Source organism: Dermacentor albipictus, chromosome 3, assembly GCF_038994185.2.
Source record: "Dermacentor albipictus isolate Rhodes 1998 colony chromosome 3, USDA_Dalb.pri_finalv2, whole genome shotgun sequence".
NCBI lineage: Eukaryota > Metazoa > Arthropoda > Arachnida > Ixodida > Ixodidae > Dermacentor > Dermacentor albipictus.
Genome location: NC_091823.1, coordinates 171,463,113 through 171,607,291, shown reverse-complemented (window position 1 = coordinate 171,607,291; position 144,179 = coordinate 171,463,113). Strand labels below are relative to the sequence as shown.

At 48.8% G+C, this 144,179-nt stretch overlaps 1 protein-coding gene across 2 annotated transcripts; it reads left to right on the top strand.

Moving 5' to 3' along the window:
- Positions 1–24,058: 24,058 nt before the first annotated feature.
- Positions 24,059–111,046, top strand: Tsp5D (Tetraspanin 5D). 2 transcript variants are annotated; one of them, XM_065432067.2, is made up of 9 exons: positions 24,059–24,204; positions 60,793–60,873; positions 71,932–72,123; positions 81,826–81,900; positions 86,275–86,379; positions 87,420–87,572; positions 89,662–89,822; positions 99,685–99,769; positions 101,035–111,046. In XM_065432067.2, exons 1-8 carry the CDS (start codon positions 24,172–24,174, stop codon positions 99,710–99,712), a joined length of 828 nt encoding a protein of 275 aa, XP_065288139.1. In that variant the 5' UTR covers positions 24,059–24,171; the 3' UTR covers positions 99,713–99,769; positions 101,035–111,046. The 2 variants fall into 2 exon arrangements, with proteins under 2 accessions (XP_065288139.1, XP_065288138.1); XM_065432066.2 differs by lacking the exon at positions 24,059–24,204 and adding an exon at positions 54,299–54,788.
- Positions 111,047–144,179: the final 33,133 nt, after the last annotated feature.

Sequence of the window (144,179 nt, the reverse complement as noted above, 5' to 3'; positions counted from 1 at the left end):
TTAACTTGCAGGTCGTGGAGATATGGACTTAAAAGTTCCATATTCTCATCTTTTTCCTCCACGTAGGAAAAAACTACGCTAGACTTCTCGCAGTTTACAGCTATATGTCCCAGTTTGTGGCATTTGTAACAGCGAATTGGTCTAACAGATTCGAATTTTCTTTTCTGTTCTTTTTGTGCGGTTTCTCCGTTAAGTTTCTCCTCGCTCTTTTCTGCGGGCTTTTCCGCCATGTCTACAGGCTCGGATCGTCTAGTTTGCGCACCCTTTTTGAGCGGAAATGGTTTCCGCGGTCCATTTCGACCGTCCCAGTTTCCCTCCTCGGCGTTCAACTTTCTACGGGTTGCGTACTCTTCGGCTAATTCAGCCGCCCTTTCCACAGTGTTTACATTACCTCTGTCTTGCACCCACAGTTTCACAGCTTGGGGGATGGTTTTGTAAAACTGCTCTAGACACATGCATTCAATGATCATGTCTCTGCTGTCGTACGCTTCCGCGCTTTTAAGCCACTCGACTAGGTTGGCCTTTAAGCTATATGCAAACTCCGGATAGCCCTCGCTATCTTTCTTGCCTGTGCTCCTAAACCTTTGCCGAAAAGCTTCGGCTGAAAGGCGGTATTTCTTCAGGAGACTAGCCTTAACTTTTGCATAATCATATGCATCCTGCACACTCAGTCTAGCGATTACTTCCGCCGCCTCACACGGCAACATAGACAGCAACCGCTGTGGCCATGTACTCGGGCCGAAGTTCATCTTCTCGCAAGTCCTTTCAAAATTGCTTAGGAACAAGCCTATGTCGGTCCCGACCTCAAATGGCTTTAATAGCCTGTCCATGCGGTACGATTCTGCCTCACTTGATCGACCCAGAGCGCCTTCACTTCCTTGAGACAACTCCAAACGTCTGTTTTCAAGTTCAAGTTGCATTTTTCTTAACTCGCGATCTTTATCGCGTTCCTCTCTCTCTCTTTTTTCTCTGTCCCGTTCTTCTCTTTCTCTTTCCCGTTTCTCTCTCTTTTTGAGAAGTTCCAATCCCATTTCAATATCTTGCTCACTGGCCTGATTGGAAATTAGCTCCAATAATTCCGATTTGAGCATTTCCTTGCGTACATCTAGGCCCATTTCCTCACCAACAATCAACAGCTCGTCTCTCAGCAGTGTCCTTAACTCCATGACTGCTGCTTTACTGCCTTGATTCTGCTCTCTAAATCTAGCTAGGAAAACACAACCTAGCTAACACACAACAATCTAGCTTCCCTACTGTTCTAAACAGAACAACCACAAAATGAAGCCTAGAGAGTCAAAGCAAAAACCAAGCACTCACCGCAGATACAGCACCATGTCGCAAAGTCCATCCCACCGCTGTCAGCCAGTTGTCAGGATTGGGGGCTCAATCCCATCGTCCGTGGTCCTTTGCCAAGATTGGAGTACGGCATGAATTCGAAGGTAGCTGGCCCATGCCGTCGTCCAACTTATTTACGCTGAGATCGTTGATGAAGTGAAGAACTGTTTCTCATCGAGAACGAGGAAAAGGGTTTATTTACAGAAATTAAATCAGTCTAACATGACTGCTTGAGAAAAAGAGTATCAGTCCAACATGACTGCATGAGAGAAGTGACTCAGTCTAACATGACTGCTCAAGAGAAGTCATAATTCGCACAAGCATTCGCACAACCACAGTTTTTATACACTCGATCCGCCGGTCATACGACGCGGCGACTGTTCGTTTACTCATCACCAACTCGCCGCTGCTCTGCAGACCAGTTTACGTACACAAAGGCAACCGCGCTCTGAGGTCCGACGACGGCGTTGGCGGGGTGCCGTTCCGGGAACTATCGGCGCCGATCGAGGGTCGCTCGTTGTTCCGTGCCCCGCCGAAGCGTGAGACGCACCAAAATACGTCGTCCCCACGGCAGCTTGTCCATGCGTGTCAAATCAGCTCCGCGTTGGGGAACTCCGGAATCATTGTTCACGCACGCCGAACTAGTTCCGTCACAATGTCGATGGGGCGGGTGGAAGGCGGCGGATTCCAGCGCAAAGGTCGCTTCTTTGAACGCCTCCCAGCTGCAGCGACGGAGAGGGAGAGGTGCGCGTCGTGTCGCCCTGTCGTAACTGTGTGGCAATCTTGTTTCGCAGCTCGCCATTCTTGACAGGGGGAAGTGCGCGCGAGCGATTGTTTATTGGCCGGAAAAGAAAATAGCAGCAGCGTTGAGAGAACGGGCCTGTTTACCGAAATTCGATAATACCGTTTGACGCGTGGGGGTGTCGGAGCGGCGAAGACGTTCTGCTTGGCGCCGCTTGCCGGTGGCCGCGGTTGGTTACGAGCGCTCGGGCATGCGGCGTCCAAATCGGCCGCTTCACCGCTCTGGACGAGTTCGATTCGCACTGTACGCGTCGGCGGCGAGCCCTGACCTCTTGGCCAGGCATGTATAGACGGCGAAGCGGAGTTACCGCGACGAACCGGGATGGCACAGTAGCCGCGACCATTCACATACGTGGTGCCGACGTTCGCCCTTTTTTTTTGCCCCGTTGCCGTTATGTCGACGTCTGCCAAGCATTATTCCCAAAGTAATATTTCGTGACTGTATTACTTCTAGTCGTAAGATGATGTAAGAGCCATTTTTTCCGCTAATTACTTGCCTAGATTTTTTTTAAATCGTCTCTCTCTCTTTCTCTCTCTCAAAGTGTTATATGTTATAAGTATGTCTTTTCACACAAATGTATAACTTCTTTTGACGGCTCAAGTGTTATCTTTCCGTTCGTTCCTGTTACGTGTATAAATGGTTACCTGCGCGTGTACTTCGTTTGTTTTCGATGATATATCGATCAAATATTCGTTTTTTTTTCGATCACGTTAGTTAACGGTCGTGTATTAACACGCATTTGTATTCCTGAACTCAGCATCCCTTTAAGATTACCGTCCTCGGACGATTGTTGTTCTTTCAGTTAACTGTTCTGCCTACATCATCATCATCATCATCATCAGCCTGGCTACGCCCACTGCAGGGCAAAGGCCTCTCCCATACTTCTCCAACTACCCCGGTCATGTGCTAATTGTGGCCATGTCGTCCCTGCAAACTTCTTAATCTCATCCACCCACTTAACTTTCTGCCGCCCCCTGCTACGCTTCCCTTCTTTTGGAATCCAGTCCGTAACCCTTAATGACCATCGGTTATCTTCCCTCCTCATTACATGTCCTGCCCATGCCCATTCCCTTTTCTTGATTTCAACTAAGATGTCATTAACTCGCGTTTGTTCCCTCACCCAATCTGCTCTTTTCTTATCTCTGTTCATCATCTGAGAATGCCCGCCAAACGCACCCCAGCCCATTCTTATTATTCTGATTATTTCAGCCTCATGATTCGGATACGCTGTCACTACCCGCCCTAAGTAGATGTATTCCCTTACCACTTCCAGTGCCTCGCTACCTATCGTAAACTGCTGTTCTCTTCCGAGACTGTTAAATATTAGTTTTATGCAGATTAATTTTTAGACCCACCCTTCTGCTTTGCCTCTCCAAGTCAGTGAGCATGCAATGCAATTGGTCTCCTGAGTTACTAAGCAAGGCAATATCAGTGAATCGCAAGTTACTAAGGTATTCTCCATTAACTCTTATCCCCAATTCTTCCCAATCCAGGTCTTTGAATACCTCCTGTAAACAAGCTGTGAATAGCATTGGAGAGTTGGTATCTCCCTGCCTGACGCCTTTCATTATTGGGATTTTGTTGCTTTCTTTATGGAGGACTACGGTGGCTGTGGAGCCGCTATAGATATCTTTCAGTATTTTTACATACGACTCGTCTACACCCTGGCTCCATAATGCCTCCATGACTGCTGAGGTTTCGACTGAATCAAATGCTTTCTCGTAATCAAGGAAAGCTACATATAAAGGTTGGTTATATTCCGCAACATTTCTCTATCACCTGATTGATAGTGTGAGTATGGTCTATTGTTGAGCAGCCTTTACGAAATCCTGCCTGGTCCTTTGGTTGACAGAAGTCTAAGGTGTTCCTGATTCTGTTTGCGATTACCTTAGTAAATACTTTGTAGGCAACGGAAAGAAAGCTGATCGGTCTAATTTTTTAAGTCCTTGGCCTCCCCTTTCTTATGGATTGGGATTATGTTGGCGTTCATCCAAGATACCGGTACGCTCGAGGTCATGAAGCATTGCGTATACTGGGTGGTCAGTTTCTCTAGAACTATCTGCCCACCATTCTTCAAGAAATCTGCTGTAACCAGATCCTCCCCAGCTGCCTTCCCCCTTTGCATAGCTCCCAAGGCTTTCTTTACTTCTTTCGGCGTTATTTGTGGGATGTCAAATTCCTGTAGACTATTCTCTCTTCCATTATCGATGTGGGTGCCACAGGTACTGTATAAATCTCTATAGAACTCCTCAGCCACTTGAACTATCTCATCCTTATTAGTAATGATATTGCCGGCTTTGTATCTTAACGCATACACGTGATTCTTGCCTATTCCTAGTTTCTTTTTCACTGCTTTTAGGCTTCCTCCGTTCCTGAGAGCATGTTCAATTTTATCCATATCATACTTCCTTATTTATTTATTTATTTATTTATTTTTATTTTATTGTACCCTCAAGACCGAAGTATTACAGAGGGGAGTGGGTAAAAAAAACAAATATACACAAGTAAATAAACAAAGCAGCAATAAACAACAAATGTGATTAGTTAATTGCATCTGGGAGTAATGATGTCTGATAAGACCGAACGAAACTTTGAGTTGTACTTGATTGCGACAACTGCGCCGGGAAGGTGGTTCCATTCCTGAGAGGTCCTAGGAATGAATGATTCGTTACAGGTTCTGGTGCGGCACTGAATGATTCCAACCTTATGGCTATGATCGATGCGAGAGGAAATGTAGGTAGAAGGTGATATTAGATTATCGCGTAGGTACGAATTGTGGAAATATAGTTTATGAAATAAAGCAAGGCAAAAGCACTTACGCCGGGCTGAGAGAGGAGCAAGCAGCAAAGAGTTTTTCATGGCAGTTACGCTTGATGTACGGCTGTAGGTGCTATGACTGAAACGTACGGCATTGTTTTGGATTAGTTCGAGTGATTGAGTAAGGGTTTCGAGGTGCGGGTCCCAGATGGATGAAGCGTACTCCATTTTACTCCTAATAGGCGTTTTGTATAGAATTAATTTTAATGATGTAGGAGCAGAAGAAAAGTTTCGGTGAAGATAACCTAGCATGCGATTAGTATTGTTAATTACGTTGTCGATGTGCAACGACCAGGAAAGTGACGAGGTTATGTGGACGCCTAGGTATTTATACGAGGTTACGACCTCCAGGGGAGTATCATTAAGGTAATAGTTCGGTGGAGGAATATGGCTGCGAGTTACACGCATACATTTACATTTACTTACGTTAAGTTGCATTAACCATACGTCACACCAGTTAGAGATAGCGTTTATATCGTCTTGTGAGAATTTGTTATCAGATTTGTCCGAGATTTCACGGAGGATAACACAGTCATCTGCGAAAAGGTAAATATTAGAACAAACGTCATTGGGTAAGTCGTTAATGTAAATTAAGAAAAGAAGAGGGCCTATAACTGATCATTGCGGCACACCAGAGTCTACAGGATTAGATGGGGACATATGATTTTCTACCAGAACATACTGTGACCGATTAAAGAGAAAATGTTCAAGCCATGCAAACAGGTGCGGATCAAGATTAAGTTTACTAAGTTTAAATAGAAGTAATTTATGGCACACTTTGTCGAAGGCCTTGGCGAAATCAAAGAAAACACAGTCTGCGAAAGAACCTTTGTCGAGAATAAGGTGAAGGCTGTGAGTAAAAGAAAGAAGTTGGGTTTCACATGACAAGTTTTTTCGGAAACCATGTTGTGCTTTTGTAAAAAATGAATTATTGTGTAAGTGCTTAGCTAAATGTGAGTACAGAATATGTTCAAGAACCTTATGCCAGCTGTCTTACACTTGTTGATTAACTTGGAAAGTTCTGCCAGTTCTATTCTAGCTGTGGGTTTATAGGCTTTCATACATTGGCGTTTCTTAATGAGATCATTCGTCTCCTGCGATAGCTTACTATATATATAGGTGTTCTTTAACCGCGTGTTATCTTTAAATCCCGCGTACTGACATACGATGCTGTATTACCGAAAGGCCACGCTCTCGAATGAGAGTATAGCTGTATTGTAAATAAATATAAATAAATTAAATAAATAAAAGAATACGCGCACCCTCGCTTTGCAGGCGCCGCACTAAAGCGAGCGCAGCAGCGACACTGCATGCTTCTCAGTGTGCGTGCTGGCAGCGATATGCGCTTGGTCGGGGGGGAGGGGCAGTGCAATCGACGCGCAGCCCCCCCCCCCCCCCCCTCCGAGCAACACCAGCTGCGCGACCTCGGTGCAGCGCGATTTGTTCGACGGCGTCACGTCGTGCGAAAGGAAACGAACGAGACGAAGTTGTGTAGGCATGCAATCGAGAAGCGCGTGCGTTGGGGGAAAAAAATAACGAGCGTCATAAAAAACCAAAATCGCGATGGCAAAGCGCGTGCACGTATGTACGTTTCCGGGGATTTATTTGCAGGCGTGTTCATTGGCAGCCTATTGTTGCGCGTTGCTCGCAGCTGATTATGCGCGGCCTTATAGGTGGACGCGAGGGACGCCATTCGAACTGTGTCCGGCCTCCGACTGCAGTTTTCCGCAGCGGTATATAATACGAACACTCTGAAACGTTGCGTGTCGCCGAACGACCTTTGATTGTTTCGGGGGCAATTGAGTGGTGGGAGTTTGCGCGGGGTCCGGCCGGAGGGTGTGGCCGAAATCGAATTCCACTGGTCAGACGGGAAGATTTCGAGTGCTTCTGTTTGCTCAGTGAATTGCTTTCTTTGCTTCCTTGTTCTATACATACCGAGTGTGATGGAAGGCGCCACCTTTGCTGCGAACGCGTTCGACGTCCTCGTCGATGTAGCTTCTATCGAAGTGTTCGCGGACAGAGCGCGGGTCGCTCCAGGAATAATAATAATAATAACAATAATAGTAACAACAACAACAACAACAACAACAACAACAACAACAACAACAACAACAACAACAACAACAACAACAACAATAACAATAATAATAATAATAATAATTGAGTCCATTCATTATGAATACGTTGCACGATCTTCTAGACTACCATGCAACGGTAAAATTTATCGAGATGAGCAGTCTTGCGGCGATGTCAATGGATGCATCTACACGCAGGCGATCGTGCTTACGAGCAAAAAAAAATCGCCATAATAACGGCAAATAAGTTCTCCAAGAAACGAAGCTGCCGCTAGGAAAAGCAAATCTAAGCTATTAAGCGCGGCCGAAATGCTACGAGCATTACTACTAAGCGATGTTTCATATCGAAACATCATTAGCTGTTAAACCTGCAAGAAAGCGACAGCTGGCGTCCACATGCGCGTCCTACTGGTGGCGCCCTCTGGACATAAGCAGGCGCATGCCTCGGTAGGTGTCGCTTTTGCGGGTTGCGTGTGGCGGAGGCGATTGCGGGAACACATCCAGGCGCTGGGGCACCACCTGTAACGATGAATGTATGTTTTAGGACATATACACGATGACCAGTGCATGCGTCCGCACCCGTCGGCCGCGCTTCCAGCACTGGTGGTTCAGCTCCACGCAGCCCGTCTGAAGGACCGCGCCGTAATCGGTGCCACCGTGCGTGGGTGGCACTTCGTGCCGAGTCGCATCGAATCGGGCCGCGCACGCTCCCCCGCTCCCGACGCCGTCGCGCGTGGAGCGCATAGCACAGACGCTCCCCACGCGACAAGTGCTTAGCTGCCTGATTGCGCGTGGCCTGCAGGCTGCACCACGCATTTGCCGCGGTCTCTGATGATTACGGGGCGGTAACAAACGGTGTCGGCGGGGTTTGTGAAGGGGAACGCGAAGCCGGAAGTGTGACACGCTCCCGCGTCACGTATTTTACCGTCGGGTCAAACACTTTGACCCCTGGCGAGGACGGTGAATCATTAGTGGCGAAGGCGAGCATGGATTGTACGTCGCCCGGTCCACATTCGTGCGACTGGGTGTGTATACTCTGCCGAAGTTTCATTTAATTCGCAGCCATCCCTATACCGCGTGCTTCGCAGTTTTCATTTGAGGCACCTTGGGGGGGGGGGGGGGGTGTAATCGCGTGGGTGCCGTGCGCATGCCTGTACCACGTGCTGAGGGTGATGGAAAGGGAGACCGCCGGAAGTATAACAGGAGCCAGTGTTTCTTATGAGCACAGGTAATTGAGAAGACCTTGCGGAGAGAGAGAACATTAGAGTCACTGGCGAAGAACGTGCGAGTTGCCGCCGTTACGATCGGATCCGTTTTTGAATGTTACGGTTACGTCAGTGACATAAGCGCTTCTAGATTTTTCGTGTTTTTTGCCGCGAGACTGGCGAAAACGTTCGCTGGCTGAGGGTGAAGGCAAATTTATTAAAACATTGGAAAAGCGCGGCTTTTTCGTCGCTCGTCGCACCTGAGTGCACACTTATTCCCAATGAATGCGATGCACCGAAATGAAGTAAGTATGGGTTTATTCGCCACCGACAACATATACAGCCCGACCGGCTCGTCTCCATGCCTCCTGGTATGCCATGCCTAATTACATCCGCAATTGAAATGCTGCGTATACGCGCAAGGGAGGCGACTCCAAGCGTTCGTCACCTCATGTGGGAATGCGAAGTGACGTCATTTCGAGGACTGGCTACTGGCTAGCGTCAACGGAGCTTCGCGTGTGAGCATTTCATAGCGAGCCACGCTTACTCCCTTCCCAAATATGTGCCCAGGTAGCAAGCGTTCGACTATATTGTTCTCTCTCTGGTGACGCGCTGCACCAGACATGCGCCATGTACATCGGCTCCGTGCAACAAGGAGAGGTCAGTTAGCCAAGATCGATCAACGTCTGCGGAATCATGGAACGGTATTGACAAGAGAAGCATACACATGTCTCGCAATAACCGCGCTTATTACGGCCCTCCGTACATAAATACAGCAACAAAAGCTTACGTGCTTGTAATTTGCGCATAACTGCCTACCCAACCGACTCTAGCGAGTAACGACATCGCGCGACTTGTGGTGAACTCGCAGGAATACCTTCTTTCGCTATCCTCGCAGCGAATCTATTTTTCCGGCGATTATTTGCGCTGAGGAGGCGTGGAACCACGTCGAGTGCCCGGCATGCCGACGCGCACGACCGCATGCGCCGTGCATTCGAATGGGGATGTAATGAAGCCGGAAAAAGCGAATCATTCTCTATATCGAACAAGCGAAACGTGCTGATTGATACTCACCTAGCAACACCCCCTTATAACGAGCTGGACATCGTATATGTCGAACTCGGGGCATCTGCTACCATTGCCGTATAAAGCCGCCTGCGTGCCGCCAACAAACGTAGCGTTCGGGAGCTGTTGTTATGTTTATCGCTTTGTTCTATCATGCTCGGACGCCGCGGAAGAAACTACTGCCTGTATACTGCCTGTAGTTTTGTTTTCAGTATATAGAATCGTTCTTTGGCTCTTTTTCTCTACTGAAGAGATCGAACAGATAACGAACGCATCACAAAAACGTCTCAACTTGGTTATGAGGGAGTTTCGGCGTAACAAGTTACCTTATATATTCAACTAATTTTAACGCATTAGTGTGTTCGTTATAGCCGGGTTCAACCGCATACAATCACACGCCCAGACACAGGGACGTACGGTTCCCCACTTGCTTATATCAGCACTCTCCTTCATCGAGCTGTTCCGTTTGTGACCTACACCGCGCTCACGACAACCCCGTGTTATCGCTCAATGGATGTTTTTTATCACAGAGGCACTATCACACATGCACCCGAATGCGGGAGCCTTGGGAGGACACACTGCAAAGCGCGTGCCGAATCCTATTGCTATGGACGAACCGTATTCTTAGGTAGGCCTCGTAGCGGTTCTTAAACCCATTGCCGAGGTCTCTTAAATCCACCGAAGGGTTAAACGAATTATTGAGTTTCATTTCACGACATAGGTCGAGCGTAAAATTTGAGTTCTTTGAGTTCTTCGTGAATTCCGCGTCTAAATTTAACCGCGCGCGTCATCTCGCCGGTGTGACAATTTCAATGTATTTTCGCGCGTGTTCGGGTTGCCGTTGTTCAGTAAATGTGCTCCTCAAAACTGCGTCATTTGTTGACACGTTCGGGAGGGGGCCTCTCTGCTCGTTCTCGGTGGTCGGGGCTCGAGTGGGTCAGCAATGTAAGAGTCGCCGACGTAACTCACGCCATGACGTCAGGGCCTCTTCGAGGTTCTGGAACCAAGGCGGGGGGGGGGGGGGGTGTTATTCTGTAAGAGTCCGCCTATATAGTGGACATGTCCATTTCCTCTGCTGCTGCAGTGCCGATTGGCTGGAGTGCGTGCGTGCTTCTGACGCGTGCTCGAGCCCAGCCAATCAACACCTCATGCAACAGACGAAATGGACATGCAGACGAAATGGTGGACCGTTGGATGTCCGCCGTGGACGAAAGCTGTAGTTTTCGTCCTTGTATACAAGGGGCCATACTTCAGTGGGAGGTATACGCGTCAATCATTGTTCTGTACGCGCTTCGACAATATTGCAGATAAGAGGCTGAGAGTTCGCAGCGCCGTTTATGTATTGAGTACGTGGCGATTGCACGCAGAAAGAGATAAAGGGTAAATGTAAGCATTCATTCATAATGCAGAAACGTCCGGGACGACGCACCGAGGGCCGATGAACGGATGCATAAAATTCTGAGGTGACGGGAGATTTAATTTCCAGAAGCACGAATGATACCCAAATCGTGCAAAAGTCACCACCGCCCCTGTTCAGAATATTTTCGAGAAACAAAGATCTTGCACCTAAACTTTGTAGTGTGGAGGCGAAGGCAGACATAAAGGGACGATGTCCTAAAAAGTAACAGCGCTACTCTGTAAGTCGAGAACGCGGCGCCAATCGTCGCGCCGCTGTCCAATCCCCGAGAGCGTTTATTGGCCACGCGCTCGCGCGTTGCAGCTCAGACTTAGCGCGATAGTACAATACGATATAAGTACAAGGCGGCGGAAATCGGGTAATTTCAGAAATAGCGTACCCAAGCTTTCGATATGCAGAAACTCAAACTCCATTGTGTGTCCTTCGCTTTGTTTTGCTCACTGTGTTCTTTTGTATGCCCGGTGGATTACGTCCCCTATCTTCGGCTCACCTTTTTATAAAACTTTCTATTAATCTCAAACACTGTGGCTTCTCACAGTCAAGCGTGCTGCGCTGGATCGTTAAGAGGAAGCTTAGCTCGGGGGCTCTTATCTATATATGCGCGGGGACGGAGAACTCGTTTTTCTCGGCAACCGCTGCAGCAAATTTATAACGTTTGTAGCAGTAAAAAAGAAAAAAAGCTTTAATCTAGTCACCGTAGGAAAGGGATCTGTATTTATTCGGTCGATTTTTTAATAACCAATTTTTATTAAAGAATGAATTCTGGGGTTTTATGTGCCAAAACCACGATTTGATTATGAGGCACGCCGTATAGTGGGGGACTCCCGGTTAATTTTTACCTCCTGGGGATACTTAACATGCTCCCAATGCACGGGACACGGGCGTTTTTTTTTGTTTTTTTTTTTCATTTCGCCCCCATCGGAAGGCGGCCGCCGCAGCTGGGATTCGATCCCCCGACCTCGTGCTCAGCAGTGCAGCCCCAAATGCTAATTATACCACCATGGAGATTAATTTTTTTCAGTTTTGTATTAATTGCAGAATTTCAAAGGACGAAACAATGACGCTTACTTCTGTAAACTGCACCTAATGATGTATATGTAAAGCGCGGGCAAAATTGATGTCGTATACACCGCTCTCAAATATACCATTAATTTGTCACTAAGACTTCTGAAAAACCTTCACAAATATTGTTAGAATTTCACGCGAACTGTAAATTTAGATATTAATCTTGCCCGCTATAGATGATTTAACAGACGCACTTTACAGCACCTCGATGTCTGTTTTTTGGTGTAGAGCTGCGGACTTGTGAACTTCGTGCTGCAACATTTTTGTTGCCTTCCTTGTGTTGTGGAAACATTTGTAAAAAGTACAGGCCCCAAATAAAAATTGTGCTTCCTATAGAGTCACCATGAATTTAGCTTTCTCTCTCAGATCCAACGAATTTCGTTCAAATCTGTCCAGTGGTTGTCTCATCATGGCGTTTCCGCGGTATACATCTACTTGGAAAGCAAAATCGAAGTTCGCCCCGAGGTAGAACTTCCTCTCGATCCGCCCAATCGATGAATCAGTCAATCACCGTGCTTTTTGATGACTCATTATAGCAGAGACCCACTGTGTCGTCAGCGGAGGCTTGGCCTGCTCCCAACAATTTCGTCTGTAAGTGCAAGCAGAGCGTTCCGTGCAAGTGATGTTCCTGCTCCATATCTGAACTTCGTGCGCTCGGTTTTCAGCCGCGCGAGATAAAGAAGCCGTACTTGGCAGCCTGTGCGCGATGGTAGATGCACGGAGCATGTACGGGGTGCAGTACGTGGGCGACCGAGGCAACTGGCAGGCATTTCTAGGAGTGCGTAAACTGTTAAATTGCTCTACAGCGAAGCTGTATATGACTAACCGATTCGTCCGTCCGTCCGTCTGTCGCCTGTACGCCGAAAACTCCTCCGATGCAACGCCATGCGCGTGCGCGAAAAAAAAAAAAACATAGAGACGCGCGATTGGCTGCGCCAGTAGCGACGTCGTTGCGTTCCGCGCGCAGCAGCTTCTCTCCAGCTCTTGTGGAGCAGGGTCCCTATACAACGTAAAACTATTCCACTATGTTTTTATTCCAATCTCCTGACATCAGATTAGCGTAACCGCCGACGCAAGCATCGGGCAGCCGCCCGCCGGGTTGTCTCCACAGACCAATTAAACGCTTCCTCGTTCATAGGAGGTCACTTATGTTTGCTTGAAAAGCGAGCAACATTGGGTACACTGAGCGGCTTGTCTTATCTAATTGGCTCACAAGAGGCGAGGAGCACGCTCAAGTGGAGGGGGATTCGATGGGGCCGAGCCACTACACTGAAAATCAATAACCGGATGAAGAGGGTGGTGCCGGCGTCTGCGATTGGTCCGCTTTCCCTTACTTAACTTACGGTGGCTCGTCGACAATCGCGGCGGCATGCAACGGAAGCTTAAGAATGATACTAAAACAAATCCTCAGCAAATAAGAGGTGGCAGAACGAGGTCTTAAACGTGCCGAAAGGGTTCGAAAACGTTACATGGCCACGCAAAAACTTTTATTGCACGCAAATAAACCCATGCCCTCCGGCAGGTGCGAGTAGCCAGTGCCTGAGCAATCGGCGGCAGCCATCTTGTATTCCTTTTGGAACGGGGCCGCCTGCGGCTATTCAGAAGAACATTCAGTTTTGTTCGGAATATTAATGCATCTTTAACGCGTACACGTCAATTTGACGCGGTGAGTTTTCGCGGTTCTGTGACGTCGCGCGACAGGCAGGTGAAGTGGGTGCAGCCCGAAAACTTTTGACCAATAGCCGAGGGCTTATGGTGAAAAGGCGTCGCATCAGAAATACCGATTTTTCTTTTGTTCGGTCAAATCATGCATAATGAGTGTGTACACGTGATATCAGATGGAGAGCTATCGCAGTTTTCGTCACGGCGCGTGACAGACAGGTGAAGTATAGGGGTGGTTCAAAAAAGTTATTGACCAATCGCGGAGGGCTGATGGCAGAATTGGAATAGGAAAGTTTGGAATGGTTTTACGTTATAGCGCCCCAGGCAGCTTTCGATCAGCAACTACGCGAGCGGAACCGGGAACGAGCTCGTCAACGCCGTGCCGATGCTGCAGCCCGAGCACAGGAACAGGCTCGTGCAGCCGACCGCAAGCAGCAACTGCGTATACCGAGAGTCCGGCAGCCATACCACGCCGTCGTTGAATGAACCGTCGGGGTTAGCCCAGTGATAAACACCGGGGCCGCACGTTTCGGCTTCGCTGGTTAACCATCTGTACGGAGTGCTTTGGCGGTGATATATTAAGTTAATTATATGTATAACATGGGAAAGTACAGGCTTCGTCTGCAGCCGGCTGTCCCGAAATCTCAAATTCGTTACTCAAGCACCAATAACAGAGGGATAGAAGACACTATCAAAGAGCACGATACACGCGCGAATACAAGCACACCATCGTTGAGGATTATACTTTCGCCACTATAGCAGCAATTAATTAATTATTACGTTGAGAAGCGTATCAAGGTCAAAGTTCCGATTTTAGAATTTCGCCCCGGAACCCAGGGCCTGCACGTCAGCGTGACGTCACTGATTTCGAAGTATATTTTCCTGTTTGAGTTGTTAGGGCTCATTACACCACCTTGAAGCTCACTACGTTCAATGGTTACCTGCTTTAGAATACAATGTAGTCCAGTTTTGCGTATAGAAAAGTTAAGCAGGGTCGAGCAAACGCGGTAATAATCTACGACATGGTTTTTCAAACAGGGCTATATTGCAAATACTACGCTGAATGTTATTCTCGATTGTGTTTTTCTTATATACTTCGAAATCTTATCTTGTAGGAATTGTGTATGTGAGGTGTGCTTCGTGAGACATGCTTCGTGCTACGTGAACACTGCTGTAATCGCTGCCTTCTGCTGCCTTTGTTTTACGGGGTGGCGGGGCTTCTCAAACTGCTGAAACGCAGCTTTTATTTTTATGTAGATTAAAATAAATCAATTAAAAATGACGAACCCTAGTTTTACGTATTCGTCCCATTGCGCGCCTCCTCTTTGAATATGCACTTCGTCTCGTGACACCCTTCTGCGCATACATATTGGTCGACTTGCCACCTCACCAATATCCTTGACGTTTTTCTCACTATACCTGGATTTATCTCTCCCTGTATCATCTAGTCCCCCTTCCGGAACATTTATACAGTTACGTGCGGTATGTATGAAACCCTGCAACAAATAATCCTTGTCTTCTAGTGCACTGTTTACGCGCATAACGCGAATCGGCCTGATCACTTTCGTCGGGCCGACAGCGCGATTAATGGCGCATACATACGTACGTTAATAAGTAACAATAGTATACGGACACGGAGATTTTCCTTTGTTTTCTTTTTTTTAACGTTAAATGATGGTCTGCGCCTTCTAAGCCTCGAAAGAATACTGCTAGTGCCAGGCCAGCTAAATGATTTCGCAGACATTTTTTTTTTCTTGCAAGGCTCAGGAAGTGTATATGTGTTATGACGTCATGATACACGTTGCGTCTCTGCTTCTGCGACCCAAATCAATCAATCAATCAATCAATCAATCAATCAATCAATCAATCAATCAATCAATCAATCAATCAATCAATCAATCAATCAATCAATCACAAATAATGTGTAATATTTACAAACGTGGCACACATGAGGTTGAGTATACAGCAGGAGGTCCCATAGCTCAAGGCTTCAAGGGGTCTGCTCTATTGAGGGACATGAAGTGAGTCGGCAGCAGTGATAGTACATGAGCAACTAGTAAGCGCAACTATTATACATTGTTTACATACAACAAAACAGTAGTACTAAACGTGAGGAATAGCCACTGAATTTTGTGTGGTACACATGATTAGTCTTTTTTCTTAACTGTAACGAAAGGATACACGTTGTTTTCAATCGTTAGTGCAGTTATTCTAAAAATGCTACAGCTGCAAATTGCGCCGTGTGTTTTCCATAGTTATTACGTACCTTTGGTAGCAGAAAGTTGTTATTCTAGGCAAACCTGGTGTTATTGGAAGTATAAGGCACACATTTATTGCATTTATTGCAATTATATTTTTAATAGCAGCACCGTCTCGCGTGATTGCCAGCAAGACGTCGGCAAAATTTGTTCTGCGACATGACGTCACGTTAACGTGGATATTGTCAGGCCGGGCAATTAAAGAACTACTACTTTAGAATCAAATTAATATATCTGGCAAATGGTTATCCTAACGGCCACATTTGCCAAATACCGTCCCCTTACGTTTAAGAAGCGCGTGGTATACAGACTGCACAACTTCGAAAGTACGCGTCAGGGCACCTAAAACCCTAAAAAAAAAAAAGGAACAGCGTACGCCAGGAGCTTTTCCTTTGCGCTGTCTCCCATGGCGCCTCTGCAAGTATAGCGCGACGTGCGTGTGCCGGATGCTCTCGCATTGTCTTCGTCCTCGCTCTGTTTCGCCGATTGTCGGGCAGACGCGGACGCTGCTGCTGTGGCCTTCTTTCGCGTCGGAATCTCGGCTGCATGACTCGGCGAGGGAATTTCGGCCAGCGTGAGTGATAGAGAGAGAGAGAGAGAGAAAGGAAGACATTTGAAGAAAAAAAATAAGAACTCCTCGTGGTTAGCTTCCGGCTGTTTCTCTGATTCCTATGCACGCATTTAGTGCACGGCACCGACGATTTCAAAGCGCAAAAAAGTAAATAAAAAAAATTAACGAATGAGGAAAGGAAGGCGGAAATAGATAAACACCAAACGAACAAATGGGAAAATATCTTACGCGGCAGGCTGGTGCCGGGATGGTATTTCGGACATTTTCCAATTCAGCCGTGTATTATCGAGTTCACCATCTCGTCGTCTCTGATTGGCGCACAAGCCTGCTGCGGCCTCTCCGATTGGCTCAAAACGCCGCCGTGCTTTCGATAATTTGACCATGTGGCGCAACTTGGTTGTTTCTGCCATAGCATCCCGGTCAACCCTTTTTTTTTTTTCACTCGCGCGGTTAATGGAGATGGTCATGCTTGCCGAAGCGGCGCATTCGAGCATGGGCTGTTGTATTTTATTGAACTTTTTTTTTGGCATTCATTCGGCGCATTATGAGCCCATACACCCGTAGCGCAATTGTATCTTTTAGCGGCATTCCGCTTGTCGCGTGCTCATTATATGCCGCCTATGACGTCATGTATGAAAAAAAAGCATCGGCAAAGCCATGTCGCGTGTTCTGCGCGGTCGTCCACCTGTGACGTCACTGCGCATCAGTGAGGTCATGCGTATCATTCAGGCGCGTGTGACTGTACACACACACACTCACACACACACACACACGCACACACACATACATACATACATACATACATACATACATACATACATACATACATACATACATACATACATACATACATACATACATACATACATACATACATACATACATATGGGCGCAAGAGTCGAAGATATACGCTGACGACGCCAGAGTCAGGTTGCAGAGCACTAATGAAAGGATGCCCTCGTCGCCCCAGAGTACGCATCGTAGAGATCTGGCGCATATGCGCACGTTGTCTTCCCGCATTTCGTGACTGTCTGTACATAGGGAGCTTGCCTGCCCGCACGTCGCAGTTAGATTTGTCGACGTCGCCGCCAGTTTCGCGGGAATGCGCTGAGCGAAGCTATAGCAGTGCTATAACTGCGTGAGGACATTATACACTGTAAACTCGCGCTACTTGCATTCTGTCGCAGCAGCTCAAGACTCGTCGTTGAGCTGAGCGTGGCCGAGTCCTATGCTGCCTCTTATCACTGGAGGAACGCATGTTGCGTCACCGGTTCGCGCACGCGGTAAATTGTTAGTTATTCCTGCGCGCTAAAATTTATGTATCCAAGACTTCGATATCAAAATTGAAAAGTGCCACGACGAAGAGGCGGGCGTGCAGCCCCCGGCACGTTTTTCTATCCTTAATTGTACACATTGCGCGAGCATCGACCGCACACTCAGCGCCTTGCAGCGGCGATAACCTGCGAGACGGGCAGTGAGTATACAGGGTCCTGAATGTTTGGTTGCGTGTGTTCAAAAAAAATATGTTGCACTCACCATTGCACTGTTTTTGTTAAAATTTTTCAGAACGATAGCATTGTGTTGTTTGCTTCGTTGAGTGTAACGTTTGGCCCCATTAGTCGCCTGTTTGTTAAGACAAACATGAGGAACTGTTTTCGCCTTTGGGAAAAATGGCGCCTGAAAAGCCGGCCCTGGCAGAGACTTGTGTCGGCGCTTGGCGGCAGCAGCAGGAAGTAGCTGCTTCGCAGACGGAGCGGCTTCTTGAAATCGGCAGTTTACGCGACAGCAGCTCCTTCCTGCTGATATATATATATATATATATATATATATATATATATATATAAATATATATATATATATATATATATATATATATATATATATATATATATATATATATATATATATATATATATATGTGTGTGGTGTGTGTGTGTGTGTGTGTGTTACGATTCACGAGCAGCAACAACTGATAAAACATGACAGGACACTTTAATCATAGGCATATTGGATGTGCTATTTTCCTCCCTTCAGAGAGAGCGTCGTCCCGATGCTCATCTAGCGGCAGGAATATGTGTCAGAGGAAGTGTGGGCACTTGACTTCATTCCGAACAAGAAGGCTTCAGGCGCACAATGTGCACGACTTTTGGTGGAGGCTGCCTCGCCCGGGAGGAGGCAGGACTGTCAGGGATAACCTCACAGTTCAGGTAGCAGAGGCGTCGTACAACCTTGTACGGACCAAGGCACCTCTTGAGTGGCTTTTCTGAATGCCCTCGCCGACGGATGGGACTCCAAACCCACACTTTTTCGCTTGACTGAAAGACGACGTATCGGTGCAGTATACTGTAACGTCGAGCGTCGCAGTCCTGTTGTCGGGTGAACCTGACGCGCGCGAGTTGTCTTGCTTCTTCAGCCCGTTCAGCGGAAGCTTCAGCGTCCGTGCCTGCAGGACCGCAGTCATGTGGTAACATCGCATCGAGCATCTTCGTCACGTCAAGGCCAGGAAGAAGGCTAAATGGTGCCTTTCGCTTTGTTTCCTGTTGAGCAGTGTTGTAAGCGAATGTGATGTACGGTAGAATGTCGTCCCAATTTTTGTGTTCCATGTCTGCGTACGTACATACTCACCATGCCCAAGATAGTCTTGTTCAAGCGTTGTGTTAGGCCGTTCGTTTGCGGGTGATAGGATGTGGCCTGTAGATGAGCCGTGCCGCCGAGGCTAAGCACTGTTAGATATGGAGCTGGTTCCTGCAATTACTTCGAGTTCCCCAGACCACATCGGATTGCAGCACAGCTAATTGAGGAATGCAAAAGCAGGAAAGCGCATTCCAGAGAAGCGGCCGAGCAACAAGTTTACGTGCCAACAAGTTTGTGCGCCGCCGGGGTTAGCAGGTGGGCATCCGACAATGAAGCAGGTGCACGAGCGCCCCCCCCGCTCCTTCTCCAGCCTACAAGTGGATTGCCAGTCTGCGTGGCAAGACCGCAGAGAGCCCCGACAGGTGTGCCCCGCGACACGGGCGCCTACCATTGGCTGCAAGTGGCGTCATCGGAGTGGACTCTCCCATTGGTCAAACATGACGTGACTTGCAGTGCTCGAAGGGCTTATAAGAAGCCTTCCAGAGAGACCTGAGATTCTGGGACATGCCCTGATTCCCTGATTCACCTCTCTCGAACTTCTTGCCGCGGGCCGCAGCGTCCGAGTTGCTGCCGGCCCGTAATGTCTGTACGTCTGTTAGTTGACGCTCACCCCTCCCTGTATAGAATGTAAAATAAATCCCTCCCAAGTTTGTGGGTTTTCATCCCGGAGTCCAGCCTCCAACCCCTACATCTGGTTGGCAGCGGTAGGATCGCCTCCGAATGCAACAGTTGGTGGCAGCGCTACGGATCAACCTTCGTCGAGAAAGATCCTAAGGAACCGGGAAGAACGAAGAAGAGAGAGCCTTCGTCGAAAGAGGTCCGAAGAGACTGGGAGTATCGAAGAAGGAGCGAGCCTTCGACCCAGGGAGTCCGGAAGGAACCGGGAACAGCGGACAGGCGAACCGGATGGCAGGGTGCTGCAACCGTAAGTGAGCGCGTGGTTTTTTTCCTTATGATTCGCCAGACTCAAAGGTTGTGTGTTCAATTTTGATAGTTCTGGGAATCGGGAGTTTGTTGCACTGTGTATTTGCACAAATTAATTAAGGAAAACAGTTTTAACCACCTGTCGGGGCAGCTGCCATGGATCTTAGAAGGTTGACGAGGTTAGACTTGTTGTTGGTGTGCGACGATTTGGGAGTTGAGGCGGACGAACGGATGGAAACGCCAGCTATCATAAAGGCGATTAATGATAGTGGCAATGATCACAAAAGCATTGAGCTTGCTTGGGAAGTGATACAGGAGCCACGGGAGCGAGAGCGTCGTGTACGTTTGCGAGCGCGTCGTGAACTTAGGAGTGAGCTTAAGCGTGAAGAACGCGAGAATGAACGGAAGCAGGAGCTTCAAGAACTTACTCTTAGGTGTCAGCGTCACGAACGTGAGAAGGCACGCGAACGTGAGAATCAACGTAAGCTTGAGCAAGAGGAAAAGTATGAGAGAGAGAAGGCAGCGCTGATCAAAGAGATACAATATTGTGATCAGTTATTGGCACAGAGACAACGGCTGTCTGAGAATTCTGTAGGAAGTACAGAGCAAGTGTCTAGCGGACTTTCGCCAAAAGCCGATGAGAAGAGTAGTGCCTGTGAGATTAGCTGCAGAATCATAAGTAAAGGGAAAAGGCTAGCTGCTAACGATGCCTTAGTGGCAATAGAGGCCGTTAAAGGCCAGAGTGAGAGCGACGAGGTGCTGTGCCAACAGATGACTGAGGAGACAGCTAGGCCAGCTGCGAACAAATTGGCACAGTTACCACGTGTGTGCGTCGCTAGTAAGGTTAGCGAGGTTGCTAGCGAGGAAAAGGGTACTGCTGACCAGACAGAAGGGAGCACCCATGTAGAGCCAGATGTGCATGCAGAAATGAAGTGCGTGCTGGACGATGCAGTTGAGAATAGTTCTCGGGGTGGCGAGCTCCGTAGCTCACGAGAGAACAACTGCATTGTTCAGGGATCGGTGCGGCTCTCCGCCAGTCTAGATGGCCTAGATAAGGATGATTCAGTTGTTAATCATTCGGACTGTGCGCGTGAGACAGCGATCGATACCGACGGGCTGTGTGCCGATTCACAGCGTGAGCTGGGCAATGTAGCAGAGGGCAGTTCGCAAGAGTGCGAGTTGTCTTACTCGAGTAAAGCCTGCTGCATTGTGCCAGAGTCGGTTGAGCTGTCCGCCAGTCGAGGCAGAGAGAGTGTTGAATTAAGTGAGAATCACTCAGACTGTGCGGGTAAGAGGCCGATCCGGGCCGACGAAATGTGTACCGGCCAGCACGAGGCACGAGAAGGCGACATGAAAGCGAGTGCAAAGAGAAAGCGCCTTAAAAAGAAGCGCGGTAAAAACCGAAAGTCGGTAATTAATGTAGCGCCGCCAAAGATGGCGAGAAACCCAAAAGGGCAGGGCGCGAGGAAGAAGGTGCGGTCGTCTAGGACGATGTTGACGCATCCAAAATGGTCGAGCCACCGGTCAAAGGGGGACCGCGAAGAATGTTCTGCGCGGACGCGGACAAAGGGCACGGGGCAGTTAAGCTCCTCGTCGTTCCGTAGTTCTTTTTATAGCTCAGCGTGCAGTTCGAAGAAACGCAAGGTGGCAGGACGAGACCAGGTGGGGAGTAGCGACGCGGTCAATCGAGTTTGTGTTGAAAGCGGGGCGCGAGGACGCAAATTGGCAGGAGACCGTAACGTCTTGGGGGAGCTGATCGTGAATCAGCCCTTTTGTTGTCTCTCGGCAGCCAGAGTAGCTTTCAGACCACGTCCACCCCGGGTTAGACTCAAAGTATGAGTCAGACGTAAGCGTTTGCAAAGGGAGGCCAAGAGCCCTTCCGTAGAAGTAAAACGTGTTAGTTTGTTTTATTTTTGGGCATCGGAAAGTTTTCGCGATTTGAGACTTGGATTTCTTTCAATGTGTAAGGTTTGAGCTTTGTGTTTTCGTTTGAGAAAGCTCCGAGATTTGAAAGATGCGTTTTAAGTAAACATGTAGTCTCGCGAGATGCTCTATAATAAGTAGATAGGCTTTTTCTTTTTGTGTGTGTAAGTAACCTGAGGGTCAAGGTTATCGTTCAGAGGCCTATGGTAAAGCGCGTGTGTTATTTAACCTTCTTTCTTTTTAAGTATTTTTGAATTTTGCAAGGTTAAGCGCGTCGGTTTTCAGTGAGTGCATGATTTGCACGGCGAAGCGTTCTTAGTTCCATTAGCGCGTGTCCTGTGTGGACGGAAGGAAGCAGACTTTATGACTGGGTTGCTAGTGTGTGTAGAGGGCAGCCGTATTCTGACTTCTTTAGTGAGCGTGCGTGGAAAGAGTTAGTAGAAGACGCATCATTTTAAGAGTTCTGCGGAGTGTGTAAGTCCCGCGAGTTTAATTGTTCGTTTATGTCACGTGTCCTGTAGGACTTTCGGGAAAGAAACGTGAGTAAGCGTGAATGAAAAGTTTGCCTACAACGCAAGTACGCGTTTTGTTTAGTGACCACAAGGCTAGTGCGCTTGTGATTACGTACTTGTGAGGTTGACCAGATTGTTCAGTGGCACCAATACGTGCGATAAGTACGCCACTGCGATAGATTGGAAACATGCTGTTCGTGTAGTTAGGCCACTTATGTTATGTTCGGCTGTTTTCATTTGTTGTTTGCATCGTCAACGACCCTTTTTGTTTTGCAACAACAATAGTAGTCTGGTCTTGTTGGCAATCGAGGAGAAATGCATAGCTGTTTGGAAGGGTGGTTGGAACTGTTGTCAAAATTGGGGAACTAAAAGATCAGGGTTCATTTTGACTCAGCAATAGCCTGGCGAGTCAGGGGTGAAGAGCCTGCGCTTACACGTGGGGCAGCGCTGTGTTGTTTTGTTTGTTTGACGTCTGTTCTCCAGGGCCAAGGATCCCGAAGTTCGTCAAACGAGGCTCGACCCCAGTACCCTGCAGCTTCTATCAGCGTTCCTCATGGCCAGCGAATTGAGTTCACCGGCCATTCAGAACTACCGGGGCGAGGACGAGCTGTTAGATATGGAGCTGGTTCCTGCAATTACTTCGAGTTCCCCAGACCACATCGGATTGCAGCACAGCTAATTGAGGAATGCAAAAGCAGGAAAGCGCATTCCAGAGAAGCGGCCGAGCAACAAGTTTACGTGCCAACAAGTTTGTGCGCCGCCGGGGTTAGCAGGTGGGCATCCGACAATGAAGCAGGTGCACGAGCGCCCCCCCCGCTCCTTCTCCAGCCTACAAGTGGATTGCCAGTCTGCGTGGCAAGACCGCAGAGAGCCCCGACAGGTGTGCCCCGCGACACGGGCGCCTACCATTGGCTGCAAGTGGCGTCATCGGAGTGGACTCTCCCATTGGTCAAACATGACGTGACTTGCAGTGCTCGAAGGGCTTATAAGAAGCCTTCCAGAGAGACCTGAGATTCTGGGACATGCCCTGATTCCCTGATTCACCTCTCTCGAACTTCTTGCCGCGGGCCGCAGCGTCCGAGTTGCTGCCGGCCCGTAATGTCTGTACGTCTGTTAGTTGACGCTCACCCCTCCTGTACATAAGGTAGAATAAACCCTCCCAAGTTTGGGTTTTTCTTCTCGACGTCCGTCCTCCAACCCCTACAGCACACAGAGAGATTCGCATGGTTTGTGGTTTGCTCCCCCCCCCCCCCCCCCCCCCCCCCCTTCCCCGCCACTAGAGAAACTGTTGGTACGGCAGTGGTGTACTACTACCAGTCTCGTAGATTATTGTCATCGTAAGTTAAGGCGCTGATATACATCGTCTGGTCGACGTTCGTGCGATATGCAGTTAAAAAAAAAACGCGAAACTGTACGCTGTTTTTAGCGTACACTGCCGATATTGTTGTTTTCTTTTCCGCCCACAGCGAGGCTCAGTTGAACGCCATGTAGTCAGCGTTTCGCACTTCGCGTCTGCACCTCGGACGGCACGACCGTGCACTCGAGCACTCCGACGCATCCGGTGCGCGACTCTCTCCCCCCCGTCGATCCGGCGTCCCCTTCTCGCGTCTGTCGCCGAAGCGCAGTCGGGCCTCGTTAATTGCCGACTCGCCGAGGCACGTGGCCCCACGCTGCTCCGCCAGAAGGAGACGAAGCAAATGGAGCGTCTCCGGCGGGCAGCAGCTGGCGCCGTGCTTGTTTGTTTACCCGCTCGAGCGTCGCGCGCGAGAAACGGGCCACTCTCTCGGCGGAGGTGTTTCCCTCGAGCGTGGGCGTCGAGCTGCAAGCGGCGAGCCACCCCATTCCGAGGCAGCCGGCGCTTCTCGGCGCGATATGCCCGCGCGCCTTGGCTTCGGCTGCGTGCTGGATGGCGTCGGGCGACCCGGATGCGTTTTCGGAGGTGGGTATCGCACTTCGGCGGGTCGCGCGAGGGAGCGCGTCCGGCTGCAACCCTTCACGTCGCGCGGTGACAGTCGGCGCGTCCCTTCTCTCACTCAGTCCGCCATTAACGGTGCGTGTAAAACTCAACCCGCCGTGGCTGTCTATCGCACGTCTCGACGCCGCAGGCTCCTTTCGATCCTCAGTCTCCTCTCAACATTGCGAGGGGCGTCCTGGTGTTACGACGCGTACGTGTGCCGCTGGTTGTTTATCCGTAAAAGAAACAGATAAAAAAAAACACGAAATGGAAGGAAATTGCCACCAGGCGCGCTGGAACTGTTTAGCTGACTTTGCTGACACCCGAACGGCCATTGTGGACCATTGTGGTCCGACAGTATTAAGAACAGGGAGAGAGGATACATAGTAGATTGGAAGGCGGGGAAAACACTACACCTTGAAAACTATGCATACGTAACAGTTCGCCTTTGTGTAGTGGCACTGCAGATTGTGACGTGCCCCTGTGGCCGCGGGAAAGGCCGGCCAATGCGCGTGTTTGTCGGACACCAGTGGCGCGTCGTACGCGGAAGGCGCCGCGACGTCTCGTGGGTGCGCCACTCTAAACGTGATGGACGCGCCCCCCTTCCTCGCCTTGGGTGCCGTGGGTGGCGAACGCGCACACGTTCGTGCACGCGAACAGACAGGCGTGCCGCCGCGCGTCTCGTGGGCGCTGCCCGGAATAGCAGCAGCGAGTTTCGACGGCGGCCTGCCGCTGTTGCAGGACGTGTCAAAGCGCCGCGCGCGGCCGATGTGCTCCACGGCGCGCGAGTTCGCCTCGTGGGCGTGCCCCGTCGCGTTCGTCCAAAGCCTTTGGATCGACTCGTGCCGCTGCCTCCGAGACTATCGACGAGACGTCGCGGATCTTCCGAGTCCACGCATGCGCGTGGTATCGCCGATTGCGTGTTCGTCGCTCTAGCGAGTCGTAGCACATTACGCGTACATATAGACAGCGGGCAGAACGGTGCGTTGCACGTATACGCTTAATGAGACGTCGACGTCACACGACGCGCGGATAGCTCACACGACGCACGGATAGAATTGGCGCCGCAGTGTATTTAAGGCAACGCGTGTTTCGCTTTATACACTGTGCCGGTTACCGCAGAGTTACCCTGCAATATCAAAGTGACCCGAGAAAAACACGACAGTTTGTCACGCGCAAACGTGACCAACGTCGACCGCCGCTTTCTATACGTGCACTGAGTAATTGAGGCAAAAGACTGCCTCCCTGCTCCACATAAGTTTATCGCTGGTGGGAGTATCGTAGGGAAGGAATAGAGTAAGTGGAATGGTAAGAATAGGACAGTTAGAGGAGTGTAAGGGAAAGTGAACTCGTGGCAGAAAGGCAAAGGGAAGAGAGTGCACGGAAGGAGTGAAACCATCGCCACCATTGTCCCCAGCCAAAGGACCGGGTCCGTAAGCGGGCGATTGAGTCGAATGTTATGTACATAGGTGTGAAGAAATGACATCTCGCATCATCTCCACTTACAAAAAAAAAAGATTGATTGAAGGCTTAGCTTGGTTAAGCCTGGAAGATTGCGAAAGCAATACCCTTGGCTGCGCCTTGGTTCGGCTGATGGTGTGGACATGGTTGCCCTTTGTTAAACTTACATCATACATCATCCGTTATACATCATCCGACATAGCGCAAGGCAGCGCGCTGACCACTGCGAGGAGCCGAGCTGTAGCCCCATTTATCCTCCTAGCGTGACGTCACACCAGCGAGCGCCCTCTCTCGGTAGCGCCGCAGCAGCAGGGCGCAAGGCTTCGCCTCCACCATCGATGCCGCGAGCTGGGGCCTGGCCTCTCGGTCTGGCGTGACGTAGCATGGTCACGTGACGCGCAGCTGTGTAAGGAGGCGCCACGACCACCGATGGGCCGAAAGTGCGAGCAGTATTGCTTTCGCAATAAAAAAAAAATGTTTCCTTTTCTTTGCCCAGACTGCCCAGAACCCTACTGCTCACTCTCGCACATGCTTTGGCAATGTACCGCGTTACCAGAGGGCCCTCTCTCCAGTGAGCCCGAATGGGAAGAAGCCCTCAAAAGCCCGGACCTAAAACTGCAATTCAAGGCCGTCCAGAGGGCCCAAGAACTGGCGGAGCGTCACGACGTTCCCGTCCCGACTTGGGCGTCGCCTACGGTTTCGGCCCAAGGAGCTCGCCGCGTGCGATCTCCAACGGCTTAGACCCCTCAGGACCTCAATAAAGTTCTTGACTGACTCCTTTTCTTTCTGCTTTTTCTTCTTCGCTTTCTATACAGTGCGAATGACCCTCACGGTGCGCTTTGATTGGCGAACCGACAAAGAAAGGTTAGCAGGCGCGCGCGGCAACAACCGGCCTGCTAGCCGCCGTGCGGAACGCTGGATATATGAGGTACCACTCGGCTGTGAGCTCATGCAGGAGTCGGTGGAAAAAGGAATAAATAAGAAAAAAAAGCACGCGAAGGCGCGTGGAGTTTTTCGGTTATTCGCCGTCCTTCCGGGAATGGTGGGTGGTGTGCGCGCACCGGCCTGCGCGGCGGCGGCGTTGCGCTGCCGAGCACGCGGTCGCGGGTTCAAATCCCGGCCGCGCGAGTCCAGCGATATGTGCCGCCCCCCTCATGTATCCCACCCTGCGGTTTCGGGAGGTCAAACCCCGATGCACCCGATACACACTTTGGTGCACACGCGGGCGCGGGCGGATGCCCCGTTCTCCGAAATTTGTCGAATAAGCTGTCGCCTCGTTCAAGCGGGAAGCACGTGTGTATGCACTTAACACACGTGGCTGACGTGTATGGGCGATGACTTAATTGTTGTCTCGTCCTGTGCTCCGCGTGTGTGCGATGGTGGCTTGCAGCTGCTGCTTTATTTTTTTATATCGGTGCCTCGCCACTCCACCGTTCGAGCAGCCCTCGATCCCGCCCGCCTTTCGAGCGTCCGGGTGATTGTGTAAGCTCTGCGCGTTTCCATCTATCTCTCTATCTCACAGACTGCATATTACGCTGCCGAGGCTATTCCTTCGATGGCGAATCGCGTGGGCCGGCGGGTACGCCGCGCATTCGGCCCCGTTTATCGATGCGCCCAGTAACAGTTCGATTGCCGGTGCTGCTGCTGGCATTCCGGTGACTCTGTTGTGGCCGCGGCGCACCCGAGCTCATTACCGTTGCACCACGCGGAGGGCTGGAAATGATCGAGTGCAGACGGCCACGTGGTCTGACTCTGCCTGCATGACTCTCGTACATGTGTGCGAGTGCGGATGGTCGTGCCTTCTCTTTCTTATTCATTTTTTTGCCCACCAAAAAGCGGTCTTCAGGTCGATGTGGCTGCGCGCTTTGGAGACTCGTTTTGTTTCTTGTCGCGCGTATAAGCGAAGGCCTTCGATCTGCGCCCAGTGGCGACGGCGCATTGCGTCTACTGCGGAGATAAGGCGGGCGAACGCGGCCGTCTGCCTCGGGCGATCACTGCTGCGGCATGCTGCGAGCGCCTGAAGTGGTAAGGCCCCGACCTGACGCTATGTGACCACTGGTTGGGTTTTAATTTTGTACGCTCTGCCGGTAAAGTTCTTGCCGGTAAGGAGAGTTGGTGCTTCCAGTTAGTTTGACAATGTGCCATCTGAGAAGCAGTAAAACTATACAATGGCTTCCAAAATTCTTGGTGCAGTGGGTGGTTTGAATAGCCACACGGTGCACTGTGTATCTCGAACAGAGTAGAAGTATTAAGCAGACTCCTGGTTCCAGCTTTCAAGCCAGTTTTGGATGGCCTTGTAGATAACATCTCGTAACTCAAGTCTGAAGTGCTCTGTGTGTTTTGGACTGTGCTCAAGTCAAAACAGAACGAAAAAGAAAAAAAAAGGGAAGGAAGAGAGAGAGAGCATATATTGCTCTTTGCTTGTGCGCAGAAATAGTCGACGCCATTTTAACGGTTATCTGTTGTAAAAGTAGTAGATGACGTAGACAGTCGTTAAAGAAAGTAGAATCTCTTGAGAAGTACATTTGGTATTGCTTTTCTGGAATTAGATGCCAAAAGTCAGTAGATATATAGAAGTTTTATCACTGAATCACTAAAGATGTGGAAAAAGTAAGCATACCTGCAAGTCTGCTGATTGCTGCGTTGCTACAGCTATTTAAGTAGCTGTAGCAATACTATTGCAAGCTCGCCCATGTTTACACATGCATTATTCAGGAACAAACTAACTTCTGAGTTTTTTTAATTTATTTTGTGTCAGAAGTTCGATGTGATTAAGAGGCACGCCGTAGTGTGGGTCTCGCTGGATTAAACCCTGTACCAGCCCGAAAAAGGGCTAACAGTATTCCAAATAAATGAATAAAAATATACTAAATAAATTTTGACCACCTGAGGTTATTTAACGTGCACGTAAATTAAAGTGCATGAGCGTTTTTTTTTTGTTTCACCCCCCTTGAAATGTGGCGGTCGGGATGTGAGCGAACCCTGGAGATGGTTAAAACACGCTGGCGGGCTAGTTGGTTAGAATCCATGGTAGAGTGTACAAGCGCGACTTGGACGAGGACGAAGAAAGAAACAGATATGGATATACAGATACGGGTGCGGATATACAGAGAAAACTTGCGGCTACTTCTGGAGCCTACAACGAGTGGGAACTCGTGGCGACAATTCTCCCGGATCATCGACCGCACGACGGAATTCCTATGGCTGCATGCTCTTCCAAGCCTGAGACAGCGACTACGGAAGAAACCTGCAGCATCGACGAGCCAGGTACACATCGTCGGTGACGTGACACTGCCAAACAAGGTACAGCAAGTACTCAAATGTGGGCCGAAGTTCGCGACTCAGCCAAAGAAGTCTGCTCCCGATCTGTTGGCAATGGTACGCCAAGTGTCAAAGCGTGTACCTGAAGCCGAGTCGGAAGGGTGTGTATCAGAGGCTGTGGATGTGCTTACGCGGTCCCGTCCCCTTAGCGAGAAGTTCCCCTTGAACAGGACTGTTAAGTTCTTGAAAGACAATGCGCTCACGCTCATCCCTGCGGACAAGGAGGGTGGTTTCGTGGTGATGAACAGGACGCTGTATAATTCAAAGGCTCGTGAAGCCATTTCGTCAACTTTCAGGGTCCACAAGGACGTAACACTTAAGAAAGTCCAAAATGAAGCTAAGAAGCTATGCAGAAGCTTCAAACTAGATGGCTTATCCCGGTCTATTGAAAAAAGCACAAAGGGGGACCTTGAATTGTTTTTTTCTGCAAAAACGCATAAGCCGGAATGTCCCCTCAGAGTGATTGTGTCTGAGAATGCTACTTGGCAGAAACATGTAGCGACCTACTTACAAAAGCACTTAAAGCTCCTGCCAATCGACGACCCCTTTTTGTTGACTAAATCAGAACAAGTAGTGGATTTCTTTAAAGACTGTCAAAACAGAGATATGGTCGCTTTTTCTATTGACTTAAAAGATCTGTACTATTCCCTCCCACAGAATGACGTGATGCAATGTGTATCTGATAGCATTGACAAGTTTGGGGCGGTTCGTTTTCAGAACGCTTGTGGTTTAACTAGCGACAGATTTTTAGAACTTCTTCGTTTTTATGTTAACTCGACTTACGCGACTTGGGAAGGAAATGTTGTCAAACAAAAAGATGGCATATGCATTGGGTCATGTATTGCTCCCTGCTTAAGTGACTTGTTTCTAGCTAACCGTGACCAGGTTCTTGATGAACGTCTAAAAAATGACACCGATGTCGCGAAAGTGTTCAGATTCGTTGACGATTTTCTAATCATTCTAAATAACAAATCACACAATTTTGACTCGCTGGTTTTAAAAACCGTAACCTCATTCACTAAAGTGTTGTCCCCTTTGTCTTTGACACATGAAGTCCCCATAGGCAATTTCATAAGGTTTTTAGACTTGGGTTTGTACTTTTATCCACAAATGACATGCTGGAGTTATCAGCCGAGAGGCAATAAGCCTGTCCTACCATTTCATTCTGCTCATTCAAAACTTGTAAAACGCGCAGTAGTTACATCGTGTTTCAACAATTCTTTGACGAAGTCATGTGACCACAAAATGGAAGCCAGTCTCAAAGAGCAGGCCAAGCGCCTGGCAGATTCTGGTTACCCGATGCGCATGCTAACTTCTGTCGCGGAGGGCTTAAGCAAAAAATGCAAAAACGCGTCGAATGCAAGTAGTACCAACGCTAGAGCAAAGAAAGTTGCTGTGGTGCCATACGTTCATTGCATTTCTCATAATCTCAGAAGAATAGCGGCGAAATCGGGAGTAGACGTAGTTTTCTCTGCCCCTGAGCGTCTTCAGAAGCTATGCAAACAGGTTAACACAGAAAATAACAGAAGGCCCTCATGTTCTACCCAACATCGCCAACAATTTGTAACCTGTACTCATAACGTTGTCTATGCCATCCCACTTTCATGCGGAAATACGTATATTGGTCAAACCAGCAGATGCATCAACGATAGATTAAGGGAGCATCAATACAATGTCAATAAGGTAATCTCGGGTCACTTGGGCATTCGCTGCCGAGATTGTTCCTGCAAGCCCATGTTTGAAAGCACTTCCGTTCTGTATAAGGCTCATAGCAGGATGACGAGGGAGATTGTAGAGGCACACGAGATAGCAAAATTACAGCAAAAGTGCGTAAGCAAACCTTCGGTATCACTTTCGGAAAAGGAGATACGATTCCTTGGCTTGTCTTCGGGACAATTGTAGTAGATGTTTGTTTCCACTTTTTTTCCCTTGCCTTGCACACGTGTCCGGTTCAACGAAATGTACCACTCAATGTTCTTTTTTGCTGTCACGTTTGTTTCCGCTCGCACGGTATATATTTATCGATGCGTGCGAACATAAAATATACAGTTGAAAGTGAAGCGCTGTGTCTGTGTATCTGTTTCTTTCTTCGTCCTCGTCCAAGTCGCGCTTGTACACTCTACCATGAACCCTGGAGACCATGAATTCAGCTGTTTCCGCGGGCTGTAACGCTGTCAGATCTTTGCAGCCCGACGATGCCGCAGTTCCTGGCGTGACGGCGAGCTGCTACCGACAGTTCAAAATGGGGGTCGCCACCGGCATTCCGGCTTTGCGTCTCTCCCGCAGTATCCGGCGTGCGTTGAAGTGGACCAGTCCGCAACTTTAACCACGCTGTTTCTGACGCCGTATGTACAGTCGACCCAAAAAGTTTACGGACCAAGAGATCTTACACAAAGCTGAATATCTCCTCAGCCTCAAAACACAGCCTCTTATTCCCACATTTAGCCTTTTGTGGCATATGCGAACAACATTGTGATGCACAATTTTACTGGCTGCTTTTAAAGGCTGCTCGTATATGTTGAATTTTTTGAGATCCCGTGGTCCGTGAATTTTTTTGGTCGACTGTACAGTCCTTGCCAAAAGTCTACAAGCCACATTGCCTGGAATAGTCAGGCTGACTGCAAGAGGGGGGGGGGGGATTATTGGAGCTTGTTTGGTATGGCCGCAAGTTGCAACGCCCTCGGCAATGAAGGCAACTCTCGTGCTGGCTATCCAGATGGCCTGGAACTGCACCACACAGCTCAACAACATACGCGTAAAAACCCGGAGTGGCCCGCATATTTTTTAGGAAGGTTGTACGTACTCCGTCACGCTCCCTCCGAAGAGCTATCGCCCGACTGTCTCGAGCGACTTTATTCGGGTGCCCCGCGTGAATAAAGAAAGAGCCGAGGAAGGGAAATCGTTCTGATTGTTCCTAGCCGTGTGCCCTGTATGGTATAGTGACTGCAATATTGAAAATTTCTTGATCCACATACTTGGTCGACCGTAGCCAAAGAGACACCGAAGAGCAAACCAAAGTCATTTTAGTCTGTCAGGTATAGTATTCTTGGAAGTGTTGATTTAATCGCCAAAAAAAAAGTTGGCTACTATACCAGCAAAAAAAAAAAAGGGGGGGGGCGCAGGCAAAGCTTCTCTGCTTGAATTTCGCCCCCTAATTATGACGTCACTAACTTCAAAATTTTCTCGCACGTCAAGGCCGGTTTCCTTCAGTTGAAGTTCGTAAATCTCGCTCGTTGAGTCCCTGTTTGGTTTGTTTAGAAGGCATTGTAATTCTTGTTCATGGATAAACCATTAACTGCATAAAAGTTCCGAGCTGACAGTATCCGAATCTTGTGACGTCACATTGAGGTAGTCGTGAACTACACATTTGCGCCTTTTTCATTCTTACCAAGACTCCGCTCACGGTGACGCTGACGTTTATTAATTTATCGATCGAGCTTAAGTAATTAACGTTCCTCTTTAGTGCCTTTCTCGCGAGTACTAAACTTAATTAAAAAGTTGTTCGGGGCACTGATAATTGCTCAATTAATCCATTTTGACGCGCTAACTTTCACGCTTCCGTGTTTGTTGCTCGTTTTTGAGGCGATAGCCTGTGTTTTAATGTGCTTACGAACTGTCTCGAAAGCTACGTTGGCGCCTTGAAAACCGCCTGTTAAAGCTGGCTTCTCTGCGACACCCTTCTTTCAGAGGCGAAGCCCACTTTTGAGGGTTCCCTTCGTTTGACAAAACGATGATATTACTGTGGTGGCCATAAGTGTAATGAATGAATGAATCGACTGTGAGTTCTCAGGGTTCTTAGAATTGTATGCTTGTTAATCCCATTGCGATATATACATGATGTGCGGGCATCCGTTTTTTTTTCTATCCATAAATGCCAGTGCGAACTTGTTAGTCGTCAAATCTGTGGCGCTTGATAGTACGCCTATCTTTTTGATATTCTCGCCTACCTCTGTGACTGAGTATTCAACAGTATTAATTGAGTATTGAGAAATGTTCTAGTAGGGCATTTTCTTCTACACCGCGACTTTACCTTGCCCAGAACAGACTGCCTTCGGACAGGACGTCGGTAGTCTCGGAATCCTTATGGGATGTAGATTGTCTGACTGCCTGCGGATATATTGCAGGGGCCAGACCACACTTGACTATCGCCTGTAACGCTGTCATTTTTCAAATTGCGGCAATACAGTACGGTTCTTTCATACTCTTTTTTAAACATTTCAGTACGAGAAAAGACAGGACGGGCTTGAGTAGAGTAAGCGCCTGTTAGGTGCACTATTCATTTCAGGATATTTCAGGCTTGGTGCCGTCAAACCCCGTGACATATAACAAACGCTACCGAAATATTCTCACTGCAGCAAGCGGATCATTCCTTTAATGGGCCCCTCACAAGGTCTGGTCATTTTTAGCTGACAAGTGCAGTGCATACAATGCGCGCTGACGATCGTGTTTGCAAAGAATTACGTCACTAGGCGCCGCGGAAAGGTCTTAAATTACAATCAGAACGCCGCATTCCCTTTCCTTCGCGGCGACCGCGCTCCAAGCCGGGCCGTGACGTACTCGTGTCCCTGCGCCCACGTGCTCGTGTACGCAGTGTGACGTCGCTCGTGGGGACAGTGACTTCGAGAGTTATTCAAGGCACCATCTGTTATTTGTGGGATCTGTTGCTTTAATTGACGAATGGAAGTTTAAAGAAATGATAAAACACACCTGTTTTTTGCTTTACTTCGCACCGAAGCAACAAAGATGTACTTCCGCTTCGTCTGCTTGTTCCCACGGTCGTGCGGTCACGTGCGCAGGTACCGAAACTACGCCATTTTCTGCCGTGTTCCAGCGCGTGATCATGCTCTGCGATCCGCTTGTTCTGCCTGAGTGTTCATGTAGCACTGAATTATACCGCTAGTGATGTTTCCTTTGCACAGTGCGCAAAATCGCGCGCTGCGCGAACGAGACAACAGCTCGCGCGCGACACCGTCGGCGGAAGTGCGTAACGCCGAAAAAAGAAAAAGCGAGGAGCAAAAAGACAAAAACAAAAGAAGAAAGGACGACGGGGCCTGTGACGTATGCGTCACGCGATCCTCGAGGTCCGGTATGGGAGAATGCAGGGAAGGAATTTCGCTTGCGTAGGCTAGACTGAAATAGACTTAGACCGCCTGCTGAAATCGTGGGTTGGCGGCACTGAAATATTTCTATCTCGGCTATTAATGAGCGGATTTGAAAAATTTTTGCGGCAGAACGCTCCCTAGAGGACACGTAAGAACTTCCAGCGTATAACCAAAATTTGCTAGGGGACCCGGCGAGGGGCCCTTTAACAACGAAGTTTTCTGGGAGCGTTCGGCCATTCGCTTACATTGACAGTCATCGTCGACTGTTTCCGCACATTTTTTTTTTAACATGCGGACCCGGACCAGCCCGTACCCGTAGGTGTCGTAGTATATACCGAGGAATGGATTCCGCACATTTTTTTTTTAAAGGGCCCCTGAAACGGTTCGGACAAATTTTGTAGGCGCATAGGGTACAGCTTAAGTAGAACATTCGCACCACAATTTAAGTGAAGCGTTACGTATTCATGGAGTTACAAGCGATTAGAAGTTACCCTCCTCCCTAGCCATGCCTTTCCTCCTCAACTCGCTCGCCGAGCGAGCGGCGCTAAGCTTCGCCTTCACTGGTCCTGCGTCACGATGCGACGTCACATGTCCACTTCCGGTTGTTGGAGCACGCCTCCTCCCGCGCGAGACCTCTCCGCTGGCCGCTTGGCCGTCGACCGAGAGCCATCGAAGCAGCGTGCGTTGCGAGCATTCTGTCGTAGCGCCGAAAGTGGCCGGTATTCCGGTAACCACAGGCAAGCTGGTCATTTCGGCAAATGACTGGAGGCATAAACTCCAGCTGATGAAGGAACTTCAGAGTAGACGTACGTGAGCAGCCTGATCGGTCTGCACGGTCCAGACACTTGTTGGCGCAGCGCTTAACCAGTCAAACGAAGCGCTAATATTGCTCTAACGAAGTGTAAAACATTTTAAACATTTATAAGAACAATGTGTTGATGATTACACTCCTGCGAAAAATACACACCAGCAGCAAAGAAGGAAGGAAGGAAGAAAAAAGTGGAGAAGGAAGGCAGGGAGGTTAACCAGTTTAGCTTAACCGGTTTGCTACCCTACACATGGGAGCGGGATGGGGGAGATGAAAGATGGGAGGAGAGAGAGAGAGCACATAACACAGCGAACACATCGTCAGTTACAGTCCGTCACTCTTGCGCAGTACACGATATCACTGTCACAGCCGCTTGTCCAAGCCCGTATCCTTCATAAACCGAAGTAGTCCCGTCGTCGCCTTCAGCTGCGATGTCTTCTGTCGGCGATATGTAAATATGGTTGCAACTGACAATGGTCTATTGTCCAGGTGCGCTAGAACAGACGCCATGGACTGTCTCTGAACATTATATTCAGGACAATCGCACAGAATGTGTTCCAGCGTCTGCGTCTCCTCGCAAAGACAGGCATTGCAGAGAGCGTTGTCGGCCATTCCAATGCGAAACGAGTAGGATTTCGTGAAGGCCACCCCTAGCCATAGGCGATAAAGCAGGGTGGCCTCACTTCGGCGGAGTCCAGTTGGCATACAGAGATGCATCAATGAGGGCAGGTCGTGTTGATGATTGCTGCGGTTGGTCTGGCTGCTTGGTGTGCACCATAGAGAGAGCGTGATCTCCCGTGCAAGCACTTGAAGTGGCAAAGAAGAATGCACTTCGTTGCTGCTACTGTGTATGGTTGAGCTCTGTGCCACCAGGTGGCTGCACCGTGCAGACCATTCACATTTACCTTTCTGCTCCTCTCATGGCTCATCCCGGCACAGTCAAGCGGCCAGACCCTGTCCTCTTGCGCTTGTGTTTGCCCTAATACCGGACTTGCGAAACGCTATTGCGTTAGTAATCTTCCGCTGTAAAGTGACGGCCACAAACGTGCAAATCCTGGCGCCTATCGGATAGCCGCAGTCCGATGCGCAGCAGCCAGTTCGCTCGTATGCTGCCTTGCAGAGGGACACGATTTCGCAACTTCACATCTTTCCAGTCGCTACGTCTGCAGCCCACAACGCAACAAGGGTGATTCATCGTGCTCACGAAAAGACTGATCGACACTGACGGCGGAGCTCTCGTCAAAGACTGCGCACGTTGTTACACAAGCAGAGGACACTTGCTGTGTGCCGGAAGTGCTCAACTGTACTAAAAAACTATTCTTGTGTATTCTCTTTAAGTTATTTTCTTTTTACAAAAACAAAGTAACTAACATTCCAAATATTACGAGTATCATTTGTTCACCATAAAGTTGGAAAAATTATCGACCACGCGCCCTGGTCAGCCAATCAGATAGCTCGCCCATGTGACGTCATATGGGTTATTTGCATCATATGGGTAGGGGCGGCTTAAAATTCCGCCGAGCAGTGCGCTGCGATCGACAGCGATGTGCATTTTTAAAACCTTATAATAAATTACACGCTTTACGCAGAGCACTTAGATGTGTCAATTAATGATCAGAAGGACCTACTCTAACGACTCAGTACGTTTGTAGAAAATCGCCAAAATCGTTTCAGGGTCCCTTTAACATGCGGACCCGGATCAGCCCGCAGCCGTATACCCGTATATATACCAAGGCATGAAAAAAAAAAAAAGCCGCGTTCTCGCCGTCCTTGACGTGCGCCGACAGGTGAGGGAGGCCGCGGGAGGAGGCATTGTTAAAACCAGGGGCCCCGGACGGGCGCCCCCTTCTCCGACCCTCTTCTGGCGTTCGCAGGAGAGAGAGGCCGGACGCACGCTGACAGCGGCGGCTTCGATGCCTGCGGCCGCGCGTAACGGTCCTTCTGTTCGTCTTGTTTTTTTTCCTTTCTCTTTCCCACATATTGTTTCAACTTTAACTCACGGAAACTCGAATCGAGGCGAAGCCAGTGGCCGTTATTCCAGCCGTTGCACTTCTTGACCGTTGGGTGGTGCTCTCTCTCTCTCTCTTGAGGTGCGTGCCGCTTGCTGCTGCGCGCGGAGCTTTCTTTGCTCGCTCGTTTGACCTGTGCGGGTGACCGACTCCGTGAGGTGCCCGACGTGGACAGTGGCCGTCCGTCGCTTCTGTCCCGTTCAACCTCCCGGCCCTTCGGCATCCTGTCGGTGTCCGCTGGCTTTTTTTTTTCTTCTCTGAGGTGCGAGGAACTTGCGCGATTCCGGCGCTTCTCTCGCCTATTATCAGATTGCTTTCCTTCGTTCTTCCCTTCTTTCTCGTGATTTTCATCGCGCGCGTGACGTCGATAAAAAAAAAAAAGAAGGAACAACCTTCGTGCGGCTCTCGTGTGACCAGTTGTCGCCGGCAAGACGCAACGAAATTCCTCGGGACCTTTCTTTCCTCGGACGAGTGCAACGTCGGCGTCTCTGGATCTCGTTTCTTTCCGCCACCGTTGTTTATCACGTAAGGCGCGCGCGCGCTATCGTGAAGCCCGATCGGCAAGGCTGGACGAAACGCGATACGCGCGGGGCGCGCATCGCGAGGCTGATAGTGTGGCCAGTTGGGTGTCCGCAGCCGCCCACGTGGCGCAGGGCGCGAGTTTGTGCCTGCGTAGCGTAGCGCGCGCGCACGATGCGGCAATAGTTGGCCGGATGCAAAAGCTGACAAGGGCATTGCTGACTTGCACGTGCAGGAACCAGTAGTGTGCTGCTCAGCGCCGCGATATGCAAGCCTTCTGAAACTGTGTAGCCAATATCAGCCGCCACGAAGCCAAACCACAAGGCGGAGTCGTATCTTCGGCAAGAGCGATATCGAGAAATGCGCTCTCATGGACACGCGAGAAGACGTGAGAACGTCCCGCTAAGGCAGCTGAGCCCGCAGCGGACGCTACGCAGCTTTTGATAAGCTGCAGGCGCACACAAGATACCGCGCGGGCTCCTGCGTACTGCGCATGCGCACTGACGCCTCCACGGATTTGCTGCGTACGCAGAGCTGCTGCGGACGCCCAACTAAAATTGTCTAATAATGCGGAAGCACGCCTTATATACGCCACGCGTCTCTTACTCTCTCTCTATCATATATATATATATATATATATATATATATATATATATATATATATATATATATATATATATATATAAACGAGAAGAAAGGGGGTTAACCGAGGGACCCGATAATTATTAGTCATATAATAAGAAGCCAACAAACACTGACACCAAGTACAACATAAGGGAAATTGCATGTGCTTAATAAATGAAATAAAGTAATGATAAATTAATGGAAATTAAAGTGGATGAAAAAACAACTTGCCGCAGGTGTGAACCGAACCCACAACCTTCGCACGTCGCGTGCGAAGGTTGTGGGTTCTGCGGAACGTTTTGCAGCGTGGCAAGACGCGGAGACCCCCGCCTTGTGACCGCGAATTACGTGGCCTCCGTGATCGGTGCATTTTACGAAAAAGCGACCGAGCAGACGCGCCAAAGCCCGGAAAAGAAGAGATATTCGCTTTGCTTTAATAAATGATGGCGCACGTTTGCTAAACGGGTGGATGTTTACGGACCACGTGTTGTTTCACGGCGTAATTTCATCTGAGAACAGAGCCGTCCACCGGTACATTGAGTTCGTACGCGTATACGTACACCATCGGTATAGGTGCATCGATGCCAATGTGTTTGAACGCTGGATGAAGGGACCGGGAAGCGAGTTCGATGGATTGTGAGGCTGGGACCGCTGAGGAGCCCTGACCCTTGGCCGGGAATACGGGCCTGCGTGGTCGTGCACATAGCGCTCGCTCGCACCTCCGTGCAGCGCGCCGGTCCCGCCAACCCCTGCCGGGCGGAGGGGTCCTTCCAAATTTAAGCCCCTGCCCAGAACCCGCCGTGGGGGCAAAAAGGAACGAGGGGATCGGACTCAATCAGCGCGGGATGTTGTTGGGGTACCGCGAATATAGGGACGGAGAAACGGGGTTCGCATCCGAGTTCCAGCCCCACCCGGCGGACAGATGGCTTCGAACAGCGGTCGCTCGCTGGGTCACCATGTGTGGTGACGCGTCGATGGCATATCGTCAGGCCGCGTGCAGCCACGCAGTGTGCTGCAAAGCAAGCGGTACTGAGTACAGGCTGATTATTGCGAGTTTCTTCAGAACGACGACCACAAACGTGGGAGAAGGGCACACCGCCAGTGGCACGGACGAATTGAGCGTTGAACGATCGAGACGCCTCGCGCTCGTGCGGCTCTGGTGAAATTTTAGTCGTCTGTCTCTCGTGTGCACGTACGTGTTTCTGTTCACTGCATCGATGTGCTGTGCTCTTTACATTGTTAAACGATGCGCGTATATTCACCCTCTCACGTGCACAACGCTTGTGTGCCTGCGCGCACGTCTGATGACCGCGTCAGACGATGTTTCAGGGGCGTAGCCAGGGGGGGGGGGGGGGCTTATGGGGCTTCAGCCCCCCCCCCGAAATTTTTTCGTGCTGTCCATGCACCGCCGACCAAAGTGACCTCCGGCGCCGGAAATCACTCTGGATTTTGTCTAGAATGTCTTTTTGACGCTCGAAAAGACATTTAACCGCGAAGATTGCGAACTGGGGCTGGATTTCATATATTTCACATATTTCGTATAAAGTCCAAGGGTGATAACATCGTGACCACGCGCTGCATGCTATATGTGCGAGTGAAAGCGTAGGAGGGGAGGTGGAATGGGTGAGCCGACGATGGTGGCTCAGTCTTGTGTGCGCAAAGGAGAAAAGCGGGGAGCAAGCGCGCCGCTTTCCGTCGCGCGCAATACATCGGGGGGAGTGGATGGAATGGGGGCGGAATCTAGGATTCTGTGAATCTATGATTGTGCAACATGTTTATTTGCCTTGTTTGACGCATTATATACAGTTACTTCTTTATTACAGTATTATGTACGCATTATACAGTTATTACAGTTATACAGTTATTAGACGCATTATATACAGTTAACTTATACAGTTACATACATAGACTCATTGGAGACTTATACGTATGCTTAAATATCTTGTTGCGAGGTTTTGTGTATACATGCAGTGAACTTTGTTTCCAGAGACACTTTTTTGTCCTTTATCAAGCAGTACTTTCTCATTTGCATATCCCATTGTATCTTTGCATTTCTAATGTACGAGGGCGAGTCAAATGAAAGTGAGCCTACCTTAACCGCGCAATAATGGTTCGGTTCATTATCTGCGAGGCATGCGCGTAGGAGAACGGCATGTCTCATTTACAAAAGTGACACGCAGGTGTGAAGATAAATGTTCTTTAATGCTCTCATACACTGGGTTGAATATGGTTGCGTCACATGATGGACACTTCAAAAGTTGAACAACTCGGTGTCGCGAAGTTTTTGACAGCTGAAGGTGTTTCCAAAACAGGAATTAATCACCATATGACTGCCGTGTACGTTGAACACTGCATTTCATTGACCACTGTGAATCGTTGGAGCAAACGGTTCAAAGGACGTTGCAAAGACATTCCAAGACCGGGCGAAAACCATCGTGCAATCACCCCCCACACAACTTCAAAGGTTCATGAGCTCCTGAAACAAGAACGGAGGATAAGCATCGATGAACTGGCAGACCGTCTGAACATCAGTCACGGTTCGGTTCACGCCATAATTCATGAGCTTCTCGGCTATCGGCTCTTTGGTGCGCAATGGATCCCCAAGATTTTTATCCATCGCAAGAAGACGAAGAAGTTTCGCGCTGCCTTGACTCATCTGATCGGGTATCACAATGAGCATGGCGACTTCTTGTTTGCAACTGTGATCGGGGACGAACCTTGGTGCCACTACTACGAGCCTGAAACACGACGGCAAAGCTTACAACGGAAACATTCGAATTTACCACGCTCAAAGAACGTAAAGGCCATCATTTCCGCTGGAAAGGTGTTGTTGACTTTTTTTTTCGATCGACAGGGTCCATTACTGATAGAATTTGCTAAATCTTGAGAGGCTATCAATTGTTTCCGATATTGTGAAACGCCAGAACGGCAGCGTGTCGCAATCAAGAACGAACAACGTGGAAAATTGACGAATGGGGTCATCTTGCTCCACGACAATGCCTGTCCCCACGTCGCTTATGTGGTTAATACAAAACTGGCAAAGTTCAAGTGGGAAACGCTGCAACATCCGCCATACAGCTCAGACCTTTCACCTTGCGACTTCTACATTTTGGGGCAACCGAAAAAACAGCTCAAGGGAACCAGATACAGACTTTTTGAAGCAGCTACCCAAGGAGTTTTATAAGACGGGAATCACGCAACTAGTTAGTCAATAGGACAAACGTCTAAATTCTCATGAAGACTACTTTTAAATAAAGTACCCCGTTGTTGGTTCATTCATTTGACTTGCCCTCATATATCTTGCAGAACTCCTGCTTTTTATACGTGCTCTCTGTCGCGACTATAACTTCGGTGCAATTACTCACGATACACGACAAGGGACAGCTACTCCTGCGTAATACAATGGAACAAACGACAGCGTCATTGAGATTTTTCACTGGCCATTGCATATATACAAGAATGTAAGCACGGTTCTTGAATGACAAAGTTTCATTAAGATATTTGTCCTCAACTTGTTCAGTTCATTGCCTTTTAATTTTTCATATCAGCGGCATGCACTGCTTTCCTGGTTTCGAACTGATATAGTTCTAAAGCTCGTGTGATATTTTCTTTACTTAATAAATAGACAAAAAACATGGAAGCATTGACGTCAGTTATGTTGGGCACAATTTTTGGCACATACGAGTATAATATTTTATGAAAAAAATACATATTTTACTTGTATTTACAGAGCGTAGCTTTCAAGAATTCGTTTGCAGCATCTTTGGCAATGACAATGCAGTTATTATTCATGTATTTGATCCCTCGATAAATTGTTTAAGAGGAAGCTTTAGCTTGGGCCCAATCCTACGCGGCCTATTCAAATACTTGTAAAACGCAGAAACGCTTTCCTGAGATAATCCTGCTAATCTCTTTTATTGAAATTGGTTGCATTTGAGAGAGAAAGTTAAATCCTAGTGTCTGTTGGAAACAGAACTTCGATTTAGGGCCTGAATTTTGCTTAAGATATTTTGGAAAATTCGAAAGTTTGAAAAAATAGAAGCACGGCGTTTACAAACTAATAGCTATGCATGAAGAACAGATATTGTAGTTCTGTAAACGGCAGTTATTATAACAGTCAAAGCGGACAAGTTTGCTGTGTCAATTTGTATCTTACGTTAATTGGTTACGTTGTGTACAAGGGTTCTGCAAAAGCCGTATTTCCACAATACTAAATTTTTTTGAGATTCATGTGTAACATATTTATTTTGTCCGCTGTAGATGTACTATTAGATGCAATTCACAGAATTGTGATATCATTTTTCATTGTTGAGTCACGCAGTTTTAAACTTGATAGTTTCGTTTGCCGAAAATTTTCAATTTTGGCTAATTTTTAATAAATAATTCACCTCCTAAATGACAAATTCGAAGCCAGTAGTCACTAGAATTAAACTTTTTCTTTTAAATGCCAAAAACCTCCTCAAATTTGCTGAAGTGGTTGCAGGGAAAAACGTGCAGCTATATATATATATATATATATATATATATATATATATATATATATATATATATATATATATATATATATATATATATATATATATATATATTGGGCCAGTGGCGTAGCCCCCCCCGAACGAAATTTCTGGCTACGCCACTGCGATGTTTATATTCTGACAGGGGGTATCTCACTAGTCCGTTTCGGGAAAAGATTAAGGGAAAGGGCAATAGTGTGGTACGCTGGGCCGCCTACGTCGCAGCGCTTTGAGTTTGTATGTACGAGACCACTCTCCTTATGAATGCCTGCGGGAAGGAGTCGTACATTATCGAGCTCACTCATTATCGAGCTCACTCACGCGGTGTTTACCTCTTGTCCATTTCGTTTTCCTCTTTGTCGCTTGAGTCGGCGCTGCCCGTATGCAATTGCATCGCATGTTCACCGTTAAAAAAATCCGAGCACACCTAAACACTTCTTACGAGTTGTGAATCCGGTAATGTCCGGCGTACTCCTCGCGGGCAAGCGAGCGCGTTGCGACGCCTGGCGCGTTTTATGTGACCGAGACGCAGTTACAACGCGGGCGAGAGCCTGCGGGGACCACGGAACGCAGTGACAATACACGCTTGCGAGAGGTGACGTGGCGTTGCGGTGATGCCTTCTCCCCTCACACGCAACAGCCGGCGTGCTACTCGGCAGCAGCTTTTAACGCGACAGCGTTAAGGACCTCGTGTCGCAGAAAAGCCGGTGTCGTCGGCGGCGGCCGTGAGCGAAAAATCCCGGAAGGCAATTTATAAATGAAAACAACTTGCAAGACGGGCTGGGTGGGAATCGAACGAGGATTTCCAGAGTGTGAGACAGAGTCGCTACTACTCAGCCACGAGTTCGATGGCTCAAAGCCGGACAAAAGCGCCTCTAGTGAATGCGGCGTTGCCTTAAAAACGTGTCACAGAAAGTTATACTGCGGTGTATATCGGTAATTATGAGCATGTAAATTACAGAAGTCGCGGTTAAACGATAGCGAACTGCGTTTCGGCTACATTTCTTCTGCGCTTAGCGCACACGCAGAACCATCTTGCGGCAAACACAGAAGACCCCCCTTCTCGCAATGTACGGCGCTGCTCCGACAGATGGCGCGCCACTCGCCCGCTTCTCCCATTCGTCTTGTCAAGAGCATGCCGAGCGAATGAGTGGGCGGTTCGAACGGAGTGTGATAATGCTATCGCGTTCCACTCTTGAAGGCGAAGCTTAAGCGTCCTCCAATTTTTTCGTCCGCTCTGCTCCGTCGCGAAGCGCGCTCGTGACGTGAACAGCGGGATTCCAGGTGCCGTTTCGCTGCCGCAGACGTAGGCTGTTCCGCTGAATGAACCATTTGACGCTTTCGCACCAATAAACATGAGGACAGCGACAGGGAGCACGAACGGCGACACGGACGGTTCGTGTTGATTCCTTTTCAACGTTGTTCGTGTTTCTTCCTTCTGGCTCGTCTTTCCTTCCTTATAGCGGTGACCATGCTACGAAGTGCTTGCCTACTACGCCAAGTTCGAGCTCCTCTAGCCCGTGTCCACGCGCTGTAGCACCCAACTATTGCCCGCCATCCTTCGATAGGGCGCCGCTGTTGTGTTTTTCAGTTGTTTTCTATGACTGGAGCAATAATATACCGCGTCCGGGTGACACATTATACGACCGGGGCTGCCGGCACAATTCACCGGCTGGCGGGACATGGGGAGGCCTTTGTCGAATCCCGCCGTCGGTCGCGGTCTCCTCACGTGTGGCCCCCGTGGCGCCGTTGTGCGCCCCGGCGAGGTGTTCTTTTATCTGCCAAGCATGGTAGCGGGGCTTCCACAGCCGTTCTCCTGTGCCGGCGTAGTTGATGTCAGACGTAAGTGCAACGCGGCGTGTGTCGTAACTCCGAAATCGGCTTGAAACGTACTGATCGGTGATTATGTAATATAAGTTGCCTACCGTACATCTAATTGAAATAGACAGCATATATATACGGGGTCTTTTTTCTTTGTTTGTTTTTCCAACCACTAATTCGTTATTTTTGTTGTCGCATTTCACCTGCTCCACGTCGGAGGTCAGCTATAGGGGCGACTACTGTCCAGCAACGCCGGCCGCCTGCGTGAGAGCTGCAGAGCGGCCGCGTGACCAGGCAGTTAGTTTGTGACTGTGGGGTTCCGTGGGTGCTTTGCTGTTATAACGCAAGTGAGGCCATGTGGACTGGGACATTTCTTCGAAGACGTGCCGTGTATGTAATGCTTCGTACTCTATAAATATCGTCCTAACGGAATTGAGCCGTCATTGTGACTCAGAGGGTTCGTATAATGTTTCGCTGAAATAAATTTATCTCTAGACATGTGGTCCAGGGCATTGGTGATAAAAACCGCCGAGAAAGAGAAGCCTGTGGTACTTGCCAAGGGTTTGAGAAGTCGCTTCGCGGTCCTTGATGTATCAGTTGCTGTCACACGCACGCACACGCGCGCGCGCACACACACACACACACACACACACACACACACACACACACACACACACACACACACACACACACACACGCACACACACGCACACGCATACGCACACGCACATACACACGCACACACACGCGCACACACACAAATTCTGCCGTTTTACGATCCAAAACCACAATAGAATTGTGAGGAACACTGTAGTGGGAGGGGGTACTCCAGATTATATTTGACGACATGGAGTTCCTTGACGTGCACCGAGTGCATGGTAAGCGGGCGTTTTTGCATTTCGACCCCATGGAAATGCGGTTGCCGTGGCCGGGATTTGGTCCCGCGAACTCGTGCCTATCTATAGCTGCGCAACAGCATAGCCACTACGCAACTAAGGCGGGTAAAAGTCCCAAGTGGACAGCATCAACCCGGATCTCACCACTAGACGTGCGCCGTCTCTCACAGCGGTGAGAGATAATTTGGGACGTCGACCGCTCTTAATGAAAGCGGGCGATAGCCATTCACGGCGTGCACCGCTACAAGAGGTTAAAAATGTTGCCCAATTTTATGCGACTGAAAAGTTAAACTAAAACGAAGGAAAAGAAAAATGTGTGGACAAGGCGCCTTGTGAGAATTGATTGACGTGATGCTTCTTTGACGTACGTAGGTGCTTGTTTCATATCGCTAAATGTTCTGACGTTATGCGAGGCTGTAGTGTAGTATACTACGTTATATAAATGCTGCGTTGATGCCGGGCATGTGATGACATTAGTTTTGTTGAAGCAAGACGTGAGAACGAATGAAGTTGTTTTCTTTATTTATTCAACGAGGTGAATGATATCATCACTGTATACTTCGCATTCGAACACATCGTTCCCCTCGACGGCTTTCGCTACACGCTTTCCCTTTACCGAGAGGCTGTTGGTCTAGCGGTGCACGTACAGTTGCAGTTATACGTGTTCACGTAATCTTTCTCTTTTTTTGCGAATTATGAAACGCGACGCTTGACGTTTAACGCATCTACAGCCCCTCGCAAAAACGTGGTGAATTGCGACTCCCAATCTTGACGTCGGTAAATGCCCTTCTGCGTTGAATGCATTGGACAGTGTACGAACACCATTTGGGACGTATATAAGCTGGCGTCGCTATACTTGAGAGCTTGCTCTCCAAAGTCCTTCGTGCTGTAGCCGCTGAGCTGTTCTTCACGATTTCCTTCTTCGCCCTCCGGTATACGCGTCTACTCGGCGAGACTCCGACGTCAATTTCGAAGAAACAGGCAAGGTCCGCATGCACGCTACACTTCAGCGACTGTAAAGTGATAGTATTGTCATCCATCGGCCCACGTATACGGCTTGGGATTGCACTGCCTCGTGAACCGGCCCGCTTTACAGAGCTTCATTGGTGTCAGGGTCGACCCACAAGTGTCTGACGTCCTACCACCGTATAGTGACATGTAAGAGAGCGAAGTAGGAAGGGTATGGAGCTTCGTCTTCTTCAGCGTACTATAGTCACACCAGAAAAAACAGCTGCGTCTCTGGACACCTCGCTGCTTAGTCTTCGACGCCACCTTTTGATTACGCCATCCTAAGACAGACAAACTTTACTAGCACGCTGTCATCGGGATTTGCCCAGCTTACTTACTCGGCTAGAAACCCTAATTTGTGACATTTTACACACCTAGAAGGAGGGCGAAATGCGTCAGTACCTGACGCACGCACACACGCACATACACGTATTTATGTATTTGTTTTTTTAGTTTAATTGTTTGTTTATTTATTTACATAATACGGCAGGCCCATCTGGGCCTAAGCAGGACGGGTAGAAGTACAAGTAAAAAAAATACACACATTCAGAGCACAAACAAACCCCAATCAAACTGTAACAATGCGATATCAGTTAACACTTTTTTCTAAAGGATCAGTACTGCTTAGCAGGGACGATGGTAGAGTGTTCCATTAACCAATAGCGCGGGGAAGAGTGAACATTTGAAAACGTTAGCCCTTGCCTGATAGTAATTTATTGATTCTGAGTGATGATGTCTGGTCAGGGCACAATGTCAATTTCTTACTTTTCAGGAGCAAAAAAAAAAAAAAAAGCTTGGCTCTCAGAATTTTCCCCGAAGTTGCAATGTCTGGATGCCATGCATTCCCATGAGCGTTGGGGGTGAGCCGGTTTTACTGTGCTTAAAGGAGATAAACCTAATTGCTTTCCTTTGAACCATTTCAAGTGCGTTAATATTGTGGTTAGTGTGAGGATCCCAGGCGGGGCAAACGTATTCCATTTTAGGCGTAGTTAGGTGTGAGTATGCATGCATAGTTTAGTTTCGGTACGCGCCTGTTTTAGTTTATGTCGAAAAATTCAAAGCTTTCGGAATGAGGCAGCACGTGTATCGGAGACGTGAAAATTCCAGCATAGGTCGTTAGTTGTTGTAACACCCAAATATTTGTATTCATTTACTTCAAAAAGAGGATGAGTAGGAAGACAAGTGAGGAAACAGATTTGTGAGGACATGTGAGGAAGCAGCGACGCGGCCCACGCGTGCGAACACAAAGCGCGGGGTCTTCTTCGTTTCTTCGTCTTCGCCTTTGCGGCGCAGGATGTGCGCGGTCCACGGCACGTACCGGCCTCGCCTCGGCCACATCGTTGGGGCGCGCGGAACGGCGGGAGCGGTTTGCTATGGGCGCCGACCGCGAACGAGGCTGCCTGCGCGACACACTGCGGTTGCGTAGCGTGCTGGCGAGCCCGCGTTCCGGGTGCAACGAACCGCGGCCCAGTTGAGGGCCGTCGTTTGTCTCACCCGCGGCCGTGGGATGACGCCGATTCCGCCGGCTCAACTGGTATCAGCGCCTATTGGAGCGACGCGTCGGAGAGTCTGCGCCTCGTCCCCAGCCTGCGACAGACCGCCTGTTTTGTCTGTTTGGACGGGCTTCTATCTCTCTCCCTCTCTCTCTGTCCCTCTGGTTATCCCTCGCCCACGTTCGCACGCGCCTGCAGCTTTCGGGGACGCCGACCAGGCGCATAATGGAGCCAATGGATCTGTCTCGACATCTCCCGCACCGAGTCCGTCGTCTCGGCGCCCGAGAACGGGCATCCGAGGTGTTTGAGCTGATGATGAGGGACCGACCACAATGTAGCCATGCCGGATGGTTGCCCGGTCGGCTCGACCGTGGCGAGTCGCATATATGCAGGCATCGCAAGAAGGAAACGAAGCGATGCGCTAATTTACTCCCGGCACGTCACAAATGAGGACACACCGTTGGACCATTAGCTCGTGAGGCGCGTGCATATTGCCCCAGTCGCTGTTGCTCACCCTCATGCACCGCTTGACGTCACTTGGACCTTAAAATATAGCTGGGGTGCATCGATGCCAACGCGACAGACGCACTGCTTAAAGCTAGCGTTCGTGTATATATGGCTCTAGTGCATGCAGGGACGCTATCCGGTGTGTATGTTTGCGCAAGCCTGTAGTTTTTTTTTTTGCTTTTTTTTTTTCTCCGGACCTGTTAGTCTCTAGTTGGTCGGGTTTTTTCTTGTCCGCGTGGGCGGTTTTGCTCGCACAAAAAGGAAACGGCAGCTGGGAAGCGTTGTGTTGGAGTTTCTGCGTATCAAAATTGTTTTATCGTATATTCGAATTACGATCCGATAATGTCGTGCCTGCAGGTTGGGCGTGAGTCATATTTAACGAATTTTCTGACGCGTCTTACTTTTAGAAATTCATTTAGTTCGGTAACGCACTTGCGCTATGCGGAGGGCCTATACGAGACTGAGGACGTATGCTGCTCTAACGGCTCCACCGCCTAGTCGAATAACAATCCGAAGCTATCGTGTCTGCAGCTTCTGTGTACGTCGTACTTTACGCACTTTTCTCGCGCATTTGACTTTTAAACGTTCATTTAGTACAACAATGCACTTGCGCTTGGCGAAAGGCCTAGAATAACGAGGATGCATGCTGCACTTCGTGACGTAGAACGTTGCTTGTAACGTCGGCGACAGCGTCGCCGTACATCCACTTTCACAGGGTTGAATGGAGGCGTTTTTTTTTTCTTATGAAAGTAATCCAACGCTCCTTGTTTTGACGAGGACACACGAAGACATGACTGGACGGGCGCTGTATGAGGCCGCACATGTGTTTCTGTGTCCTCGTCAAAAAAATAAAATAAGGAAGTGAGAGAGAGAGAGAGAGTGAACAACTTTACTGAAAATGTCTGCAGAATCGGTTAGGCTCCCTCCATGCAGGGAGGACAAGCTTTTACCGCGACGCGGCCAGTACGTCAGTCTCGTGCGTTGTGCTCCTCGTGGTCTTGGTCCCTCGCTACTACCGCGGGTCCAAGAGGGCCGCCGCCCCCTTCCTGGGGGTGCATGCCCCCCTTCTCCTCGGTGTCGCGCAGTCGCTGCCTCTCTAGAGCTGCCAAGACCTGCTGGACGGCCTTGAGTTGTGTCTCTTGATCATAGCTCCTCGTTGCAGCCTCTAGCTGCGGCGGGATCGTCGTCTTCTCGCTGGCTTCTCGCGGATTTACGCTACCGTCCCAAAGGATGTGAGCCGCGGTGGCTCTCTCCTTCGCGCACAGTCTACACACGTCACTCGCGTACACGGTCGGACACACGTGCTTAGCTAGCACCGGGGTGAGCAGGGACCCCGTCTGTAGCTGTCTGTATAATAATAATAATAATAATAATAATAATAATAATAATAATAATAATAATAATAATAATAATAATAATAATAATAATAATACTTTATTGATGACTAGAGAAACATACAGTGCAAGAATCGGGCCAACACTGCCTCCTTCCGGGTAAGCCCCGGGTGACGTGGCGGCATAGTCTGTCTGTTCAGTCTGTACCACTTCACTATTTCGTTGAAGGTGGTCATCTTGTCCTTGGCACTGCACCGCGACCAACACTCCGAGTCGGCCGTGCTTGCAGCTGCGCGGTTGGTTAGTCCTCGCGCGGCCGAGTTGGCCGTCTCGTTGTGGTTCACGTTCCCGCGTTCCGACACGTCGCTGCCCATGTGGGCCGGAAACCACTTGATCACCACAGCACTTTTGCGTCCGATGGCTTCGGCCTTGCGCAGTGTGCGCGGGGCCTCACTACATACCCTACCCTTGGCGTAGTTCTTCACGGCCGTTCTAGAGTCACACAACACTGTAGTGCATCCGGGGTCGGAGACGGCCAAGGCGATGGCCAGCTCCTCCGCCCGGTTTGCTTCTCGAGTCCGGACGCTCGCAGCGGTCTTCGTTGCACCCGTCGATGCGCCAACAACCACCGCCGCGTATGCGTCGCTGCTCCCTCGATATATACTCCGCCGCGTCCACGTAGACAGCGCCTTCTCCTCTGGCGTGGAGGTCCACGAGAGCCCTGGCCCTCACCAACCTCCGCTCCTTGTTGTGCTCGGGGTAGCGCTGGGTTACTTTATTTTAAAAGAAGGAAAAGAAAAAACGAATTACCAATTAGCCCCGCAACGTGTTTTGTTGAACGTATAAGTTCCCTGTACATTTCTGTCCTTTCTCTTTGCTTTTCTTGCGCCGTTTCGAATCCTTTTAATGACCGATTTTGCTGGATTTATGATGTCACATTTTTTGTCCCGCCGTTGGCCATGGGGATCAGCCCGTGTCCTGTCCATTCTGATGGCTACAGACGTACGGAGCTGGGTCCCCGAGGCCATTCGTTTTCTTCGTTCGCTGTGTGGCGAGAGTCAACAGGTTCGCCCGAGTAGGGAGCGCTGAGCGCAGCGCCATCAGAGCCCCTTCAACGCGGAGTGCTTTCCCCGCGTGTCGCGATAGCGGACCGCTTTCACGCCGCCGCCGAAGGACCGAGAGCGTGCATACGTAATCGGCATACGCGGCCGATAACCGCTTGCGGCGCAAGTCAGCGCCTGCCGCTTCTTGCACGCGGCGCTGACGACGTCGGTAGTCGAACGTGCACCGGCGGCCAAAGCGACGCTCGAGGGAGTAGCTCAACTCTGACGGTGCCGTTCGTCGAGGAAGGAAGCAGAGCGTGACGTCACGAAGACGGTAGCGGCGCCGTCACTTTCGGTGGCAGTGGGACGAAACGACATAGTTTAATAGTTGGGGACGCGGCTCACGTCGGGATTCGACAGGATGGTGTAGTTCAAACCGCCGAATAGCGAACGGGAAGCGGACATCCGTTGTATTGGTAAGCGCTTTATTTCGATTAACTGCTGATTAATTTGGAACACCGGTGGTTCTTAAACGTGCACTTAAAGTACTGTACACGAGTGTTCTTGCATTTCCCCCCCCCCCCCCCCCCATGGAAATACAGCCGCCGGTATGGAACCTGCAAGCTCGAGCCCAGCAGCGCGTATAGCCACTGCAGGACTACCTCGGGTGCACGACCTCGGGCCGCGGCATTATTTAAAAGGGCAGCTTTCGTCGCCGACGTGGTTTGGCGTGGGCGGTTCGGGTTCTAGCCTCGGCGAGGGTCTTACACAAGCTGTCACTCACCAAAACTAAGGCACAACGGCTCTCGGGCGAAGGCTTCTAATGCGCGCCTACTTTTCAGCTTGACCACTTTTCTTTCGTGGCACCTAAGCGCTTCGAGACAGCGCTCTGTCGCGCTACAGTAGAGTGGCAGGCAACGACAAGTGTGGTAACACCAGACGCACGCTTCGCTTACGTCGCCTCTTCCGTGTGTATGCACGGATCTGCGCGGCTTCTTTCTTTTTATGCGAAGCATACTAGCCGCACAACCACGCTCTTCCTTGCTGCGCCGCGCGCGGCCGCGTAGCTACCATATGACGTCATAACAGCTGCAAAAGCGGAGGCTCAACTCGTGCGCTCGCTTGCGGCCGCGTACCTACATAGCCGGGTCTCAGCTCGTGCGCTCGCCTGCATGAGTTGTTTCTTCGTCTAGCCGAACCAAATATAGCCAAGCAACAGCAGTTTACCAGGCTAAACAGTGGTTCAACAACTAAAATAAAGGCTAGTATGCTTCGCATCCTGGGCTTAACCTTAGCTAAGCCACAGCCATTTTTCCCCCTTTCGCACGCAGCGTGCTCGAGGCTGGCCTGCTTGCTGCACTTGCCGCACCACCAGCGAAGCTCGAGCAGGTCCTGCTGTATACGATTGCGAATAAGCGCAGCGGCTGGGCGTACCACGTGGCCCGATCCCCGTTGCAAAACTGCTATATTTTGTGGGCGACGGCGCTCCTCGGTCGCCGCCTGCTGAACTGCGCGCGCTTCTCGACCCCGTCGTACGTGCGACGGCTGGATTTGATGCGGCGGAACAAGGGGGGGTCACGCCGTCGGCCGCGCTGCTGCGGGGGCGGCATCGCGCTTTGCGCCCATTGTGGGCCGCTGCCAGGGCGTGACTGTATGCACGCCGGGCACGGGAACTGTTCGCACCAACGTCGTTGTTGTTGCTTTGTGTGTACGCGCGTGCGTGCGTGCGTGCGGAAGGCCCTTCAGAAAGCCGCGCACGAGAAGAGCGACCAGATGTTCGGCCGGATACATTCGTTTGTTACTGCTGCGGTTGGGGAATAACTGCCACCACCGGAAACTGACGGGCGAGGAGAAGAGAAATAAAAGCAATTCGAAAGTGAAACACGACAAAAAGAAAGTGGTAGTCTAGATAAGGTTCAGCGCTAGAGCATATCGCAGTGAAATATATATGTAAGAAGACTGTCGTACGCACGAAAGCACAACAGGTCGAGGGCATTCGGATGCTGTAATGTGATAGCGACAGGCATCGCAAATCCTTTTATACCGCCCCACGAACAGAAGTCCTCACGTTTTGAAAAGGCCCGGCTGTCCTTGTCACAATATCTTCTTATGTGTAGTAACGCACTCAAATGGTTAAAGGCCCGAGGAATAAAAAACTAGTGCATTTAAAGATAATTGAATGCTAAGTAGGATTCAAGGAGTTGATCGTGTGCAGTGTCGTGTTTAACTTGAAATTCGTGGTCTTAAGGAACTTTCGGGACTATAGTATTAAATTGACGGCAATAAAGCGAGTGGAAAAAACTTTAGCGTAACAATTCTGCTTCGTTATTGTAGGTATAGGAGTGTTGTTACAGGGACCACGACTACAGACGGTGAGCCCGTCCTCCAAATGGCAAGCGTATAAAAGATGAAAACGAAGCGCTTTTCGTTGCACCATTTCTATAGTTTCGTAATATCGTTTTTTGATATATGAGACGTTCTCGCATCTTGGTGTTATTAAACCATTTGGTGCAGTTTTGTTGTGTAGTTTAGTTCCCAGGGGAGTGAGAATCGCCTGGCTGGGGAGTGCCACCTTCCACTAAAGTATTAGGCCGTGGTGCCCTTGGCGACAGGGATACCACGGGAAGTCATTCCGAGGTCGGAGTGAGCCGGCGAAGGGTGCCACCTTCTGTGCGACCTTACGTCCGACGTGAATGCATGCGCCCTGCATTCGCGATTAAATCGGATCGGTGAACGATGTCGGTTTCACGTACAAGAAGCCAAGAGTGCTTCCGGCGGAGCACCCGCGAGGATGGCGCCGGATACCGAAATCAAACTATCTCAATGCCCACTTGAAAGTGCACCGCTCACGTTCGGCAGCAAGCCGCAATGCCCGCAGCAGGTCTGCATTTGGCCACTCGCGTGGCAACGCAAACTCACGCATGCTTTTGTGCCGTCAGTAGTCGATGCTCGTGGAACTGGGGATTTCATTCGGGGCTCCGTCGTGATGCGTGATGTGGAGGCAGGGGGTTGTGCCGGGAAGGCGCCGTCTGCAGAGTGGCCGGGTCACATATGGAGCGGCCAGGCGGGACCCCGTAGACAGGCGATCTGTGACCTCGAGAGCGGGCTGCAAGCTCCAGCCCTCGCAAGCATCTTCCGCGGCTGGCATTCGCTGTGACGGAGCGCGACGCCTATTGCGAATTCGCGCGTCGCGTGGGGACACTGCGGGTCGGGCTGCCGCAGAATTGCGCCACGCGATGCGGGGCCGGCGGGTGCGCCGCACCTCGCGTGCGGACCTGTCCTCGGCGACGTCGTCACGAGAGGCGGCGCTGCGCCATCACGCGACACCGGCGGCGTCGGGGCCGTCGCCAATGCATTCCGCGCGGTGGGAACCGCGGCCGCGTTTGTGCGTGCGCACTCGCGCACCCCGACGCCTGTGGCCCGATTCCGCGAAAGAAATCCGGGCTCCGGCAGCTGGTGTATCGCTGCCGCTCGCGTCTCGCGCGGGGACTCGGATTTACGAGCCGCTCATTGTCCGAGGCGGCGCCTTGCGCGGCTCCTCGGAAGTGCCCGCCGCGCGAGTGTCCTTCCCGCACGCGGACTCTTCGGCGGTCGCCTTCGGCGCGACGCGCACGCTGCGGATGTCGCCGTCTGCTTCGCGTTCGAGTTCCATCGTCTTCGGCCCCGACGGCGCCCGCAGCCGACCGGTCGAGTAGGCGCGCCTCCGCGCAATGGCTGCGCCCCCGCCTCGTCTGCTGCGCGGCCGACTTGGCTCGTCCGCGAAGCATCACGCCCGCGCCGACGATGCCGAGGCGTACCCCGCTGCGCGTGGGAATGGCGGCGCGCCCTCGTCGTCCACCGCGCTGCGCCGTCGCCGCTCGTCCACTCTGTCTCCGGAGGACGCTCTCCGGCTGCGGTCGGTGTCCCTGCCCGCCTGGTCGCCGCTGTGCGCGCAGCGCAACAGCCGCGCGTCCAGCGTCGCATCGTGCTCCCGCCGCGCCGCGCGAGGCTCTGCCGCGGTCGAGTGCCGTCGCTCGCAGCAGGAGGCCGTGCTCGCGGCAGCCGCGGCCGGCATGGCTGCTGCCAGGGCCGCCGGCAGGACGCCCTACGTGCCCGTCGGACACCAACAGGTGCGGCCACACGCTCGCTGTATAGCGGCGTCGCGTTTCCCGGTGGCGACGCCGTATACATACGTAATCAATCGCGGCCAGTCTGCCCGCGTTTTTCGTCGCACTTCGACGAGTCGCGAGCGGGTTGGCGTGCATGTGAACTGTGTGCTTTGTGGATCTCTCGTTCGTGTACGTGTGCCTGTTTAGGACGTGCGGACGGGCGCATTCAGTTCCCACGTATTGTTTCCGTTCCTCCCCGGTTTTTATTTTCCTTTTTTTTTTCCCGCGTGTGAGTAACCGGTGCCTCGGTTGGTTCGCATTTGTATTGTTTGCACGTGAGACAATCTTGTGTCCGCAGCCAAAGCAAAATCTATATTTCTCCCGTACGTCTTCCGGCTCGCACAGACTGGTCGCGGACAGACGGCGACCGCGGACTTCCAAGTCGAGCAACTCTTCCCGACAGCTGCGGAGAAGCAGGCACGCAGTTATTCGCGACTCCTCGCTAGAAGCTCGTTGCTACACAAAGCGCCCACTGTACCGCGTGTCCCAGCTAGAATTAGCCAGCGCGTTCGCCGAAAGAAATATTTTAGACAAAAACTCGGTTCGCGATGCAAATATAACGCCTACAGTATTCGGTGGTCTGCACCACTGACTACCGAATGCCTTAGGTCTTGTGAGTGTATCTTGCACGTTGTACTTTGAACATTTTTTTTTTCGCTGAACAGATGAGCCAACGTAAGCTCGGACACACTATATATATATAAAAACAAGATACGTTATACAAGGAACGGGTCAGAAGATTCCAGAGGTTCGACGGTATTTGATTTCGCTCCGGGACATAAGTGACTCAGCCCCAGAGATAATCTAATCAAAACTGACCCTGTATGTACGGAGACGATTTCTCATCAACGTATTTGACTTTGACGGCTGATCCTTACGACAGCGCACGATCACGTGTCCTCGCATGGGTTTTAGTGTGGATTACAAGCGGTGATCCTGGAGTCACTGCGATCGTGGTAATCCCGATAATGCTGCCCCGTTACAGTCGCCCACATGTACGGCGTGTGGACTTATTTGCCCGTTCATCCTGGTCTGACTTGCCTGTCTCGATGACTGGACGGTGCCCGATGGGGGTCTTCCGAAACAGCTGTAGCCCGGGTAAAGCACGGTTACGCTCATCACTTGCTTCTTTGCATCGAGTTTCATTGGAACGACTTAAGAAAGCTTCCCAATGTAGATTCCATCTAGTGCATTGCAAGTGTCTTAACTTTTATTTATTTTGTTTTCGCTTTGAGGAATAGAATAGCGAGCGGCGTGGGGAGCAGCGGCTGTTTTTATAGCAGTGGCCCCGTCGTCAGTAATAGTTCTCAGTGTTAGAGAGCTGTTCACCATTTTTATATATTTCTTGTGTATATTATCAGGATGTTAAAGGCATGGCGCGACATTATAGCACACCATTTCGCATACCGGGTGTTTTTATTATTATTTTTTTGTTTTTATATTTTAAGAGCACGCATACAGTATTTAAAGAAATCGCCTATGGCATATAGCGTAACTGTCATCGAGCTGGAGAACTCGAAGCGGCCGACATTACTTGCACGAGGAGTGCATAATCGACCAATTTACTAAGAATCACTAACTAATTTGTAAATTAATTGCTTTATGCCACACATTGCAATTTACGTGTATATAGCCAGCGAGTTTGCAAAGGATATTCACTTGGAACGAATTCTAGGGATCGCACGGGTCTCGAGATATGCGCCGTGAGACTTGCGGCAAATAAATGTGCACTATTGTCCCAATTGACTTTTTTTTTTTATCAAACCGACGTTTTTCGCATAGCAGCACAAAAGTCAGTGGAACGTACACGTATTTCGTGACACACCGCAGAATTTGGGAATGAATTTTTCGAAACTGCTGCCAGAAAATTCGTTCCAAGCGCATTTGCCTGGCGAATTGACTCGCCGGAATTGTTTCGATTTCTCGTGCGGGTATAATGTCCAGCTCTTTGATTAATTCGAGCTCGTTGACTTGATTTATCCTATGTGTCATGACCTATTCTGAAAATTCTGCACGAAAAAGAAAACACCCCGTGTATAGTTAATTCGGCGCAAGAACACAAAATTCCTCGTGGATAGAAGTTTTGCGATGGTACCCAACCGTAAGCAGGGACCAGCTGTTCGTTGAGGTCGATAACAAAGAGACTGCAGAGGAAGTGAATTGCCGCATTGTTGATGCCTATTACATACCTTTAAGGATACGCATCTGAAGTTGATGCCTTTGACGTCTAGAACATTGGTCAGTGCTTTCGAAAGAAAGACAGCCGAGTTTTTCGCTCTGACCTGGAAAAATACTATTTAAAAAGGGTGATTAAGCACGGGCCACCCACACTGCAGCAGATGCCGGCTTTGCGAGTCAGAGGACTTCGCGGACAGACGCTCGCGGGGCCGTGCGAGTGTGTCGCTCGCTGAGCACGCCGCGAGGAAATGCAGGCTTTGCGCGAAGGGCATCCGAGTTGCTTTATCTGAAGTTCCTCGCGGCCCTTATATACTCTTGACCGCAGCAGGGTCAATCATATTGTATGCGTAGACGGCGCTGGCGTGCACAGAATGCACGTCGACGCAACTCCAACGTGTGACGTCTCTCGGAGCAGTTCCGCAACAACTACTTCGAGAGTTTTTTTTAACTGTCTGTCTCTCTCTCTTTTTTTTCATGTCTGGCAGAAACAACGTGAGTCCTGTGTGAAAAATTATAACGACGTGGGAGATGCATTACTCAATACAGTGCCGACTCTTGCTGTTCACTTACGCGACGTGACGTGTACACGGGTCACGTGAACTGTGAGGCGTGGAAATGTGAAATTTTTTTGTCGTCGCCTCTCTTCGCCGTCGTGCGAGGAAGCGTGCGCAGCCGCTCTGTGCACTCCGTAATTGCGGTGACGCCTGGCGCGCTCTCTCTGCCCCGTGTTGTTTCTTGCCCCGTTCGCTCTCTGACGTCTTCTCTTGCGCGTCGACGCTGTCTGCCCCGGTGTCCGCGGTCGGGGCTCCCGCTGACCTCCCGGGACCTCGTTGAGCGCGATCGATCACGCTGCGTGCGGCGCGCGCAGATTTGACCCCGTGCACCTTGCGAGGCGGTCTTGCTCCACGCGGATGTCCGAACGCAGTTCCGCCTCGAGAAAAACTGGAACCATCTATATGTGGTTAGCCCTCATTCCTGGCTTTACCCTTGTACACAAATGAAACAAATATGTTGAGTTATAACCGGGTAAGTTCGGTAATTACTTAGCAATTGGTTTGCAGAAGTTTCCACAACTGAAACTTCACTACGGCTTACCGAAAGCGCAACTGTATGCACCTTGCGTTAAATTTCGTGCGCTTAAATGAGCGTGTTCAGCCGCTCTGCGCGGCATATAGCGTACGATAGGTTGTTGGGCATTATACAGAGACGTGCTCTCCGGTCGGATCACCGCGGAGTGTGGTCTTCAAGGATAAAACTTGTTGAACGGCACCGATGGCATGTCCCCTCGATGCAGCGACTTTCTGTACTTCATAAACAGGACGCGGCGACTGATGCTGTATATGTCATGATTGATCAAAATGTAATGAGAGATATGCGTTCCCACAACATTGTGAGTACTGCGAATGCAGCTTCCCTCTCCCCGGCCTCCGGAAAAATATTCCTGACTACACCACTGCCATCTAGAGGTGTATGAGAATTTCCCAAAGTTGAGGCGAATGAGAGGCGCGGTTACTCCAAAAAAGAACAATTGCGAGCTGTTGCTTAGCCTGCAAAGAATATGCACTCCCTTTTAGCGTTTTAGATTGTCGCACAACAATAATCGCCGTCTACCTTGCGTACATTATCATTCTGACACGCTGAGCGTTCGGATACATACCCATGATCAACCATTTATATTTATATATATATATATATATATATATATATATATATATATATATATATATATATATATATATATATATATATATACGTAGCGTGTTGCCCCTCGTGCGTAGTATTTTAGTATTCTTCCAACAGGAAAGTAACCCGCCGTGGTTGCTCAGTGGCTATGGTGTTGGGCTGCTGAGCACGAGGTCGCGGGATCGAATCCCGGCCACGGCGGCCGCATTTCGATGGGGGCGAAATGCGAAAACACCCGTGTGCTTAGATTTAGGTGCACGTTAAAGAACCCCAGGTGGTCAAAATTTCCGGAGTCCTCCACTACGGCGTGCCTCATAATCAGAAAGTGGTTTTGGCACGTAAAAACCCCAAATATTATTAATATTATTAACAGGAAAGTAGCGAGCGCTCAAAGTTCACAATATATTTATAACGATAATTGTTGTAGGACATGATATAAGCGTAAAGCTGCAATTTTTTGACAGTGAAGCTGCGAATCTCTAACCCGTACCCCCCCGCATTAGCGCATTTGTTGTGTCCGTGGGCAAAAATTGTCGTGTTCGTGGGCGCCGCGTGTGCCGCTAGTTCCTTTGCAGCACCACCAGATGGCGCACGCCTCCGCGCAGTGGCACCGGGGGAGAAATAAAAAAAGAACCAGAAGGCTCGCCTTCGCGCACAGCGTTCGCCGCAAGTGCTTGCCGGTAAAGATTACAGTTGCATAAGCTGCAGGGGCCAGGAAGCGTCAATTGTAGCATACAAAGCAGGGAGTGACGTCACTGCACTTTCATATGTCGAAGAAGAACCCGCCGAACAAGTTATTTGTGTTGGGATAGCGCTATGGAAAGGCCACGCACTGTTAGGACGCCTGAAGAGCGGTGCGAATATGATGAGCTACTAAAGGAACAGCAACGTCAATCTACACAACGGCGTCGTGCTCAGAGTCGGCAGGACCCAATTCAAGGCTGCGTCACATTGGTCTATCGGCAAGCACGTAACCAAGGCCCCACTCCCCCCCCCCTCCCCCGAAATTAAGTGGCATAGCCCCTCACGCCCCCCCCCCCCCCCCCGTTCCCCGCCTACGCCGCCACTCATCACACACATTCCTTAAGCGCCGCCATATCAATGTCGAGACTTGACAGTTTTTTGACGGTCAACAGTTGGCCGCCTATTTCACTCCTTTTGGATGGCGGTAGTTATCGGCATCTCCTGGGCTGCGAAGGCCAGTTTCCTCACCGATTCAGTGCCCGCGCGATTAACTGGAGATGTGCTCAGTTGTCACCATCTATTCAACGGTCACCTGCATCGCTGTTGCTTCTTTAGTTCAGCCTTCTTTGTCTAGACTGATCCAGGAACTAGGAAAGGGATTCGATTCGTGATCAGCTGGTCTGTATGCTCGAGAAACTAGTTGCGGCCGGAGAAAACGCCAGTTGCGTTGAACTTTTCCTTTTGCTGCATTATTTCCTCGAGTGATGGTTCGCCGCGACGCTGGCAGATCCTCGGAACCATATACCCGTGGTATGAGTTAGATAAGGCGGAAAATAAAATAATGCGAGACAGCGCGTCCATAATCAAGCCCTGCAATAAACTTTAAACACATAAGCAATATGACTGCCGCCCATTACATCGTCTGGTTTTTCCCTTATCGTACAGGACTTTTCGTGCAAAATTGGCAACTGGAAACAAGAGTCGCAAGGAGTTGAGAAATTAAGCGATCTACTAAGGGAGAGAGCCGAGGCAACAGCCAAACAGGATGGAAAAGTGAAAATTAACAAATTTGACCGTTATCCATCGTCCTTTCCATCGTGCGTTCTTGTTGCTCGGTAGCGCGTTTTCACTTCAACTTGTAATGCGTGTGAATGCATCTATGAGTATGCAAATTTTTATGTCGGGATGAAAGTTTCACGGAAGCAGGAACTGCAAAACTAAAATACTCCGCCCGGCACAAACAGCCCGCACACGAGCCTGGATAAAATGCAAAACGCCGCCATCATTAGCAGGATGAGTGCTTAGGCCCGAAACACTCTTGCTTTTTTCTCGAATAACCATTGTTTTTTGCAGTTACCGCATAAAATTCTGCATGAAATGTTCGTGCTGCGAGCTCATCCCCCCGTGCGGTGTGTTTCAGGTCCCCGGAGTCGGCGCCATGGGCCGGACGGGCTACACGTGCGTCCGCCGCACGCTCTGCTGCTACAACCTGCTCTTCTGGGTGAGCTGTGCACTCCTCCCATGTGCTGCGCTGCACCTCGGGTCGTATTGGACGAGCGATCTAGATCGCGCAACGAAAACGTTTCTGTCTCCCAGCCCGTGGCCTCTGCTCGCGGACAACTTTCTGTGGCCACGAAGGGAAAGCTATGCGGCTTGTGCACATGTTTGTCAATGCGCCAAATAATCCGGCATAGCTTGACTGCGCTTTTGGTTTCTTGGAATCGGCGTATATAGCTTCCACGTGCGGTGGTTTCGCACTTTCCCAAACACGGATGAGAAGAGCAGAACAGTAAGTCAAATGTAAGACTCAGTGTTTTATGTAACGTTACTTTGCGTTGTAAATGTAATGTGCTTAAGCCTTCTCTTTCGTGGCCTAAACTAACGCGGATGAGAATGTGGAGCTGTTTTAGGAGCGCTTTAACGTGTACGCACTTTCTTGCGTCCGTAGTTTCATTGCCACAGAAAGTTCTCCTCGAAAGTATTTTCTTCAATAGTTATGTCTGCCCTCCTCTCCTGCACAGGCCTCTGTGCACGCTCCTCTTCGGTAAGAGCGTTAATAATATTAAAAGTGAGACAGAAAAATTACGGCAGAATTTATCTCACGGTGGCTGCTGACGGTAATGCGAATAGAAATCCAGAAATGTAACGACATACCATATTCCTGAAGTAACGTTTATTTAACACACGAATTGTGGTAATTCTGAGACTCGTCGCATCAGCAATGTGCCTCCTACTGCGCTGTCATACCACTTTGCTATGGCGCTCACGTGCCAAGGTCGTCTATGAGATTGGAGTCAGGACTACGACTCCATGACGCCGAAGCAGTGACGATCGAACGACCGAGTGATATCGATCGAACGACAGAGGCGTATAACGAAGACGGCAGTGATATGTCGATTATCAAATTATGACGATGGTATAACGATGACGTGAGCACAATGAGATGACGACGACGGTATGCAAATCGGGCGAACAAGCGCGAATGACGACGGCTATGGCTTGACCAAGACGGCATGACGACGGCGGAATAATCACGATTGAATGACGAGAGAATGATAAAGAGTCGAACGAGGATCAAGGACGTAAATGGATCGACGAAGGAGGTATGACGACGATAGCGTGACGGCAATTGGATGACGATGCTGAGTTTGTGACGATGGTGCAACGACAACATGGCGACGATGCCGTGACGACAACGGTACGGCAATGAATTCATGACGACAACCGTACGACGACGATGGCACGACAACGGCACGAGGACAATTGGATGATAACGAGTGTGTGGAGTGGAGTGCAGCGGAGGCGTAGAGGTAGAACACCCGCCTCGCGTGCAAGAGGTCCGTGGTTCGAATCCCGGTGCCGCGCAATTTTGCACCGCATTAAAAAAAAATCCGCGTTTTGAAAACATTGCATAAACAGGCCTGGAGTGTGGCCTGATCCCGGTGACCAGAACCGGTAACGCACTCCCTCACCAGAGCAGGATTGGCCAACCTGGTGCAGCACTTGGCCACAACCTCCTACATGAACACAACAATCAAACCCCCGCCCTCAGACCCCAGCAGCTACGAAGCAACTGATCACGGCGGTGGTCTAGACCTGTGATGCAGCGGAGGGTGCTAAGAATCTCTGGCTCCGGACAGGTCGCCATTGGAATATGAACCTGGCAACGTTCAACGCTAGAACGTTATCTAATGAGGCGAGTCTAGCAGTGCTATTGGGTGAATTAGAGGACAGTAAATGGAATAAGGCTCAGTGAAGTTAGGAGGCCAAAAGAAGTATGCACAGTGCTGAAAAGCGGGCACGTCCTGTGCTACCGGGGCTTAACGGACGGACGAGAACTAGGAGTTGGATTCATAATTAATGAGGATATAGCTGGTAACATACAGGAATTCTATAGCATTAACGAGAGGGTCGTACAGGCTTCCGCCCTTACATCCAGTCATGATGACCAGCAAGTCGAAAGCTTTTATGAAGACGTGGAATCGGCAATGGGTAAAGTCAAAACAAAATACGCTATACTGATGGGTGACTTCAATGCCAAAGTAGGCAAGAAGCAGGCTGGAGACAAGTCAGTGGGCTCCTGAATATGGCATGGGCTCTAGGAATAGCAGAGGAGAGTTATTAGTAGAGTTTGCAGAACGGAATAATATGCTGATAATGAATTCCTTCTTCCGAAAGCGGGATAGCCGAAAGTAGACGTGGAGGAATCCGAATGGCGAGATTAGACATTAAATAGACTGCATAGTTTGCGCTAACCCTGGCATCATACGAGATGTGGACATGCTCGGCAAGGCCCGCTGCAGTGACCATAGGATGGTAAGAACTCGAATTAGCCTAGACTTGAGGAGGCAGCGGAAGAAACTGGTACATCAGAAGCCGATCAATGAGTTAGCGGTAAGCGGGAAAATAGAGGAATTCCGGATCAAGCTACAGAACAGATATTCGGATTTAACTCAGGAGTGAACCTTAGTGTTGAAGCATTGAACGACAATTTTATGGGCATTATTAAGGAGTGTGCAAAAGAAGTCGGTGGTAACTTCGTTAGACAGGATACCAGTAAGCTATCGCAGGAGACAAAAGATCTCCCCAAGAAACGCCAATGTATGAAAGCTTCTAACCCTACAGCTAGAATAGAACTGGCAGAACTTTCGAAGTTAATCAACAAGCGTAAGAAAGCTGACATAAGGAAGTACAATATGGATAGAATTGAACATGCTCTCAGGAACGGAGGAAGGAAGCCTAAAAGCAGTGAAACAGAAACTAGGAATTGGCAAGAATCAGATGTATGCGTTAAGAGACAAAGCCGGCAATATCATTACTAATATGGATGAGATAGCGCATGTGGCTGAGGAGTTTTATAGAGATTTATGCAGTACCAGTCGCACCCACGACTATTATAGAAGATAGAATAGTGTAGAGGAATTTGAAATCCCTCAAGTAATGCCGGAAGAAGTAAAGAAAGCCTTGGGAGCTATGCAAAGGGGGAAGGCAGCTGGGGAGGATCAGTTAACAGCAGATTTATTCAAGGGTGGTGGGCGGATTGTTCTGGAATAACTGGCCACCCTGCATACGCAATGCTGCATGACTTTGAGCGTACCGGAATCTTGGAAGAACGCAACATAATCCGAATACATAAGAAAGGGGACGCCAAAGACTTGAAAAATTAGACCGATCAGCTTTCTTTCCATTGCCTACAAAGTATTTACTATGGTAATCGCAAATAGAATCATGAACATCTTAGACTTCCGTCAACCAAAGGACCAGGCAGGATTCCGTAAAGGCTACTCAAAAATAGACTATATTCACACTATCAATCAGGTGATAGAGAAATGTGCGCAATATAACCAACCCTTATACATATATAGCTTTCTTTGATTACGAGAAAGCGTTTGATTCAATCGAAACTTCAGCAGTCATGGAGGCATTACGGAATCAGGGTGTAGACGAGCCGTTTGTAAAAATACTGAAAGATATCTATAGCGGCTCCGCAGCCACCGTTGTCCTCCATAAAGAAAGCAACAAAATCCCTAAAAAGAATGGTTTCAGGCAGGGAGATACGATCTCTCCAATGCTATTCACAGCGTGTTTACAGGAGGTATTCAGAGACCTGGATGGGGAAGAATTGGGGATAAGAGTTAATGGAGAATACCTTAGTAACTTGCGATGCACTGATGATGTTGCCTTGCTTAGTAACTCAGGGGACCAACTACAATGCATGCTCACTGACCTGGAGAGGCAAAGCCGAAGGGTGGGTCTAAAAATTAATCTGCAGAAAACTAAAGTAGTGCTTAACAGTCTCGGAAGAGAACAGCAGTTTACGATAGGTAGTGAGGCACTGGAAGTGGTAAGCGAATACATCTACTTAGGACAGGTAGTGACTGCGGATCTGGATCATGAGACTGAAATAATCAGAAGAATAAGAATGGGCTGGGGTACGTTTGGCAGACATTCTCAGATCATGAACAGCAGGTTGCCATTATCCCTCAAGAGAAGAGTATACAACAGCTGTGTTTTACCAGTACTCACCTACGGGGCAGAAACCTGGAGGCTTACGAAAAGGGTTCTACTTAAATTGAGGACGACGCAACGAGCTATGGAAAGAAGAATGATGGGTGTAACGTTAAGGGATAAGAAAAGAACAGATTGGGTAAGGGAACAAACGCGAGTTTATGATATCTCAGTTGAAATCAAGAAAAGGAAATGGGCATGGGCAGGACATGTAATGAGGAGGGAAGATAACCGATGGTCATTAAGGCTTACGGACTGGATTCCAAGAGAAGGGAAGCGTAGCAGGGGGCGGCAGAAAGTTAAGTGACTAGATGAGATTAAGAAGTTTGCTGGGACAACATGGCCACAATTAGCACATGACCGGGGTAGTTGGAGAAGTATGGGAGAGGCCTTTGTCCTGCTGTGGGCGTAACCAGGCTGATGATGATGATGATGACGAAGAAAGATTGACGTCGATGGGAAGACGAAGGTGGCATGACAATAATTAGGTGGTTACTGAAGCGAGGACAATTATAAAAGGACAGTGTAGCGTCGACGGCATGACAACGACTTTGTGGCGACGATGTCGTGATGACGACGGCAGGACGAGAGTTCGATGGCAAAACTGGAGTGACGACGATGCAACGACTACGAGGGCATCACGACCCCGAAATTAGTGGCCCAAGCTATTAGACAACTTGGACCATTGGGTCGGAGTAGAAGGCTGTAGAAGTACTGCATGGCGAGAGTCAGATCACGAAGCTGGAATGACGCCCATGGAACGACCACGACGACACCGCGATCGGGAGCACATATTTAAGCAGGTAGATAACTTGCGACACTGGGTAGGTGTAAGAGACCGCGGATAGACGGACAGACGGACGTCCGAATGAAACTTCCCCTATGTACACTGCAAGGTCCACGATGGTGGCAGAGGGACGAGTTCGTCACTGATGGACGGAGGGACAGACATACAGGCAGACGGACAGACAGACAGACAGATGGACGGACGGACGGACGGACGGACGGACGGACGGACGGACGGACGGACGGACGGACGGACGGACGGACGGACGGACGGACGGACACACACAGAGACGGACGGACACAGAGACGGACGGACACAGAGACGGACACAGACTCAAAACGGCTGCAGTAGGTAAAGAATGCTATTCGCAGTAGAGGAAAACACCGCAATAAAATAGTTTTAATAAAACATGTGTTATAGCTAAATAAGAACTGCAGACGAGGGACCATGAGAAATGTTTCCACCGTTTACGGCGAGACGATGACATTGTACGATGGGTAATTACTTTTTTTTTATTCGCTGAAACATTCTTGCGGCTATCGAAATTCTCACGTGCCGAGCATGAAAAAAGTTGCCGCTTTGTACTTACTTCAAGGTGGTTGGGGGGGAAGGGGGCGGCTGGCGCTCTGGCGGTATGCTTGCTGGTCGTCAGGTTTGGGCAGTAGTTTGTGCGGACGTTTAAAGCAACATAAAAGAAAAAAGTGTTTTATTTGGGTCAATAACATGGAGGAAGGAAACTGAGGAGGGGCCCTACCCCCTCCGCGCGCTAGAAGAAAAGTGTGGAGGAAATGACGTAGTAGGTTCTCCTTTGTTTTGCAGTTTTTTTTTATTTCTTTGCTGTAGTGGCCCCGCCTGTCGGGCCACAATGGCGGCTTTGTTATTGTTCTGTGCGCTCACACGTGTTGCTCCGTAGGTTTCGTACCGTGGCAAAGGCGCCGTGCGGGCAGGTTTGCGTTGGTCCCCGTGTTTTGTTGCGCTATGTTATCTGGACCGCGCTCTACCGGATGTTGCTGTGGCCAGGTGGGACAGGAGGAACTAAAGTTCGAGAAATGAACGCGCATGCAACGCTGTACGCAATGTACCGCGCCACGGCAATGGCAACGGACGAAGAATATCTGCGGAAAATTTTGCCCTCTTTGGCGGAATCCTGCTAACGTGCCATCGCAGGCCGAAACCGATGCGTTTCAGAATCTCTACAATGAACGCCTTGCAGGTCAGTTATTCCTGCTTTTGACAGCACATGGTGCATTTGCGGCACGTAGAACTTACGTTATGAATGCATAGTTCGTGTTCAGTAACAACTTGCTTTTGTGCATATTAAAACACATGTTGCTTAACTGTTGCTTGTTCCTCGCAGTACTCGCGACAGCATGAAGTCTTTTAAGCAGAGCGCGTTCGAGGTTCATGCGCACCTGCACAGGTGTATCTCAATACACGTGTTAATAGAGCGTTACGCAGAATATGTGCATTTTGCGGCCCTCGGCACCGGGCGTTGGCCAGCCGATGTTTTATCCTGGAAGATGGAAAAGAAGCGGCTGCTTTGACTTAAGGAACGAATCCTCCCTACCGCAGGCTGTTAAGAACGGCCCAGCTGTGGTGCAAGTGTTGCCAACCAGTTGCGACGACGGCGGCGTCAACTTTCAAGAAACGCCACCGTTACGCTCTAGCCTCGTCGCCATTGTGAGTTCGGCGGGCCAACTATTGTTACCGAACCCACCAACGCGGACCTGATCTGCTATGAGTGGGGGAGTTGCCGCGGGAACCTCGTCGGAGACCCCTTCCCACGCGCCGACCAAGATGCAAGACAATGGCTACCCGGGCGCGCTACCCGGGTCAGCTCCGAGTTCTACGAAGCCCCTCTGATGTCGGCTCCTGACCGTGCACCTGTGTGTGTGTGTGTGCGTGCGTGTGTGTAAACCGTCCCGCGGAGAGGCGGCGTGTTTACGATGACTGGACGAACTTTTCCGCCACCCTGGAATCGGGGGAGGACCGAGTGTTTATAAACGGCTGTTGTGCGGATGCTCGACACACTCTTCTTAAGCAGTCATGTTGGACTGAGACACTCTCTCAAGCAGTCGTGTTAGACTGACGTACTTTCTCTCGCAGTCATGCTCCACTGATGAACTGCATGTAACTACTGTAAATAAACCCGTATTCCTCGTTCTCGATGAGAAGCAGTCCTTTCCTTCATCAACGTCCTCAGCGTGGATAAGTTGGACGACGGCATGGGCCATTCTAATTCATGCCGGACTCCACTCTTGAGAACGGATCACGAGCTATGGGATTGAGCCCCCAATCCTGACAAGGCGTGTCTTATCTGTGCGCGCTAGAAGCGCGCAGGGAAGTGAAGGTTCGTGGATGCGCTGCAAGGTGTGAGCAAAGCTCCAGAGAACGTACTACGCCCGCGAACACATCAAACGGCTGTTTCATGGTCGCACGTAGGCCGGTTCTAGGCGCGAACTGTTCTGCATCGTGCGCCGGCTGTCGCAAAACATTGGTTCCGTGAAGCTTCACTTACCGTGGGAAGAAGGCTCCTCACGTCGCAGTCAATGAATCTAAACGCGGAGTCAGAAATGGCATTCTGCCTCCTCGCCGGCGCGCTGTCGTAGTGTGCGCGGCCACCCGAAGTTTGTTCAATAAAGCACGACGATTCCTCAAGTCACAGCGAGAATATGTGTTTGTGCTCATAAACTCCAAATGGATCGCAAATAGGTCCGTGTGTCGTACGCTTCTCCAGTGCGTTCTTGCAGTGCAGTGGGAATGCGCACATTTTTTTTTTCGTATCGCCAGACGTCTAGCTCGCAAGACCGTCTGAGAGGCCCTGGAAGCCCAAGCAGAGAAAAGCAAGTAAGCGATAAAAATGACCTTACTTTACAAACACGCAAGAACTGGGCAGCGGCCGGTGCCTATGGTTGATTAAAGCCCCTGCATTTGCGCGCCACGTGTATGGAGGGGCTTTACGGTTGATGGGAACACTACAGTTGGCAGGCCTTATGAGGCATGTTTACTTTCATAAAAGCAGGTAAAAGCAGCCGATTTGACTTCATGGCCCAATTTGCGAAGTTCGTTATGAACTTCTTTGAACATGGCAACGGTAATGCAATGAGACATCGCGATTGCATATTCTTGTTTAGTACTGCTGTGGAGCGCGCGCGTCCGAGCAGCCCGGCGTGGTTTCGCGAGAAATGTAAACAAGAGAGGAGAGTTGGCCCGTTAGGCGGAGCAACGCCATGAGCAACGTCAACTTCCGGCTTCACTTTAGCTTCACAAAGAGTGACGTCAGGGCCCCTCCTGAGTTTCCTTCCTCCATGCAGAAAGCGGCGGCAACGCCATGTTTAAGTTCCTAATCGAGGCACCCGAGAAGTTTCCGCACCAGCGCGCCATAGCGTCATAAATTTTGACGGCGTCTGCCAGCGCCAGTAGTCACTTATTGTTTATCGATAAATATGTACCTGGCGAGGCTGAGCAAAATATTGTGTTCTAAAAAAGCCAAATACTCATCATAGCAAGTTTCTGGAACTTTCATGGAGCCAACGTGGGGAAAGAGAGACAGAGCATTTGAAATTTGTGACGTCACACGACGTCCCGGCTTTGAGGTCTGGGCGCGAAATTTAAGAAATGTGACTTTCGACATCAATTTTTCTTGTAATAATCAACCTATTCTGGCGAAATTAAGCAAAATAGGGTTTTCGAAGTACACATAATCAACATAAGCTGATTTATTGTTTCTCTTCGGTGCCACTTTAATCACAGCGTGGTCGTTCTCACGTTGCGGATTGACCACAGTGAGATGGAAGCCGAACGTCTGGGGGAGCGATTAACGGATCGAAGCTTCAACTTCAAGATGCTGCTCTAGAAGTTCAAACGTCTATGCTGTACAATCCTGACAGCCCATCATTAGAGGCTTCCAAATAAACTGAGAGCTTAGGGAAGCAAGGGACTACTACAGAGTCTTTTTCCGAGAGTATGAAACCGAAAATCACGCCACGTTCAATGAGGTCCTTCGCTGAAAACACAATCTGGGCGTATCGCCTTTGTCGATTGCAGGGAATAGCTTCTGGCGAGATTTTATTGCGATCGCATTCATATGGGCAGTCCAGGGGCATTTTTGCCGTCGCCCTTATGTTCCGTATAAATTCCAAGGGCGGTAACGCCGTCGCCGCGCGCCTTATGCTGTATGTGCGAGTGAAAGCGCTCGAGGGTGAGCTGACGATCGCGGCTCAATCCCGCGTGCGCATGGGAGGAAAGCGGGGAGGAAGCGCGCCGTCTTCCATCGCGCGCAAGGAACCGGGGGACGTTGTACTTCGGCAGCAACTGCTGTGGCGGGTGCATTATCTTGAAAGCGATCTGCTTTGGTGGCAGAGTCTAGGAGGGCCGACGGCTCCTAGCTTAGCGTGTTCTCTGTTCTCGTCTCTCAGTGTCCGTTGAAGCGATAGACAGCTCGCAGCTGCTGCCGCTCTACTTCACGCCAGCTTTTTGACTGCGAGTGTCGGCGGGCATCGAGTCCGTTGTATGTATTGCCATTTGTTGGGCGCGTTGGTAAGCTGACTTGGAAAGCATATTTAGCGCCGAAAATCGAAAAACAAGGACGGAAGGGACACGACATGCATCGTGGTGTCGTCTCCCTTCCGTCCTTGTTTGCGGGCGCTAAATATGCTTTCCTAGTTGTATGTATGTTTGTCTGTGCAGGCTGACGCCATGCTTGCTAATTTATTAGTAAGCGAGTGTTTACAAGTTTACACGACCGATAAAACTATATCCTTATAGTTATTATGACAGTCCACAGATTTGCTATCGCAATCGATACTTGGACTTTCGGGCGAAACTGCGACTTTTCTTGAAAAACGAAACTATTGATAGTGTGCTTGCGTCGACGCCGAGACCTGAAAGTATAGTATAGCTATTGAGTAACACTTCGGGGATTTGCCCATCTCTAAGCTTATCTGCATTCTCGCAGTCGTAAAACAAAATGCTAGTCATATCTTTTGAGTGCCGCACCAAATGTCTACTCTGGCTCGCCTTTCGAAGCCAGCATTGTGGTTAATTTAGGTGAATGCCACCGTTGACAGTATTATTCTTCTTGATACATCACTGAATATAATTAGACGAGTACGCCACTATACAAGCGGCGGTTGAAGCTTTCTGCTCAAAGGAACGAGTCTGGCTATCTTGCCAGACTCGTTCCACCGAGCGTGCGGCAAGGAACAATTCTCGGCATTCGCAGGCACCATGCTTCTCGTCTCAGAGGCCACGCGCGGACTTCGCGCCAGTGCAACTAGATGGCGCAACGTGTCCTGAAAGAAGCGCCAGAGGGGAACCCATTTGCACGGCGCTTTCACTGGCGTTCGCACGCACCGGCGCGCCATGCGTTTCGGAGGCCGTGCCCAGGCATCGCGGCAGCGGTGCTATATGGCACCGAGTGTTCTTAGGGAAGCGCGAAATAGGAGCCCTACTCCTTTTTCAAGTACATGCCTCATACATACCTCGTTCGACGGTGGTAATAAGTTGTGTCGCTATGTAGATTTAATGCTAACACATTACCATCAATAGTCATCGTGAGAAGGATTCTGCCGCATTTTTTTCTTCTTTTTTTCTGTGCGAAGCTTCCTTAGTGAGCTGAACATCTGGCGGAGAAGTTGCCATTTCGAAAGTGTACAGCGAGGACGTAGACATGGGCGAGGATAAGCGCTAGTTCCAACTGAGGTTTTATTATCCAATTTGCGGAGACACTTATGCAATGGGGTGGAAATAATGATAAAAAACACTATAAATTAACGACGATTGACGCAAGGTTAAACAGAGGCACGTGAGTATCAGAAACAACAATAACAAAAAAACAAGAGGCTGCTGCAAGGAATACGGTATATAGTGTGCGCTGAGCGTTGCTCGAGCCCTTTTGTGTGCGCTCTGTCAAAAAGTTCCGAAGCCGCATGCTGCGAATGACAGATGTAGTCGTCGATCCGTGTTTTGTGTGCGGCATTAGTACTACGCCTGCGGTTGCGCAGGCCCGATGAGGCGGTGTCTCTATCTTCCTTGTGTATATATAGGGCGTGCAAAGAGCGGTATATACGTCAGGGGTCCTCGGGGTTCGATCTTTTGACGAGTGCCGTCTTGTTCGTGTCCCACTGGAAGCGTCGTGCACGTGCAGCAAAGCCCAATTGGGGACGGAAGCTTGAAACGCAGTGCGAGCCGATAGACGCGAGGCCCAGACGGGCGAGATTCGAGGCGCCATGTGCTTCATCCGGTGTATATACGCGGGCGCAGATCCTGGGCTGCGGCGTGACCGGCGTGGGCGTGTGGCTGCACGTGGCGTACGGCGGCTACTCGACGCTGCTCCCCACGCACCGGGTGCTCAGCGCCGACGGGCTCTGCCTCACCGCGGGCGCCATCACCTTCCTCGTGGCCTTCCTCGGCTGCTGCGGCGCCTGGTTCCAGAGCCGGTGCATGCTCGCCACGGTGAGTGTATACACTGCATGCAGCCATTCATTGGCTGTATTCCTAGTACGGGCTCGGTGTTTTCAGGAGCGGGAGGCGGGGCTGTAGCGCTTTATCTCTGTGAATGAATAGAATAACCAAGACTCCCGGGAGCCGAGATGACGCCTACGTATCGCCCAGCGAGCGGCACGCAGCGTCCACCTATACGCGACCCAACCTGCTGACCAAGCCGCAGGAGTATCGCTGGATGCGGCAGACGAATCGTCTCTGTCCGTGCTTCGAATTCGTGGTTCGTGCCAGCAGCGAACCAGACAGACCCAGTGACCTCTTTCGGGACTTAAATAGCTAGGCAACACTGCCTTTCGTTGTCCTTGCCTACGGTGTTCCAGCTGTCGTGCACCAATATTTAAAAATATGCAAACGCCACGTAGCCATAGACAGAACCAAGGTAATGTTGTTTGCTGTCGCTTGGAGGTACTCGGATCTTTTTTTTTTCATTCCGCCTAATTAGATAATTATTCTTAGTTTATTAATCAACTTCTCAAATGTTATAAACATATGAAAAGTGTCAAGGAGAAATTCGTAGAGGGACGTGGAAACACTCCCGATGCAGCTTTCTGTTGCTCAATACGTGCTGCATAAGAGTGTTTCTCCGAGCGTGAAAGAAGCTCACGAATACACGCGAAGTGCCTCGAAGATCCAGTTGCGCGGAAATTTTGCATGTATTTGCGGGCTTCTTTTACGCTCGGAAAAACACTTTTATCTAGCACGTATTGAGCTACAGAAAGCTGCATCGGGAGTGCTTTCATGTCGCCTTACAATTTTCTCATTGACACTTTTCATCTAACTATAACATTTTAGAAGTGAATTAAGACTAATTATCTAATTAGGCAGAATGCAACAGATACTTGGAGTATCTCCAAGTGACGGCAAACAACATTACCTCAGTTCTGTCCATGGCTACGTGGCATTTGCATATGTTTAAATTTTGGCACATATTAGTTGGGGCAACCCTGTATGGTTGGCTGCATGCGTTGGCGGTTTCAAATTATAGCCGCAGCTGCTTGGCAAGGCTCATGCACACCGGACTTTTGTTGCTATTGCCCGCACCGAAAACTCTAGATGTTTAGCTATTTGAATTGAGGATTCAGGTAATACGCACAGTTTGCCTCAGAGTGCGGCTTCATGGCAATGCACTGTGCATTGCTGTATGCGAAGTCAGCGCTGTCGTGATGCGCACCTCATCGCATGTACAGTCAAACCTCGATATAACGAACACGCATATAACGAATTATTGAATATATCGAACTCTTCCGAAATATTTTTGTCAAACACATGTATTTTTAACTTCCTATAGCGAACGCGGTTTGGCATAAAACGGATATAACGAACTTCGCGACGCCAAGCCCTACCTCACTTTAATAGCAGGCGGCAGGCTTCGTTGCACTACAAGTGTGTTGCGCGGCGCAGCAAACGTTCAGGACTACCTCGCAGGCGCTGACAGCACCAGAGATGCCACGTCGTCATCGAGAGTTGACAGCCAAAGAAATCGTCCGCATCTCACAACCGCTGACAGCGCCGCTTCAGCAGCGGCGGCAGCGGCGTGATGGAATGTTGCTTTTGCGTTTTAGTGTTGAGGCCTGGAACGATGAGGCCTGGAACGATTTTTCGCGTTTTGTTGCTGACATGCCCGTAACAATGACTGTAGAAGACTTCGTAGGTGGCGACGACATCTCAGCGACCACGGCTGTAGTGACGGACGCAGAAATCGCTGCGGAAGTGTCTGAACATCCCGCAGACGAAGCTCAGGCTGACCCTGTAGACGATGAGAACATTCCGACTTCACAAGAAGCACTTGCTGCCTTGGATTTACTGCGCCCCCACTGCAGTGCTATTGAGGGCAGTGGGTTTGCCCTTGCTGAGTGTTTGCAAACTGTGGAACAGGGCGTGATACGGAATGCCATCAACACCAAGAAGCAGGCCGCGATAACGCAGTTCTTTGTGCGTAAATAAATGAACGTGACCCAAGTAAGCATCGTTCGAGTTTCTGTGCCTTCTCTGATTGAATTTTGCTCCTCTTGCATGTATTTTTTACTAAATTTTATATTACGAATTATGGATATAGCGAACTAATTTCCGACTTTTTAACTGTTCGTTATAACGAGGTTTCACTGTATTCTGGAGCTTTGTGGTAAGGGCCTGTTCGCGTGAATGTGTAGGCGTTGTCCTATGCTGTTATTTTCGCTGGCTGCGTGCACCAGCTTTTTCTTTCTTTCTTTTTCTGATTGTCGTGATTCGGGCTGATGGTTATACGCGTGAAAACATGTGTGCACCCTATATAGAGAGGCCAACATATTTCAGCATGTGCCCCCTCCTCTTTTAAAGTGAATATGTTTCCTTGGCTCTTTCGCCCATTCTCGTGGTCATTAGTATAGGTGGTTGGACTACACATGGGCACCGATGCAAATGGCGAGCTGCCGTGGCGGCGTGTAGTGGCTTCGCAATTGCGCTTTGTTAGCCCGATTGTTCGCGGGCTCGAATCCCGGTGGCGGCCGCATTGTGATGGGGGGGGGGGGGGGGGCTAAATTCGATAACGCGCCCCTGTATTGTGCATTGGGTGCGCGCTAAAGAACCTCGGGTGGTCAGAGTTAATTCGCATTCCGCCACTACAGCGTTCCTTATAATCATGTCCTGGTTTTTGGTAGGTAGAGCTCCAGCCTTTAGTTTAATTAACTTTTCATGCAAAGGGTGAAGCGGTATGAGCCTTCGAATAGAAGATGAAGAAGCGCGAGAACCGGGAGACAGGAGAAGAGAAGAATGAAGTGGGAATAAAAATGTAGACAAGATGGACGCCAGTTCCACAGCAATGCTTTACGTCTACTGTGTCCTTTAAATAGGAACGCTACATTATTTTGGCGCAGTCGGCAGCGAACTCCAACATGTGGGTGAGATTTTTCCTTGAGGAGACCTCCGCGGACAAGATCATCTTTTCGAGATACCAAGCTGAAGATGAACCAGCGGTGGAACTACCTCGCGAACTCAACTCGGCAGAACTCATGAACCTGGTTTTAGAGAAGGCTTCCATGGACCCTGATGAACTACGTCGGAAGGGTGCTGTGAACGTGAACTTGCCTCTGGTGATCTTCGACGAATTAGTTCTTCAACCGATGCGTCGACAGGACTCTGGATCACAGTCGTCGACGGAAGAGGTGAGCCTCGTTTTGAAAGCACTTCGGCTACAACAAGAACAGATTTCGCAACAAAACCAGCTGGTGACATCGCTTATAAGCTCTTTAAACGCTGAGAAGTCAGTGACTAAATTTGTAGAACCCGATGCATTCGACGGCATGTCATCAAGTCCAGAAGGTTGGCTTGAATTCTATGACTATGCTGCTGGGAAGAACAACTGGCACTCTAATGAGGACAAGATTACTAACATGCGTAGTTACTTAAGCGGTGTTGCACGGAAGTGGTATGATTTGCACATTATTGAAGAGGCTGGCAACTCTTGGAATCAGTGGAAAGAAAAATTCTTGACGACATTCCGAAGCAACCCAGTGCAAAGGTGGGACGCCGCGCTTAATTTCAAATTCAAGCAAGGCTCCCTCGTCGAGTATTTCTTTGACAAATGCCGCCTTTTAAAGCTGGCCGAGCCTCTGCTTCCTCCGTCTGCCGTAGTAGCACTAATAATGCACGGACTGCACGCGCAAGTCCTGAAGCAAGTGCAAATACGGTCACCTAAAACTATGGACGGGCTCCTGGAGTGCCTTCACGACATATCATTTACTTCAGAAGAAAATATAAACGCTAGCTCAAGCGGTCGCTTCACACGGTCCGGCGCGGATTGGTCAAGCCGTAATCAGCGAGAACCGCGCCGCCTTGCAGGCGGCACAGAGAACTTGGGTTGGCGCGCTCCCAGAGGTCGGGTGCATAACGTCGACAGCGACCCCGTTCCCCTCCTTTCGGACGCTGAAGAGGCTCCGACGACAACAAAACTGATAAACAAGGGTAATCAGTCCGACCCGATGACCACAACTGAGACTGTTTATTTAACTTGCTCTAGCCTACTTCACATCCCTGTCAAAGTGGGAAACAGACATATGATGGCTTTGGTTGACAACGGTGCCTCTGTGTCTATAATTAATGCCAAGCTGGTAGATGCAAGTCACCTGCATAGTGGAAGAGTACTACGGGTGCAAGGCTACGACGGAAAAGTGACAATGCACAATCAATGGGCCTCAGTAAACATCGAGTTCCAAGGTCATCAAATAGAGAGTGAAGTACTGGTGATTGAGGGGGTGACGTATGACTTTCTGCTATCCAGACCAGATATAAAGAAACTAAAAATCAACGTTTACTGGGACGATGCTGTTTTAGTGGAAGGACTATCAAGGCAAGAGACACAGCCTGATAGAAAAGATAACCTGCGAGTTGTCAAGTGCGCGAGGGATATTGCAAGGACCTATCCTGAACTGGTATGCATAGGAAGCTACCCACCAGCGATGACGTCACACAAGGTGCCTTTCGAACTAACCGACAAGACTGTCATCCGAAAATCGCCTTATAACATGTCAAGAGAGCGCAAGATATGGTTGAAGAAGGAATTGCAGGAGATGCTAGACGCGAATATAATCCGGCCTTCGGTGTCACCCTTCGCCTCTCCCATAACTATTGCGCCGAAAGAAGATGGAACTTTCAGACTGTGCACAGATTACAGGGTTCTCAACCGCCAGACAGAGCTTATACCATTTCCCATGCCGAAGATAGACACGATTATAGATGAGACAGGTGGTTGCCGATGTTTTTCACGTATTGACTTGTGCAAAGGTTTCTGGCAGATCCCGCTAACCGAAGAAACAAAAATGTACACTGCTTTTATCACGCCCTTCGACCTGTACGAGTATAACCGGCTTCCTTTCGGCTGGAAAAACTCACCAGCATGGTTCCAGAAGATAATGAACGAAGTCCTGAAGCCTTTCCTAGGTGTCTTTTGTAACGTGTACATCGACGATATTATCGTCTTCTCCAAAACAGAGGCAGAGCATCAGGAACACCTGTCCCAGGTATTAAATGCCTTGAGCTTGGCACACCTCAAGGTTAATTTTAAGAAAAGTGCGTTCTTTCAAAGAAAAGTTGTGTTTCTTGGAAGAGTCTTTGATGGGACTACCAAAAGCACGAAACAAGAGTCCGTTGAGAGGATATCCCAACTGGTAAAACCATATGACGTCCACTCATTGCGTGTGTTTTTGGGATTAGCAGGACATTTCAGACCTTTCATAAAAGACTTTGCCATAAAAACAAGATGCCTCACGCGCCTAACGCAGAAAGCAGTTCCATTTGAGTGGGATGAGGAATGTGAGAGAGTCTACCGTGATCTGGTGCACAGAATCTCTGCTGACCCTATTCTACGCATACCAGATTTCACTTTACCCTTTGAACTGAATACCGACGCCTCACATTATGGAACAGGTGCAGTCTTGTACCAGAAATGTCCAGAAGCATCCGGCCGAGAAAAGCGACACGTAGTAGGCTACTACAGCTACACCCTCAAGCCACCTGAAGTCAACTACACCACTACTGAAAAGGAAGCGCTTGCAGTCCTTAAAGCAATTCAGTACTTCCGTACGTACCTAGAAGGTGCGAAGTTTACTTTGTTCACCGATCACCAGGCCCTCACTCATCTCTTGAATATGACCCAACCTAAGGGACGTATCGCCAGATGGGTGAACTATTTGCAGCAATTTGATTTCACCATCTCCCACAGACCTGGACCCCTTTTGACTGATGCAGATGCATTGTCTAGACTGATGATACAGGCCGAACAGTCTGAAGAAATCAATGAAGTAAAATTGTGGGAAGGCACTGAACAATTGATGTTTATGGAAGGTCGCTATCAAGTCCCGCCAACGCTGATTTCAAAGGTTCTTTATTTGTACCACGATAGCCCAGAATCTGGAGGACACGACGGATTTTGGCGCACCTACAACAAGCTAGTCAAGAGATTTACGTGGCCTCACATGAAAGAAGACGTCAAGCAATACGTTCGTTCATGCCACCTTTGTCAAGTCAACAAAGTGAAATATAAGCAGCCTACGGACGCCATGATAATACCTGGCCACTCGAACGTGCCTTTTGAAGTTATACACCTTGATTTTGCCGAGCTGAATAAGAAACGAGAAGGAGTCCGAAAAACGCAAGCTTTTCTTCTGGCCATAGATGAATGCACCAGGATGGTCGCGGCACGGGCAGGAAAAGAAGATGCGAATAGTGTCATCGCCCTTCTCGAACGGGAAATGTTTAGGACAACCAGGACGATTGTATGTGACAACGGTCCAGCGTTCAAGAGTGAAAAGCTAGCAAGATGGGCTCGAGACCATAATATATCAATCAAATTCTGTGCGCCATACCATCCCGCAGCGAATGGGCCTGCAGAGCGTGCTATACGAGATGTAAAACAATACATCAGGATGTACGATAGTTTCCCTGGTGGTTGGAAATGCTCTTTAGAAGCAGCTGTACGACATCACAATCGCTCCTACACCAGTGGCTTGGGATGTAGCCCGCAGTTCGCTTCTTCAGGAGAGACCCCTATTCTTCAGGCGGACCGTGAATTGGGGCTGTTAGAAAATCTCAAGATCGTCGAGGAGAGGAAACAAAAATCGCAGGAGGAGAGGTACCGTAAACGAATGAAACAAAATTTTGACAAGAGACATTGCTTAGATATCCCAGACATTCAAGTCACCGACCTCATTCTAGTTAGGAAAGGAGCAAGAGAATCCAGTGCCAAATTTTATGGTCCTTACTCTGTGACAAAGACAGCCACTCAGAAAGGAATATTGAAGACTGTGTGGTACATTGGTGAACGGGGCGCAGTTGAATGTGCTTCGATTGGAAACGTTTTCAAGTATTACCCCAGGAGGGGTTAGCAAAAGAAACCTGGAAGGGTGAAGCGGTATGAGCCTTCGAATAGAAGATGAAGAAGCGCGAGAACCGGGAGACAGGAGAAGAGAAGAATGAAGTGGGAATAAAAATGTAGACAAGATGGACGCCAGTTCCACAGCAATGCTTTACGTCTACTGTGTCCTTCAAATAGGAATGCCACAAGAGTTAATTCGCATTCCGCCACTACAGCGTTCCTTATAATCATGTCCTGGTTTTTGGTAGGTAGAGCTCCAGCCTTTAGTTTAATTAACTTTTCATGCAAAGGGTCTCGTGCGCAACCAATTGGTGCGGCGTATATGATATTAAACAGACATTTGGTGCAAACGGCGTTTTTACAGACTTACGAGTTTCAGTTGCGGCATTTGCAATGGTAAAACAAATCTTTTGTCAGATTTCATGAAACATCTAGAGCTGTTGCACGAGGTTGTGAAAAATAGGCAGTGGGCGGCAGTGTGAAGTAAGGTAGTACTCGGCTCCGTCATAGACGTGTGCCTTCGTAACATCGTCTGTGTACATAGTTGTGCTTGCAGGCGAATAGCCGGGCCTGCTCGCATGCACGGTATCGCGTGGGAGCTTTTGGGCATCCGAAGGTTTAAATGTTGCGGTGGAACGCTCGGTGGAACGCTCCCTCCTTGCTTTCCTCCTGTGGCGGCCGCAGAAGTTGGTGGTTTCACTGCGTGATTCCGTAGAAAACTGCGCAACTAATCAGCACATGTGTACCGGTGCCGGAGCCTTCCGCGGTCACCAAAAAGAAAAAAAATCAATCAAACAAACAAAAAATCAAATAAATAAATAATAAATAAAAAAATGGCTGTGGCTTAGGTAAGGTTAAGCCCAGGATGCGAAGCATACTAGCCTTTATTTTAGTTGTTGAACCACTGTTTAGCCTGGTGAACTGCTGTTGCTTGGCTATATTTGGTTCGGCTAGACGAAGAAACAACTCATGCATTACTGCTTCGCCTTCAAGAGTGGAACGCGACAGCGTTCCCGTCGACCCGCCAAGGGGTGTAAGACAATGGGCTACAGGGCAGCGACTACGCGCCCCGCATTGGACGCGGTGAGCGTCGAGCAAAGCAGCGGTCGGCGCGGCAACGAAATGTGCGCCTGAGCAAGAGACGCACGCCTTAGAAACAGCTCGTTTCTAAGGCAACACCGCATTCACTAGAGGCGCTTTTGTACCGCTTTGAAGCATCGTACTCGTGGCTCAGTGGTAGCGTCTCCGTCCCACACTCCGGAGACCCTGGTTCGATTCCCACCCAGCCCGTCTTGCAAGAGTTGAGCCAAAGCCACTTCTCCTCTGTCGTGACGTCACGGTGTCACGTGGTTTCAAGGTGACACCGCCGCGCCTGAGGAGCTGGGTTGAGCTCTCGTAATATGCTTCGCATAAAAATTTGAGGACGCTTACAACTGTAGCTTATGTAGCCTTAATGTTTGCCGAGAAACGCTGGTGGCGAAAGCTATGCATGAAGGTGAGCTTTCTGGTAGAAATGCGGCCTCTTGTGTGGGCCTCATGCACAGCCACAGCAAAAAATTACAAGATTTTCAGGTTTCTGTTATTGTTTCCCACTTTTAATATTTCAGTATGAGAGGATTTAACATAAAAAACATGCACTGTCGGTTTTTTGTTTTGTGACATTTGTTGATGGGCTGTCAATCTCAAAATTCTGAGAAATAACTTTGCCAAGAACGTAAGACAAGGTATGAGCAACTTTAGTGATGGAATGGTGTGGCAATATTCGTATAACCTGGATATACCGCCTGTCCTATAGCAAGGCGTGGCATATACCATATACATACACCTAAATATATACGGCATTTCTCGCTCACGGACATATGCGCCAGTGCCGACACCGGAGTTTCTGTGACATGGGTCCCTTAATGTTGTCGCGTTAATAACTTCATAAATAGCACATAGAAGCAGTGTGTACCTCACTCTCGGATATATTGCACAACGGGTACTGCTGTGGCTACCATACGGATAAACGCTGCCTAAAACTCCTGTCTATGTTTGTTTATTATTTTATGTCACGAGCAGTAGTCTTCTCAGCTGCAGCATCTGGTGATCTAGGCTACTCAGATATCGCTGCCATGAATGTAGCACACATGACAGAGTTCTTGAACATATTCAACTTGTCAAAACGTGGACCATGCGAATGGTGAATATCTGCTAGTAATTATTGGGCGTGTAAAAGTATGTCTATTTTGTATAGCAGGTGCAGCTTATCACAAAAAGTAAATGGCAGCCAGTCGTTGCAGGCAGTGACCTTATGCCTTTTCTTTTTCACAAATTTCTGAGCATCACCTGTGCATTCGATGCACAGTTTACATGGGGCCCTAATTGGCGCATAGTCAGTTATACCAGCAATATTTTTCTGTCTTATCTGCATCATAATCTGCAGCAGGATGGATATTCTTCTGCCAGCCTGTATATACCTGTATTTGCTGGCCCTTACCAGTCGCTGTTCTACTGTGCTTTTTTTTTTGGCTGGCTGATTGTCCTGCTTGGCATTGCTAGCCTACTAGCTAGCTGGCCGCACTGGCAGTTTTGTGGCACAAGCACGCAGCCATGAATTAGTATGTACTGCAGAGCGTTGTTGGGCCATGCATGTTTTTCAAGTGCTTTATTGGCATATGTTTTTGCGATGCCATAGCTTTGTCACTAGGCAATCAAATACAACACGGATTCCTAACTATGGTCATTGGAGATAACATTCATTGGAGATGACATTGAACGCAGCAAGTTCATTTTTTAATGCATACCTTTTGTTGTTCGCTTCACAGTACTTTGTGCTGGTGATCCTCATCTTCTTACTCGAATTTGCCGCTGGAACTCTGGGCTTCATCTACCGTCGCCATGTGAGTATTGTTCCTTTTTTTATAGCGATTGCAATTATAGTAGCACTCAAGGTGAATTTTTTCCATCACTGTGATGTTCCGTATAATGTCTGAGTACGATAACAATCAGCGGCCAGCGCGAGCCGTACGTCGCGGATGCAAGGGAAAGCATGCGAGGGCGAACCGCGAGGGATGGTGGCTTGAAGTGCTCCATCTTCCTGCACGCCCAACGTTGGAGGCCACGTGACCAAGTGTGCACTAAGGGAGGATAGCACGTGTCTGCTTCTCCAGCCCGGCCTTGGCATACCGTGGCAGCGCATAGCTGTCTACGTGGATGAGCGCATATGCATCCTGCGCGCTGTATGTTGGAGGTAATCTGCGGTGGGTGCTAGGATTGAGGGTGAGCCGAGATGACTGGTGGCTTCATGCTTGCTGTCTTCCTGCACACCTTGTGTTGGAGGTTGCGTAATCTAAGTTTCAGCAACATGGTAAGGTGAGAAACAGCACGAAACATTCGCTCCCCACTTCTCATCATGCCAGCTTTATGGCAGAGAGTGTTCACGGTCATTGAGTGAGGCCTGTTCATGTTTGACCTTGAGCGTGTGACACAATGTTTTTAAAGGCAGTAAGTGAATGTTCACTGCAATTTACACGGCCTATAAAACTACAACACTTCGTGTGATAATCTAAAATTTTGCTCTCGCTATCACTGCTTCGCTCTTCAGGCGAAACTGCAACTTTTTTTTGTTTTTTACAGCACTCTGACTGGAAGCTGAACCCACTCATACATGAGCACAAGCCCTTGTTTAGGCAGATCATTCTTGAGCCTCTCCTATATGGCATGTGTTTCCATGAAGGTCACCAAGATTCCCTAAAGGCAGTGCAATAGTCGAGTGGAGATAAAGAAGCTGTTCTTTTTTCAACATTTTGTTTATGCCAGTGGGCATCTGGAAATCCTTATAATTAGTGATAGGTTCATAAATTAAATCACATACTCACCAATTAAGTTTGCTCTTTATTTATTAACATTAGGGAGCACATTGTTGTTACTGGACTGATATGATAGCCATTGCTCAGGGTAATGCTCATTTTCAAGAAACCTGGGTCGTAAGCATTAGTTTTGAGGTATCTGTCCCCGAAATGTGCACCAAAATACATTAATGTCTCATGTAGCATTGCCCCAAACTGCATGGTGAGGTTTTCTCAAGGAGTTACAAATTGCAACACCAACGCATTAGCTTGTGTAATTGGAGACAGATATCTCACAATCGGGTTTAATCTGGGGGCTCCTAGTTTGTGGACATAATTTTAGTAATGGCTCTCTTCAATTTGACAGCATATGCCCTTTATTAAGTTAATAACTTAAAGTAGATGAGTTAGCAATATGTCTAATGAGCCTATAGTTGATTAATCAGGAAGTTTCTTATGCCCGCAGCTTGAATATCACTTTGCATTCTTCATTTAGATGGCATATTCCTTAAGAATTTTTGACGATGAACAAAACTAGAACAAGGTAAATGTGGGAGCCAACATTCCGACAAGTGTACATGTCTTTTTCAAGGCCTTGAAAAAGATAAGTCAACTTGTCGGAACGTTGGCTCCCGCTTTTACCTTGTTCTCGGTTTGCTCATTGTTTTGAATCTCTATCTCCCGCCTTCCCCATGCTTTTCCTTAAGAATTTTTCGTAGTTTTCACAGAAGCACGCTATATAAAGGCAACAACTTCTGACCTTGAGGCCAACAATATAATTGGCGAGAGTGCAATGACACAAGGCTAACAATGCTATAATGATGACTGAACTTTGTTTTCCCTTAGGACACCTGCTCAAACACCCTGAAGTCATGTTGACTGACATGCTAGCTTTGTCTACAAGACCTGTATGAATGTTGAGGACATGTATCATAAAGTCATGCATGCAGCCCTTTAAAAAACAGTGTTGAAGATATGATAGCAGTAGTCACTTGTATGTGAATGTCAAGCTTCAGTGTATTGAGTATAGAAGCCTGGCTACAAATCCCACAGCCAGAGCTTGTTATGCTACGTTATGAATGTGCTCTGCTCATAGAGATTGTTTTTGCTCCTTTTCTACATTAGCTTAAGACTATCATAATATATTCCATTGCGTTATGTGACATGTTTAAGCATGTCCGTGTTGTTGACCCACCAGGATGTCAAAAATGGGATGAGGGGGGGGGAGGCGTTCATGACTAACTATATTGTGGAGCCAGTGCTGTATTAAAGGGGTGGGGGGCAAAGGAGGCTGCAGCCCAGGACCTCATCTCCGAGAGCTGGGGAAAATGACCAATTTATTCTAACTTGCTTAATACTGGAACCACAGATAACGGAAGTCCAAGCGACAAATATAAAGCCGGAAAAACAGAAGGAGAGATGGTACCCCCGCCTAGTGTAACTTCATTTAGCCACATCAACCAGAGGCCATTTTCCGAGTAGCTAGATGCCAAGATTGCTAAGTGAAGTCATCGTGGGAACACGTGGCTGCCGCTATATCTGGCTGCAGAGCACTGTAGTGCACAATTTTTGGATGTCACAGCAGCACATGTATCCAAAACCAAAATTGACCTGAACTGATTCTCATATAGTTCCCATAATGCCATTGGTGCCTCAGAGGGTCTTAACATTGGTCCAAACAGTAGTGATCCAAACAAATCGAGGCGTTCTCAGCAAACAGAATGGTTATAAAGTGTACCTGTAAAGTAAACATACTTGTTGGTGTTTACAGCAGCAAACGTTTTGATAGAATTTTATAATTTCGCTTGGAATAATATTACCGTATTTTTTCTTTTGTGTGTGTTTACTGTACCAAGTTTCCAAAAAGCTGGCTCATTGGTTGCTCCAGTGGCGCTAGGAATTGCGAACACTCGCTAACTAATTAATCAGGCAACTGGGCTGATCTTAATCAATTTCAAATCTTGAGCTTTTGCGGTATAATGGGATATGAGAATCGAAGACCTCCCATTACATAATCACTTGCACCCATAAAGAAAAGAAAAAAACTGAATGTATGAGAAAAATAGCACGGGCCACAGAAGGCTGACAAAACCCAAATTTTTCACACAATTTCAGACTAAAGAGTGTAATGTGTGGCAAATATAAAGAAAGCACAGGTGTCTCCAGTCTGCAGCGCCCCTGCAATTTGTTTTACTCGTTTCTTTCTTGGGATCGATTATGTAGAGCCAGGTCTTAAATCCTGCTATTCCAACGTGCCCCAAAAGTCCTGCATAAATAGTGAATATTTACCTTATTAGATGATGAAATTTTTAATACTCGCAGTCGGAGCAGTGAGTGCAACTGTGAGGCCTTCAGGAATCAGGAAGCTAGCTCAGCCTGCTTTTCTAGCGTTAGAATGGTGACATGAATGAAAACGTAGATGTCAGTTTGTGTACGCTGCCAAGGAAAGAAGAGGCAGCGAGCCGAGGGTTCTAGAATTCTCCGCACAGCTGCTCCGCACAGTTGCTGCTCGGCCATGTGCGCTCAGCCCACATGGCCGTTCCCCGACACTCGGTGCTTCAGCCATGAAACTGACATGTGTTGCACATTCCAGTAGTCGTGTTGCTGGCTGCATTTTTCTTCTATGTGCTGTAAAACTAATGCTGTTGGGCTGCTAAGCTCGAGGTGGCGGGTTCATATACTGGACACAGCGGCGGCATTTCGATGGGGGTGAAATGCGAAAACACACATGTACATAGATTTATGTGCACGTTAAAGAAGCCCAGGTGGTCCAGATTTCCGGAGTCCCTCGTTACAGTGTGTCTCATAATCAGATCGTGGTTTTTGCACGTAAAACCCCATAATTTATTTTTTTTTAAATCTAATGCTAACACATTACTGTCGCATGAATCCCATTGATCGCATTTTGTTCTTTCTTAATTTGGAGCAGTTGGATTGAAGCCTGGGGTATATTCCAGTAGCGTAGCAGTGGAGTAGCAAACACTGAAAGAGGGGAAAGGGAGAAAGGGAGATTAAAATTGGGGGCCCTGAGCTAGTGGTCATGTAAACATGACCATTAGCTCAGGGCCCCCATTTTTCTTAATCAGGCTTTGCTTGATGCCACATCAGTAAATAATTTTCGGCAGGCTGTTGTGACAATGTTAACGGGTGGTGCTGTTCTCAACCTGTGCTTCAAGCTATAATATCCACCGTCTTGTGTCTGGCAAAGGATTTTACGAAAATGGTTGTGCTCAATGATCCTAATAGCCCTGACATTCCTCATCAGTTCACCTGACTTACCGTTGCATGAAGGACACTTTCAGCTAGTGACTAGTGTGAGATGATCGCCTTGCAAATAACGTTAGGAGATATGCATCGCCATCACTGCCGATTGCAAAGCTGCTTCATACGTTTTGCCACACCTGTTCTCTTTGTGCACATTTGTAGATTGGCCAGTCACTAATGGAGGAACTGAAGGTGGGCATTGAGCACAAGTACGACCCGGATAGCGACAATGGGCTTGCCGAGCTCTGGGACCAGATCCACACAAAGGCGAGCGACCTTCTGTTCTGCTGCATAGCACTTGCCTAGCAAACTCCATAGCCATCCTCTAGAGGTTAACTGCGCGCACTAGACAGGAAGAATTAAATATAATATTGTAGAACATCAATATAAAAAACATGAGAATAATAAGTTATTGGATGTAATGAAGGAAGTCTAAAATTCTCTAATACTATTTTACCTGAAATCAGTGTGTATGCTTGTAACAAGTATCATATATAACGCAAAAGTATTTTCGTGATGTGTGCAACTTCATTATGACAAGATCTGACTGTAATACATGTATAACCTTGTGAAAAGTGTCAGATACCTTGCTATAAATCTGCGACAAATGCGAAGATGTGTAATATTTAAAAGGGCATTCAAATGGGGGGTGTTTCCCTGGTTTCAAAGAGAGTTAATTGTACAATAACTTCGTGCCTTTGTCTGGCCACCTGATAGCCTGGTCGTTTTTCTGGTTAAGGGGACTACTTGTTTCAGATGCACAAGTTGTTCCTGCAACTTGCGATGGGACAGCTCATGGCAACTGCCAAAGCAGCAAGTCCTTTAGTGGTGCATTTTCTGAGTGGGTGGTGTGTTACCTTGCTGCTTGCGTTGACAATGAAAATATAAAAATGTCGCAGTACACTTGAGTCTTGATGGCATGCATATAACACATTATCGAATTTAATAAAGTAAATATGAAATTGTTCTTGCATTCACCAGCGTGTAACAAATATATGCTTATGACAAATATCGTGTATAACAAATTTATTTTCATATAAGATGCGACTTGATTATAATGAAGTTCAACTGTATCATGCCTCCTCATCTCCTTGACCTCGCGTCGCCACATGAATGCATCAGTGATGGATATACATGAGTGCCTGAAAAGGTGTTTACTTTCATGACAACAGATATTGCGTGCTTACGCATAATTGTGGGAAACAATGGCCTGTAGCCTACCTTTGTTTCTTTCCTTCTTTTTTCTTTATGAGAAGTGCATACCTGCGAGATGAACATACGTGGTTGTTTGCTTGATGCCTGTGCAGTTTGAGTGTTGCGGCGTCCACAGCTACCGCGACTGGCACCGCATTTCAGCGTGGCCCAACGAAGAGTGGGTGCCCCAGTCGTGCTGCCTGGAGGAGTTTGTTAACGGCACAGCGTGCGCCACTTCCAAGAACCCGCGTCTCATCCACGAGGGGGTCAGTGCGGCACTCACTTCTATCTCAGTGGCCAAGTAGTTTTCCGTTTGAACGCTTTGCAGATTAGCTTACCTTCGCATATACTTACAGCTACTGTGAAGCTCATCCAAAGTTGTTTAGCCTGGTGTTACAGTTCTGAAAGCCAGTATTGTTGAGGAAGATGTCTCAAGCCTATTCGTGGCTCTGTGCTTGTTTTGAAATCAAATGTTGCAGGTAGCTTGGATATTGTCCGAAATAGAGCCTTTCCTTTTACATTGCACTCTACTTCAAAATGGGGGACCCTAACAAGAGCTGATCATTCGCAGAGTAGTGCTAAGAAAGGGCTAAGTTGGCAACTTCCCAAAAGCAGCATGAAAATACTAAATAGACCCGCACAGGTTTGTTACGAGCATTTATGGTTTAAATAGAATTTGTCTTGGTCTAGGGATCAAACCCAACAGTTGCATTTTAAAGACAGCCTAGATGGAAGAATAAGTGCAGTAGAAAAGTCGAAGCACTTGAATATTGAATGAGACAATAAAGTCTCAGTAAATCTGTAAGGTGGAGCAAGTGCTGCCGAGTTGATGGACAGCGCAGTTGTGCCGTATGCTTTTGTGTAAGAGTGCCTCTGGTTGCTCTGGCTGGAGTGAAATTGTTCCGAATGCATATTAGGAGTGCATGCTTTCTGCCGGAAGACAGTGCTCTGTGGCATAGCTTTCGAACAACTATGAATATGCCATTGAAACTCAGCATCAGAGAGTAAACGTGGGGTGTTGATATTAAAATAAATTGAGCAAAGAGTGGAGTTGACTAAGTCATGTGATAGTGCTTTAGTATTACAGAACAGGCCGTGAGAGAAGAGAGACGCAGTTGAGGGAAGTGGAGGGTTAAGTATCCTGATGACGTCAGGCGATTCACAAGCATGGAGTGGATTTGACTTAGGCAAGGCAGAAATAATTGGAAATTGCTGGGAGAGGGCTTTGTCCAGCAATGGAGATAAAATAGCTAGATGATGATGGTAGTGGGGATCAACAGTTTTATATCTTATATAAAATTGTTGCACTCATGTCAGTAGACACTGCAATGTAGTCATTGTTAGAAAAAATGGCTGTGGCTTAGCTAAGGTTAAGCCCAGGATGCGAAGCATACTAGCCTTTATTTTAGTTGTTGAACCACTGTTTAGCCTGATGAACTGCTGTTGCTTGGCTATATTTGGTTCGGCTAGACGAAGAAACAACTCATGCGTTACTCTGCTTCGCCTTCAAGAGTGGAACGCGACAGCGTTCCCGTCGACCCGCCAAGGGGTGTATGACAATGGGCTACGGCGCAGCGAGTACGCGCCCCGCATTGGACGCGGTGAGCGTCGAGCAACGCAGCGTTCGGCGCGGCAACGAAATGTGCGCCTGAGCAAGCGACGCACGCCTGAGCCTTAAACAGCTCGTTTCTAAGGCAACACCGCATTCACTAGAGGCGCTTTTGTACCACTTTGAAGCATCGTACTCGTGGCTCAGTGGTAGCGTCTCCGTCTCACACTCCGGAGACCCTGGTTCGATTCCCACCCAGCCCATCTTGCAAGAGTTGAGCCAAAGCCACCTAGAAACAGTCTCTGTAGCACGTCGCAACCTTCGCTTCTCATTCCAACGAGCAGCTCTGTCTCCAGGAGGCATCTCACCTCGTGAGCCTCTAGCAGAGGCAAGCGCAGCTGCTTATATACCGCCGCGACGCCGCGAGCGACGGCGCGAGTTCGAGCCCCGTTTCTTTTCTGTAGTGACGTCACGGTGTCACGTGGTATTCAAGGCGACACCGCCGCGCCTGAGGAGCTGGGTTGAGCTCTCGTAATATGCTTCGCATAAAAAAAAAGCAGGTTGCCGACCATTCTAAAAACAAAACGCCATTTCAAGATCTTTATGAATCTACAAATGTCATTTTGCTTTGACTATGGTTAGTGGCCCACTTTTTTCATAACAATGGTTTTACCTGACCAGAAGGTATTTCGCAGAACTCTCGAGTATTATATAGATGTTGTCACTATTAGTCCAGTGTGGAGGTCAGGCATAAGGCCTCCCCCTCACCTGGTGCTTTTTTTTTGCTTCCTCCCTCTGTGATGCAGGGCTGCTACCGCAAGTTGCACCTGTGGATCATGAAGCGGCTCTACATTGTGGGCATTGTGTGCATGAGCTTTGCCTTTGTCCAGCTGTTTGGCCTCATCTCAGCTATGCTGCTGCTCTGTACAAGTGCCGAGAAGAAGAAAAAGAAAAAATACAACTCGAGGTCAGCATGTCTCCTTCACGCTTCTCTCCCTCACCCGCTGCACAATGCACCAACACTGGCAACATTCTACTGCCAAATTTGAAGTCCTGGTTTTGATACCTGACCGTGGCAGCTACTTTTAAGTGGGGCAAATGCAAAAAATGCTTGTGTGCTCGACCATTGGACGCACCTTAGGAAACTCTAGGGGGATCACAATTAACCTGCAAGTCAGTCACCAGCAGTCATAAGTCAAGTTCATCAAAACCTTTTAGGGGCACCAATATAACAGTAATCCACATGGAAGTGGAAATTTCAAAATGTTGCACAAATATAAGGAAAGCCGTTGCAGTTAAATCTCGATATAACGAACTTCAGTGTAACAAAATTTTCGATATAACGGAGTATTTAACTTTTCATAACCTATTGTCCAAGAACACCACGTAATTAGAACCTCAATATAACGAAGCGTGTTTGTATGCGATTTCATTATAACGAAATTTCGCTTCCGCAGCAAAGGAATGCCGAGACAATAAATGAAAACTTCCATGGATGCAGATGGTCGAATGATTGAATTACGAGCAGCTGCTTGCACACGCACGCGATCAAATCGCCTGTAGCGCGACAAGAGCGACCGCCGAAGTAGAGCCACATCATGTTCCATATAAAGTCCAAGTGCGCTAAGATCCTATCGCGCCCCGCGCACTTTGTGCTTTAGGTGCGAGTGAAATTGTGCGGGGGTGAGAAAGAAAGATGGTGGCTTCACGCACTAGTGCCACCTACCCGTGCGAGCAAAAGGAAAGAGGGGGAGGGTGGAGAGCTCGCGGTAACGCGATCAAGCGCGCGCAAGGGGGCGGGGGGGGGGGGATAAGTTAGCGCGTTTCTCTATATCCGGCGTGCGTCTCGGCCGTGGCTGCGCATGGCTGTAAGCACAACTGAGCACATACGCAGCCGCGCACCCTGCTTTAGATGTAATCTGTCGTGTTTGCAAAGAGTGGGCGTGCCGAGACGGCGTGGCACCATGCAAGCTGTCGTCCCGCGTGTTTATTGTCGAAGGTTGTGTAATCTCGAGTGACCCATTGGAGCGAGACGCAGACGAAGCACTCGCTCCCCGCTGCCAGCGCTTTTCGTGATAGCGTCGTCCGAGTGCGGGCGACGTTATCAGCCGCGGGGGTGGGGGAGTGCGCGCGAAAGCGTGGCTGGCTTCGCTTAATTCGCGCACCGCCCATGTGAAGATAACGTCGACGTGGCATGAAACCGCATCATTTTGTCGCTGACTCCCAAATCCATCGAAATGTATTGTTTTCTCACTCAAATTTGCTTTTTCCAATTGCCTGAAAATTCGGCGACCCCTTTCCGTGTAAGAAGAATCGATCGGCGACTTTACTTACGTGCATAGATGGTTGAATTTCAATCGGCGAAATTTCACAACATCGAAGCAAATTGCCGGTTTTACCTTAGTTATATCGAGGTTCAACTGTGCATACAAAAGGGCTCTTCCAGCTATACCGCTGGCATGTTAGTGTTAAAAAATTTTCCTAAAGTAGTATTTATATGCGTGCCCTTCAAAATAATGCATTTTATTGCAAGTGCTTGCCTGTATGTATCTTGTCTTGTCATAGCAGTAACAGACATTGCCATGATATTTATTGCTGAGAAAAGCTATGATTCATACAATTTTTGTCTGTGTGCCATAGCCACAGATGACGCACACTTCAGATTTCACCTGAAATGAACAGGCAGCTACAGTACTTAAACATAGCACTGCTGCAAAATATGCACTACGAAATATCACTGCTTTGCAAAGTGTGCACATAAACAAGCCATTTGTTTAGCGAGAAAAGCTGTCTACTCCTGTCTTTCTTATCTGTGCAAAATTCGGTATAGCTAGAAATTACTACAAAATTAAATGTAAATGCATTGCAAGTCTAACATTTTCTGAGATTGCATATTGCAAACAATATTCCTTAGTACCCCTTACTTACAATTGTAGCTTTAGTTTTGGTCACTAAGCTTTATGAACGTAAGGACGAGTTGTGTAATGTGATTTTGTGCAACTTGTCCACGAGTCCAAATGTTGGCAACTCACAATGAACTTCAATGGGATATCATTTTAAAAACAAACTTGTTAGGTACAGTTAACATTGGGGCTGTTATCGACACCTGCACTCACATGCTTGTGAAAAGTGTGTTACTCACTTTTGACAATGTATGAATTGAGCATTGATTAGATGACGAATTTCTTCAGTTAGGGGCAATTTCAAGAATAAAAGAAATGGGGATGCATTAAAATGTGACTGGCTCCAGATTTGTTATGTAAGCTTCCCCTAGGTGCACACAAAAAGATAATGTACAATTTCTTGTTAATTAGTCTTCTGATGAGTTACCGTATTTACTTGCATAATGATTGCACTCGCGTAATGATCGCACCCCCGAATTTTCTTGCGAAAATTCGATTATTTTTCTTTCCTGTGTAACGATAGCACCCCGAACTTGCCGCAATGATATGTCGTGTGCCAAGGCTAGTTAATGATGATCGCGCTTGCCATCTGTCGAATGCTGTCAAATGCTATGTGGATATTCCAAATATTTGGTAGCCAGATATTCTATCTGGCTACCAAATATTCTTAAGTAGATGCCCCATTTTATTCCTTTCATCACTTTCCACACTTCTATGAAAAAAAGAAGCTATAACCAAACTTGCCTTGACTTCATTATTTGTAGGCTTTATAATGGTTGTGGTCAACAACAACAACAACAAAAAAGGCGCCTCTCGATGCTTCTCGTCTGCACTCGTGGGCGCGCAACAAATCGTGAGCGGCAACGATAGTAGCCACGTTTACACTGATACGTTAGAAGTCTACCCTATTCATACGCCGACACTTGTAACACAGCTAAGATATTCACCCACCTTAGCATATTAAGATAGTAGTGAAGACAAATGACGCAGTTTCCGCATCATACCCGCCATGTGTTTCTATGTCACTGGCAGCTAAGCATGCCCATCTCTGTTTCTGTCCCCTCAAAGTAGACATGGCTACGTAATTGCCACAGACTTGCTGATATTAACGATATTATTCATTACTGATGCTGAAGAAACTGGTTCAATGAGCGTAGTGTACTGACGAAACGAAAAAAAATAGCATTCAGCACGTTCAGCTTGCTTCACCAGCCACCATTTTTGTTTTGGTGTCCCGCACTGTTACAGCGGCAGCCGCTTGTTTGTTGACCTATTGTCATCTGGCAACAAATGCCAGACGAAAACAATTTTTTCTTTTCACGGGAAATTTAACACGCCTAATCATCGCACCCCTAAATTTGCGGCAATCTTTTTGACAAAAAAAGTGTGATCATTATGTGAGTAGATACGGTATTAGTGGTTAAATATGTCTACATCACTGAAGAATATATCTGCGAAAATGTCATGTTCACTAAGCTCATCATAGCCTTTTTTTGAAGACAAGTTCTTCTTAGCTGACTTCATACATGTTTGGCATATCTGGGTATCCTCTAACCACTTCCAGAAAAAAAAAACGGTCCTCTCGCTTCTTCTGGGCATCGTAACGAGTCGCAAGAGGTATTAAATTGTAAGTCTCAATGAGACAAGAAGTGAGAATTAGTTGTAGAGCAGGTAAAATTAATGATACAAGTGTGATTAGCGCAAATAAAGACAAAAAAGACCCACATTGCATTATACCCCTCTAAATGGTGCACCATTGTAGATATATATGTGTTGAGTCAAAGCTGCATGATGGCACACTTCTGGGAAATGAAGCGAGTTATCTTGGACTAAGCAGGGTTTGCACAAGGCAATAGTGTTGTTATGGGCTTCGACAGTGCTTGTGAAGCAAGGATTAGTTGCAGAATTGACAAAATTATTGGTACAGGCATAATTAGTGCCGGTATAATTTATAGTTTACCACATTGCATCATAGGTTACACTATCTTCAGGATTGGCCCACCTGGCCTCTTGGTTAAAAAAAAGGTCAATAATGTGTCAACACTTAAAAAGAAAGACAAGGTCAACGTATTTGTGCGTGAAATACGATATACATATACAACACAAAATGAGTGAAGAACAAAGCTGAAAAACAGACTGATTGACTCAATAGAAAAATATAATCAACATTTAATCATTGAATTATTATAACCACCACATACATTTCCCGTGTCTTCTTTAGCGGCAACACAGTTGATGCTTTCTTTTTTCAAAAAATCCGTGTGGCTGAAAAAGAAACACCCTGTATATTGCATTGTTTGCATTGGAGTTCCCAATTAGTAGTACAGCCTTAAGGCCACACAGCCAGATTGAAGAAAGTGACTGTGAGTATGCAAAGAAATGCTGTCACAACAGAGAAAGGCTCAAGCTAGAGCCCACAGTTTGACAAGGGAGTGACTAATCTTCGTCAGGCATCGATAACTGCTTTCCTTGGCAGTGTTTATGTACATAACTCCCCCTCCTCCTGGGGCAAGTAGCACAAGCGGGTATGAAACGGTATGCTGAAGATTAAACAACAGAAATTGTTCTGAAAGGAAATGTTAGTTGTGATAGTGAGAGAGGCTGAAAGTGAGCTGCAGAATTCTTAGAAGTTTCTCTATTTAAATGCTTAAGGCTACTTATAGACCTTGCCATACTTCGTAGGCAGTGGCGCCATCTGTGGGCAGTCAGCATGCTGGTTTGGGCAAGAACTCTTTCTTCTTTCTTTCTTTATTTGCTTAAAGACCCCACACTGGGGTATTACATAAGGGATGGGATTACAACAGTAGTTAAAGCAATATTAGTTAAGGTGAGAGAATCGCTGACACTTTTTCCGTGAATGCAGATCAACTGGTGATGGCAGTGATACAACTCCTTGTTGTATGCCAGGCATATGTTAGGCGGCAGTTTCTGGGAGTTGTTTTCACGCTCGCATGGTCTATTATTTAGTATGATGTGGCATCTTCTACATGGGAAACGGTTCTGTGAGATGTACTGAAGTGTATTAAGTGAGAATGGCCGGAATTTCTGCTGGCGTTCAGATAGACAGGACACCCAGCGTGATAATTTTAGTCTATAGTCAGCCTCATATGTCAATTGTGTATTTCTGAAGATTTGTTGAAAAATTTGACCTTACTGCAGCAGTCTCACTGCAATTCTAAGCTGTGGTTCAGCAGCAAGTAGTAGTTTTCCATTTTCTTTCGTGAAACAAGAGGATAAAAACCAATTTTCACACTTGTTTGTCCAGCTATACAAAACACACTCGTTTTATGGAAATTGTATCCTTACAAATATCTGTGGATTTCTTTTTATGCAATTCCCCTTGGATGTTATGCATTACAGGGCAAAAAGGCAGAGCACATCACTTATATGCATCATGCTGGTTTACCAACCGCAGTGATTGCTGTGTTGAGCAAGCCATCAGTCTCATATGGGAGGCTAACTTAGGCATGCGTGAGAACAATGCTGGTGTCTGACGCAAATGTTTTATAACGAGTGGTGCTTAGGTGTTCCCACATTGCATTGGGTTGGCGGGACACGAGCACTCTTATGCATTAGTTCCTATGCCAAGCGATCACATAGTGAGAATATTTTCCAATTCATGCAGGCAATTTAAAGACACTTGTTCTCTTCATAAAGTGAACCCGATACTCTCAAAATAGTTCACAACACATACTGCGGCTGATGATACACATCGCATGTTTGCACAGCCAAGAGAAATTTCCACATACTGTATAGTTACCGCTGCACCAAAGGTCTATACAGTGGTCCTTCGATGACCTCATATGAATTGAAATCACATAAATTTCATGTAATTTATTTAATTATTGGGTTTTACGTGCCAAAACGACTTTCTGATTATGAGGCACGCCGTAGTGGAGGACTCCGGAAATTTCGACCACCTGGGGTTCTTTAACGTGCACCTAAATCTAAGTACACGAGTGTTTTCGCATCTCGCCCCTATCGAAATGCGGCCGCCATAGCCAGGATTCGATCCCGCGACCTCGTGCTCAGCAGCCGAACACCATAGCCACTGAGCAACCACGATGGGTGGAAAAATTTCATGTAGAACTAGCTAAAACATCTCCAAATTGTTCTGCAGCAGGCGTCTGGCAACACATTGAAGCCGTGTTGCACCGGCTCACACAAGCCTGAGAGGAAGAAAAGCTCACTGCCCGCCCTCTCCTTCTCACCCGATGAAAACATCTGTAGTGACATACCGTACTTACTCGAATCTAACGCGCACCTTTCTTCCGATAAAACGGGCCCAAAAATTGCGTGCGTGTTAGAGTCGAGTACGACCCTAAATCCACGTTACCATATCGCCATCGGCATTCGAAAAGTCGCCACCTCATACGCACTTCTAGCCTAGCTGTCGTATCTTCCTCCATGTGTATACCTCCATGTTGTACGGGTAACCAGGCGCTGGCGTAACCTAGTTTTCTGCATTTATTCAATCAGCATGGAAGTGCCGACTGTGAAGACACGCGAAGTGCACCATGATGCCACATTTAAAAGGAAAGTTATCATGTGCACGGAGACGGATGGTTATCAGGGGCCCTATAACGTAAATCTATTCCAATATGTTTTTATTTCATTCTCCTGACGTCATATTTGCGTAACCGCTGACTCAAGCATCGATGGTCACCCACGGGGTTGCGTGGACAGACCAATGAAGCGCTCTGCTCGTTCATAGAAGGTCACTTTTGTTTGCTTAAAAAATGAATAACATTGCCTACACCGAGCGGCTTGTCTTATCTAAATGGCTGAGACGAGGCGAGGAGCACGCTCAAGTGGAACGGGATTCGATGGGGCTGAGCCACTGCTCTGAAAATTGATAACCAGATGAACAGGGTGGTGCCCGCATCTGCGATTGGTCCACTTTCCCTTAGTTAGCTTGTGGTGGCTGGTCAAAAATCCCGGCGGCATGCAACGGAAGGTCAAAAATGCCGCTAAAAAGGATCCTCGGCAAAGAAAAGTTGGGTGAGCAAGGTCGCAAACATGCCGAAAGTGCTCGATAACGTTACACGGCCACACAAAAAGCTTTATTATACACAAATAAACCCATGCTCTCCGGCAGATGCGAGTAGCCAGTGCCTGAGCGATCGGCGGCAGCTATCTTTTATTCCTTTCGGAACGGGGCAGCCTGCGGCTATTCAGAAGAAAATTCAGTTTTGTTCGGCATATTAATGCATCTTTAACGCGTACATGTCACTTTGACGTGGGGAGCTTTTGTGGTTCTGTGACCTGGCGTGACAGGCAGGTGAAGTGGGTGTGGCGCGAGAACTCTTGAGCAATAGTCGAGGGCTGATGGCAAAAAGGTGTCGAATCAGAAATAACAATTTTTCATTTGTTCGGTCACGTCATGCGTTATCAGTATGTACACGTCATATCAGATGGGAAGCTATCGCGGTTTTCGTGATGCCGCGTGACAGACGGGTGAAGTGTAGGTGATCGAAAAAAGTTTTTGACCAATCGCGAAGGGCTGATAGCGCCCCAGGCCGCATCACGGGCGTTCGGAGTTCCCGAAACTTGCATGCGGGACTGGCGCAAACAGAAGGAGAATATTTTCACTAGCAAAGCAGCAAGGAAGGGTTCCAGTGGACCGAAGCAGGGCCACTTCGCCGAAATAGAAGAGCTGTTCGCGCAATACGTGCAAGAGCAGCGAGAGGTAGAGCGGCCTGTGACGACCGATCTGCTCAAAGTACGCGCGAAGCAGTTAGCCCTACAGAAAGGGCTAATGCGGAGTGACTTCAAAGCGAGCAGATGCTGGCTATCAAAGTTTATGAAAAGAAAAGGGTTTTCTCTTCTAAGGCGGACAAGGATATGCCAAAAATTTGCCGAAGAATATGAAGAGAAATTGCACAGTTTTCAGCGGTACGTTTTGAAGTTGTGCCATAGAAATGGCTACCACTTGGAACAGATTGGAAATGCCAGACGCCACTGTACTTTGACATGCGTGCCACTACAACCGTTGAAAAGAAGGGGGCGAAGCCAGTGCGCATTTTGTCTTTTGGCCCCGAAAAAACTAGAGTCACCGCAATGCTTTGTTGCAGTGTGGATGGGCACAAGCTGCCCCCGTATCTTATCTTCAGGCAGAAGACGCTCCCAAAAGGCATCGTGTTTCTGAGTGGCATGATTGTGTGCGCAGATGAAAAAGGTTGGATGACCACAGACTTGGTCACTGACTGGATTGATAATGTTTTGTGAAAGAGACCCTCCGGCAGTTTGTGTCTGTGTGGGATGCGTGTGCTCGACGTGTTCAGCCAGCTTGACCAGCGCATCAAGCACAAGCTGGCTGCATACAACACCAATCTTGTTGTGATACCCGTTGACATGACATTGCAGCTCCAGCCGCTCGATGTTTGTTTGAACAAGCCAGTGAAAGATAGAATTCCGGTGCTCTACACCGAATGGCTTGTCAGTGGCTGCCACGAATTCATGCCGGCCAATAAAATGAAGCGTGCCTCGCTGTAGGACTTCGCTGGACGGGTGAAAGATGCATGGTGCACGATCCCGTCTGCCATGGTCAACAAGGCCTTTAAAAAGTGCTGGATTTCGAATGCCATGGACGGCACTGAGGATGAAATGCTTTGGTCCATTGATAGTGATAAGGAGTTTTCTGATAGCGATGATGAGTGATATCACCCGCCGTGGTTGCTCAGTGGCTATGGTATTAGGCTTCTGAGCACGAGGTCGCGGGATCGAATCCCGGCCACGGCGGCCGCATTTCGATGGGGGCGAAATGCGAAAACATTCGTGTACTTAGATTTAGGTGCACGTTAAAGAACCCCAGGTGGTCGAAATTTCCGGAGTCCTCCACTACGGTGTGCCTCATAATCAGAAAGTGGTTTTGGCACGTAAAACCCCATAATTTAATTTTTAATTTAATGAGTGATATCTGTTGCCCCACGCAACTCGTACCGGCGCAGTGAAAATCTTGGCGGCATGGTATGCCGCTTCCGTTTGTGTTTTTATTCATTTCAACTTTACTGTATAGGGAATAAATCTGTTTTTTTTTCCAAATGGGAGAAAATAGTACTTCTATATTAAAGCATGAGGTGCACGGTATTGTACTCTTTTTTTTGGTCATGAAAAACGGGTGTGCATTACAATCGAGGGCGCGTTAGAATCAAGTAAATATGGTATGAACATCATTATCTTCTTACAGCAACCGTTTTTCACTGGCTAACCACTGTTCCAAACTTATTGCTTGGTGTAAGAAGTGCCTGCTTGTATTGGAACTTTCCAGAATGTCGTCGCCAATTCCATAGCAAGAAAATCTTGTCTAATAAGATTGCATGTGCTATGCCAATAGTGGTGTACATTCAGGAATGTACACGAGCACCAACAATTACCCGAATGTACAATGAGAAAGGCATAAATAGCCGATGTATTTGACCTGCAGATCAAATTTCAGCAACTGACAACGGTGCTTGGCACTAACATGCTTTTAGTGTTACTTGTTTTTCTTGGTGCTAGCTTGCCCAATAAGAAGAATTAGATTCGTGAGTCGGAGTTTTGGCACTGACTGGTTCCTTACCATCAATATAATGTGATGATATACACGCTCCCTGGGAAAGCAGTTGTTACCCTGGCGAAGCCAAGTCATTCCTTTATCAAAATCTGGGCTCTGGTCTGAGCTTTCCCCTCGTTCGTTCACCTGTCGATCACTTTGAGCTTCCACCTCCCTGTGAAACCTGTGTCTTGTTTGAGTCACCGCTGATAGTGTGCCCCTCAAGTGGACTTTCATCTTCTTCTACTACTTCTTTTTTCGGAACAAAGCAAATAGTCACTGTAAAAACTTCTGGAGCAGCATTTGACCCTCCTGAAGTCAGTCAGCGTACAGGAGACAAATGGTCTAAATGCCTGGGTGTTTTCAACAACCAAATATTTGTTGACTCGCAGATACATCCAATATGCAGCAATGGTCTGAACCAGCCACACCCATGCTTTGCAAAATTGCTCGAGGAGGCGACACCATAGGAAAATGGTAAGCACAATTTCTCCCCATTTTTCTGCATCATGCAAATGCATGTTTGAGATGCACAGCGAGAAAAATTTTGTGTCAGTTACTAAATTTACAAATCTAGCAGCGTAACAGCGGCCCTAAATATCCTCTTGAAATGTTGTGCATAATAACTTTGATGAACTGGGGAAAAAAGACTAAAGGAAAAAATTGGGCATTCTCTTTTGTTACAGCAGAAGCTTGATGTGGGCAAGTTGATTTTGCATACTTGAAGAAAAGAGTGCTACGAAGATGCGGACTAAAAAAGGAACATGTACGACGGACAAGGCGCTTGAAGAGTGAAGGGAAACTGGCTAGGCGTAGCCTTGAAACCTGGTTTTAAAACTGCTTTCTACTTTGTGGTTGCAAGATTTATGGTTGCACCTTGTCCGCCGTACATGTTCTTTGTTACAATGTGTTATGCAAGATAACCTCGTTTCACTTCTTGCTGACACTATTTGGATTCTATGTTGCAAATGCTATCAAAAATATAAAAATTTATGTATTACGAAATGACGTATAGTGTGCTGTACAGTTAAAAAACACTTAACCAGTAATAACAGAAATATAACTGGAATATTTTCGTACATTTATCAGGAGGAAGTAGCTAATGAGATTAGCGAGGTGTGCAGTGCTCAGCGTTTCGAACAAGATAATTGCCCTGCATGGCAGTCAGCACTTCTTGTGCATCCAGTGGGTGCTAGGGATGGCAAGCATTATGATATACAATGAAAGCGGGGCCGGGATTTGTGATGCATTGTGACTACATTTGGCCCCACAGCCATCACCCAGCACTCACCGATAGCGCACGAACTGCCGGTCATCATGCGGGCCAATTATCGCCTTTCAATCCCTGAACACTGTACATATATACATAAATCTGTCTACGGGTCCCTTAGGTCAGGTTTCAGCGATAACCGATGGCAGAGTATTAAGTACTTGCTCCCTTTAAAAAGGGACCATACTGTACAACAAACAACATACATAATTGAAGTCCTAAGCATTGCACGTGTAAATATTCGTTCGGTTTTATGGTGACCGGGTATATGAAAGAGTGCATTTTGGTGCATCTGCTTAAAGTTGTCAGTGATCCAAGGCTGCTGAGTCTGGGTCTTTTCTGAACAAAGCAGACTTAGCCTAACCATGACACAGCTTTTCACTGGTACTCGCATGAATCTTCCACTGCATGTTTTGTTTTGAACTGTTGGTCTGTTCATGTGCTCGAACATGGTTTCTACCTCCTCTTGCAGGTGTTTCAAGCCATTATGTTTGTGTTGAGTGAAAATAAGAATGCAGGTACGGTGATCCCATCGCTGGTCAGCAGTCGGCATCGTGTGTTCATGCAAAGAAGTCTCGTAGTCGTGAGCAGACAGCAGTGACCAGTGCCGACTACTGTCACGGAGGGAGGTGATCTGATGGCTGTGTGCCCATGATGCTGCAGCACTCTGACTTTGTAGAAAAACTTTTATCCATTCAGGTTTCAGTGGTCCATTTCCCCGGGCGGTACAGATGTCGCTCGGTCGTGGTGCCGGCCTTCTGTCGACGATGTGCACTCATTGTCGACTGTGACGCCTCTGTGCGCATATTAATTGAAGACGTTTCATGCGCATACATCACAGGGCTGCCTGCGACTTTTGCTTTTAGGGTAGGAGTTGTTGAGGGACTTGGTACCACATTTATACTTGGCAAGATAACTACGTTTGCGTCAGCTCGGGGGTAACTCCTTGACCGTGTCAGAAGGCTTTACTTCAATCATTCTTCTAGCTATATTGTTTTTTTTTTCATCGTGTATGCCTGACAGTGAGGCAGTTTGTACTGCTTTGTCTAGACAAATGCTGTCAGTGTGAAGCTTTGCTGGGCACAAGTTAATGTCAGCTGTGCAAGTTGGCCAGCTCAGTGTATTTTGTAAACAAGCGCTCAGAATGTAGTGTATTGGTGGTCAGTGGGTACTGCAGGAAAACAAGGCACGTAGGCGTATCTAGTGTTGTTGTGTTATGCCCTCAAAGTGTGAATAGTGCCTGTGTCACTCTGCTTGTATTGTACCATTCTGACTGTGCATAATGCACCATCTTTATGCTAAGGACTTGGCCAGAAACCACCTTTCCTTGTTTTTTCTTTTTTCATGTGGGCATTTGTTGTATGGGGTTGTCTTGTTTTGGTTTGTGAATGCATGGAGCGAATTACCACCCCTCTCTTTCTGTGTGAGTTCTTTGTTTGATATTTTTGGGGCTATGTAGTCAAACCTCGTGTTAACGAATGTCCACTGCGGAGATGTGTTCAAGCCGCATCTGACTCAAAAATACCTTTATTATAGTTCATATTCATTATAAACATATATAGCCAAGTGCCTTTATAATGAAGTGCTTGGGACTACCAAAATTCTTCGTTTACAGGTCACTTCGTTGTAATGATTACGCACTGTACTGCTCACAACAGAGCAGTTTAGATACATTTAACATGAGAAAACCTTCATTCAACATTAATTCAAGAGGGACTTAGTGAAATATGTTGCTACTTTTTTGAACAATTCGTCTGGCAGAATGTGCGACTGCAGCCAGCATCGCTGCACTGAGGCACAAAGCATTCTTCGCGGCAAAATGCAGGAACGACGCCAAGTAAAACTGTAGATTGTCGAATGAAGCTATTGCCTTCATTGCCTTTGAAATTCTTTGTTTACAGTCTGTTCCTCACTGTTGCCTTTGTTGACATTCACTTCTTTAACATCAAACGAAGTCTTCAAAGCCCTTGAGGGCTTTGAAGACTTCGTCGATTGTCAGTTATGGTAACACCATGACATCATCAACTCCGACGTATTCATGAGCTGTCGCACTCACTGATGTGTTACAACAGGTAGCATACTAGCTGAGGAATTCCTGGAACAGTACAGCAAGGCTGTGAGTAGCGTGAGCAATGTACTTTTTGGGGGTTTTCTTTGTTATATCTAATAATTATGTATATTCGCGTTCGTTATATCGAGATTTGATTGTATAGGATGACTGCAAGGTTTTGCAACTCGCAGATCAATGATTAAGGGGACTGTTGGCATTTCCTGTCAAAGAGCATGTTCCACATAAACCAGTAGCTTCTGTGTGGTAAATTCACTGCAGGCTTTGGAGGCAGTAATGGACAAGGCAAGCTCTAATGTTGAAGTTGATACGAAATGCTTCATTTGTATAACATTTATTGAGACAAAACTGGCTTAGCAAGTAATGTAACAATACTGTATACACTAAAAGTAAGGGCCACTCTCGTGTAAGAACCGCATCCTCAGCTTGGCAGCGTAACATCTGGGGAAAAATAAAAAGGGTAAACAAAAAGGCTTAGTTGTTGCTTGTCACCTTTAATTTTGAGTGTGTCGACTGGGGTGCCTTCAGACAATGTTGTAAAAATCTTTAAAACTCGCAGACATATCTAATGCCGTAAATGGCATGGAGGACCGGCATATTCTCGATACCTGCTGCCGAACCGTGCCTCAGCAGCGGTGACAGTGAGCGAGTACTAGATAGGCACCCATGGCATGATGTGCATGCATGAACAAGTAATGCATTATGACAACAACAGTGTTTGCTCTTTCGCTACGCAGGGATCATGTCGATAATATGTAGCCGTAAAAATTGAACTGAAATGGCCCACCCCTGTGTAAGAGTTGTAATTACACGAGTGTATACAGTAGTTGGGGGATGACGAGAGAGCATAAGTTGAGGGTAATTGTGGTCAGTATTATGGGTTGCTTTTAAATTCATGGGAAAATCTTGCATAGCATAGTCTAGACTTTGCCATTTGGATATGGTCTACCACGCCATTGTTTCATTCTGTGTGTTGCTGCAAGGTCGTCTCATGTGGTACTATCATCAGTGCCTGTGGAAAGTGAAAAGTGTTCTTGTCTCGTGGTCAAGGTATCTTTTACAATATATTTTTCTTTTTTTATCGACCAGGGTGACAGTACCACTGTGTTGCGTTTGAAAATGATGCAAATAAGTTTAGCAAGTGTGAACTATTTGACTGGGAGCCTCTTCTGTTTTAATAATGTCTTTAGCGACCTTTGGTATTGCTTCACAGCTACATGAAAGCAGTGCAACCTGCTTGCAATCTACACAGGAGATACAAGTCTATGATCTTTCTTTCTTTATTATTTTTTTAGAGTGACCGAGTAACACTGTGCTGTTTTATGTGGAACCTTATTTTTTTCGCTCCCTTTTTGCACCTACACTTTGTACAAAGGGAACAACATTATCAAGTGCCGCATTTTTCAACTAGGCGCATGCGTTTGCAGCTTTTATACATTCCATGTTTTTCATTTGCAGCCTCGCCATGTTTTGCTTCAGATTTTTGCACAACATTTTGCTGTGCCGCGAGGCATTTTCTCGCGCTTAGCTCTTTGTTTTTTTAATGTTTTTTATCAGGTGAGCAGGAGAATTCCTGTCACAATAATGTCCACGCTAGTCTTTTGCAAACAAGGGGTGAGAAACATTCCATTTGTGCACAAAAGACAAGAAAAATACCAGTAACACACGCATCCAATGCTAACGTGGTTCCTCTCACTGGAACTGCTCTTGTGCCTCACTTCCTGTCTTGAACACCCAGCTGTCGTTGGTCAATGCTGTGGCCTTTAACCAGTAAGCTGAAGGAAGTCTAATAAATCGTTAAAGCGGCTCAATACCTTGAATCACTTTGTTTGCAAATAGTAAAATGTGTCTTCTCATTTCAGCTACATACTTGCACTCTTGAGCGCTTTCTTTGTCTGCACTTACACTGCCCCAGACAAGCCTACATGGTAGGGCAAGTAGCACCGCATAGTTACTCCAGTAGGGGCAGTGCTTTCGAAAACTTGGCTCCGATTAGCTCGCACACCACACTGCCATTGTGTGGACACTGATATTGGCATTCCTGCTTCTAAAACACTAGAAAAAGCATCTGAATTGAACCAGCTTAATATTTCAGCCTTTTCAAGATTGGTATACTTTTCCCAATGTAGAGTGATCACTGCTTGTACAAATAACTAAAGATTTCACGAGGCCCTTCAGCTTCCTGTTAAGTGGTGAGTAGCCAAGAACGTAGATGCCTAGAGCCTCACAAGGTTTTCTTTTTCTCTTATCTGGGAGGCCGTAGGGGTAGCCGCTGCTTAGATAGTGGTCGCAGTGAAGACAGCTATGGTCACTCATCTTTCTGTCTCATTTGTAGGTCTGTTGGCTGGGCACAAATGTACAAGTTGTGCTCAGCCATTGCAGTCTAATATGCTGCGCTACAGCTGCACATTTTAAGTGTCTGTATAACTTGCAGCAAAATGCACAGCCAGAGAGTGCCGTTGTCAGCGAGTTCCTACAAAGTGAAATGAATACCTGTATACATGTGGCAAGATCGAACATTTTGTATTCGCTTCCTGTGCCACAATCTCGTGTGCAATTTGCAACAGGTTTCATTCCCACAGTTATCCTGTTGCGTATGGACTTGGAATTAAGTGAGCAGTGAAGGAAATTGTTTTTGGGAACACATTAGGCAACAAGTGTGTTGGAGTCAGGCCTGGCTTGCCTCTAAGTTTGTGCAGCACGAATGAACAGTATATAAAAGAATGCAAATGACGTAAACGGGCACTTCTTTTGGAACTAACTTGCAAGACTAGGCTCTCTTTCTTCTAGGGGAAGCTGCTATCAAGAAAGGCACAATTCTGGCCTTGCTGTTGATAGTTCTGTGAGAATACCCTTCATGTAATGCATTACTAGCATTGTGAAAAAGTGGCATCTGCCATTACTTTTTTCAGCAGTGCTAAAGTTGGGCATAGTAGGAACCAGTCGTACCTCGCATCTTGATGTATTTTACTATGCTGGCATTGTAATAACTGACAAAACTGATTACAATGCAGTGTCTTTTGACTAGCTAAAAGTATCTATGTTATTTGTGGACACTATCCCATTCAGTCACTGTGACCAGTGCCTCAATGTGAAAGACATATAGCAACACTATATTTACTGTTGAATGAGCACACTGATGTCTTGTCCTTTTATTTATGGGGACACGTACTGCCGTACATGGATGCATATCTATATTTATTATTTTTTATTGCATGCAAACCATAGTGAGATGTATGGTTCCTGCGGTGGAATCCAGGCCTACTGCTGTGTTGTATTTTGTCTGTCCAATGAAAGTGGCTCAAACGAAGGAAATGCTTGCAAGCTTTCTGGCACATTGAAGTGATGTGATGCTGGGGGTTTGTGGTGTGCATATCTAGCCTTGTTACAGTCTTTTTTTTTCTTGTGACATGTGCACAGCTCTGTTTTCTGGTCGAGCTCTATTTCTTTATTTCTTCTTTTTTTGGGGGGGAGGGGGTAGTGTTCTAAAGTGTTGTATGATTTATCCTAAGTTTGGACAGGAATCCCTCCATAACGAGGTCAGCTTGCCACACCTTCATTGAGGTGTCTTTATGTATGAATGTGCCTCGGAAATTCTGTCCTTACTTTGATGCCTTCTGCGTGCTAGGTTTCAATAGTACAGTGATGCCAGATCAGACTACTTCACTGTGGGTCTTGGGAATACAGGCTCTTTCTTTGCCATTAGTTTTTCAAATTTTTCTTGTGAGGTCTCTTTAGCCTTGAGTGTTTGAGGTCCATGACATTACGATTGTATTTGATGTAATGTGCGTGTACTTTTCAATGTCAGCTGTTCATGGGTGTCTGCCTAAACTACAAGGCCATGTTAAGGTACCGATGATTCACTGCTTTCTTTTTCTGATTGCCGTCTCTAGGTCTGTATCCCCTCTTGTGCCCAGTGTGGTAATGTGCTGCAGAGTGGGCCATTTGCACATAGAACTATTGCAACACCTTTCTCTCTTGTTGTGGCCGCAAATTCTGCATATTTATATTGTGTGTATGTGCGCACGTTTTCTTTTCTGCACAACACAGCTGTCAAACGCACATGGCTGATTTTGCTGCAGTCATTGGACTTTCTTATATGTTTCTGCCTTTAATTTTTGTCACACGTGTAGTGCAGCTAGTGTATGTTGCAAGTCACGTCAGCACAGAAAGCTTACTGTGCATCATTCTTTTTCGCTTGTTATACAACTGACATGTGCCCCGAGCAAGAAGATGCAGCACCAAAGAAATTGGTGTTTTGGTGCATGTCAGACCCGCACACCACTGCGGCCTCTCGACTGGTGCATCCGGTCATGTTTGTCAGTCATATAGCACTCCCCCAGGATTTCAAGTCTGGGAACAGGCATCTTGAATGCGCATCATCCCACTTGGTCTCTGCAGCTGCCTTTATTCTGCTGTCTTCAACTTCCGCCGCGACATGCGCAGTCGAACAGGTAAACCTAAGCTCAGTTCCGGTGATGCCAGAACAATGGTTTGTGTCTGGCCGTTTTGTCACTGCCAAGAGTTGCCTTTGCTACATTTGCTTTTTTTTTCCTGATCCCTGTGATTCCTCGTCTACTTTCTCGACTACTTGCTGCTGATGTGACGGCCAAGGTGTCACCATGCTCCTACTGTGAGGAGAAGCCACTTCCGTAGTGAACACACTCCCAGCACTGCTGGAGCTGCAATTTTCCTGCTTCTGTATCAAATGTTGCCTAAATTGGAGCAAATCGTATACATGAACCTTCTGGCTAGGTCAACAGCTCGTTCACACTCAAATTTCGCACAGACTTGGCATTTCACAGTGCACACAATTTAGCACAATGTTTGGGTGCAATAGTGACCTTGCTTTATTCGTAAGAACCAGGTAGCAGTCATCTGCATTGATGACAAACCAACAACAATTTTGAATTTAGGTGAACAAAACAGTGGTGTCATTCCTCACTGTATTGGCAGAACACTACATGTACTATGTTTTGTTTTAGCAGTGACAGACGTTTCCAGTTTGTTAGAGTGAAATTGACACTTGTTCTGCATCACTGTAGATAACATGTGCATTTCTGCTTTGCTGTGGATGAAACATTATTATTTCACCCAAACGTGATGTTAAATGTCATGCACCCTAAAATGCAATAAACGGTTGTGTGTAGGCTAGTTGGTTATTGAACATGGTTGCCAAGTCGCATCACATAGTTATATCAAATGTGCAAGAACAGAACACAAACTATGCAGTGCAACTTGGCATTGGTGTGTAAAATGCAATCTCTGTGTGAAATTTGAGTCCAAATAACCCTGCAATTTAACTGAAACAGTCATGTGTACCTGGCACTCTTATTCTGGAATGCTCAGCATAACTTGAGTGAAGGTGAGCATATACTATTGGCTTCAAACAAGGGTCGGCACCCCCATAAAGCTCAAGACTTTCCTTCAAATCTTCCTACGCTCAAATGCATTCACTGCGCCTGCAATTTTCTTCTAACCTAAGGAATAACATGAAGTTATTTGCATTGTCTTAGTGTTCTGCTGTGGAAAAAGAAGCAAACAAGTGCTTTTTCTTAAATAGAAACTCCTTTTCTTGTCAATACTTCGTGGATTATGCTAAATTAATGATTCGATTTAAGTGCATGCCAATGCCTAAATTACCTTGCTTTGCTCACTGCCTGTTTGTGAGTGTGGTGAGAAGTGCAGGTCTGTTCGTCTATGTGACAGTGTTTGAAAGTGTTGATAGTTTGAACTTCATTTTGCACCTCACCACTCTGCAATTATAATTTAATTGTATGCCAGATGAATTTTTGTCAGTGTGAGAAAATTGCTCACCTGTCAGTGCCTGAGTCACTTGTGACTGCGTGGTAGAATTTATGCCAGAGGCAGTGCATTGTCAGATTTCTTCTTTCACTTGTTGCCTTGTTTTGAGGAAACAATATGAAATTCAGGTTCACTGGCTTCAAAAGTTTCAGTATGCTTACTATGCTCATTGCACCTGTGCGGCCAAACTGCCAACAGCACGCTTCTGTGGCACGTTTGCACATGTTTGTTACCCATGGTGTCTTAAATTGGTCGTTCATCAATATGCTGCCATGCGTGTCGGAGCATGTGCTTTCAGTGGGAACATGTTAGTCTATAACTGGTAACATTTAGAGGGTCTGGCATGAGGGCACTGAGAATCGTAATGCACAGATGCAGAGATGAATTCTGACAAGTTGTCTGCTACCCTGCCAGCACATACTTGCATCGCGGCATGGCTAAATTTCTGCGGCTCTACCGCTCAATGGGTGCCACTTAATATGTCATTCCCAATTTTTTAGTTGCTTTCCAACCTGCTACATTCTCTAGGAAGGCATTTATGGCTGTCTGTGCAGATTTTCCTTTAGACATGTAGTGCGTGGTATCAGGAAGACAAGTCTAGAAGCTCGCCTTGCCATAGCACAGGTGTTTCATCTGACATAGCAGACTAGGCTTCATCTCTGCATATGCATTCTTAATTTTCTAGATGCTCAGTACTGCACGGAGTGCCAACTACTCGTACATATGCCTGCAACTACAGTGAGCTACCCGGCACTTGAAACCAAAGGGACTGGCTGCATTTGCTTACCGAACGCTGTCACTGCTGCTTTGCAAGACGAAAATGGAAGTGTGCTCTGTGTTCTCACTTGACATTTGCTGTCGCGTGTGGGACAGTGCTGCAGACAGTCACTGCTACACATTAGTGTTGAGTGCACAGTATGCTAAACTTTTAAAGGAAACTCCGAACTGAGAATAAAGACAGTATAATTGCAGCAGTTCTTCTGTACTGTATGGAAAAAGATTGTGATGTGTAAAGCAGGCTTCCATGTACAAAAAATTTAGTCTGCAGAATTTTGTGCCCTGTGTCATTGGTAATCGATGCCGCAATGCTAATACAGGTGTTTCCTTTAAGAGTGGACCACACTGTACATAGTATGTGGCCGAGCCAGTGTTTTCTTCCTTGTGACATTGTGTTCACTAGCAACCTTAATGGTTTGTCAACTGCGCTTTCATCTGGCCATGTAAGTCTCATCTGCTGTGCACAGAACTCGAGCTAGATAGGTGGTAGTAATAGTAATAGTAGCAGTAATACACACAACGACGTTGTACATCTCCTTGTTCAAGTTGTGGAGTTTCTCTGATAGAAAACAATTCAAAGTGTATACACCTTTCTGGACCACTTGCACGTTTTTAATATGCTCTGCACAAAGTGTGTCATTCACATGTTGACCTTGTCTTAGCGGTGAATGTCGGTAGAGTACTTCGTGTGTTTTACTATGCATTGAGTGCAAGCCTAGTACCCACGTTGAGCTCAAATTGCACTTTGAGTGCACTTTCTCCTCTGTTAAAGTCTATGTGAGAAAACTCATTCACATGCAGTAAGGAGTGCAGTGAGAAAATAATAGTGAAATGTGATTGATGTGTTACAAGTTTAGGATCTTTGCAGTTACTTTTTCCCACTGCGTATAAATCCTTGGTGGCCATTGGCAGAGGGATCACACAATACCCTGTCTCCCGTTTCTGTTAACTCATTGAAGACCTCCTTTTTCATACTTCCTGATGTTGTTCTGAATTGAATAGAACATTCCAAAACTAACTGCGACAGAGTTTAAGTTTATTTTTGTGTGTGCATGGGTTTTGATATGTTCTGTCTTTTTATGCTTTTGGAACATCCTGCTGTGGGCAAATAGGTGACAGAGCTTTGTGAATATTTGAAAGACCATTTACGAGGAGGAGAAACGTCGTATTTTTGATACCGCCCTCGAAAGGTGTCGGAATATTGTTAAAAGCATGCATATGCGAGTATGAGTCTAGGTCGCTTTTTCTCTCTATTTTTTTTTGCATGTGTCACTTCCAACAATGATCAGGCTATGCAGGAAGACAGAAGACGGATGGCGCGTGTTCCTGAGACGTATCTTTATGTTTTTTTATTTCGTTTTGGTGTAAATCAAAAGTACAATGTGTTGGAAATAGATGGCACTGGAAGAGTGTGGTACTGGATTGCACATTAGCATATAAGATTTTTTTCTATTATTATGGCAGGGGTGCAGGAATACCATGTCTTATGTGCGTACGTATGTGCTTTCACATCTTGTGAGCAATTGCAGGCATATCCCAATGGTGAATACCCCGTGCAAAGTTGTCAAGTACAAATTGCTGTCTCTCTCCTTTATATGAATATAATAGATATATATATATATATATATATATATATAAACATAAATGCATATCTATATAGTTGTTGACGTGGGATAGAAAATGAAATTGTCACTAACTGTGCACGTGTTCGCCATACATGTGTGTGTGTGTGTGCATATATATATATATACACACATATACATATAATATAGAATGTCAGGCTGTATTCTAGGAAATGGCAAGGGCTAAATAAATACTGTCTGTAGAGGCCTGTCTCTGGTTTCTTTCTTGTGTTGCTTTTATGACTTACTGAGAGTCAAGTATTTGTATCAGCGATTTCTTTAACAAATATATTTGGTGGCGCCTGGTTAATTTGGGCAGAGTGATGGTCAGCAGGATTTGCAGGGCAACATACGAAAAAAATGTACTTTCACTGTGAGTACAACATGTGAATAAGCAAGAGGCAGATACCCTAATCTCTGGGCCTTCTGCACTGTGAAAGCACAATATAACCACTACCGACCAATCTGTCTTGACATGCGATGATATGGCTTCTCTCGTGATGCTTTCTCTTGTAAAGCTCTCGATTGCTTGTCAGAAAGAACATTTAAACTCTTAACAAGGATGTGAAGAACTGATTACTTAATACGGTGTAGATCGTCGGAGTCGTGAGTATGCGCACTATAAGCGGCACCGCACTGTAACCAAAACAACATTTTTCAAAGGCTGCACACATGCAAAGCAGCAGCGCGTATCCGAAAATCAAAGGATACGATCGGGATCAAAGGTAATACATTCGGCGGATATCTGCCTGGTTGGGGACAACTGAATTAAAGAGCAAGAAGGTGCTAGTCGGGCTCCGAACCGCCAATTACAATAAATTTCGGTTGGTGTTTTTACTAATGGGATCCCAGTGGCAACAATGACGTACTATGGATATCTTATAAGCATCCACTATCAGGACATGAATATCCTAGGGACATGTCAAATACGTCCTGCAGGCGTCTCTTGCATGACCGTTTGGTCGCACTTGTCTCGCGGACACCCCTTGCATGTCCCCGAGGGACATTATGGAGACATTCTGCATACATTTTACGGGCGTATATGCCAGGGCCTTTTGCACAAGTTTGCCATGATGTCTATAATGGTCGCAGCACATGCTGTGTGACAGAAGCACCCACGTTTCGAACAGATAAATTGCATACACACATTAAGCGTGCACGCACTTGTGAGGACGTGCAGCATATATACTCTTCTGTATTCAAGGCCCTCCGCCAAGTGCAAGTGGCTTATTAAAGTAATTGAAGTTTTCAAAGTAAATTGCATCAGAAAATTAGTAAAGTATGACGTACACATGAGATGCACACAATGGTTTCGGATTGTAAATCGAAGATACGAGAAAACAATTCCGTTATGAGGAAACTCATTCGTGAAGGACAACCCACAGCGTCCTGGCACTGTGGATACCTTAATAAATAAATAAATAAAATATACATGTGTATGCCAAAAAAGGCTCATGTGCGATATCCTTGGGAAGTACGCAGTAGGATATCCAGAATTGGACGTCCAGTGGATGTCCCATTTGTATCTGATATGGTGCACGGACAATCGGATATGGTTCTGATGTCCTATGGACGAAGTGCTCTCACTAGTATGTTTGCATCTGTTTAAATTTACAAATTTTGAAAGGTTCACTCCCAGGATCCGTGGTCTTCGCATCAGGCATAGTCACACACGAAAAGAAAACGCTATTAGGGGCGAGCTCCACCACTGGAAAAGCTAGCGCCATCATCGGCGTGACGTGGCATTAGGGATCACGTGGACACAGCGTCCGCGTCGGCTGCTTCGGAAGCGCCGAAGCGAGCTGAAAACGAAAGTTTAAAGTCCCACCTGCGCCGCGGTTTTGATAAAGTGGTGAGGCTTTACCGCCTTGAGTGTACTATAATAGGTAGTGGCTGTCTCTGGAGGCATGCAGCATGGTAGGCTACTTGCTCGGTGCCGCAGTGCCGGGCGTACGCAATGGAGCCCGGTGTCGGCCTTATTCAGTGGTCACATAGCCGCAGGGCAAGGAGCTGCGTGAAGCTTGGCTGGCGAAACTTAGAACCGGCAGACTGCCATCGGCTACAACTCGGGTATGCAGCAAGCACAGACGCGAGGAACATTTCTGCTACGGCGCTGGGACTGCGCGATGTTCGGTGAGTAGCAGAGGAAGAAGAAGAAGACGCCGTTCGAAACGGCTGCGCTCACATCGGGCTACGCATGTTTGGTTTTTCGGGCGGACCACCTTCTGGGACCGGCCCGAAACGATCACCACCATCTCCAAGAAGTAGTGCGGCGCCTGTGGAGACCAACTGCAGGTCAGTCGGACCATATTTCGGCATCTTACGGCCGATTTTCCACCTTCAGCACGTGGCGAGCTACCTTCAGTTAAAGAGCGGCGCCGGCGGGCGCGCGCGCATTTGAACATGGCGGCCTTAAGAACTCCGGCTGCGACATCGAACCCGCGACTTATTACAACGTCGCGCCTTGAACAGATGGATTTCACTGCATCTCAGGTGGGTGATGCAACACCGCACCACGAATGCAATGAGGCAGCCACGATCAACAACAACATGCAAAGCGCTACCGTGGTCAACGAAACGACCGCAGAAGCCGGATGGGAGCGCGTTCTTTCCCTGAAGGAAAAGAAAAATCTCGCTCAGCAGCGCCGCTCCGCGCAAGGAAGCGCACTGCCATCAGGTCCGACTACCAACTCGTCTAAACCCATGGCGCATCGCGGGCACCCACGACTCAAGCGTCTTCCGCCGCTACAGAAGAGTGACCTGAAGGTGGTCATCAGACCACACCAAGGGCTACCACTCAAGAATGTTACCAGTCAGGCACTGGCAAGAGCCGTCATGGAGGCGTGCGAGGACAGAACCACTGACAACGATTTTATTCTAAGAATCAAGTCAGGCTCGAACATTGCAGTGATATCCACCCCGAATCGGGATACGGCCAAGGTCATGCAAGCCATCAAATCCTTGAACATCAACGGACGACAACACCCGGTCAATGCGTACGTTACGGCAGGAGAAGACACGACGCGGGGAGTAATCCACGGGATAGAAGCACACACCCCTTCTGACGTGCTGCGATCGAACCTACGTATCCGAACGCACGGACTGGAGTTGATCGACGCAAGAATGATGGGCGACTCACAAAGCGCCTTGCTCACCTTCTACGGCAGCCGAGTGCCAAGGTGTGTTTATTACTCCGGGGGAGAAAAACTCTGCACACCCTACCGAAATGCGGTACAATTCTGCCGTACCTGTGGCACCGTGGGACACCGCACCGACGTATGTCCACAGCCCGACGCGCAGGTGTGCCGCTCGTGCGGGGTGCGGGAGCCTGCCGATGGACACACGTGCACCCCCAAATGCGCCATTTGTGGGAGTGATCATCCAACGGGTGACCGCCGATGTCCCAAAAGACTAAAGCCAGTCAGGCAGATATCAAGACCACGGCCAAAGAAACCAACGAAGACCCAGCTACGGTGGTTCGCCACCGAAGACGAGGACTCCGAGCTGGAGTTCCTTCCGGCCATGGATCGTCGCAGCCGCTCCAGAACCCGCTCGCCGTCGAGGAGCCGATCTTGTTCCGGGCAGGCGGGCCAGAGGAGACGTTCGGCATCGCGACACAAGGTGCCTCAGCAGCAAGATCAGACGAAAAAGAAAGAGGCCCCAAGAAGCAAGTCACCAGGGATCCTACTGGCATGCAGCACCCCACAAAATAATCAGGTGAGCTGGGCGCAAGTCGCATCTCCCACTGCCAATCCTAAGAATACACCTACACCAATCACACAAAACCCAGAGTACAAGAAAATAGTAGAAGAAAACAAAATACTTCGAAACAGTTTAGCCGAGCTACGAGCCGAGTTTGAAGCTTTTAAGCGCATGGCAAACAACAGCACATCACAGCAACCCACACCAATTGCAGACCACACTTCCAAATCACCACCGCAGACTGCGCTTGAATGCAATGAGGTACCGGAATGCAATGAGGTACAACAAAGTACCGCCTCCAGCGCTCATTCGTTAACGCTGGAACAGTTAGCACAAAACATGCAACTAATGTTTGCAGAGCTACACAAACTCAAACGAATGGTAGAGGATGTGCAAACAAAAGCCGCGGCTGTCCCCCGAAAGAGGGTCAAAGTCCGGGAGCTCCTACCAGGACACCGAAAGCTATAGAGCACACTGATAGCGACAGTAATATCCATGGATAATATGGCAAACAACACAAAGACCGGAGACATTGAAATCTGGCAATGGAATTGCTGCACGCTACGGACTAAATTGGCTAATTTCACGCACTACATAGAATCGGCGCCAATCCCTCCCGATGTTATCTGTATTCAGGAAATAGGGAAACAAAATCCAAAACTCAAAGGGTACGAGCTTTATGCTCACCCTGACTACCCTCAAGTAGCCACCTTTGCCAAGAAGGATGTCACGATTAGCGTAAATTATTCTTTTCGGGAACCTATTCAGCACCAGATAATCACGATTTGGCCGCAGAAAAGGGGCAAACCTAAAACAATTATTGTCAACGTTTACAGTTCTCCCAGAGAAAAACAGGCGGATTTTGAAAACGTGGTGGCCACCGCGGTGCGACTCACTCAAGGTAGGGACAAATTAATATTGTTAGGCGACTTTAACGCACAACACTCAAACTGGGGCTACCATAGAGACAATCCCAAGGGCATATTGTTAGCAGACGTTGTAGAGCGCTACGGACTTTTCCAGCTAACTCAACCAGATCTCCCAACGCGAATCGGGAACAGCGTGTCCCACGACACTTCCCCCGACCTCACGTTCACCAACAACGAAAGTGAGACTCGATGGACGAACCTAGGTGAAAACCTAGGAAGCGATCACTATATCTTAAGCATATCGGTTAATGCAGCCAGGATTCGAAGAGCTATTGGCAAGGCAAGGCTATCCGACTGGACCAAATTTCGGGAAAAACAGGAAACAATCGGCAGCATAACAGACGTAGGAGAATGGGCCGAGCGGATCCGAGTTATTCACTCTAGGGTCACAAAAACAATTGAAACGACAACGGAGGCTCCAGCCGTGATCGTCACCTCTTGCATCTCTGGGAAGCCCGGAGAGGCCTCACAAAAAGGTGGAAAAGGCAGAAGCTTAATCGCAAACTCCGGACACGGATAGCTCAGCTAGCGCAGGAAGCTAACGAATACGCACAAAAGTTAAGCGACAGCAATTGGCGTCAGTTCAGTGACTCGCTTCGGGGCACGTTGACTACAAAGAAAACATGGCGCATTCTTCGAAGTATGATTGACCCGGGAGGAACAAAAACAGTCGCGAATCGCACACTCAAGCTACTTGAAAACGAGTTTGAAGGTCGGGAAGCTGACATGATAGACAAAATTAAAGAGATATACGTAGGAACTGTACCGACCGGGCAATCCACCAAACCCGTTTACGAAGGTCAGGACCAACCGGAACTGGACGCCCCCATAACCTTTGAAGAGGTTTACGCAGCGGCACACTCCTTCAAGAAAAACACGACCCCAGGGGTAGATCAGGTCACGAACGCAATGATTCGCAATCTAAGTGATGACACGCTAAAGAGCTTGACCAAATTCTTTAACGACACGGTCTGGACAGAGGACGGCGTCCTTCCAAAAGAATGGAAGGAAGCAAAAATTATTCTTATTCCAAAACCAGGTAAGCCAACAACATCAACATCAACAACCTTCGACCCATCTCCCTAACGTCGTGCGCGGGGAAACTCTTTGAAAAGGTTGTGCAGGTCCGGCTCCCGAACCACATAGAGCTAAACAACATGTTCCCCTCCAACATGTTCGGTTTCCGACCCCACGTGTCAGCGCAGGACGTTTTTCTACTACTAAAACACGAGGTCCTGCACCCCAACAGAGGGTCGGAAGATAAATTTGTATTGGCATTGGACATCAAAAAGGCCTTCGACAGCATCTCCCACCACGCTATTCTGGAGGGACTGGAAGCGGTGAACTGCGGAACGCGAATTTATAACTACGTGCGCTCGTTCCTCAGCCACCGCACGGCCACAATCGGATTAGGCTCCACGAGGTCCGACACCTTCAACTGTCCCGACAGAGGTACCCCTCAGGGAGCTATACTCTCTCCACTGCTTTTCCATGTAGGGATGAGAAAGCTAGCCCTGGAGCTAGATAAACACCCGAATCTCGGTTGTGCGATATATGCCGATGATATTACGTTCTGGGCTCACCAGGGGTCCTACGGGGACAAGCAAGAAACCCTTCAAAAGGCCATAGACGCAGTCGTGGAATACGCGAGGGCGGCGCACATGGTATGCGCACCCGAAAAATCGGAATTCATTCGGGTGCGTGCGAAATACGCAAGAAAGAAGGACTGGGTGCCGCTCACTCTGACTCTCGACGGGGCGCCAATTCGTGAAGTGGAGACACTCCGAATATTGGGGATGTGGATACAGCAGAATGCTGGAACATCCCACACCCTACAAAAACTAAAGGCGGTCACAGGAAACGTGGCCAGAATGATACGGAGAGTGGCAAAAAGCAGAGACAGCCTAACTGAGGGAGAGACCATCAGCCTGGTTCACGCATTCGTAATTAGCCGACTCACATACGCCCTTCCATATCAGGCCTTGACAAACCAAGAAAATAAACAGGCAAACGCAATAATAAGAAAAGCCTTCAAAGCCGCCCTTGGTCTTCCCGAATGCGCTAGCACAGAGAGATTCGAGGGACTGGGCCTGCACAATACTTTTGACGAGTACGCAGTCGCGACGTTATATGCCCAGAAAGAACGACTTTGTTCTTCAACTCAGGGCAGGGAAGTATTGGCGAGGTTAGGCTTTCCCCTGAGACCCCAGTATTGCGGAGAGGAAACGGCACAGATAGACCGCAATGTTCGATCGCACATCGCGGTGGCCCCAATTCCCAAAAACATGCACCCCAAGTACCATCCCGGACGACGCAGAGCAAGGGCAAAGACCCTTCACAAACGTTTCGGCATGGGACCGGGGGTGTATTATACGGATGCCAGTCGAGCCAGCTCAGACACTTTCACCATAGTTTCTACATGCAACAACAACATAACAACGGCATCCTTCAATACCGCCTCGGCATGCGTGGCAGAGGCTGCAGCCATCGCCTTGGCCATTCAGGACGCCGAGCGCCAAACCAATTCGGCTGTCATATTATCCGACTCACAAGCGGCTTGCCGCCTGTTTTTGCAAGGAACGGCACCCAAATCAGTAATCAAAATTTTAGGCACTCAACTGGAGGGGCACCACACTATCGTCTGGTGTCCGGCACACGAGCGACTGGCAGGAAACGCTAGGGCAGACCGTATTGCTCGAGGTTTGAACGTCCGAGCAACGGCATGGCCTAGCGATGACCTTCCACCGAATTCTCGTGACATCCTCCTACAGCAAAGGCAGGAGCGGAGACGTTTTGGACATCCTCACTCCGATTTAAACAGCCAACAGGAGAGGGACTGGCGTCGTACGAATACATACCCCAACCTGCACCACCTACACAGAATACACCCCACGAGGTTCACTGACGAGTGCCCGTGGTGCACAGACACACCCACACTAAAACACATCACATGGGAGTGTCCCAGAAGGCCTCCGCACATAGACAGTCCCATATTACACGAACATCCACTAATGAGGAATAGGCAGTGGGAGGCATGGCTTGCGGACGAGGGTCGGGAGAGCCAGTTGGCTCTTCTGGACCAAGCCCAGCGAGCCGCTCGTGCCAGTGGGGCCCTGGAATAGGGGCTCCAACCATCGTGCCTTGTTTTATTTATATTAATAAAGTTTTACTCTCTCTCTCTCGGTGAGTAGCAGAAAACGCCCACTGAGATACTCGCCCGCTGCCCCGGCTAATGTCATGATGGTTTGGTCTATGAACTTGATGCTAGATACTGGCAATTTCACTGGAACGGAAAGGGAGCGGCAAGACGCACATTAAAAAAAAAGGCATGGCATATATAATCATATTTTGTGTTATGAATTAGTGCAGTCGATTACGAAAAACAAGCAGAGGGAAATCGCACACTGAGAATACCGGTAAACATACACTGCGACGCAACTTGAGAAGTAATATTGAAATGTCCAAGAATTTAGAAGACAAAAGATTGAATCGTCGCGACGGCACATCACAGTCGCCGTAGCTATAGGCGTCAAAACTAGTCTCCATAACGGAATATTTTTGAACAGTTCTGATAGCGTCCACGCAAAAATGCTTGCTAGTGTATACTGTCAAATGCTCATATGCTGCGGCCTAAAGCTCGCTGTACGGTGCGAAAACGCGCTCACAGCGAAAGAAAAACATTGTGCGCCGACATACATGCAGACGCGCAGTCGGTCGCTGGATTGAGGCTCCATTCCGTTATGCCCCGTTTGGTTATACAGACAGCCCACTATAAGTACATATTTCACATAGTTTGCTCTCGGCGTTTGGCTACCTTTCACGCAAGAAGCCGGTTCGGGAGACTCCATCGCGGCCACCGCGCGCAGTGGCGTTCACTGTACGTATTCAGTAAAGAGATAACATCTGTAAACGATTCTGGCCTTTCAGTTTGCCCAAGATTATTATATCGACAGTCAAAAACTTCCCTCGTTTTGAGAGTACTTACACAAATGTCCAGGAGGGCTGCCGCGTGGTGTTTTTATTGAGCGCCGTAAGCGAAACCTAGGAGGAACGCGCCGCGTGATCCTTCATACTACGCAAGGGAGGCGCTTCTGACAGATGGCGACTCCGTAACTCCTTGCCACCAATGGAGTGGCCGACTGATTTTCCAGACCTGCTCGATTATTCGGACTTCCCCGCGGCCAGTGGCTTAAACACGCACCCCTAACGCTCCCCTCACTCTTTCTGCCGATGAATGCATGTGGCATCCCCGAATAAGTGCAGTCGAAGTCGCCTAAACAAGAGTCATTGCGGATTTATTGGTGGAAACGCGTACGCTAGGCAACAAAGTAGACACGGTGCACAGAAGGGCGACATGGACAAGCTCAAACTTCCAACTGATGTTTATTACAAAAAAAGATTATGAATGTATACTCTCGTGCACTTGATCGCGATCAGTTGCACACGTGCAAGACAACATGGTTATCACAAGCAGAAAAGAGCACTCCATGGCGGTCCCCAGGAATGCAAATTCTTTAGCCGTCAATGTTATGGGTGGTTTGCTGACGCAGTTGCCTTCTGCAATGGGGCTGTTGCATTGCCCAGAGTGCGCTGCGAAAATGGTGCTAAAAAGCCCACTCTGTCCTCAACTGGGTAGTACCAAACTCGGTCGTCTGCTTCCATATGTCTGCTTCGGAAAACACGTTTACAATATGGACCCGCCACTTTCGGTTTTGTTGTACCGCGGCTTGCAGCGAATATCGGGCGCCGAAGATTTTTTCAGGGGTGGCACGCTGCGTAAAGGCAATAACTTATGCAACGCCGAATACGTGTACGCCGTTCAAGAAATAAGCGGCGAAGTTTTAGCGCGGTGTCAATCGCAAGTGAAGCGAGTCGCGTTGAAGTTGAACTTCAGGTAAGGTTTGCACGCTGCTAGATTCAGGCGCACAAACGCGAGGAAATGCTTGCTGCAAATGAATTCACAGCAGCGATAAGCCGGCATCAGGTGTACGGAACTGCTCGAGCGCACGATCGTACGCGCCGCGACGGCAGCGGTCTTTCGACATGCCGCGAAACGGCGGGCCTCCTGCAATCTTTGTTGACTGCATGCCGCTAGACAAGTAGTTGTGCCTGCTGCACTGTATTAGCGGCCATCTGTCCCTTTAGCAATTGATAAATATCTGATGCAATGCTATGAGCTCGCAGTAACGTACGTGCGAATCGCGCGAGCTCGTGCGCTGCTCGCTTGATGTATAGCTTAATGACAGCGCTCGAACATCGATGTGCTGCAATCAATATTACCTTGCTGCGCTGCCTCAACGTGCTGGGCTTGAGGTCAAGGATAAGCACATTTAACTCTCTAATCTGTGCTGCTCGTAGTGGGGTAGTGAATTGTCACCGAATGAGCCCGACCATTTGTGCTCATTTGCACGCACCACTTCGCATGGGTCGAGTGTTAATTGTCGCTGTGGCCGGGTCTCGAATCGTGAATCACCAGCCATGCCTGCTGCTATGTCGGTCTGCTGTCGGGACTGTAGGTGCAAAAGACCGAACATTAGAACGCAGATAATCAAGCAAGCTTCAAGACAGGCGAAGCAGTCAGCATGGCGCGAAGTTTCGCTTACCCAGCGCGACGAACTGCACCTAACCAGCGCGCCCGCGCTCGCTTCGTGAGGCCTTGAAGGAAAACGGTAGAATCTGATGTTGGGATTCAGGCCTTCTTGTTCATGGCAGCCGACGACGCAGAAGTAACGACGGGGACGCTTTTTCGAGGCTGCGCTAGGTCTCTCCGGATCGGCGTCGCCGATTCCTTCTGCTTCCAGCATTACGTCTCACGGAGAGTCCGTTTTCGACGAGCTCGCAGCGTGGTCGGCGTGGTCTGTGAGAAGTGACGAGCCTTTTCGCACTTGCAACAGGGCAGAAAAAAGTGCGAATCGACGCAAAACTCGGCCTAGAAACGTGCTTCGCCACAGCCGGGGCTCAATACGACCCAAGCTGGTACGACCCAGGGGCCGAATCTCGTAACGGTTCGGTTGGGGAACCGTTCCTTTGGCCTCACCTGATTGGTCAAAATTTTTATTACGTCACAGGTCGTCAGAGGCAGCGGGGCGGTATCGCAATTTTCGAATACGTCACGCATCTGTCAATCATCTTCAAAGCGAACCGGTCGTAGGAACCGGCGAAGGGGCAGTCCGCTTTGGGTTCCGTTGCTGTGGCTTGGCTTTGGCTTGTGACCCTGGCCGCGCGCGCCGGTCGCGTGACCCCGGAGACACGCGGGCGTCGCGCGCGCGTGCGTTGGTTGCTTCGGAGGCTATTACTTGCCTTTGTCGTCTGCTTGGCGTCCCTCTTTCGGTGTCGACCACGGCTGGAAGCGCGATACGCGTTCGAAGTAGTGACGGATAACGAGTTGCACCGCCCTTGCTGGCTTTCTAAGTAAACCTTTTGCAGGCTACGCTATCAAATGTAGGGGACTCAGGTGCAAGCGTACGAGTGGCCATTCCACGCAGAGGAAGGAATATTGCGCGCTGCGGTTCATCGCCACTGGCCTGCAGCTCCCAGAGGTCGGTCGGACGTGAAGCATTCATCGGAATGACCTAGATCTCTGCTGCCGACACCGTCCGCAAAGTTGCTCTCGCAATTACTGTGTTGGCCGGTTGTAGGGCTGGGTCAGCTTTCCCGTGACCTCAGCTTCAAAGCCAATGCCAAGGAGATATTTGCATGGTGAGATCGAATTCTCAGTGCTATCGCCAGCGTGAATAGCTTGCAGATCGCCGTTCAGCAGTCGGAAGGGTTCAACCTAGGCTGGTTCAGCACTTCCATCGTTCGGCTGATAAAACTATACAGTCAGGACGGGAAGATATTGTGGAGATCTCTTATTTGGCTGCCTTTTTTTCTGTGATTCGGGAGTGCCGCACTTTGTTACTCAATTTTACGGCACAGCGCGCACCGTCAGCACCACACTATTTGATTTGACTTCGCGCAGGCAATGCAGGGCCCGTGTATCGTAATGTTCGATTTCAAGTTCCATTGCGTTCATCACGCGACGCGCCGTGGGGCTTATCGCAGGGACAGCGGCAGCGCGGCGGCGAGCGAGTCATATGTCCGAGCCGATGACGAAGGACGAAAAAAAATGGAAAATTTATATAGTCGGCTAGTAAAGGCGTCTCTAAGAACCAGTTCACGGTTTTGTCGCGCTCGCTACTTGAGAAGTGCCGGCAGTGCGTTCCTGTTGCGTGCATCCTGCGAGCTCCTGGTAGCAGACGACATAGCGCTGCGCTCTGCCAACTCATTTACGCGTGCGATACCGCCTGTCGGCTGAGAATAAAAAAAGAATGACATTAATAAATTACTTCTGCATTGCGTAAACGCCTGGCGCCACACGTTTGTACTTCAGAACTTGGCGTATAATATTAAATTTATATTTTACATTTATTTAGCAAGCGGAAACATTCTGCAATTCCTCGATTAGCTCGTCATATAATGACGTACACTTCAGAGGTGGCACCCTCTCATCTATTGGTCGCGTCCTCCCCTTCTTCCACCGCCGGCTTGGGAGTGGCACATCTAGTGACGTAAGCGGCGAAGCGAACCGTTCGTATTCCGAACCGTTATAAGATTCGGCCCCAGATGTCGTTTTCCGCGCCGCCCCCAGGCGCCGCTACTATACCTCAAACTCCAGCGCAAGACGCCCATAGCCGTTGACTCAATGATGAGTCTGGTGTTTCCCTGCCCCTGCCTTGCTATTATTTCTATTTTTCCATAGAGTGGCTGACATATTCATTGGGAGCAATGGATCCCAAGAAAACTTTCTCTCCCTCTTTGAACTTTCTGATTGTGCTCCTGTAGTCTCACGTTTAAGCACCTTCCCGTTTGTCCCACGTAACGTACTAAGAGCGCGTATTAGTGCTGTACCGCCGATGCAATTCTGCTGCATACGCCGGTGAACTGCCATTCCGGCTGCAGTTTTTGCAGTTTTAAATTCCCTGAGGGAGCTGCTTGGAAACGTACAAAGCTAATCTGACCAACCTTTCAGTACTTTTTTTTATATTACTAGAGAGAGATGCCACATGATATATTTAAAGGCAGAACAGCGCCAGTCCAAGTAGATGAGCGCTGGCGGCAAGGCTGGGTTTAGTCCTCTGCGCCGTAAGCACAAGAAGAAAGAATTCAGTTGAGTACATAATTCACATGCAAAAAGGGGCTACGTTGCGAAACAAACAAATCACTCGGCGTGGTAAGTCTGCTCAGACAGCATCGAGGTGGGTTGATTTCCCAAACGTGACGCGAACTTTTCAGCGAAAATGAGACAAAAATATATATGCAGCAACTATTAGCAATTCTCGCCCTCGACTACATATTTTCTAAACGCATTCCCCCCAAAATCAAAGCTAGAATAAAGCTGTTAAGCACTTTCTTAGTGTCATTCCGATAAGAGGCAGCATGATTTAGATCCTTCACAAACGAGGCACGGTGAAAACCTCGCACCTGAAAAAAATCAACAACAGTTATGCATGAAGCAACCAGCAACATGCAGGAAGCCACGCATAAAATAGACACAAAACATGAAGTGCGTGACAGCTGGTGCGAGGATTTACCGGGCCGCATAAAACCAACAATTTCAGTTCAATACAACACAATGCGCACGTGCAGACGTGCTGCCTAGCTAGCGCAACGCGGTAAAGAAGCGGCAAGCTAGAAGCGGCAATTGGCATTAAGAACTTTACTGAAATGCCTTTACACCGCATGCTGCAGTGCAGACGAACTTCGTCGCTTCCCCTTCTAAATATGATCAAGTGGAAATAACAGTGACAGGACAAGGGAAAGGATGAAAACAAGAAATTTCCTGCCGAACGGCGGCGACCCATTGCTTACCGTTGCTCCAGCTGATGATGCTTTGCGGGGAATGATTAGAACCGCATCGCCGGCACGTTTTTGCCGGTATTTCAGCCCCCACCGTGCAACAATTCTTCTTCGACTTTCCTTGAAACTTTGGCCACCCCACAAATGCGAAGAGTGTTGCAATTATTTTGCACTGAAAACGCGAATAAGACAGAGAAGCACGATCGACAAAGCGGCAAACTGCGGCGCTCGGCCGGTTCCTTTCCCGATTGTTCTGCGCCAGGCTTACACCTGTGACGCGTCCATCGGCGCGCACTACGCGTGAATGGGCGGGAACGATCTTTAATTAAAGACAAAAAAAAAAAATTGACAGACTCAATTTTAGATGACGTGTACGTAATTTGAAGCATGGAATAATGTAACTGTTGCGAAGGAAACCGTTGTGTATAGAGAATACGCTGTATAGTGTTTATATGTATAATAAGTAACAGTATTTTTTCTAATGCCAGGATATCAGAGTGAAAGCAAAGTAAAATCCAGTGGCACACACGCAGTGATGCCAAAGCACGTACCCAGTGTGGCATTACAACATATCCAGCGGCATAAAACCCATACACATACCCAATGAAATTATTACCTGACAAAAACAGTCGGCGGCCATCTGCGCGTCATAGTGAGAAGTGCAGTTGCCGGCTTGAATTCGAAAAAAGTGGAATGCGTGTTAGCAATGAGTAGCAACCAGATAGCTCGAGAAATTTTGAAGCCTGCCAATATCGAAAGAGAAATGTTAATGCGCGTCATGTTTTGCTATCGACAAGGAAATTTCAAATTTATGTCCTAACCTATCACCATACCCATTTACCACGCATGAGCACCATTGTGGAAGAAATTACCAATCACTGCCTCCGTTTGTTTTTTACGCTTCTATGGCTTTGGTGACTTGCTCTAAGCATATTGAAATGTGTGTACGTGTGCTGCAATAATAAATCAGCTAATGTAGACGGCGTAGCGTGTCGTTTCCCATGTGCCTTCTTCTGTGTTCATCTATTAAGCGCTGTTCTTCCTGAAAACGAATAACCAAGTAGCCGGTGCATTCACGTTAATCAATCTCATACAGCCATTTAAAACGCATATATATATATATATATATATATATATATATATATATATATATATATATATATATATATATATATATATATATATAGCCGACACAATGGCAGCATAGGGGGCATTATCTGCAGATTTTATTTGAATGAAAGCAGTTATAAGTAAATGGAATGGAAATGAAAGGGAATGAAAGAAAACGGTTGCAGGTGGGATTCTCGTCTCCCCCTCCAGGCGCCTATTAATTGCTGCACCTGCAAAGAAGAGTCGCCGCGAACGTGCACAGCGAGCACGGAGACGTCAATAGACAAAAACGGCACCGAGAGCGGCGCTGCTGGATGGATGTTATGAGCGTCCCCTTTGGAACGGGGCGGTGGGTTGCGCCACCAAGCTCTTGCTACTATACTGCCTAATATTCTACATAGGTTAAACAATGAAAAAAGAAAAAAAACTATGAACTACCACGCCCAAATTTTCTGATCCCCTATTGCGAACTGTGCTTTTGTACGTCTCCGTCTTTTGTCGTTTCCCTACTTTTCTTCCACCAATCCTCCAGTCGCCTCTTACTAATGTCTATTGCGGACATGTTTGCTTTAGCACTGCTCCCTCTGAACCCAAGGGCTTCAAGGAGGCCAGTGGTGCCTAAATCGACCGCTGGGTAGACGTCTTCACATTCTAATAAAACATGCTCCGTAGTTTGAGCGCCGGCGCCGGCGCCGGCGCTGAGCCGGCGTTGAGAGCGCCGCATGCGGGGCAAAATTCAACTAGCGGGTGGTACGCTTCTCCCATCTCTCGTTCGCACCGCCTTGATTGCCTCTTGCACTGCGCGTGTTTGGGCACGTTTCGTACCGCGCGCGGTGTGTGCCTACGTGTGTGTGCGTGGATGTTTTATTCGAAGGACGATGTACAGTCTGCTTCACACTTAGGGGAAAACTCGGAGCGCATTGCATCGCGATGCGGCGAGCGCTTGAGTCAGGCAGCGGCAGCAGCTCGGGCAGTCGCTCGAGGGACGGGGTCTTGAACGGCGTCGTTCGCTACGGCGGCGCGCACTGGCCGCATTGTCGGGAAGCGTTCTGCTGTCAGTTGCAATGCGCCGATCTCATCGTTACTGCGTGAAATGAGCCGGTATACTTTACTAAGCGTTGTGCGACGCCCACTGATACGCCAGGAAGGTAAGTTCATCGCTGAAAGGTGCAGGGCAGCCACAGAGGACGTACTGATTCCATACATTCTTGACGGCCCGTTCCTGGAAGGCGTCTATATATTCTAACACGATAGGCTGCCGATCCACACTGCTCGTGTTGTGCAAGAGCTGCTGGAAGAGCGCGCCGTCACTCTCTTGGGGTGGCCGCCTCAATCCCCGCGCGCCAACCTAATTTAACATGCCTGGAGCTCGTTGAAAGTATTGCTGGCGCACGATTCCCTCTATCAGTCGCCCGAGGATAGGCTTCGATCCACTATCGTCAGCGACTGAGACGTGCTGCGAATGAACACCTCCCTGGTCAAGTCACTCTACACTTCACTGCCTTCCAGGATGAGCGCTGTCATCGCTGCTGCTAGGGACATGACGAGATACTCTGAAGTTCGGAGCGTGACGTGCCAGTTCCCCGCCGGCGGGCAGGGTCTGTCTGGTGTAGTGATTGATTGTCCAGAAAAATAACTTCCAGCTCATTGTCTTAACCGAAAACATTCCTTTAATCGTATCCGTTTGTTTCACCGTGCACGACACCCATATAGTTATCATTGTTGAGTGCTTTGTTTTCCTTTCGAGTCAAATAAAGACTGAGCACGTTGCGCGCACATCTTGGTGCGTCTTGTCGCTGCATATTACGGTAGCACACACAGTGAAGAAATACATGTGCACGTGCTCTGTACCCCGGTCTTTCGAAAGAACAAATGAAGCGTGCTGTCAAAAGAAGTTTGTGGAACTCCATTATCGCCAATGAAGGCTCGGAGTTTGGCATCGCACAGCGTTTAGTAAAGAATATCAGCTCAGTTCCCGCAGTGCCGATGAAATCGGTGCTTTGCCCCTGACAGTAGCACGCATCCCGACAATGCGGCCAGCGCGCGCCGCTGTAGCAGACGACGCAGATCACGACTCCGCCCCTCGAGCGCCTGCTCTAGCTGCCACCGCCGCACGACTCCATTGCTTGCCGCATCGCGATGCAATACGTTCCGAGTTTTCCACTAAGTGTGAAACAGACTGTACACGCTTCTATTTGTCTTTAAGAAGATGGGTACGCTTGACGATTATTTTTATGGGTGCCATGCAGCGAAAGGGCAGCGTCCGCTTAGCCATGTAAGTGACACTGAGCAGGTAATTTAAAACGAGATCGTATGTGCCGCCTGAAAAATCGTCGGCACATACGATGCGGCACATACGGGCTTAAGTCATTTTTGCAGTTCCCCACAAAATGTTTGCTACAAATCCGTGTTGTTTCTGATGGCGACAACGGACTTCCATCGGCACTCTGCGTAAACAAACAAAATGCATCGCTGCATAGCACAAGTACGACATGCGCACTCAACTTTAACTAGTACGTCCCCTACAATATAGAAGAGGCAGCAATGTAAATAGCTTGACCATTTTTTAACAATGCTCAAGAAACGGAAGTTGAAGGTATTAGTAATCATTTCTGCTTCAGCAATGCCGGCGCGTCCAAGACGCGGGCGTGTATCGTCCATGCAGTAACTCGATTTATCGGTGCAGTGGTGATGCAGGAATGAACTCCGGTCATTTTCAATGCATCGTGCGCATATTCAATTTCTCAGCACGCGTGAACTTCGGCCACTGCTAGCCCATAAAACAGAAGTGGTTTCCATTCTTGGGCAGCGCACACACAAACGAAACACGAGAAAGAAGACAGGGCAAGCGCAGGTCGAACAACTGAAAGTTTTTACGTGAATGAAAGGATTATATACCGAGTAATTATTAAATAATGTGGGTTACATATAAAAACCGTCAACAACTCAGGAGTGATCAATGAACGAGCTCGCTTCGTTTGGCAGTTGTTTACTTCGTTCGGCGCCCCGCAATAATCCATATATATCGTCTGATTTTTTCGTATTATTTTTTGTGAATCGGCTGAATTTCACTGGTGGCATCAAGCCTTTCGTGTTTACATTGCTGTCGTGACAGTTAACAACCCAATCATAATTTTCGGTCCTCCGAAGAGGCGCTGTCGCAAACAAGAGACGTTTCGCGCACAGCGTGAACTGAACGCGGGCGCGACCGTGAAGGGAAGCGGCGGCGGAAATACACCCGTTGGAGGTGAAATCGTTCCGCCAGGGGAGAAACGAGCGCTGGCGTCTAGGATGAAACTTGGCGTGCGGACGTCTATAGCACAAACGGATGGGGCGGGGACGCGGCGATTCTCTTCTCCACCTCCAGGCGCCTATTATATGTTACACATGCAAAGAAGAGACGCTGCGAACATGAACAGCGAGCACCGTGGCGTCGAGGCACAAACGGATAGACGCGGACGCGGCGGTTCTCTTCTCCACCTCCAGGCCCTAATAATTGCTACACATGCAAAGAAGAAACGGCGCGAAAATGCAGAGCGAGCACCGTGGCGTCGAAGCACAAGCGGAATGGGCGCTGACGCGGTGATTCTCATCTCCACCTCCAGGCGCCTATTAATTGCTACCCATGCAAAGAAGAGACGCATAGAACTTGCACAGACAGCACCGTGGTGTCAAAGCACAAACGGATGGGGCGGGGACGCGGCGATTCTCTTCTTCACCTCCAGGCGCCTATTATATGTTACACATGCAAAGAAGAGACGCTGCGAACATGAACAGCGAGCACCGTGGCGTCGAGGCACAAACGGATAGACGCGGACGCGGCGGTTCTCTTCTCCACCTCCAGGCCCTAATAATTGCTACACATGCAAAGAAGAAACGGCGCGAAAATGCAGAGCGAGCACCGTGGCGTCGAAGCACAAGCGGAATGGGCGCTGACGCGGTGATTCTCATCTCCACCTCCAGGCGCCTATTAATTGCTACCCATGCAAAGAAGAGACGCATAGAACTTGCACAGACAGCACCGTGGTGTCAAAGCACAAACGGATGGGGCGGGGACGCGGCGATTCTCTTCTTCACCTCCAGGCGCCTATTATATGTTACACATGCAAAGAAGAGACGCTGCGAACATGAACAGCGAGCACCGTGGCGTCGAGGCACAAACGGATAGACGCGGACGCGGCGGTTCTCTTCTCCACCTCCAGGCCCTAATAATTGCTACACATGCAAAGAAGAAACGGCGCGAAAATGCAGAGCGAGCACCGTGGCGTCGAAGCACAAGCGGAATGGGCGCTGACGCGGCGATTCTCTTCTCCACCTCCTGGCGCCTATTAATTGCTACACATGCAATGAAGAGACGCCGCGAACATGCAATGCGAGCACCGCGGCGTCGAAGCACAAACGGATAGACGCGGACGCGGCGGTTCTCTTCTCCACCTCCAGGCACCTATTAATTGCTACACATGCAAGGAAGAGACGCCGCGAACATGCAATGCGAGCACCGCGGCGTCATAGCAAAAACGAATGGTGGGCGCAACCCGACGATTTTCTTCTCCACCTCCAGGCGCTTATTAACTGATACACATGCAGAGACGCCGCGAACGTGTACAGCGAGCACCGTGGCGTCGAAAAATAACGGAATGGGCCCTGACGCGGCGGTTCTCTTCTTCACCTCCAGGCGCCTATTAATTTCTACACATGCGAAGAAGAGACGCCGCAAACATAGACAGCGAGCACCGCGGCGTCGAAGCGCAAATGGAAATGGCGCGGACGCGGCGATTCTCTTCTCCACCTTGGGGGGAGGGGGCGGAGGGGGCGCTGCGAGCTGTCAAGGAGAGTGGACGCATTTCACGTGGGCTCCATCGGATCGATGTCCTGCCACCAAAAATTTGTTCTGCGCCGCCCGAAACCAGTTGGACTACATCCGTGAAGTTACCAGGAACCCGTGCACATCATTATCATCCAGGTGGCCAAGTTTTGGCAGTTCTACGGGACTCTCTTCTTCAACCACGCGAACGCCGTAGGCGCGGTAGCCGTGGACGCGGCACCAGACGCGGCCTCCATGGCTATCGTACGGGGCTATGACCCAGACAGCATGCGAGAAATGGATCTTTCGACCGCGGAGGCGCTAGTTTTTGATGAAACTACGGAGTATACCATCCAGAAAAAGTTAGAACAATGGGAGCGAGCAACCACGACGCGCGCCCGTTCCGAACATCAACGCAGCCACGGTGGCGGCAGTGACGGCCACGTCACCACTCTGGCTCTTGGAAAGCAAGCTCAAAGTAAACGCTGAAAGCCACAAGTCATGCCGAAATTCGGAGCGGAAGACGCTGTGGTCATCATCAAGCCAAAGGAACTCTGAACCTCGCACAATTTAAGGGCAGCAACCAGACCGGGGAAGCAGCGTACGCTGCCGCCGGCATTCCGCGGGCGTCGCAGGCGCTCGCTATTTGGCCGGCCTGGGACCAGAATATAATTATTATTGGCATCAAGAACGCCCAACTTATTCGCCAGGTCCTTCCGATCGGACAGCTCCAACTCAGAGGACAGGCCCGAGTGGTTCAAGCCTACCTGAAGTCATCGGACAACACAAGCTGTGGTGTTATTCAAGTGGATCCCGCAGCCACTGAAGCGGATACTACTCAAGCCAGAGGCTCCAGTAGTAGGAGTCCGAAAATTAGGAGAGACCAACGTAGCAGCGATCACGTTCGAGGGCCTGAAAGTGCCTTTCAACGTTTATTATTGGGACGAAGCTGTGCCGGTTCGCCTCTACCGCAAGACGACGCCAGCCTGTCCCCGCTGCGGCACGATCGGACATCACGCCGATGTTTGCCCTAAACCACAGGCCAGTCGATGCCAGGCTTGCGGCGAGACGGATCTAGAAGAGGGCCACGAGTGTCAACCCAGCGGCCTCATTTGCGGGGGCCCTCATGCCACGGGATCAATTCAGTGCACGCAAAAGTACAGGAGAGGCGGTGCTGGAACTGGGACCAAGCGGAAGCCCGTCAATGGAAAAGCCAGTCAGCAACATCACTCCAGGAACGCTGCAGGGAGCGAAGCCCCCGACCTGCAAGCTCGGACGCAAGGGGCGACCCCTTCGCCTCGACCGCATGCCTTCAGAGGGGGCCCTAAAGGCGGCGGTCGTCCAGCACACAAGCGCGATGGGCCAGTGCGAGAACACAGTCCCGGAAACAAAACGAGCAGCAACAAGGTGAGCTGGGCCAGTGTGGTTGCCTCCCATCCCCTTACGTTGTCTAATGAGAGACTTGGGGCTAAGAACGAAAGGCTCAAACTAGAAATACAACAACTTAGAGGAAAGACGGCAGCGAACGATACAGGAAACTCTAGAGCACTTCAAGTACCCTCAGCTCAGGCGATGGAGGAGGACAACCCTCCCCCACTGCCGTCAGGTAGGGCGACTAAGTCACCCCCTCGTATGTCAGAATTCGGCCGAGGAGCGTCGGGCGGCAGCGTAGCGTTGCCGGCTGCACCCTCGTGAAGCACAACCTGGAAGCCTACGTAGCTTAGCCTCCCTTATCCCTTACTTTTTCTAATAATAAAGTTGACACTCACTCACTCACTCACTCGACAGAGGAGGGTACGACACGCGCAGATGTGGACGCAATTACAAGGAAATTCAGTGCATGGAAAAGCGCATGCGAGAGGAAATCGAGAAAATGGAATGTCGCATGCTACCAAGCCTACAGGCTAGCGTAGAAAGAATTGAAGAGACGCTAAGCAAAAAAATTGAGCAGAACTTACAAGGAATGACAGAGCAGACAATTCATAAAATGTTAGAGCCGCATTTCTCAAAACTCCATGCTTACGAGATTAGGATTGACCGTAAGTTACAAGAATTCGCTGAATGCTCGCGCACTAAGACACCCAGATTGACAGGAAAAATGGGCACCAGGCAGATTGCGTCTGATGATGCGCTTGTCCTGAGTAAAGAACAAGGACTGACCTCTTCCAGTTTGCAATATGGCTCGTCAAATATTACAATGGAACTGCAGGGGTTTTAAACGTAAGCGGGAATCTCTGCAACAGTATGTGGACTGTCTAGATGAGAGGCCGAATGTAATCGCGTTACAGGACGTTAATGTGGCAGTTAAACTCAGGTCGTACAGTACGTATCAAACTAACACTTCGACTTGCATACTTGTACATAAAGAGTACGGCTTCAACTATAGACCTCGAACTTAATGCTGAAATAGTACATGTGTTTATTCGTATCCTCCCTAACACTCGCTCCAGTAAAGGGGCGTACGTGCTTAACATATACAGCCGCCCTAAACACAGGACAGCAGTCTTTGAGGAAATTTTTTGGAAAGCAATGCAGGCTGCAAAAACTGCGCCTCTCATTATAGTAGGGGATTTTAACGCGCACAGCTTTCTTTGGGGTTACAGCAACGAAAACGTAAAAGGCAGGAAATTGGCAGCAGCAATATCGGATATGGCTCTTACTATTCTGACGGACCCGCAGCATCCTACAAGAATAGGCTATAGCGTTTCAAGGGACACATGCCCCGATTTAACGCTAGTCAAAAATGTTAAAAATTGCGAGTGGCAAAATACGCACGAAACTTTAAGCAGTGATCATTATATACTCCGAATTTGCCTAGACCACAACAAGCATTCTAAACACAGGGGACAAGCCCGGCTTACGGATTGGTCGCTTTTTTCGAGAGTCCAAGGGTCCTCAACTCGACTCGCCTATTGAAGATTATGAGCAATGGGCTGAGTCACTTCTAGCTGCCAGAGAGAAAGTCACGAGAACGCTGCACACCTCAGAGGATGTCCCGGCAGTCGACAACCACCTTCTCCACCTCTGGGAGGCCAGGAGAGGCCTCACCAGAAGATGGAAAAAGCAAAAACAATCGCAAGCTCAAAATCAAGATCGCTGAAATTACTCAAGGGGAGGAATACGCGTGGACCTTAGCCAAAAACAACTGGCTAATCAAGTGCGACTCATTGAGAGGCGGGCTTGGCGTCAAGTCGACGTGGAGCCTCCTGCGATGCCTCATCGAACCTCAAGCGGAACCTCAAGCAGCGGAACCTCAAGAGAGCCCTCCACGGCTATGAGGGTACGGATAAGCAGCTGATGGCAGCCCTGACGAGCAAATACCTCTGTACGACCAAAGATGACGAGCCTGTGTTGCAGTATCAAGGCAAAGATAATTCAGAACTCGACAGAGACTTCGAAGTAGAAGAAATACAGGTGGCGCCACTAACCATGAGAAGAGGTACGACGCCAGGACATGACAAAGTTACAGTCGGCTTGCTCGCCAACATGAACAAGAAGATGCTAGGCCAGCTGACGGTTTATATCAATGAGTGCAGAAGAGCTGGCAAGCTGCCCCTGGTGTGGAAATCGGCAGACGTCAGCTTTATCCCTAAGCCGAGCAATGAGGTAAATATTAACAACCTCCGTCCGATTTCGCTCACTTCAAGTGCCGGCAAGCTGATAGAGAAGGCAGTGCATGCCAGACTTTCAGCGTGTTTGGAGGAAAACGATTACATGCCCCACACCATGTTTGGCTTCAGGGAGCGCCTATCCACGCAAGACGTACTGCTGCAGCTCAAGATGGAAGTTATTGACCCACCCAACAAACGCAGTAGCAGAGCCATCTTAGCCCTAGATCTCAAGGGCGCTTTCGATAATGTGAAGCACTCAAAGATCCTGGAGAACCTGCGGAAGACACAGTGAGGAAGAAGGACTTTTGAATACATTAGAGACTTCCTACTAGACAGACAGGCTCATGTAAAAATTGGAGATTTTAGGTCCCAGCCAATCCCTATGGGCACCAGGGGTACGCCACAAGGAGCCGTCCTCTCCCCTCTGCTCTCCAATATTGCTGTTATAAATTTGCCAGAGCAACTCGATCGCATAGAAGGAATTCGGCACGCCCTCTACACAGATGACATCACGGTCTGGGTGACGAAGGGCAGTCTGGGGCAGATGGAAGAGGCGCTCCAAGGGACTGCTTCGACAGTCCAAAAATATGCCGAGGAGTGCGGACTGCGCTGCTCTCCGGAAAAATCGGCACTTCTAATCATGCGCAGACGAGAACATGAAGCGCCGGTCAAAATTAGGGTGCACGACGCGGCGATCCCTGAAATGGAGACAGTGCGCATCCTGGAATTACTGGTTAACAACAAGGGTGTCAACGCAGCAATGATTACTCAACTCCGTACATCATGCGAACAAGTAATGCGAATGATCACGCGTATCACCAATAAAACGAGAGGGATGATGGAAAACGACACTCTTCGGTTGGTCAAAGCCTTTATACTCAGCAGAATTGTGTACGTAGCTCCGTACCTTCGGATGAGGAGGTGCGATTTAAAACATTTCGATGTCATGATCAGAACAGCATATGAGAAGGCGCTAGGACTGTCGGTCAAAACATCTACAGAGCGCTTATTGCAGTTGGGGGTGCACAATACAGCAGATGAGATAATTGCGGCCCACCTATTAAGTCAATATGCCAGATTGGCAGGAACGAAAACGGGACGCAAGGTACTAGAGGACATAAATATCAGCTGTCCTTACTATACGGCAACAAGACAAGACATTCCGAAAGAGTGGAGGGGCAAATTCGCGACACTGCCCCTTCCTAAAAACATGCACCCAGAATATCATCAAGCAAGGAGGAGGGCAAGAGCCAAGAAGAAGGACCACATCTATTCTAAATTAGAGGGAGCCTTCTTCGTGGATGCTGCAGGTACGTTGGGAGCAGGCTCCACAATTCGGTGGTGCATCAAGGCCAGACGGTCAATGGACTTTCTGTTCGGCGCGGGGAAATTGCAGAATTGGAAGAGGCGGCGATCGCCATGGCGGCTTCGCATCCTAGTTCAGAATACATCATTACAGACTCGCAAACTGCATATAAACATTACACGCGGGGCCGAATCGCACCGCTAGCTTGCAGGATCCTCAAACAATCTGGGGTCTTCGCTTCGCGCAAAGAGCTGATTTGGGTGTCAGCTAGGCCACGAGGGTGTAGAGGGAAATGAGCGTGCACACGCTGCCGCCCGAGCTTTTCTCCCCCGGGGTCCCTCCTCCTCCCTCCCCGAAGACTCGGACTTCCCAATGCCATTAATAAATTATGCAGACGTATTACAGCACTTGCGCTTATCGCGACGAATATACACGGCCGCAACTAAGGGATTATACAAATCAGAAGAATGTCATTTACGAAGGTTGCAAACCCTGTCCTTTAATAACTCAGTCAGCCAGAATCTTTTTCGGCCGAGTGTAAATTCTGCGGGCAGAAAGCAGATTTGTACCATATGGTATGGGCCTGCCAGGCTAATAGTGCCTTAGAAAATGTAAAACAGCCAACATGGGAAGGATGGGAGGCAGCCCTGTCCAGCTCAACCCTCAAGGACCAGCGAGCCCTCGTGGAAAGAGCTAGGGCGGCGGCCTTAGCCAACGGAATTCCAGAATAAGAATCCGACCACCCTTCTCCTAACTCCCCTCTCCTTTTTTTTTCTTTAAATAAAGCGTTTTCACCATCTTCTCCACCTCCAAGTGCCTAATAATTCCTACAAATGGAAACAAGAGACGCCGCAAACATGCGCAGCGAGCACCCTGGCGTCGAAGCACAAATGTAAAGGGCCCAGACGCGGCGATTCTCCTCTCAACCTCCAGGCGCCTAATAATTTCTACTAATGCAAAGAAGAGACGCCGCGAACATGCATCGCGAGCACCCTGGCGTCGAAGCACAAATATAAAGGGCCCGGACGCGGCGATTCTCCTCTCAACCTCCAGGCGCCTAATAATTTCTACTAATGCAAAGAAGAGACGCCGCGAACATGCATCGCGAGCACCCTGGCGTCGAAGCACAAATATAAAGGGCCCGGACGCGGCGATTCTCCTCTCCACCTCCAGGCGCCTAATAGTTTCTACTAATGCAAAGAAAAGACGCCGCGAACATGCATCGCGAGCACCCTGGCGTCGAAGCACAAATATAAAGGGCCCGGACGCGGCGATTCTCCTCTCAACCTCCAGGCGCCTAATAATTTCTACTAATGCAAAGAAGAGACGCCGCGAACATGCATCGCGAGCACCCTGGCGTCGAAGCACAAATATAAAGGGCCCGGACGCGGCGATTCTCCTCTCCACCTCCAGGCGCCTAATAGTTTCTACTAATGCTAAGAAAAGACGCCGCGAACATGCATCGCGAGCACCCTGGCGTCGAAGCACAAATATAAAGGGCCCGGACGCGGCGATTCTCCTCTCCACCTCCAGGCGCCTAATAGTTTCTACTAATGCAAAGAAAAGACGCCGCGAACATGCGCAGCGAGCACCCTGGCGTCGAAGCACAAATGTAAAGGGCCCAGACGCGGCGATTCTCCTCTCAACCTCCAGGCGCCTAATAATTTCTACTAATGCAAAGAAGAGAGGCCGCGAACATGCATCGCGAGCACCCTGGCGTCGAAGCACAAATATAAAGGGCCCGGACGCGGCGATTCTCCTCTCCACCTCCAGGCGCCTAATAATTTCTACTAATGCAAAGAAAAGACGCCGCGAACATGCATCGCGAGCACCCTGGCGTCGAAGCACAAATGTAAAGGGCCCAGACGCGGCGATTCTCCTCCCAACCTCCAGGCGCCTAATAATTTCTACTAATGCAAAGAAGAGACGCCGCGAACATGCATCGCGAGCACCCTGGCGTCGAAGCACAAATATAAAGGGCTCGGACGCGGCGATTCTCCTCTCCACCTCCAGGCGCCTAATAGTTTCTACTAATGCAAAGAAAAGACGCCGCGAACATGCATCGCGAGCACCCTGGCGTCGAAGCACAAATATAAAGGGCCCGGACGCGGCGATTCTCCTCTCCACCTCCAGGCGCCTAATAATTTCTACTAATGCAAAGAAAAGACGCCGCGAACATGCATCGCGAGCACCCTGGCGTCGAAGCACAAATGTAAAGGGCCCAGACGCGGCGATTCTCCTCCCAACCTCCAGGCGCCTAATAATTTCTACTAATGCAAAGAAGAGACGCCGCGAACATGCATCGCGAGCACCCTGGCGTCGAGGCACAAATATAAAGGGCCCGGACGCGGCGATTCTCCTCTCCACCTCCAGGCGCCTAATAGTTTCTACTAATGCAAAGAAAAGACGCCGCGAACATGCATCGCGAGCACCCTGGCGTCGAAGCACAAATGTAAAGGGCCCAGACGCGGCGATTCTCCTCTCCACCTCCAGGCGCCTAATAGTTTGTACTAATGCAAAGAAAAGACGCCGCGAACATGCATCGCGAGCACCCTGGCGTCGAAGCACAAATATAAAGGGCCCGGACGCGGCGATTCTCCTCTCCACCTCCAGGCGCCTAATAGTTTCTACTAATGCAAAGAAAAGACGCCGCGAACATGCATCGCGAGCACCCTGGCGTCGAAGCACAAATATAAAGGGCCCGGACGCGGCGATTCTCCTCTCCACCTCCAGGCGCCTAATAGTTTCTACTAATGCAAAGAAAAGACGCCGCGAACATGCATCGCGAGCACCCTGGCGTCGAAGCACAAATATAAAGGGCCCGGACGCGGCGATTCTCCTCTCCACCTCCAGGCGCCTAATAGTTTCTACTAATGCAAAGGAAAGACGCCGCGAACATGCATCGCGAGCACCCTGGCGTCGAAGCACAAATATAAAGGGCCCGGACGCGGCGATTCTCCTCTCCACCTCCAGGCGCCTAATAGTTTCTACTAATGCAAAGAAAAGACGCCGCGAACATGCATCGCGAGCACCCTGGCGTCGAAGCACAAATATAAAGGGCCCGGACGCGGCGATTCTCCTCTCCACCTCCAGGCGCCTAATAATTTCTACTAATGCAAAGAAGAGACGCCGCGAACATGCATCGCGAGCACCCTGGCGTCGAAGCACAAATATAAAGGGCCCGGACGCGGCGATTCTCCTCTCCACCTCCAGGCGCCTAATAGTTTCTACTAATGCAAAGAAAAGACGCCGCGAACATGCATCGCGAGCACCCTGGCGTCGAAGCACAAATATAAAGGGCCCGGACGCGGCGATTCTCCTCTCCACCTCCAGGCGCCTAATAATTTCTACTAATGCAAAGAAAAGACGCCGCGAACATGCATCGCGAGCACCCTGGCGTCGAAGCACAAATGTAAAGGGCCCAGACGCGGCGATTCTCCTCCCAACCTCCAGGCGCCTAATAATTTCTACTAATGCAAAGAAGAGACGCCGCGAACATGCATCGCGAGCACCCTGGCGTCGAAGCACAAATATAAAGGGCCCGGACGCGGCGATTCTCCTCTCCACCTCCAGGCGCCTAATAGTTTCTACTAATGCAAAGAAAAGACGCCGCGAACATGCATCGCGAGCACCCTGGCGTCGAAGCACAAATATAAAGGGCCCGGACGCGCCGATTCTCCTCTCCACCTCCAGGCGCCTAATAATTTCTACTAATGCAAAGAAAAGACGCCGCGAACATGCATCGCGAGCACCCTGGCGTCGAAGCACAAATGTAAAGGGCCCAGACGCGGCGATTCTCCTCTCCACCTCCAGGCGCCTAATAATTTCTACTAATGCAAAGAAAAGACGCCGCGAACATGCATCGCGAGCACCCTGGCGTCGAAGCACAAATGTAAAGGGCCCAGACGCGGCGATTCTCCTCCCAACCTCCAGGCGCCTAATAATTTCTACTAATGCAAAGAAGAGACGCCGCGAACATGCATCGCGAGCACCCTGGCGTCGAAGCACAAATATAAAGGGCCCGGACGCGGCGATTCTCCTCTCCACCTCCAGGCGCCTAATAGTTTCTACTAATGCAAAGAAAAGACGCCGCGAACATGCATCGCGAGCACCCTGGCGTCGAAGCACAAATGTAAAGGGCCCAGACGCGGCGATTCTCCTCTCCACCTCCAGGCGCCTAATAGTTTCTACTAATGCAAAGAAAAGACGCCGCGAACATGCATCGCGAGCACCCTGGCGTCGAAGCACAAATATAAAGGGCCCGGACGCGGCGATTCTCCTCTCAACCTCCAGGCGCCTAATAATTTCTACTAATGCAAAGAAAAGACGCCGCGAACATGCATCGCGAGCACCCTGGCGTCGAAGCACAAATATAAAGGGCCCGGACGCGGCGATTCTCCTCTCAACCTCCAGGCGCCTAATAATTTCTACTAATGCAAAGAAGAGACGCCGCGAACATGCATCGCGAGCACCCTGGCGTCGAAGCACAAATATAAAGGGCCCGGACGCGGCGATTCTCCTCTCCACCTCCAGGCGCCTAATAGTTTCTACTAATGCAAAGAAAAGACGCCGCGAACATGCATCGCGAGCACCCTGGCGTCGAAGCACAAATATAAAGGGCCCGGACGCGGCGATTCTCCTCTCCACCACCAGGCGCCTAATAGTTTCTACTAATGCAAAGAAAAGACGCCGCGAACATGCATCGCGAGCACCCTGGCGTCGAAGCACAAATATAAAGGGCCCGGACGCGGCGATTCTCCTCTCCACCTCCAGGCGCCTAATAGTTTCTACTAATGCTAAGAAAAGACGCCACGAACATGCATCGCGAGCACCCTGGCGTCGAAGCACAAATATAAAGGGCCCGGACGCGGCGATTCTCCTCTCCACCTCCAGGCGCCTAATAGTTTCTACTAATGCAAAGGAAAGACGCCGCGAACATGCATCGCGAGCACCCTGGCGTCGAAGCACAAATATAAAGGGCCCGGACGCGGCGATTCTCCTCTCCACCTCCAGGCGCCTAATAGTTTCTACTAATGCAAAGAAAAGACGCCGCGAACATGCATCGCGAGCACCCTGGCGTCGAAGCACAAATATAAAGGGCCCGGACGCGGCGATTCTCCTCTCCACCTCCAGGCGCCTAATAATTTATACTAATGCAAAGAAGAGACGCCGCGAACATGCATCGCGAGCACCCTGGCGTCGAAGCACAAATATAAAGGGCCCGGACGCGGCGATTCTCCTCTCCACCTCCAGGCGCCTAATAGTTTCTACTAATGCAAAGAAAAGACGCCGCGAACATGCATCGCGAGCACCCTGGCGTCGAAGCACAAATATAAAGGGCCCGGACGCGGCGATTCTCCTCTCCACCTCCAGGCGCCTAATAATTTCTACTAATGCAAAGAAAAGACGCCGCGAACATGCATCGCGAGCACCCTGGCGTCGAAGCACAAATGTAAAGGGCCCAGACGCGGCGATTCTCCTCCCAACCTCCAGGCGCCTAATAATTTCTACTAATGCAAAGAAGAGACGCCGCGAACATGCATCGCGAGCACCCTGGCGTCGAAGCACAAATATAAAGGGCCCGGACGCGGCGATTCTCCTCTCCACCTCCAGGCGCCTAATAGTTTCTACTAATGCAAAGAAAAGACGCCGCGAACATGCATCGCGAGCACCCTGGCGTCGAAGCACAAATATAAAGGGCCCGGACGCGGCGATTCTCCTCTCCACCTCCAGGCGCCTAATAATTTCTACTAATGCAAAGAAAAGACGCCGCGAACATGCATCGCGAGCACCCTGGCGTCGAAGCACAAATGTAAAGGGCCCAGACGCGGCGATTCTCCTCCCAACCTCCAGGCGCCTAATAATTTCTACTAATGCAAAGAACAGACGCCGCGAACATGCATCGCGAGCACCCTGGCGTCGAAGCACAAATATAAAGGGCCCGGACGCGGCGATTCTCCTCTCCACCTCCAGGCGCCTAATAGTTTCTACTAATGCAAAGAAAAGACGCCGCGAACATGCATCGCGAGCACCCTGGCGTCGAAGCACAAATATAAAGGGCCCGGACGCGGCGATTCTCCTCTCCACCTCCAGGCGCCTAATAGTTTCTACTAATGCAAAGAAAAGACGCCGCGAACATGCATCGCGAGCACCCTGGCGTCGAAGCACAAATATAAAGGGCCCAGACGCGGCGATTCTCCTCTCCACCTCCAGGCGCCTAATAGTTTCTACTAATGCAAAGAAAAGACGCCGCGAACATGCATCGCGAGCACCCTGGCGTCGAAGCACAAATATAAAGGGCCCAGACGCGGCGATTCTCCTCTCCACCTCCAGGCGCCTAATAATTTCTACTAATGCAAAGAAGAGACGCCGCGAACATGCATCGCGAGCACCCTGGCTTCGAAGCACAAATATAAAGGGCCCGGACGCGGCGATTCTCCTCTCCACCTCCAGGCGCCTAATAGTTTCTACTAATGCAAAGAAAAGACGCCGCGAACATGCATCGCGAGCACCCTGGCGTCGAAGCACAAATATAAAGGGCCCGGACGCGGCGATTCTCCTCTCCACCTCCAGGCGCCTAATAGTTTCTACTAATGCAAAGAAAAGACGCCGCGAACATGCATCGCGAGCACCCTGGCGTCGAAGCACAAATATAAAGGGCCCAGACGCGGCGATTCTCCTCCGAACCTCCAGGCGCCTAATAATTTCTACTAATGCAAAGAAGAGACGCCGCGAACATGCATCGCGAGCACCCTGGCGTCGAAGCACAAATATAAAGGGCCCGGACGCGGCGATTCTCCTCTTCACCTCCAGGCGGCTAATAATTTCTACTAATGCAAAGACGCCTCGAACATGCATCGCGAGCACCCTGGCGTCGAAGCACAAATGTAAAGGGCCCAGACGCGGCGATTCTCCTCCCAACCTCCAGGCGCCTAATAATTTCTACTAATGCAAAGACGAGACGCCGCGAACATGCATCGCGAGCACCCTGGCGTCGAAGCACAAATATAAAGGGCCCGGACGCGGCGATTCTCCTCTCCACCTCCAGGCGCCTAATAGTTTCTACTAATGCAAAGAAAAGACGCCGCGAACATGCATCGCGAGCACCCTGGCCTCGAAGCACAAATATAAAGGGCCCAGACGCGGCGATTCTCCTCTCCACCTCCAGGCGCCTAATAATTTCTACTAATGCAAAGAAGAGACGCCGCGAACATGCGTCGCGAGCACCCTGGCGTCGAAGCACAAATATAAAGGGCCCGGACGCGGCGATTCTCCTCTCCACCTCCAGGCGCCTAATAGTTTCTACTAATGCAAAGAAAAGACGCCGCGAACATGCATCGCGAGCACCCTGGCGTCGAAGCACAAATATAAAGGGCCCGGACGCGGCGATTCTCCTCTCCACCTCCAGGCGCCTAATAGTTTCTACTAATGCAAAGAAAAGACGCCGCGAACATGCATCGCGAGCACCCTGGCGTCGAAGCACAAATATAAAGGGCCCAGACGCGGCGATTCTCCTCCGAACCTCCAGGCGCCTAATAATTTCTACTAATGCAAAGAAGAGACGCCGCGAACATGCATCGCGAGCACCCTGGCGTCGAAGCACAAATATAAAGGGCCCGGACGCGGCGATTCTCCTCTTCACCTCCAGGCGGCTAATAATTTCTACTAATGCAAAGACGCCTCGAACATGCATCGCGAGCACCCTGGCGTCGAAGCACAAATGTAAAGGGCCCAGACGCGGCGATTCTCCTCCCAACCTCCAGGCGCCTAATAATTTCTACTAATGCAAAGACGAGACGCCGCGAACATGCATCGCGAGCACCCTGGCATCGAAGCACAAATATAAAGGGCCCGGACGCGGCGATTCTCCTCTCCACCTCCAGGCGCCTAATAGATTCTACTAATGCAAAGAAAAGACGCCGCGAACATGCATCGCGAGCACCCTGGCGTCGAAGCACAAATATAAAGGGCCCAGACGCGGCGATTCTCCTCTCCACCTCCAGGCGCCTAATAATTTCTACTAATGCAAAGAAGAGACGCCGCGAACATGCATCGCGAGCACCCTGGCATCGAAGCACAAATATAAAGGGCCCGGACGCGGCGATTCTCCTCTCCACCTCCAGGCGCCTAATAGATTCTACTAATGCAAAGAAAAGACGCCGCGAACATGCATCGCGAGCACCCTGGCGTCGAAGCACAAATATATAGGGCCCGGACGCGGCGATTCTCCTCTCCACCTCCAGGCGCCTAATAGTTTCTACTAATGCAAAGAAAAGACGCCGCGAACATGCATCGCGAGCACCCTGGCGTCGAAGCACAAATGTAAAGGGCCCAGACGCGGCGATTCTCCTCCCAACCTCCAGGCGCCTAATAATTTCTACTAATGCAAAGAAGAGACGCCGCGAACATGCATCGCGAGCACCCTGGCGTCGAAGCACAAATATAAAGGGCCCGGACGCGGCGATTCTCCTCTCCACCTCCAGGCGCCTAATAGTTTCTACTAATGCAAAGAAAAGACGCCGCGAACATGCATCGCGAGCACCCTGGCGTCGAAGCACAAATATAAAGGGCCCAGACGCGGCGATTCTCCTCTCCACCTCCAGGCGCCTAATAATTTCTACTAATGCAAAGAAAAGACGCCGCGAACATGCATCGCGAGCACCCTGGCGTCGAAGCACAAATGTAAAGGGCCCAGACGCGGCGATTCTCCTCTCCACCTCAAGGCGCCTAATAATTTCTACTAATGCAAAGAAAAGACGCCGCGAACATGCATCGCGAGCACCCTGGCGTCGAAGCACAAATATAAAGGGCCCGGACGCGGCGATTCTCCTCTCCACCTCCAGGCGCCTAATAATTTCTACTAATGCAAAGAAAAGACGCCGCGAACATGCATCGCGAGCACCCTGGCGTCGAAGCACAAATATAAAGGGCCCGGACGCGGCGATTCTCCTCTCCACCTCCAGGCGCCTAATAGTTTCTACTAATGCAAAGAAAAGACGCCGTGAACATGCATCGCGAGCACCCTGGCGTCGAAGCACAAATATA

Bases quoted from the DNA above. Each gene is read 5' to 3' on its own strand.
- Tsp5D (XM_065432066.2), top strand. From the start codon at position 54,390: ATGGCTGCGCCCCCGCCTCGTCTGCTGCGCGGCCGACTTGGCTCGTCC. The intron at 72,124-81,825 runs GTGAGTGTATAC...TTCGCTTCACAG, and splicing joins GCCGGTGCATGCTCGCCACG to TACTTTGTGCTGGTGATCCT. The intron at 87,573-89,661 runs GTCAGTGCGGCA...TCTGTGATGCAG, and splicing joins CGCGTCTCATCCACGAGGGG to GGCTGCTACCGCAAGTTGCA.